Here is a 121,896-nt window from a genome sequence, read left to right as displayed (position 1 = left end):
AGGGGCTCAGGGAAGGGGAGCTGGGGAGTTATTGTTCAAGGGGGCAGAGTTTCTCTTTGGAGTCTGGTGGAAGTCTGAGAGTTTCCTATTCCAGGTGCCAGTGTTTTTCTCGCCCTTAAATTACATAAAAGATGAGTTTACTTTTGTATGCTTATGGAGAAGTAAAAGACTATTCTGGTTCTAAAGAATATCACACTTTTTTTTGGTGGTGCATGGGCTGGGAATCGAACCTCAGTCTCTTGCATAGCAGGCGCATATTCTACCACTGAACCACCTGATTCATGACACATTTTTAATGATTTATTTAACACCTGATATTAAATATCAGATCAAAGCTTAGCACATTTCCTCTTCAATTCAGAGGAAAATAGAAAAAAGATCCTGTGGAAATTGCCTAAATGTCCATTTATCTGAAGAGAATTATAGTATTTCCTAGTGATATAGAAATTTAAAATTTTTTTTTTTCTGCAAAAATATATTAGAATCTAGTGATAAAATGTTCTGTGGGTGGCTTCTATAAAAGGTGTTATCAAATGATGCCAAATTTGCATATCTGGATCAACTATAAGGTGACATTAGGCAACATTTCAGGTAACTCATTTTCTACGTTTAGCTGAAAACCAAATATTATTTATAAAGTTGAGAAAAATGCATGGATTTTATCCTGACAAGTAAAGTAATTAATTAATTTACTGAAAAATCTTTTAAAGCTTCTGTGCTGGTTTGACTCTGTGATGGATCAAATTTTTAGGGGATTACTGATTACAAATTTATTGATTCCTGACATTTTTATGCTCAGACTTATCAGCTCTGCTATGAAGAAAAACAAGATAATACCAGAAAAATCTCATTTTATTAAATTAAGAATATTTTTGCAAATGAAATGACCATTTGCATTAAAATGGATCCATGAAAGTAGGTTTTCTGGATTCCAGTGTGAGTGTTAAAAGTTTAAGTGAAATTTTAAGTCTAAATGGGGTAAACAGCCCATCTATTAGCCCAATTACCTGCTATTGGGCAAATAATAGCTCAGGCTTAAAATGGCTTTTACATTTACAAAGGTTGAAGAAAACAATCACAATATTTCCTGACACATGAAAATTCTATGAAATTCTAATTTTGATATCCATGCATAAAGTTTTATTGAAACAGCCACATCCATTCATTTATATGTTGCTTGTAGCTACTTTCATGCTACAATAGCAGAGCTGAATAACAGCAGCAAAGATTGTATGGCCCGAAATTCTAAAATATTAAGTATCTGGCTTTATCAGATTCAAATCAGATAATTTTATATAATATCTTATGGGCAGTTTGAACATACAAAAAAAATGTTAAATATCTTGATATATAAATTAGTATAACAATGAAACACCTTTTTTGCCTATAACTAGTAATTTAAATATATCATCCCACTGTCTTCTTGCTTCCATGGTTTCTGCTGAGAAATCTACGCATAGTCTTATTGGGCTTCCCTTGTATGTGATGGACTGCTTTTCTCTTGTTGCTTTCAAGATTCTCTCTTTCTCTGACTTCCAACATTCTGATTAGTAAATGTCTTGGATAATGTCTGTTTGGGTCTATTCTCTTTGGGGTACGCTGTACTTCTTGGATTTGTAATTTTAAGTCTTTCATAAGAGTTGGGAAATTTTCAGTGATCATTTCCTCCATTAGTTTTTCTCCTCCTTTTCCCTTCTCTTCTCCTTCTGGGACACCCACAACACGTATATTTGTGTGCTTTATGTTGTCATTTGATTCCCTGAGTCCTTGCTCATATTTTTCCATTTTTTTCCCTATATTTTCTTTTGCTTGTCAGATTTCAGATGTTCCATCCTCCAGTTCACTAATCCTATTTTCTACCTCTTGAAATCTGATATTGTAGGTTTCCACTGTTCATTGTTTTTTTCATCTCTTCTACTGTGCCTTTCATTCCCATAAGTTCTGTGTTTTTTTTAAGTCTTTCAGTTTCTTCTTTTTTTTCATTCCATGCCTTCTTTATATCCTCCCTCAATTCATTGATTTTATTTTTTTAATAAATTAAAAAAATTTTTTTTAAATACCAAAAGCACCAAAGAAATGCAAACATTCTAACTTTTGATGATTCCATTCTACATATATAATTAGTAATTCACAATATCATCACATAGTTGCATTTTCATCATCATGATCATTTCTTGGAACATTTGCATCTATTCAGAAAAAGAAATAAAAAGAAAACAGAAATGAATTCATACATACCATTTCCCCCACCCTCCCCCTCACAAATCACCAGCATTTCACTCTAAATTTATTTTAACATTTGTTCCCCCTATTATTCATCTTTATTCCATATGTTTTACTTGTCTGTTGATAACACAGATAAAAGGAGCATCAGACACAAGGTTTTCACAATCACATAGTCACATTGTGAAAGCTTTATCATTATACAATCATCTTCAAGAAACATGGCTACTGGAACATGGCTCCCCATTTTCAGGTAGTTCCCTCCAGCCTCTCTACTACATCTTGAATAACAAGGTGATATCTATTTAATGCGTAAGAATAACCTCCAGGATAACCTCTCGAGTCCGTTTGGGATCTCTCAGCCATTGACACTTTGTCTCATTTCACTCTTCCCCCTTTTGGTCGAGGTTTTCTAAAACCCCTGATGCTGTGTCTCAGCTCATTCTAGGGGTTTTCTCAATTCCTTGATGCTGAGTGTCAGCTCATTCCAGGATTTCTGCCCCGTGTTGCCAGGAAGTTCCATACCCCTGGGAGTCATTTCCCACGTAGACAGGGGGAGGGTGGTGAGTCTGCTTGTTGTGTTGGCTGGAGAGAGAGGCCACATCTGAGTAACAAAAGAGGTTCTCTTGTAGGTGACACTTAGGCCTAATTTTAAGTAGCCTGTCCTATGCTTTGTGGGGTTAAGTTTCACATGAACAAACCCCAAGATTGGGGGCTCAGCCTATTGCTTTGATTGTCTGCACTGCTTGTGAGAATACATTGATTTGATTTTTGATGAGGTTTTCCATGTCTATTTGAACATTCTGCATTAATTGTTTCAACTCCTGTATCTCATTTGAATTGTTGGTTTGTTCCTTTGACTGGGCCACATCTTCAATTTTCCTAGTGTGGTTGTTACTTTTTGATGGCATCTAGGCATTTAATTACCTTAATTAGTTTATTCTGGAGACTGTTTTCACTTCTTTTACCTAGGATTTTCATACTGGATGACTTTGTTGTCTATCTGTTCTTTGACATTCAGTTCAGCTTATTCTGGACCTCTAGCTTAGTTTTGTTTAACAGTGCAGAATTTTTCAGTTCTTGTTTCTTACCCTACTGTATGGTGCCTTTCACCCCTCCCCCACCCTTAGGAGGGTCTACTTAGGTATTATAGATCCCAGCCAGATTTTCCCAGAACAACTGGCCTCCTGTCAGGAGGAAAGAGTCATCTGTGTCAGTTTCCCTGAGGTTGAGACCCGGCAGGTTGAAAGACTTTCCTGTGAAGTCTCTGGACTCTGTGTTATTGCTATCCTGCCCAGTATGTGGTGCTTGTCTGCCTGCAGGTACCACCAGCATAAGATGATGTGGTACCTTTAACTTCAAGACTCTCCCTGATGGGGGCGTGGTGGAGACAGAAGAGAGGTTGTAGGCTGGGTTTAATTGCTTTAATTTCCAAACCCTGGGGTCTGAATTCCTTGAGGGAAGGAATCTACCTGAGCTGGGCCCCACCCCTCATCTAGGGAAGGCACAGGCACCAGATAAGCTCTCTAACAAGTTTGTTTCTGCCTATGCCTGGGGCAGTTACAGCCTGAGAAGCCTTGCAGCTGTATCCAAAGGCAATCCAGCCTTTGTAGAAACACAGCCACAAAAAAAAAAAAGAGAGAAAGAAAGAGAAAAATCCTTCTCAGAGCAGGACCCCCGTTCCTCAGGTTTGCCAATCAAAAGCATAAGTTGGTATGTTGCTTTTTTGTACCTTCACATTCTATGTGCCCCCTCCTTTCCTTCAGAGCCCAGACCCTTTCAAGTATTATGTGCTATTCGATCCAAAAAACCTCTGTTTCTTTTTCCTTTTTCCGTCAGCCCTGCCCCCTCAGCGCCAGGGCAAAAATCAGCAACCTCCGCTTTGACCAGGTTGAGCTGGCGGCCTATTTTCAGTAGTGAGAATTTGTGAATTAATTCCACAACTGAAGCTTAGTTGCGCTCAGCCCCTGCTGCTGGTAAAGTCTCTTTCCTTTTCCCTCTTGGAAGCAGCCTGTGGGGGAGGGGCGCTGGCCACCACAGCTTGGGGAACTCACAGTTCTGGGGGGGCTCACAACCGGTCCAGCTGGTCCAGACTGGGGTACACTATGTGTCCGGTCTCTGACGTGGTCCCAGGAGTTGTTCTGTACTGCTTCTGGTTATTTAGTAGCTATTCTGGAGGACGAACTAAATCCCACACCTTGCTAAGCTGCCATCTTGGCACTCTCCTTTTGCCTATAACTAGAATATTTATTATGGATAATAACAAGGGTGCATTAGGACACGCACTTTTTTTGCTAGTAGAAATGTGAACTGGTTCGCTGCAAAGCATTTTTGAAGTACGCATCAAGAGTCTTAAAAATAGTATCTAAAAATACATATAGAAATTGTCCATGACACCATGTCAGAATTTAGACAACCATTTCCTGATTGCTAGTTATTTACACTGTGTGTGATATTTACTATTAGAAACAATCCTGTATTTAACATCAATCATCAACTGATGCTAAATCTAGATGGGTCAAATTTTATTAGGAACAAGATATTTTACATAAATCAAAAAGTCACTGGGATATAAATCTAGAAGTGGGCTTGCTGGAAGTGGGCTTGCTGGATCACAGGTTTTACACATATTCAATGTTACAAAATATTGGCAAAAAGTTCTGTAAAGGTAGAACAATTTATTCCCCTACACTGACACTTTTCAGACATATTAATTGTTGCCAATCTGATGGGAATAAATGGCATCTCACTGTTACTTTCATCTGCATTTTCCTAATGAATGGTAAGGTTTAATATCTTCTCTTTATTTACTGGCCATTAATGTCTCTTCCTTTATGAAATGGTGACTACGTTTTTGCCTATTTTTCTGTTATAACATTTATCTTTTGTTTTGTTCTGTTTAGTAATTTGAAGGTGAATCCTCATTATTTTAAGGACAAACCCCTCCACCACCTTTCTTCAAAGGCTCCTTCTACTTCTAGTTTCAACTAGATCCAGTATTCCTTTGCTTAGTACTTCTTTAATATTTTCCTCAATGGAAATCAATTCTTTTTTATCAATATCATGTCCAAATGATCTCAAACCTCTAAAAATGTCATTGCCCTCCACAAATCCACATATCCCATAAGATAATTCTAATTTCCAGAGTTTGACTTCCAAAAGCTTCCATGATCTGACCTTAAACAATAATTTCAGACTACTATTCCACTATACATAATATTCAATGCACCAAACAAACCAAACTATTTGCCACTCTTCTCAAATACTTCCTGGGGTTTCTTCTTCTCTGTCTTGATTTAAGCTGTTCCTAATACCTATCTGTTTATCAGAAACTCATCCTTCAAGGAAAGCTCTTCCTCACAATATAATGTCAAGAAATAAATTTAAAAAGGAGTTTGGGGAAAAGCCACATTTTGCAACCATAAGAGAAAAACCAACTCAGGCAAAAATCATCAATTGCTGCTCAAGAGGATCATATTTTATAAGGAACAGGATATTTTACATAATCTCAAAGTAGCACCCCCCAAAATATTAATTATTAATTCTGAGAGAAACATCTTAACCAACAAATCAAAACTAACATCACTAATAAGGGGCAAATACATATCATGTACCATACTTCCAGATGAGATACCCTAAGAAAGACCTTCCAGCACTTATGCAGTATTGCAATAAAAAATATGTAATCATGAGGAAATATTACAGAAACTCAAATTGAGGGCATTCTATAAAATAACTGGGTGGTATTATTCAAAATGTTAATGTTGTGAAAGATAAACAAAAAAAAAAAAAAGAAGAGATCAAGGACCTTTTACAGATTAAAAGAAATATATACATGATCCTTCATTGAATCTTGAGTGAATCTGGAAAATGCTATATAAGACATTATTAGAACAACTGACAAAATGTGAATTTTGTACTTATATATTTATTTTAAAATGCATACTTAATAAATATTTACTGAATTAAAAGAGCTTTCATTCCAAGAATTCACACTGCCCTAGATCAGGTCTAAGGACATATACTGGTAAATATACTTGAGAAACTGATGGGAGTAAACGACTAATGTACTGAAACAGTGTTGAGAGTACTCAAGATAAAAAAGAACAAATTAACAACACTGGAAATATTCAGAGAAACCATCACTACTCACCATACTTCAAGAACAAACACATAGGTATGGGTCCTCATCATTTTTCAAGATTGAACAGAAAGTTGTTTAGATGGTAAAGGAAATAACTGTAAAAGAGCTAGTTACCTATAAAAAAATTTATATTCTCAAGTTTTATTAAAAAAACTAAAAACACACATTATACTACCTTTTGAATTTTAATGACACTAATAGCTTTATTTAACAATGAGTGACTAATATGTGCGAAGCGCTATGCTAGGTGCCATGAAAGATACAAAAATGAAAAAGACATTGTTCCTGCCCACAAGGAGCGTATAATCTAATGGGGGAGACAGACAAATACACAAATAACTAGAATAAAAAGCAGTAAACAAGAATGGGCAAGTACTGAGTGTGGCCTGAGTTACGGTACTAACTAGACTCAAGATTCCAATTTGAAAAACTTGTGATACAGTATTGACCACTTTGAAAATCCCATCACAAGATCAGCATGATCAATGTTTAAATGGATCTAATCAAGCAACTGGAAACAAGAGAATAGGCCAAGTGAAGGGATAGTTTGAAAGCACTGTCACACCTACATACATGGTACTGATACAAGGCATGTAGGTACAACTAAAAAAGGATATATATATATATATATATATATACCATCTGTCCTTTGGTTAATGGCTATAGCTACTGTTTTTAAACAATATACTTTTATATAAAAAGGAATTTGTATAACCCCAGAAAAATCAATTTAAGCATTAATAATTAAGTCAAGAAAGAAACCTGCCATAGGCAATTTTCTTATTTACTAAAACTGATTAAGTCTTTTCTCTAAATATCTATAAAGCTCTGTAGCAATTAAACTGTTAAACATCTAGGTATTGCTGAGTAAAAACCTCTTGTGGTCAGCCTTCTAAAAGAAATGATCACGTACCTGATATAACACTATTCTAATAGCAACAAGAAGGCCTTAAAGAGATTTAAGGAAAATAATTTTTAATGCTTTAATGCAAATGAATACACGCTGATTAAATACAACTCAATGTCCTCTGAAAATATCTCAACAGCGTTTGATACCAGTTAAGGCCAGCAGAACTGAAGTCAGGAAATTATCACATCTTTCATTGGTTTCATATATCATTGCTTATAACTATGGCAACCCAATCTTTTCTTTGAAAATTCCCTTTATCAGCACTGATGAGTTTTTTTTTTTCTTAGCTCATAGGCTAATAACAGCTGACGATTACTTCCTCTATGTTGTTCTGTATGGAATAACTGGTAAAGTGGAAGCGCATTTCCTGGCAGTTTTCCTACTTCCTGAATTGGAGGGCTCATTCCTTAGCCTGTTTCCTTCAGTCTGTCACTGTGGTCTTGGGTTCTCTGCTGCTTTCTCTCAAGGAAACGAGCACGTGCATCTGATATGGACTTATCATCATTTCTTCTTTGCATTTTCTTCAGGACTTCTTTTGATATTCCATCTGAAAACATTACAAATTAATCCACTAAAATTTTAGTTTAAAGATTCTGTACTAGCAAAGAATTAGATGCCTTGACATTTCAAACTCAGAAAAAAAAGGAAGAGAGGGAGAAGAGGAAAGTAAATTTTACCATTTCAAAAGAAAGGATGATTAAAAAATAAGAGCATGGAAGCCTAGAAGTCAGAAAATTTAACTCTCATTCAAGCACCTAGTACAGGACTATAACACTGAAATAAAACACTTGGCAGCAAACTTTCCTGAAGACTCTACTGTGATACCTTGGGGCAAAATTCTTCACCATTCTATCTCTCAGTGATATTAACCTTAACTTCAAATTCTTATCCTCTTCTATAGGCAAACACAATTTGCTTTCATTCAGCCTCAAAAAGTTTTACTGAAAAGTATGTATGTGAACTGAGAGACTCAAGCTTTCTGTCCTAGATCAGTACCACAACTGTATGTGCCTCTCAACTAGAAACCTAACAGTTCATGGGGGAAAAAATGATAAAAAAGGAAATTGAGGCAATAATTCACAAACTTTATAAACAAAATAGAAATAGTAAAGCAGTATTGAGAGGCAGTATGGCATAGTATATGAATATATGTTGTTAAGAATATATGTTGTCAGACAGGCAACTGTGGCTCAGTGGCAGAGTTCTTGCCTGCCATGCTGGAGTCCCAGGTTCGATTCCTGGAGCCTGCCCATGCAAAAAAAAAGAATATATGTTCTCATGCCAGAAAGTTCAGGAAGCGCTCAAACAACAACAAAACCCACAATGTTTGGGGATTGTCAAAGGGAAACAGGAGCCAACTGAAAGAGCTCCCAATGGCCAAAGCTATAACAATTTGAGCAATAAAATAAAGTAGTATTGGATATCATCCAAAGTGTAAAATACCCTTGAGTCCAAAGCAATATTCATAAGTAACTGAATAAATAAATAAAGACAAATCTCCCATGCAAAAGAATTCCAAATAATTTATATAGATTCTCATCCCTCAAGGAGGAAGCGTAAGTCCCCATCCCATAAGTATGAGTTACACATAGTGATTTCCTTCCAAAGAGTAGAATTTGTGAAAGGGGCCCTGAAGAGTAACTTTACAGCGGAGAAACCTGACTAACACTAACTCAGGTGATCAAGGTCAACATCAACAGTGATAAGTCACGTTGATAGTATGTACTCTTGCTGTAATATGGTAAGAATGGCACTTAATTCCTGTGGTCCTCCTCCCCCAAACCCATAACAGTAAGCCAATCATGAAAAAAACTTCAGAAAAATTTCAGTTGAGGGTCATCCTACAAAATACCTGACTATTACTTTTCAAAACTACTACTACTTGACTACTACTATTCAAAGTAATAAAAACCAAGAGAGTCAGAAACCTTCACAGCCAAGAGAAGCCTAAAGAAACACAGCCACAAAATGCAGTATCCCAGATGGGATCCTGGAACAGAAAAAGGACATTAGGGACAAACAAATAAAATCTGAATAAAGTATTAACTTTAGTTAATTGAAAAGAAAGAAAGAATATAGGTTTTAAAGTCAGGATTTAAATCCCAGATTCACCATTTATCAGCTATGAGATTTCCAGTAATAACGCTAAGTCTCTATTTCCTCATCTATGAAATAGGATATCTACGTCCTTCATGGGGTTGTTATGAAAATTCAATGAGATAATGGCAGTTAAGTGATTAGCACTTGATGAATGCTCAATAAATATTGTTGTTGCTATTACTAATAATGTTGCACAGAGGGATTAAAGAAAATATGATTAACTGGTTGGAAAAGTGGGAAGTCAAAATGACTGAGAACCTAAATTTTCAGTAATACAATCTAATTCAACCTGTCTGGATAGATCATTTAAACAACCCAAACACAGGGAGGCCAGACTGGGAATGAGGGCCTATAATTATGTATATAGCTTAATGTAATGCCTAGATATACCCCAGAGTATGTTAGGCAGATAATCAAAAAGTACTGGGAAAGTCCCCTGAGGAACTGGAGAGAAAATATGGAACTATTAAACTTGACCACTGAGAAAACCCCCGATACTGTCTCAAACATTAAGGACTCCCAAATCAATTGGCCAAGCCCTTGATTTTGAAGCTTGCTCTTGTGAAGCTTATGTATGTACCTACAGTTATGCCTAAGAGTTACTTCCAGAGGACCTCTTTTGTTGCTCAGATATGGCCTTTTTCTCTCTAAGCCCAACTCTGCAAGTGAAATCATTACCCTCCCCAATGATGTGAAATATGGCATCCAGGGATGAGATTCTCCCTGACAACATGTGGTATGATACCCAGGGATGAGCCTGGCCCTGGCACTGTGGGACCGACAATGCCGTCCTGACCAGAAGGGGGAAAAGAAGTGAAACAAGTAAGATATAAGTGGCTGAGAGAGTTCAAATAGAGTCAAGAGGCTACTCTTATGCAAGCTTAAACTAGACATTACTACCTATCATGGTTTGCCAAACCCCAACCAAAACCATTCCTGCCAACCATAAAGAACACTGAGGGCTTTACATGAGATTCTACAAAGGTTCTATGCACTATGACTACTTTCCAGAAACCTACAACCTTCAGATGGGTTCCTAGGCCAGACAAGTCCTGAAACCCAGAGGGGTCAGCCTCTCCAGAACATCAACTAGTTCTATCCCCTTATCCCATATTATTGACAGCCCCTTCCAACATGAAAAAAAAAAAATGGGCATAGCCCAAATACGCCTAAAATTGGGAGAAAGATCAAAGGAGAAGGTTGAGTTATAATAGAGAAGATAAGGTTTAAACAATGAGTACAATTGCTGAATCATTAAATCGATACGTTTTATTCTACAGTGTTTTGGAGCAGCTGAAAGTAAAAACCTAAAATTATGGAATTATAACCCACAAGAAATTCTGAAATCTGTTCTACAACTAATTGTTGCAGAATGCTTTGAAATTTATTTGTTTTTTTGTAAATATATTATTTTCCACAATTGAAAAAAAAAAAGACTCAGTATAGACTCATGACAGCCGTATACTTTCTAAGGGGACGGAATCAGGTTCTGAGTCTCTAACACTACTTCTATAATTATATGAGAATTTATGCTCTTAGGACTTATATCACTAGAACAGGACTTATATCACTAGAGTACGTGATTCACTCACCCTTTAGCTGTTTTACATTTTCCTTATTTGTCCATCTCCTTCTCGCATCTTCTCTCACTTCACGTCGGGCCACGCTGCTCAGATCATGTGCATTAAATTCATGCAGCTTGGGTAACAAGTCTCTCACCCATTCATAACGAATTGGACACACAATTCTTGCATAGACTTTGGTGGTAACTAATACTTCATGAAAAATGATCCATTCAAGTTTGGTTTCCTGTTCATGAAGCTATACAAAAGCATTCATTTAAGAATGATAATAAGTTAGACAACCAAATAATAATAGCCCAAACTTTTCTAATTACTACCTATCTTCTTTAAACAAAAAACATAGGCAATCAAAACAATTACAGCTCTTTGTAATTCATATATATGCTAAAGCACACAGAAAAAAGAGACATCTGTATATTATGTATCCCTACACCTTTATAAATTTCTTCCCTTTTTAAAAAATAAGAAACTTACAGCTGAGGAAGGATGAATATGAACTGGGCTTCCACGCCCATCCATTGTGCAAAATGTTCTTCCAACAGATCTATGAATAAAAAAAGTCAGAGGATGATAAAGACAGGAATGGTAAAACAATGAAATAGGTAGGCAGGACATTAAGTCCAACAATGAACAATTATATTCCACTATAAGGATTTCTCTATAAGTAGAGTATAAATTTATTCAATTGTCACCATACCCTCTCTACCAATTAATCTTAAACCAATTATTTAAATTAAACAGTCATTTCAGTTACGTATAAGCATTTTTGGTCAATAAGTAATAACATTAATAATAATAATCGTGCTTTAGAGATTCCAAAATGCTTTTATAACTAAGGCTCAAAACAACCTATGAGATTTGAGAGACTGTTAATTTATTAATTTATAAACGGAGACTCAAATAAATTACCTAACCTTCTCAAGATCACAGAGCCAATGCATGGTAAAATCAAGTCCCAAACATAGGGCTTCTAACTTAAATACAGTGTTCTTTATATTATACTGTACCTCTTTTTTTTTTTTTTTTTTTTTTTTAAAGGAAGGAAAGACAGAGAGAAGGAAGGAAGGATGGAAGGAAGGAAGGGAGGAAGAAAGGGAAACATCTTTAAACATTTTCTTGTTTTATTATATTTTGTTTGTTTGTTTGTTTTTTACATGGGCTGGGGCCGGGAATCGAACCGGGGTTCTCCGGCATAGCAGGCAAGCACTCTTGCCCGCTGAGCCACCGCGGCCCGCCCTGTACCTCTTTTTAAAGGTATAAGTAATTTCCACTATTCTAAAATCTGACAATTAGAAAAATTCATCCGTCATTCATGTTAAATTCATGACTTTAACTTCAAATTCTTATCTTCTATATTTCCATATAGAAACATTAATCAAAAAACTTTTCAAAATAATAGCCCTATTTCAACTGTCATCACAGCTGATTTTCTATAGTACTCCATACATATTCCCAATATAGATCAGAAAGCATTATAATTATTCATTTACTTATCTGTCTCCTCCACTAAATCTAAGTATCATCACGAATGATATCAGGAGGGAGTGCACAGGTAGGTCAGTCATAGAACTGATATTTCTTTTAATCTCCAGTGTCTTGGAACAGCTAGAAGGTTCAATTCCTGGCCCAAGCACTCAAAATATATATAATAATATAAAAATACATATATTTTAACAAATGATGCTGCAATAACGGAATATTCACATGGAAAAGAATAAAATGTGACTCCCACAGCACAGTATACAAAAAAAAAAAGATGTCAGAACTCACACATTATTCTACCTTTTTATCTTCAGTACCAGTGTTTGCACATAGCAGGTAATTAAGACATTTTATATATTTTAAATTCTAAGAAATCCCAAATTTACAGAAAATTTGCAAGTACAAGAAGTTTTTACCCAAACTACTTGAGAGAAAATTGCCAATGTGATGATGTCCCATCATTCCCCAATTACTAACATCTAACTCTCAGACCCCACTGATGTTTCAATAGGTGTGCTGATAATATCCTTTATAAAAGTAAAAAGATCCAGTTCAGAATCATTTATTGTCTTTAGTTTTCATGTATTTTTAGTTTCCGTTATTCTGGAATAGTTCTTTAATCTTTCCTTGACTTTCATGAACTTGACAGTGTTGAAGATTATAGGCTGCAGTTATTTTGTAAAACATGCTCCTCAATTTGAGATTGTCTGTTTCAGGATGATTAGATTCAAATTATGCATGTAGGAATACAACAGAAATGATGTTGTGTCCTCATTTCATACTATTAAGAAGCATATAATTTTGATTCATTCCACTACTGATGATGTTTACTTTTATTGACTGATTCAGGTAGCATCTACCTGGCTTCTCCACTGAAAAGTTAAGAATTTTGTGGGGCGCTGCTTAACTATGCAAATAATTCCATTCCTCATCAAACTGTGAATTTACTTATTCATTAATTTATATCATTAATGACTTAGGGTTTCACATTTGTTCAGTGGTTACAATCATTACTATCATTATTTATTTTGATGCTCAAAATGTCCCATATTTGATGAAGCCAGACCTGGCACCATGGAATCAACAATTACATCCTAACCAAAAGGGGGAAAAGAAGTGTAATTAATAAAGTATCAGTGGCAGAGAGACTTCAAATAGAGTCAAGAAGTTACTCTGGAGGTTGCTCTTACGCAAGCTTCAGGAAGACCTGGCTACCTATCATAACCTGCCTACCCCAACCAGGACCATTCTAGCCAATCCTAAAGAACACCTAGGGCAATATATAAGATTCCACAAGGATTCCAGGCACTAGAGTAACTTTCCAGAAACCCACAACCTCCAGATGGGTCCCTGGTCCATATAAACCCTGAAACCTAGCCCAGCCTCTCCAGAACATCGGATAGTTCCATCTCCCTACCCCGCATTAGTGACAGACCCTTCCAATAGCAATAGTTTATATATGTTTATGGCCTCAGAACTATAAATTTGTAACTTAATCAATTCCCTTTATAAAAGCCAACCTATTTCTGGTCTATTGCATTTCTGGCAGCATTAGTAAACCAAAAACTGTAAAAACATACAAATACATATTATAAATATATACATAGTAAGTATCTATCTATCCATCTACATATATTGAAAACCATAAGTTCACAGTGATATCCTGAAATTCCAGTCCAACATTACAGGGTTGTCATTTTCTCCCCTTCCATATTTCTAATTCCTTTTGCCAGTATCCTTAATATATTAACTTATTTGATCAATTCCTCTATAAATAAACAATCTCTATCGCCAGCAGCATCACCGATTCCCCTATGAAGCTGCCCTCTTTACACATCAGGCTCTGATACCCCACACATTCAGCCCTCCTGTGTGAATGCCCTGCCTACCCTGCTCATGCTCTGTCATGCTATGCCAAGCTGTCCTTCCACAGGGATGCCCTCCTCAACCTGTGTAGTTTTCACATTCCCCATAGAGCCATCCCTCTGCAAGAACACCCCTCTCACTTCACTATGTACAATGCTAGATAGCAACTGTACATAGTCACCTCCTACTGCGCATGAGCTCAAATACTCCTCTCTGGGCTACTGCAATTTCTTATATACAACTGACAATCATGAAAAGGGTCATTGTAATTGATGTCACTGTCCTCACAGAACTAAATAAACCTTTTAATCTTTAATGCTAAATACCTTGATATTATAGTCAAATATAACAGTATTTCTTTGTCTCTCAAGTTCATACTGCTTACCTTCGAGCTACATTTTTGAAATAGCCTGCACAAAGACATCTTCGCAGTACTTCATGTTTAGGGCCTTCAAATGTCTCTCTTGGGAAATCATTCTGCTATAAAAAGAATATACACACAGTAGTAAATCTCATGGAATAATCTAAATTAATATTTTGCTTTGAAAAATACACATCACTAAAGACTTCTGCTTCTGCCCAGTATGGAGTAAGAAGGATCAGATTTACCCTTCTACCTAAAGCAAACAAAAACAGACAAATTATATGAAATAATGATTCCCAAAACACAATATCAGTCAGAGATCCTCAAGAGAAGGCAAATGAATGAAGTACCCCTTACTAGTGTTCTAGCTTACTGCCTTGAGATAGATTCTGGGCCAAGGCACGAGCGGAAAAGAGTCCCCTTGAATTAAGAAGACAGACAAGAGTTGAGACTCAGGCAGATCGAGTGACAGTTTGCAGGACAGAGTTCATGAAAGAAAACAAATACACAGAGAAAGAACTCCAGAGATCAGCAGAAGGACCCCCTCAAGTGTTCATCTCAGTACTGATTAGCACATACATGTGAGAAAAGTACCTGCAGCAAGGAAAAGACTCTCTCTAACTGATAAGAGGTGTTAGTGCTTAGTGCTCACACAGGGCTACAAATGGTGCCTGTCTACTAGCTAGACTAGAACACCTCATGATTCACATGGCTTTTGGTAAGGTACTCAAAAGGTTCTTGCCTCAGGAGTGGGAAATAACTAGCCTTAGACTGAACACTGCTCTGATCCTGGCTAACATATCTTAAAAGCAAGACTTGAAATAATTAAACTGTTTCCAAGTAACTTCACTGCATTCTAGAACAAATCTCAAGAATATCTATAAGAATGCAAAAATATCCAGCACCCAGCAAAGTAAAATACACAATGTTTGGCATGCAATAAAAATTACCAGGCATGTGAACTGTGGCATATACATATGATGAAATACCGTGCAGTTGCAGAAGGAATGAAGTCATGAGACATGCAATGAGGTGAATGAACTTTGGGGACATTATGTGGTGGAAGATAAGTTAGAAACAAAAGAACAAATATCATATGGTCTCTCTTAGAAAATACTTATGGCTTATACTGTAAGTTCTTTTAGCAGTCACACTTATTCTGAAGCTATAAAAGTTATGTCTAGATTTTGAGATGATGTGCTATATATGTAGACCACAGTATCTCCGTGGAACTTTGGCAACCTGTGTGACACCTGAGACTCAAGTCGGAGTTCTGCAGCTCTGAAAGTCAGCATCGCAAATACAACTGTTAAGGAAACCATAAAAGAGATCAGGCTTCAAATAACAAAGCTGACTGGGTCAGGACTAAGGTAAATGAGAATACAGGGGTAAGGATGATATTGTCAGTATTTTAGAACTTCACCTACTTTATGAGACCAAAGGAAAAGAGATTTAAGTTGTCTATAACCTAAATTTTCTGTAGCACATAATCTAACTCAACCTGTCGGGATGGCTCATTTAAACACCGGAACACATGGAGCCCAGAATCAGAATGAAGGCTTGTAATTCTGTATAGCTTAACATAGTACCCAGATACATCCCAGAGTTTGTTAAGCAGATAATTAAAAAGTGTTGGAAAAGTCCCTTAAGGGACTGGAGAAGAAATATGGAATTATTAAACTTTCCCACCTAGGAAATTCCTGAAACTTTAAAAAAATTTTTTATTAATAAAACCAATCAACATACAATACAAACATTCTTTTTTTAATCCCATAGTTGTACATTCATCATTTCTTAGAACATCTGCGTCAATTCAGAAAAAGAAAACAGAAAAAAATTCATACATACCATACCCCTTACCCCTCCCTTTCACTGATCACTAGCATTTCAATCTACTAAATTTATTTTAATATTCGTTCCCTCTATTATTTATATTTACTCCATAGCTTTACTTATTTGTCCATAAGGTAGATAAAAGAAGCATCAACACAAGGTTTTCACAGTCACACAGTCACACAGCGAAAGCTGTATCATTATACAATCTTCAAGAAACATGGCTACTGGAACACAGCTCTACATTTTCAGGCAATTCCCTCCAGCCTCTCCATTATGCCTTAATTAAAAAGGTGATATCTATTTAATGCCTAAGAATAATCTCCAGAATAACCTCTCGACTCTGTTTGCAATCTCTCAGTCATTGACACTTTATTTCGTCTCATTTCATTCTTCCCCCTTTCAGTAGAGAAGGTTTTCTCAATCCCTTGGTGCTGAGTCCCAGCTCATTCTAGGATTTCTCCCCACGTTGCCAGAAAGATTCACACCCCTGGGAGTCATGTCCTACGTAGAGAGGGGGGAGGGCAGTGAGTTTGCTTGTCATGTTGGATGAGAGAGAGAGGCCACATTTGAGCAAAAAAAAGAGGTTCTCTAGGGGGTGACTCTTAGGCCTAATTTTAAGTAGGCTTAGCCTATCCTTTGTAGGGTTGTTTCATATGAACAAACTCCAAGATTGGGGGCTCAGCCTATTGCTTTGGTTGTCCCCACTGCTTGTGAGAATATCAAGAATTCTCCACTTGGGGAAGTTGAATTTTCCCCCTTTCTCACCATTCCCCCAAGGGGACTTTGTAAATAGGTTTTTATTCACTGTTGAAATCCTTCTGGGACTTATTGGGGCATCAATCTGGACATGCCTACAAAATCTCATGCTTTACTCAAGGTTTCTTGTACTTATGATATTCAATTAAGCTGGCCATATAAGTTATATTAGGAAATGCACTAGTAAAAATACAAAATTTGTACCAAATAAATATTTTTTGCTTTAGTCTCACACATAATTTAAGTTTTCAAATATTAATTACCATCCATTTTCAACACCCTGCAGTACTGACATTCCTTTGTTCTTCCTCAAGCAAAACATGTTTAAATTTGTACATTTAGTCACTATCATTGTACACTCTAGGCATTCCTAGAGTATACCATCTCAGTCTTTATCGTATATCTTTCCTTCTGATTTCATTTGTGGCCCCAGGCCTCCTCCTTGTATGATTCACACATTCAGCTTCATTCAGTGTTCTAACATTATTGTATTACAGTTATGTAGTATTGTACTATCCATTTCTGAATTTTTGCAATCAGTCCCACTGCACAATCTGTATCTCTTCAATTCCAATTACCCAATATCTATTCTATTTCTATCTCCTAATGACCTCTGTTCTTAACTGAAATTATCCAAGTTCATTCATTAATGTTAGTTCGTATCAGTGAGACCATACAATACTTATCCTCTTGTTTCTGGCTAGTCTCATTCAGCATAATGTCCTTAAGGCCCATCCATGATGTTACATACTTACGACTTTATTCTGTCTTACAGCTGCATAATAATCCATCGTATGTATATACCACAGCTTGCTTAGCCACTCATCTGTTGATGGATATTTGGGCTGTTTCCATCTCTTGGCAACTGTAAATAATGCTGCTATAAACATTGGTGTGCAAATGTCCCTTTGTGTCTTTGCCCTCATGTCCTCTGAGTAGATAGATACCTAGCAATGGTATTGCCGGGTCATATGGCAATTCTATACTTAGCTTCCTGAGGAACCGCCACACTGCCTTTCACAGCGGTTGAACCATTTGACATTCCCACCGACAGTGGATAAGTGTGCCTCTTTCTCCGCATCCTCTCCAGCACTTGTCATTTTCTGTTTTGTTGATAATGGCCATTCTGGTGGGTGTGAGATGATATCTCATTGTGGTTTTGATTTGCATGTCTCTAATAGCCAGGGAAGTGGAGCATCTTTTCATGTGCCTTTTGGCCATTTGTATTCCTCTTCTGAGAAAAGTCTGTTTTATGTTTTTGCCAATTTTGTAATTGGGTTGTCTGTCTTTTTTTGTTGTTGAGTTGAACAATCTCTTTATATATTCTAGATACTAGATCTTTATTTGCTATATCATTTCCAAATATTGTCTCCCATTGTGAAGGCTGTCTTTTTGCTTTCTTGATGAAGTTCTTCGATGTACAAAAGTGTTTAATTTTGAACAGTTTCCATTTCTTTCTTTCTTTCTTCAATGTTCATGCTTTGGGTGTAAGGTCTAGGAGACGCCTCCTATTATAAGATTTATAAGATATTTCCCTACATTTTCTTCTAACAGTTTTATGGTCTTAGATCTAATGTTTAGGTCTTTGATCCATTTTGAGATAATTTTTGTATAGGGTGTGAGATATGGATCCTCTTTGATTCTTTTGCATGTGGATATCCAGTTTTCTAGACACCATTTACTGAACAGACTGTTCTGTCCCAGGTGAGTTGGCCTGACTCCCTTCCCAAAGATCAATTGCCCATAGATGAAAGGGTCTATATCTGAACACTCTATTTGATTCCATCAGTCACTATGTCTATCTTTATGCCAGTACCATACTGTTTTGACCACTGTAGCTTCGTAATATGACTTAAAGTCAGGTAGCATGAGACCTACGACTTCATTTTTCTTTCTCAGGGTACTTTTAGCTATTCGGGGCACCCAGTCCTTCCAGATAAATTTGGTTAGAGTTTTTTCTATTTCTAAAAAGTAAGTTTTGGGGCTTTTAATTGGTATTGCATTGAATCTGTAAATCAATTTAGGTAGAATTGACATCTTAACTATATTTAGTTTTCCAATCCATGAACATGGTATGCCTTTCCATCTATTTAGGTCTTCTGTGATTTCTTTTAACAATTTCTTGTAGTTTTCTTTGTATAGGTCTTTTGCTTCTTTAGTTAAATTTATTCCTAAATATTTTATTCTTTTGGTTGCAATTGGAATGTTTTTCTTAATTTCCCCCTCAGATTGTTCATTATTAGTATATAGAAATACTACAGATTTTTGAGTGCTGATCTTGTAACCTGCCAGTTTGCTGTTCTCATTTATTACCTCTAGTAGTTTTGCTGTGGATTTTTCAGGGTTTTCGACATATAGTATCATATCTTCTGCAAACAATCAGAGTTTTACTTCTTCCTTTCCAATTTTGATGCCTTGTATTTCTTTTTCTTGCCTAATTGCTCTTGCTATAACTCCAACACAATGTTTACTAATAATGGTGATAGTGGACATCCTTGTCTTATTCCTGATCATACGAGGAAAGTCTTCAGCTTGTCCCCATTGAGGATGATGTTAGCTGTGAGTTTTCATATATTCCCTTTTTATCATGTTGAGGAAGTTCCCTTCTATTCCTATCCTTAAGGGTTTTCAACAGGAAAGGATGTTGAATTTTGTCAAATACCTTTTCTGCATCAATCAAGATGTTCATGTGTTTTTTCTGCTTTGATCTGTTCATACGGTGTATTACATTAATTAATTTTCTTATGTTGAACCATCCTTGCATATCTGGGATGAATCCTACTTGGTCGTGGTGTATAATTCTTTTAATATGCTATTGTATTCGATTTGCAAGAATTTTGTTGAGGATTTTTGCATGTATAGTCATAAGAGAGATTGGTCTGTAGTTTTCTTTTCACGTAATAACTTTGTCTGGCTTTGGTATGAGGGTGATGTTGGCTTCATAGAATGAGTAAGGTAGTTTTCCTGCCTCTTCAATTTTTTTGAAGAGTTTGAGCAGGATTGGTACTAAATCTTTCTGGAATGTTTGGTAGAATTCACCTATAAAGCCATCTGGTCCTGGACTTTTCTGTCTGGGGAGCTTCTGAATGACTGATTCAATTTCTTTACTTGTGATTGGTTTGTTGAGGTCATCTGTTTCGTCTCGAGTCAAGGTTGGTTGTTCAGGACTTTCTAGAAAGTTGTCCATTTCATCTACATTGTCTAGTTTGTTAGTATGAAGTTGTTCGTAGTATCCTCTCATTACTTTCTTTATTTCTGTGGGGTGACTGGTTGTATCTCCTCTTCCATTTCTGATTTTATTTATTTGCATCCTCTCTCTTCTTCTTTTTGTCAACCTCACTATGGGTCCATCGAACTTATTTTCTCATAGAACCAACATCTGGTTTTGTTGATTTTCTCGATGTTTTATGATCTGAGAAAGTGTTTTGTATAATTTCAATCTTTTTAAATTTATTGAGACTTGCTTTGTGACCCAGCATATGATCTATCCTTGAGAGTGATCCATGAGCACTTGAGAAAAAGGTATATCCTGCTGTTGTGGGGTGTAATATTCTATAAATGTCTGTTAAGTCTAGCTCATTTATTGTATTATTCAAATTCTGTTTCTTTATTGATCCTCTGTCTGGATGTTCTGTCCATCGATGAGAGTGGGGAATTGAAGTCTCCAACTATTATAGTAGATTTGTCTATTTCTGTTTTCAGTGTTTGCCTCATCTGTTTTGGAGCATTCTGGCTTGGTGCATAAATATTCATGATTGTTATGTCTTCTTGTTGGATTGTTTCTTTTGTTAATACATAGTGTCCTTCTTTGTCTCTTTTAACTGTTTTACATTTGAAGCCTAATTTGTTGGATATTAGTATAGCTACTCTTGCTCTTTTCTGATTGTCATTTGCATGAAATATTTTTTCCCAACCTTTCACTTTCAACCTATGTTTTTCCTTGGGTCTAAGACGCGTTTCCTGTAGACAGCATATAGATGGGACCTGTTTTTTTTTTTATGTTTTTTTTTATTAATTAAAGAAAAATCACAAGAAAGAAAGGCAAACATTCTTAACATTTGCTCACTCCATTCTACATATATAATCAGTAATTCATAATATCATCACATAGTTGCATATTCATCATCGCGATCATTTCTTAGAACATTTGCATCAATTCAGAAAGACAACAGAAAAATAAAACGAAAACAGAAAAAAAAGAAAAAAATTATACATACCATACCCCTTAACCCTCCCTTTCATTGATTACTAGCATTTCAAACTAAATTTATTTTAATATTTGTTCCCCCTACTATTTATTTTTATTCCATATGTTCTACTCGTCTGTTGACAAGGTAGATAAAAGAAGCATCAGACACACGGTTTTCACAATCACACAGTCACACTGTGAAAGCTATATCATTATACAATCATCATCAAGAAACATGGCTACTGGAACACAGCTCTACATTTTCAGGCAGTTCCCTTCAGCCTCTCCATTACATCTTGGATAATAAGGTGATATCTATTTAATGCGTAAGAATAATCTCCAGGGTAACTCTCAACTCTGTTTGGAATCTCTCAGCCATTGACACTTTGTCTCATTTCACTCTTTTTCCTTTTGGTCGAGAAGGTTTTCTCAATCCCTTGATGCTGGGTCTCTGCTCATTCTAGAGTTTTTCTCAATCCCTTGATGCCAAGTGTCAGCTCATTCTAGGATTTCTGTCCCACGTTGCCAGGAAGGTCCACACCCCTGGGAGTCATGTCCCACGTAGACAGGGGGAGGGTGGTGAGTTTGCTTGTTTTGTTTGCTGGAGAGAGAGGCCACATCTGAGCAACAAAAGAGGTTCTCTTGGGGGTGACTCTTAGGCCTAATTTTAAGTAGGCTTGACCTATTCTTTGTGGGATTAAATTTAATATGAACAAACCCCAAGACTGGGGGCTCAGCCTATAGCTTTGGTTCTCCACACTGCTTGTGAGAATATCAAGAATTCAACTTGGGGAGGCTGAATTTTCCCCCGTTCCCACCATTCCCCGAAGGGGACTTTGCAAATACTTTTCCACTCACTGATCGAATCACTCTGGGATTCATCGGGGCATCACTCTGGACAAACCAACAAAATCTAATGTCCTACCCAAGGTTCCATGTACTTATGTTGTGCAAACAACTATCTACATAAGTTATATTAGGAGATGCACTAGTCAAAATATAAATTTTGTACCAAGTAAACATTTTTTGCTTTAGTCTCACACATAAGTTGAAATTTTAAAATATTAATTACCATCTCTTTTCAGCACCCTGTAGTAATGACATTCCTTTGTTCTTCCTCATGCAAAAACATTTTTTTAATTTGTACATTTAGTCACTATCATTATACATTCTAAGCATTCCTAGATTACACCATCTCAATCCTTATCGTCTATCTTTCTTTGTGATTTCATTTATGCCCCCAGCCCTCTCCCCTCTATCGTTCTCACATGCAGCTTCATTCAGTGTTTTAACATAATTGTATTACAGCTAGGTAGTATCATGCTGTCCATTTCTGAGTTTTTACATTCAGTCCTGTTGCACAATCTGCATCCCTTCAGCTCCAATTACCCAATAGCTTACCCTATTTCTATCTCCTGATGGTTTCTGGTACCAACGAATTATTCCAAGTTTATTCACTAATGTCAGTTCATATCAGTGAGACCATACAGTATTTGTCCTTTTGTTTTTGGCTAATCTCACTCAGCATAATGTCCTTAAGGTCCATCCGTGTTGTTACATACTTCATAACTTTATTCTGTCTTACAGATGCATAATATTCCATTGTATGTATATGCCAGTTTGTTTAGCTACCTGTCTGTTGATGGACATTTTAGCTGTTTCCATCTCTTGGTAATTGCAAATAATGCTGCTATAAACATTGGTGTGCAAATGTCCGTTTGTGTCCTTGCCCTCATGTCCTTTGAGTAGAGACAGCATATCAATGGATCCTGTTTTTTAATCCATTCTGCCAGTCTATGTCTTTTGATTGGGGAGTTTAATCCACTAACATTTAGTATTATTATTGCACAGGTAGTACTTTCTTCTACCATTTTGCCTTTTTAATTTTATATGTCATATCTAATTTTCCTTCTTTTTACCTTTACTAATAGTCTTCCTTTCTACATTCTTCTCCACACCTCTCTCTTCTGTCTTTTTGTATCTGTCTCTAGTGCTCCACAGAGCTGGTCTCTTGGTCACAAATTTTCTTAGTGATTTTTTTGTCTGAAAATGTTTTAATTTCTCCCTCATTTTTGAAGGGCAAATTTGCTGGATATAGAATTCTTGGTTGGCAGTTTTTCTCTTTTAATAATTTAAATATATCATCCCACTGTCGTCTCGCCTCCATGGTTTCTGCTGAGTCTTATTGGGCTTCCCTTGTACATGATGGATTGCTTTTCTCTTGCTGCTTTCAAGAATCTCTCTTTCTCTTTGACCTCTGATGTTCTGATCAGTAAGTGTCTTGTAGTATGTCTGTTTGGATCGATTCTGTTTGGGGCACCTGTTTGGGGCACACTGCACTTCTTGGAACTGTACTCTTAAGTCTTTCATAGGAGTTGGGAAATTTTCAGTGATAATTTCCTCCATTTGTTTTTCTCCTCCTTTGCCCTTCTCTTCTCCTTCTGGGACACCCACAACATGTATATTTGTGCACTTCATGTTGTCATTCAATTCCCTGAGTCCATGCTCATATTTTCCCATTCTTTTTGCTGTATTTTCTTTTGTTTGTCAGATTTCAGATGTCCCATCCTCTGATTCACTAATCCTATCTTCTGCCTCTTGAAATCTGACATTGTAGGTTTCCATCATTCATTGTTTTTTTCATCTCTTCTACTGTGCCTTTCATTCCCATAAGTTCGGTATGGTTTTTTTTTTCAGATTTTCAATTTCTTCTTTTTGTTCATTCCTTGCCTTCTTTATATCCTCCCTCAATTCACTGATTTGATTTTTGATGAGGTTTTCTATGCCTTTTCGAACATTCTGCATTAATTGTTTCAACTCCTGTGTCTCATGTGAATTACTGGTCTGTTCCTTTGACTGGGCCATATATTCAATTTTCATAGTATGATTTGTTATTTTTTCCTGGCATCTAGGCATTTAATTACCTTAATTAGTTTATTCTGGAGATTGTTTTCAGTTTTGTTTACCTAGGATTTTCTTGCTGGATGACTTTGGTGTCTATGTATTCTTTGACATTCAGTTCAGCTCATTCTGGACCTCTAGCTTAGGTTTTTTTAACAAAGGAGAGTTTTTCAGTTCTTGTTTCTTCCCCTGCCTGTATGGTGCCTTTTCCCCCCCTTAAGAGGGTCTACTTAAGTATTACAGACCCCAGTCAGATTTTCCCTGACCACACTGGCCTCCTTTGAGGAGGAATGAGTCACCTGTGTCAGTTTTCCCTGAGGGTGAAACCCAGCAGATTGAAAGGCTTTCCTATGAAGCCTCTGGGCTCTGTGTTTCTCCTCTTCTGCCCAGTATGTGGCACTTGTCTGTCTTCAGGTCCCACCAGCATAAGGCGATACAGTACCTTTAACTTCAGCAGACTCTCCCTGCTGGGGGCATGGTGGATACAGAGGAGAGGTTTTAGTCTGGTTTTAATTGCTTCACTTTTCCAGACCCTGGGGTCTGAACTTCTTGATGGAGGGATTCCACCTGAGCTGGGACCCACCCCTCTGTTGGGGAAGGCACAGGTTCCAGACAAACACTCAAACAGGCTTAATTCTGCATAAGGCTGGGGCAGTGGAGCCCAAGAAGCCTTGCAGCTGTATCCAAACAGCAGTCAAGCAGTAGAAACACAGACACCAAAATGAAAGAGAAAAATCCTTTTCAGAGCAGGACCCCTGTTCCTCAGGTTTGCCAATCAAGAGCTTAAGTTGGTACATTGCTCTGTGTATCTCCAGGTCCTATGTGCCCCCTTCTTTCCTTTAGGGCCCAGACCTTTTCCAATCCAAAAAAAAAAATCTTTTTTCTTTTTTTTTTTCCAGCAGCCATGCCCTTCTGCACCAGGGCAAAAACTAGTGACCTCCACTTTTACTCAAGGTTCAGCTGAACTGGGGGCCTACTTTTAGTAGTCATAATTTGTTAATTAATTCCACAATTGGAGTTTGGTTGCGCTCAGCCCCTACTGCTGGTAAAGTCCCTTTCCTTTCCCCTCTGGGAAGCAGCCAGAGGGGGAGGGGCACTGGCCACTACAGCTTGGGGGAACTCACGGTTCTCGGTGGGCTTGCAGCAAGTTCAGCTGGTCCAGACTGGTGTGCTGTGTGTTCAGTCACTGACATGGCCCCAGCAGTTATTCTGTACTGTTCCTGGCTATTTATTAGCTGCCCTGGAGGACGAACTAAATCCCACACCTCGCTAAGCTGCCATCTTGGCCCCCTGATACTCTCTTAAACATTAGGGACACCCAAATTAATAGGTCAAACCCTTGATCTTGAGGCTTGCACTTATGAAACTTATTTCTGTAACAGAGAAGCCAAGCCTACCTATAATTAATGCCTAAGAGTTACTTCCGGAGAACAGATGTGCCCTCTCTCTCTCTAAGTCCAATTCTACAAACAAAATCATTACACTTTCCCCCTGCATGAGACATGACGCTCAATGGTATAAGTTTCCCTGGCAAAACGGGATATGACTCCTGGGGAAGAGTCAGGTCCTGGCACCATGGGACTGACAATGCCTACTTGACCAAAAGGGGGGAAAGAAATGTAATAAAATAAGGTATCAGTGGCTAAAAAATTTCAGTCAAGAGGCTATTCTGGAGATAACTCTTATGCAAGGTTCAGCTAGATATTGCTATTTGCTATGGTATGCCAAGCCCCAACCAAAAGCATTCCTGTAAATCCTAAAGAATACCCAGTGCTCTATCTGAGACTTTATAAAAGTTTCACTACTAAGTTTATTTCTCAGAAATATAAAACCCAGATGGTTCCTAGACCAGTTAAGTCCTAAAACCCAGAATTATCAGTGTCTCCAAAAGCATCAACTCATTGTATTTCCCTACCCTGTAACGTTAACACCTCTTTTCAACATGAAAAGGTTAGAAAGGTCATTGCCCAAATATCTCTATAGATTGGCAGAAGGATTAAAGGAGAAAGAGGAGTTGTAACAGAGCAGACAGGATTAATAAATGAGTATAACTAATGAATTATTATATTGACATTTCTTTTAGTCCTCAGTATCTTGTAGCAGCTAGAAGGAAATACCTGAAATTGTGGAACTATAAACCAGCCATAATTTGAAATTTGTTCTAAAACTACTTCTTAAAATGTACTCTGACATTTATCACTTTTTTGTATATATGTTATATTTCACAATTGAAGAAAAATTACCAGGCATGCAAAGAAACTGGAAATACAACACACAATGAAGACAGAAATCAATTAATCAATACCAAAGTAGAACTGACACAGATGTTAGAATCAGTAAAGACATAAAAAAATTATTATAACTGGATTAAATATATTGAAAAAGTATGAGACATAGAAAAAAATTAAAGAAAAAAAAGACCAAAATCCGTCATCTGGAGATGAAAAAATACAATGCTTGAGGTGAGAAATATTTGCGATAAGATTAATGACCAACTAGACACTGCAGAAGAAAAGATTAGTGAACTGGAAAACAGTAATAGAAAACACTCCAAATGAACGGAGAGTAAATATAATTTTCTAATAAGGAGAGTATCAGCAAGTTGTGGGACAATTTTAGGTGTCCTAAAATATGTGTAACTGGAGTCCACTAAGGAGTGCATTGCTGGAGATTGTGTCGGGGTGAGAATAGAAAACTACTTGAAGAAAATGACTGAAATGTTTCCAAATCTGATGCAAATAAATCCACAGATCCAAGAAGCTCAACAAACTGCAAACTAAACAAACATGAAAAAATTGTGTCACGGCATATCATCATAATCAAATTGTTAAAACAAATGATAAAGAAAAACATCTTAAAGGCAGCAAGAGGAAGAGGAAAAAAATACACTACAAAACAGAAAAACAAAGAAAGGATAGCAGATTTCTTGAAAGAAGCAACACAAGCTAGAAGACACAGCAACATACTGAAATAGCTTAAATAACTGTCAACGTAGAATTCTATGTCCACTGAAAATATCTTTCATAAACTAAAGTAAAATAAAGTTTTATCACCAGTTGACTAGTACTACAAGAAATGTTAAAAAAAAAACCAGACTTCTAGATGAAAGAAAAATTATTCCAGATGGACTTGTGGCTCTACATAAAAGAATGAAGAACACTTAAATAGTACGTATATGAGTAAATACATAGAATTTTTAAAATTATTATTTTAACTTCTTTAAAGGAGTTTAACTTTACATATCAAAAGGTAAAAAGGTTGTCAAACTGAATAAAAAAGCAAGATTCAACTATGTGGTGATAAGACCTGCTCTTCAAATGTAAAGACACAAGTTATTACAAGTAAAAGACAGACACATCCTGGTAAGTTTTCTGTAAACCTAAACCTGCTCTGAAAAATGAAGTCTATTGAAAAAAAAAGTAACAGGATAGAAAAAGATATACCATGCTGATACTAATCAAAAGAAAGGTGAAGAGACTACAATTATTATCTAGGTAGATTATAGAGGAAATATTAGCAGGGATAAAGAAGATCATTTCTTATAGATAGAAGTCTTAATATGTCAAGTGGACATAATCCTAAACTTGTATATATCTAATAACAGGACTTCAAGATGAATGAAGCAAAAACTCCTGCAAGGAGAAATAGGCACACCCAAAATTAAGAGAAATTTCAATACCCATCTCTTAATAATTGACAAACGAAGTAGACAGAAAATCACAAAGGATACGGAACAATACTATCAACCAACTGACCTTATCAATATAGAAAACACTTCAGCCAACAACAGCTAAAAATACATCCAAGTGCAGACAGAACAAAATAGCATATTCTGGGACATAAAAGAAGTCTCAAGAAATTTTTGGATTCACGGTATCCAAAGTATCTTCTCTGAATACAATGGAATTAAATTACAAATCAGTTAACAGAAAGATCTTTGCAAAATTCCCCAATATTTGGAAATTAAATAATACATTTCCAAATGACCTGTAAGTCAAAAAAGAAATCAAGGGAAAAATTACAACGTATTTTGAACTGAATAAAATAAAAATACAACATATGAAAATTTATAGGTGCCACTAAAGCAGTACTTAGGAGGAAGGTTATACTACTAAACATGTATATTAGATAAAAAGAAAGATCTTAATTTAATGACCTCAATTTCCACTTTAGTAAAATAGAAAATGAAAAGTGACAAAGTAAGCAGAAGAAAATAAAAAGGAAAGATCAAAGCCAAAACAATTGAAATGAAAAACAAAACACAACAAAAATATGAGAAAACAAATGAAACCAAGGGCTAGTTTGAGAAGATGAACATACTTGAAAATTTTCTAGCCAAACTGTCAGGAAAAAAAAAAGAGAAAAGATACAGATTACCAATAGCAGGAATGAAGTAGCATCACTGCAGGCTTTATAGATATTAAAAGGACAATAAGGGATATAATGAATAACTTTATGCCAATAAATCAAACAATTCAGATGAAACAACTCAACCTGATAAAAATACATCTAAAGAGAGACTCCACGCAGCAGAGAGAACATATTTCCACGCTTGGGGCCTCTATACTCACCTGAATTCCCACAGCACAGGAATAAGTGCCTGCTCTGCCTACTCTGGATTAGAACCTATGGCTGAAGAGAAAAGAGTCTCTGGAGAAAACTGAGATAAAAATGGAAGAACTGATGTTTCATCCTGAGATAACTAGAAACCCCCAGGAAGTAAAGTAGGAAAACACTCAGGAACCAGAGAGGCCCTCAGGCCAGCTAAATTCTCCAGGACTTTCATTCAGGAATGAAATGGGAATTCTTTGAATGTGTGATGTATCCCAAATGGGAATTCTTTGAATGTGTGATATATCTCAAACAGAAGAAAAAGAATCACATGCCATCGAAATCAATATCCCAGGGGTTCAGGTAGAGGGGTATAAAGAAGAGCTGGTGACAATGTCTCCACATGTGATAAGTTTGACAGATTTATATTGGACTATATAGGAGGCCAACCGGAAGCCAATATCCGAATCCTTGTCTTGCTCTTTTGGAGAGGCCCTACAAAGAATAATGGACCACAGCTGGAAGACCAGAGTTGCCTCAGATTGTCCCCATGCAGACATGGCCGATTTTCCACCTCCCAAGTTCTAGCTCCAAGCCTTCACCATCCTCATGCCCTTGAAGAGCTGATGTGGACCTAAACACATGTGATCTACGTGGAGAACCCTCAAGTGCCAGGTTGGGTGCCCTGGACCCCAAGCCCTCCATGGTCACATCCACTCCTGTATCCTGCCATTCTCCTGGAAGATGACACCCCCCAGCAGCAAAGTGGTCAACCTCCTCTGACTCTGATACAGATCCTGGTCTTAACAACAACTTGAATCTGTATCTCAAGTCTGTTTGAAAGATTAACAGAATATCGCAGATCTGTGCATTCACTCAGGATTCTTTCCCTTCACCAAATCCAATGTAATGAAAACAAAATTTGAAGTTGATCAAGAACAAAAAGACATCTAAAAACATACTTAATCCCCTGAAGATTAGAAACAACAAAAATCCTCTCATCACTTCTACTCAATAGCTTGCTCTAGCCAGAGCAATAGGTAAAAGAGTAAGAAATGAAAGGTATCCAAATTAGAAATGAATAAAGCTTTTTCAAAATATAATACTCTATATAGAAAATCCAGTGGAAAATTATACAAAAGCAGCTACTAGAAATACTAAGTGATTTAGGAAGATTACAGTATACAAAAACAAAATACAAAAATCAATGATTTCTATATACTAGCAATGAACAATCAGAAATTAAAATTTAGAAAACAATACAATTAGTATTACAAAATATGAAATACTTAGGTAAAATCTTGCAAAAGATATGAAAAATCTATACACTAAGAACTATGAAATGGTGCTGAGAAAAATTAAAGAAATCTAAATAAGTAGACATACATGGGTTGGAAGACTCAGTATTACTAAAATGTCAATTTTAGTCAAATTGATCTATAGATTCAATGCAATCACAATCAAACCCCCAGTAGGTTTTTTACAGAACTAGACAAACTGATTCTAAGATTTGTATGAAAATGCAAAGGACCTAGGCTAGCCAAAATAATTTGGAAAAAATTAAGTTGTAGGCCTAATAGATTTTAGAACTTCTTATGAAATTACATTAATCAAGAAAATGTGTTATAAGTATTAGGATAGACAAATAGGACAGAATGGGACAGAACAGGGAGTCCAGAAACAGATTCACATAAAAATGGACAACTAATTATTTTTAATTAAAAAAAATTTTTAAATTGACAAACCAACACAACATACAAACACAAATATTCTTAATACATGAATATTCCATACTTGGTGTACAATCAATGGCTCACAATATCATCATATAGTTGAATATTCATCAACGTGATCACTTTTTAGAACATTTGCATCACTACAGAAAAAGAAATAAAAAGAAAAAACTCATATATATCATAACCCTTACCCCTCCCTCTCATTGACCACTAGTATTTCTATCTACCTAACATATTTTAACCTGTTACCCCTATTTTTTCCTTTCATTGCTCACTAGTATTTCAATCTACTAAATTTATTTTAACCTTTGTTCCCCCTATTATTTACTATTTATTATCCATATTTTTTACTCATCTGTCTATACCATAGATAAAAGGAGTATCAGACATAAGGTTTTCACAGTTACACAGTCACACTGCAACAGCTAAATCATTATACATTCATCTTAAAGAAAGATGGCTACTAGAAACAGCTCTACAGTTTCAAGCACTTCCCTCTAGCCTCTCATAATATACCTTAAACTAAAAAGGGGATAACTATAAAATGCGTAGGAATAACATCCAAGATAACCTCTTGACTCTTTTTGAAATCTCTTAGCCACTGACACTTTATTTTGTCTCATTTCTCTCTTCCACCTTTTGGTCAAGAAGGTTTTCTCAATCCCTTGATGCTGAGTCCCAGCTCATTCTAGGATTTCTGTCCCACGTTGCCAGGGAGGTTTACCTGGGAGTCATGTCCCACGTAGAGAGGGGGGAGGGCAGTGAATTTGCTTGCCATGTTGGCTGAGAGAGAGATAAGCTACATCTGAGTAACGAAAGAGGTTCTCTAGGGGTGACTCTTAGGCCTAATTTTAACTAGGCTTAGTTTATCCTTTGCAGGGGTAAGTTTCATATGAACAAACCCCAAGACTGAGGGCTGGACAACTAATTTTTCATAAAAAAAAAAAAAAGTAAAGGCAATTCAGTGGAAGAACAGACTTTTCAGTAAATGGTGCTGGAACAATAAGATGCACATATGCAAAAAATAAATAAAGGACTTCAGTCCATATCTCACACTAAATACAAAAATTGACTCAAAATGAACCATAGTGCCCTGCCCCAATCAAGACGGCAGAATGAGGCACTGTGGCACTTTATTTCCCACAGAAGCTCTGAACAGCAAGAACTGGTATCTCAAAGTTCCATATAACAGTTAAAGGACTGCAATAACAGGACAGTTACATATATGTCTGGCCCAATCTGTCTGGCAGTGGACTGTGGGACTCACCATCCCAGAATTTGCCATGAATGTCCACCCATTCAAGGCGCTTATTGGAGTACTTTAAAGTTCCCTTTAAGAGGGAACCACTTTGGAAAGAACTAACAGAACCCACATAGCCAGAGAACTTTGGAGATACAGAAAGAAAATGCCTTAAACTAAAAAGGGGATAACTATACTGAGGAAGCTGTTTGAATAAGCCAATAGAGAAAACTAGCACATGTCACCATGTGCTTTCCCAGCTGACAGAGGTGTTCTGGATGGCATCAGCCTTTCTTGAATGAAGGTAACCTCTTGTTGGTACCTTAATTTGAACATTTTCATGGGTTTAGAACTCTAAACTTGCAACTTAATAAATTCCCTTTATAGAAGCCATTCCATTTTTGGTATATTACATTTCAGCAGCTTTAGTATTTTAAAACAGATAGCAAGTAAGCCCACGAAAATTTGTTCAACACCACTAATCATTACATAATATAATTTAAATTATGAGAAACCACTACACTATTATATGGACAGCTAAAAGTAAATGGACTGATCAAAGTGTGCAAGGACAACCACTTTTGAAACAGTTTTGCAGTTTCTTTAAAAAGTTAAACATATGATTTGGCCATTCAATCCTAGGTATTTACCCAAGAAAAATGAAAGCATATGTCCAAACACCTGTATACAAACAGTTACATTTGTACTAGCCAAAAAATGAAAACAAACAAAAAAAATCCATCAACAGTTGAATGGATAAACGAAGGTACAGCCATAGAATGGAATACTACTCAGCAATAAAAAGGAATTAACTATTAAAACACACTATAACCCTAGAATGAGCTGAGACTCAGCATCAAGGGATTGAGAAAACCTTCTCGACCCAAAGGGGGAAAAGTGAAATGAGACAAAGTGTCAATGGTTGAGAGATTCCAGAGTAGAGAGGTTATCCTGGAGGTTATTCTTATGCAGTAAGTAGATATCATCTTGTTACTCAAGATGTAATGGAAAGGCTGAAGAGAATTGCCTGAAAATGTAAAGCTGTGTTCCAGTAGCCATGTTTCTTGAGGATGACTGAATAATGATAATAGCTGTCACAATGTTACTGTGTGATTGTGAAAACCTTGTGTCTGATGCTCCTTTTATCTACCTTGTCAACAAAAGAGTAGAACATATGGAATAAAAATAAATAACAGGGGGAACAAATGCTAAAATAAATTTAGTTTGAAATGCTAGTGATAAATGAAAGCGAGGGGTAAGGGGTATGGTAGGTATAATCTGTTTTTTTTTTCCTTTCCTGTGTTCGTTTTCTTTCTTTTTCTATTGTCTTTTTATTTCTTTTTCTGAATCAATGCAAATGTTCTAAGAAATGATGAATATGCAACTAAGTGATGATATTGTGAATTACTGATTATATATGTTGATGTTTTATTTGGTTTCTTAATTTTTTAATTAATAAATAAATTAAAAAATACATTATAAACATGGATGAATCTCAAAAATAATGATGCTGAGTCAAAAAGAAAGACAAAAGAGTACATGCTACATGATTCCATTTACATAAAATTCTCAGAAATGCAAACTAATGTATAGTGACAGAAAGCAGATTAATGGTTGCCTGGGTAAGGGTGAGGGAACTCTGGGACACAAGATGGAAGGATTTCAAACAGGTATAAAGAAACTCATGTTGATGGTTTCATAGGTATATACAGATGTCAAAATTCATAAATTGTATACTTTAAAAATGACAGTTACCATGTCAATTATATCTCAGTAAAGCTATTTTTTAAAATCCTCATTTCTGCAGCTAAAATTACTCTATTACCACTAGGAATCTTTCATGGAATTAGGGAAATGGCTATACACAGTAGCAAGTAGATATGGAGGGGTAAATTGGTAGACACTGACTGTACATTAATGAAAACTAAATACGAAATATATAGGATAAAAATGCTCTTAAGAAGAAAAACATTTTAGCAATCACCTGTTTAAGCTTTCTGATTAGTTCTCGAAGTTGAGCTTCCACACGAAATGCAGAAAATAAGCACCTCCAATGAATCCAATGTTTCTGGCACCATGAAGCTGGAGCTCCACTGTAAAACAAAAATTCTGGTATCTTAAAACTCTCTAAGGTCATTTTAAGGAAAAGCTTGGGAAAAGATGAATGAGAAACAATGTATAGTACATAACATTCATCTGATATCATCTTGTTAATATTCACAAAAATACTTTGAGGACAGTATCATCCTCACGGAACCTTATTGTCTAAAGTCATGAAGTTAATATTATTGGAGCTTTGCCTCAAACCGACACTTTCCACTACATAGGACTACCTTGCATACCTTGATTTGCATTGTTCAAAGATGACAGCTAAAGTTGCAAAGTCATTAAATCCTCCAGCTTTAGCTGCCAACTCTCGATGTCTCTGTTCTGCTTCTTTCTGGTACTCTGGATCAACTAAAATGATAAATGGAAAGACAATTTAGTTCTATTTTACATTAAGTGCCTAAATACACTTTGTTTATTCAAGCTCATTAAAATCTTCCTTATCCTCTAGGGTGGTCTAAGGTAGAATTACATTAACTCTTCTTGCTAGCTCTAATTTTTCTCCCAACTCATTTTCTTTGTTTAACCTTAGGTTTCTTTTTCTTGTATGCTGTATGGTGGGGTCACATATCATTCTTTTTCCGTGTGAGTATCCTGTCATTGCAGCACGATTTGTTGAATTTTTGTTTGCTTGTTTGGTTGGTTTCTTGGTTTGGGAAGTGCATTGGCCAGGAATCGAACCCAGGTTTCTGGCATGGCAGGCGAGAATTCTACCACTGAACCTCCCTTGTACCCCTTACTCAGATTTTAACAGAAAAACAACCTTACTTCTCCCAATCTGCTTGCCTATAAATTAGTTTTCTTATAAGAATACCAGGATACAATGCAAAAGTTCTATGTTCCCCACTTTGTCACATCACATATAAACTAATCCCCACGGCTAACCACTGTTAGTTATTTGGTCTATGTCCTTCCAGACATTTTCAATGTATATATATAAATAGATATATAATATTCTATTTTAGAGAAATGGTATATATGTTCCACAACTTGCTTTATTCATTTAATAACAGCTTTATGTCAGTACATAAAAAATTACTCATTCTCAAAAATAGATACCTCAGGGGTATTGGAACATAATGCAAATTAACCAGTCCCTATTTATCCAATTCCTATAGGCAATTAGATATCACATCCATATATGCAACTTTTTTCTTTTCCTTTTAACTTTATATTGAAGTATAGCATTCATTCACACAGAAAACTACACAGGTCATATAGTGTGTAGCTCACCATCCACAAACATAACATTACACACAGATCAACAAACAGAATATTATCAGCATTCGAGAAGTCTCCTTTATGCCCCACTTCCAAAATTCCATTCCCTTCTATAAGGATAACCATATCCTGACTTCTAATACTGCAGATGACTTTTGCCTGTTTTAACATTCATATACATGAAATCATACAATACGTACTTTTACTCAACATATGTTTTTGAGATTCATCTGTTACTGACATTGATAATAGTTTTCTGATCCTACTCAAGCCTGACATGCTCTCTGGTTGCCCAAATTCTCTACATAACACTTTATCCAGGCTAATTTTCTTTCAAAGTCCCTTTTTAAAGCTGTTCATGGCTCCTTCCTTCAGACTGTATCATAATTTCTATTCCCATCACAGCTAGATTTAGCAGAAGCAACCTGTTGACTGAATCCAGACGGCAGCATATACATAGACCTATAATGTGAATGTGCAAACATCAGACCCTGATATTAGGAGGAAAAAATCGGAGTAAAGAAAAGTGTTACCACTTGACCAGGTAACAACTGAAGGACAGACAAAAGGAGAAAAAATACTATTTATCTCAGGTCATACAATGGTCTTATTAAAATACAAATGACTGATAATACCCACTCTTGAATCCCTTAGGGATACTCATTTTTAAACCAAAGCATCTCATTTCAAGCACCTAAATATCATTCTCTAGAAGGTATTACCCATCTGAAGGACAAACTGTACTAGACTCCAGCAACAGCTCTGGCCTGGTTCTTAACGAAAGAGACAAGCCTATCTATCAGTCAGGGGATCTCCTGGAATTCCCTAATTGTGGATTCTCAAAAAGTCACAGGCTCTAAAACTGAAGCTGCATTTTGGAGCAGCTGAAGTTCTTGATGATCCAAGTTTTAAAAGTCTAGGTCAATCAACAAATTCCATCCTGACCATACGGGGGAAAATACTGATGTATTAATAAAGCATCAGTGGCAGAGAGAGTTCAAATAGAGTAGAGAGGCTACTCTGGAGGTGGCTCTTATGCAAGCTTCAGGTAGACCTTGCTACTTATCATAACCTGCTAACCCCCAACCAGGAGAAGAACAATCCTAAAGAACACCTAGGGCAATATTTAAGATTTCACAAGGGTTCCAGGCACTAGAGTAACTTTCCAGAAACCTATAACCTCCAGATGGGTCCCTGGTCCAGATAAGTACTGAAACCAAGCCAGCCTCTCCAGAATATCAGATAGTTCCATGTCCCCATTCCGTATTAGTGACAGATTCTTCCAATAGCAAAAATTTAGAATTGCCTTAGCACAAACAACCTTAAAGAGAGGTATGGAAAGAGCAAAGGTGATGGTGGAGTTATATATAGAAGATAGGATTTAACAAATGAATATGAATGCTGACTCATTAAATTGATCTCTCTTTTAGTCTCCAATATTTTAGAGCAGTTAGGAATAAAAACCTAAAATTGTGAAATTGTAACCCATGTCAAACTCTGAAATATGTTCTACAACTAATTGTGGCGCTGTGCTTTGGAATTTATAGCTTTTTTGTATATATGTTATTTTTCACAAAAAAAGGAGGAAAAAAAGTCAATTATGATGATAAAAAAAGTATTTAAGCCTTCTAGCCTCCTATACTCTGGAGTAGCTAGAAGGAAAAATATGAGTTGATCATATGGTAGCCCATGACCAACTCTGGGATCTGTCCTGTAACCACTTGTTGAAGAATGTTTTGAAAACTTGCTTTTTTACTTCTTTGCTTTGTATATATGTATACTATACAATAAAAAAAGTTATAAAAAAAAAGTCTAAGTCATTTATAAAAATAGCAAGAATATTTCTTTAAGTATTCATAAGAAACTGGTAGCAGTTGTTGCCACTAGGAAGCAGACCTCAAGACATGGTTAGGAAGGAAAATTGCTTTTCACTTAAATCCTTTTGCAATGCTTGAATTTTTAAGTATGCATATATACTGGGAATAGTAATACAATTCAGCAAAATCTCACCCCCAGAGACATCTATTAAAATAATCAAAATTATCAATTAACAAAAATAATCATTCAAAGTCTCTGGAGTGTAAGCAAAGGGTTTACAAATTGAAAGGCATTTAGTCAAAATCTATGGAATTCAGTAAGAAAAGCAAGAGGCCATGGCATTTGAATTAGGGGCTGCTCCCATCCTCCTACCACCTACAGCTCCCTGTGAGAAAGAGCTATTCCAGAGGGCTTGGCAGCTCATGAATAGGACCCTTTCCCCCACCCCTAGCTCCTGCTCTGTAAAATTAGGGAAGGTCAGCTGATAAAGAGTGCAGGTCCCCATCTCCCCAAATATCTGTGCTGTGGAAGAGCTATTTCTGTGGGCTGAGCAGCTAAGTGGCAGTTCTCATTACTCCAAACTTCCTAGAGCTACTCCAGGTTTTTATGTTTGTTTGTTTTTAGCTAGTAGACATCCACAGATTCCATCTCACCTGAATTTGTGCTAGGAAAGATCTGTATTGGGCAGTGGTGGCAGTCACGGTATCAGCTCCCATTCTCCCCTGGCTCCTCCTCCATAGGGAAGAACCAGGAGGGGTGGGCACTACAGAGCAGTTCCCCATCCACCCCATAGCTCCTTCTCCATAGCATGGAGGTTCTGCCCAGGGGCCTAACTTTATTTGGAAAAGACTATGGAGAAATATTTGCTGTAGGGTTACTGTAAAAAACAATAGAGCACACAGCAATAAATGGAGGTTACAACTTAGTATGGTACCAACAGGGGCAGGCCAGCCAGAAATTTAACAGGGAGGTCATGGTGGTCCAGAAGATGGTGCACATACCCAAACTGGGCCACCTGAAGCATGACCAGAAAGGAACTTCTCAGCCACTGTCCCTTGACTGAAGGCAAGACGAATTAAAATACTCCTTGAACTGTGAAAATAGTCTCCAAACCACACCTAAATCCAATGGTGAAGGGTAAAAACATCACTGGAGCTTAGGTACAACCTCCACCAGTCAGTGCCTGATCACTAAACTGTGCTAATCCAGAAATAAACTCTAGGAAGCTAGGCTTATAGATGTACTAAGAGGAAAATCTAAGCAGAACATCAAAGGCTACACACTGGGAGAAAGAGACTTCAAAGAATAAGTTACCAAGTTACCAAGTTACCAAGCAAACAGACAAGCAAAAACCACAATAATAACAAACCTCAGGGGTATCCAGAGTTGCTACAATATATTACCTTACATGTGCATTTTTCAACCAAAATTAAAAATAATAAAGTGTGACCTATAAGCAGGGAAAAAAGCAGGTGATAGAAATGGACTTTTGAGGGGGCCCAGATGTTGGACTTAGCAGACAGACTTCAAAGCAGCTATTAAAAATAATGTCCAAAGAACTAAAGGAAACCATGTTGAAAGAATTAAAGGAAAGTATTATGGCAATAACTCATAAAATAGAGAAAAACAGGAAAGAGGGAGAAATTATAAAAAAAGAAGCAATTGAATTGAAATCAGGGACTCAAACAGATATTTGCATTTCATAGTGGCATTATTCACAACTGACAAAAGATGGAGGCAACCCAAGTATCCATCAACTGATGAACAGATAAATAAAATGTAGTATATACATACAATGAATATTATTCAGCCATAAAAAGGAATGAAGTTGAGAAGAATAGAAAAAGAAGGAAGAGAATGAGCAGAGCCTGAGAGAAGAGTTTAACACCATTAAGCACACAAACATGGTATAATGGGAATACTAGGAAAAAGAAAGAGAGGGACTGAAAAAAATATTTGAGAAAATAATGGCTAAAAACTCCAAAAAATGTGATGATAATCATAAACTACACATGTAAGACCTTTAAAGTATTCCAAGAAGTATAAATGCAAAGATAACCACGTCTACACTCAAATGTTGAACAAAGTGTTTGTTCTAGTATGCTAGCTTCTGGAATGCTGTATACCATAAACAGAATGATTTTTAAAAAGAGGAATTTAATAAATTGCTAGTTTACAGTACTAAGGCAGAGAAAATGTCCCAATTAAAACAAGTCTATAGAAATGTCCAATCTAGGGCATCTAGGGAAAGATACCTTGGTTCAAGAAGGCCGATGATGTTCATGGTTTCTCTCTCAAGTGGAAAGGCACATGGTGAACACAGTCAGAGTTTCTCTCTCATCTGGAAGGGCACATGGTGAACACAGCATCATCTGCTAGCTTCTTCTCCTGGCTTCCTGCTTCATGAAGCTCCCCAGGAGGCATTTTCCTTCTTCATCTCCAAAGGTCACTGGCTGGTAGACTCTGCTTCTCATGGCTATATCGTTCCGCTCTGCTGTCTCTGAATCTCTCATTCTCCAAAATGTTTCTTCTTTTATAGGACTCCAGAAACTAATCAAAACCCACCCAAATGGGTGGAGACACGCCTCAACCTAATCCAGCCTAACAACCACTCTTGATTATATCACATTTCCAGGGAGATGATCTAATTGCAGCTTTAAACATACAATACTGAATAGGGATTAGAAGAAATGGCTGCCTTTACAAAATGGGATTAGGATTAAAACATGGCTTTTCTAGGGGGCATACATCCCTTCAAACCAGCACAGTGTTGAAAGCCAAAAATAAAGAAAAATACACAAAGCAGTATTTATACTCATTACATATAACCCCCAATGAAATTAATAGCTGACTTTTCATTAGAAATAGTGGAGGCCAGAAAACAGTGGATGGCATACTCATAGTGTTGAAAGGAAAAAGCTGTCAATTAAGAATCCTATATTCAGCAAAACTATCTTTCAAAAGTGAAGGCAAAATAAAGACACCATTCCCAGATAAAGAAAACTTGAAAGAATTCACTGCTAACAGATTTGATTTACAAGAAATTCTAAAATAAGTTCTCCAGGCTGAAAGGAAGTCATGTCAGACAGTAACCACACTAAAAAAGAACACCAGTAAAGATGAGAATACAGGGTAAAGGATAATATGGTCCATGTTTTAAAACTTCAACTTCTGTGAGACCAAAGGGAGAGATGTTTATTTGGTGCAAAATTTATATTTTGGGTGCTGCATTACATAATTTAACTTGTTAGGTCAATTTAGTCGAACACCATAATTATATGGAATTGTGAATAGGGTGTGAGATTTTGTTGGTTTGTCCAGGTTAGTGTGATGCCCAGTATATCCCAGAGCAATGTGGGCAGTGAATAAAGAAGTATTCACAGAGTCCCCTTGGGGGACTCGGGAGAAAGGAGGAAATATTCAACTTTCCCTCTAGGGAATTCCTGATATTCTCTTAAGCAGTGGGGACAACCAAATCAATAGGCTGAACCCTCGATTTTAGGATTAGTCGCTAGGAAAGTTATCACTGCAAAGGAGAAGATAAGCCTACTTATAATTATGCCTAAGAGTCACCCCCCAGAGAACCTCTTTCGTTACTCAGATGTGTTCTCTCTAAGCCAACTCAGCAATTGAACTCACTGCCCTCCCTCCTATGTGGGCCATGACTTTCTGGGGTGTAAATCTGCCAGGCAACATGATAAAGAACTCCCAGGATTTGCCAGGACCTGGCATCATGGGATTGAGAAAGTCTTCTTGATCAAAAGGGGGAAAAGAGAAATGAGGCAAAATAAAGTTTCTGTGGCTGAGAGATTTCAAACAGAGTTGAGAGGTTTTCCTGGGGCTTATTACTATGCATTACATAGATATTCCTTTTTAGTTTATGGTATATTGAAGTGGCTGGAGAGAAATACCTGAAACTTTTGAGCTGTGTCCCAGTAGGCTTGATTTTTTTATTACAAAAATTACATATTCCTTCTCCTTTCTTCTCTTAAGAGAATGATTATGTATTTCTTCTTTCTTCTCTTAAGAGATTTAAAAAAAGAGAGTAAGGTGGTACAATAGTGGCTCAGAGGCAGAATTCTTACCTGCCATGCCAGAGACCCAGGTTCAATTCCCGGAGCCTGCCCATGCCAAAACAAAACAAAACAAAAAACTATAAACTGTCCTCTAAATAATATATCACTGGGCCTCTAACAGGAATATCTGGCAAAGTCAACAAGGACATTATCTATTTTTTTTAAAGAAAAAGAGGTTTGAGTAAGTTCTAAGGAAAATAAATCCAATACTGGATGTAATAGGACAAATGCAAAGGCTGTGTCTTTATAATTATAGTTTTAATGTGTGAAATTGAGGAATACTGATAAATCTCTGATCTATGTTACTGCTTTGGTGGAAATTCTGGGGGCCCTGGTATCTTTCATATCCATTAAATCAATGACATCAAGTGCATCACAAAGGTACAGCTTAATCAAAAATTTCTCACGAAATCAAAGCACAGAAGATAAGATACAATACTAAAGGCTATTATCTTACTATTCAAAAGCATTAAACATATGTCCATAGACCAATTGTATTAGGCTAGCAAAGGGAAATCAATTTCAAAACAGTTCTGCTAAACTTCAAGATGACAAAAACCACCTGAGGCCCTAAAATAAAAGAATAAATTAAACCATGATAAAAAGACACGGAAGAGGGTGGTACGAAAGTGGCTCAGCAGATAGAAGTCTCTCCTGCCATGCCAGAGACCCGGGTTCGATTCCTAGTGCCTGCCCATGCAAAAAAAAAGAAAAGAAAAAGAAAAAGACACGGAAGAATACAGTTAAAATCTGAGGTTTGAACACCCTAAATGGCTAAAAAATTTAGTGTTGATATTCCATGCAAGGCCTAAGACTGTTCTAAATAAACATTTAAAAACCAACACTTGGACTTCTATTACCAGCTATAAAGATGACCATGTGTTTTCTTTTTTTCTCTTAAATTTTTCAAATACACATCATAGTTTAAAAAATTAAACTGTCAGTATTATAATACTGTACTGTGAGATTTATAATGTATATAAATGTAATATATATGCTAACAATAGTAAAAATGATTAGGGGAAGGGGGTGGAACCAAACTGCTGCAAGATTTCTTATATTTTACTTGAAGTAATTTGAGTAAACTGTGATCAAATGAAGATGGATACTGTAATCCCTATTGAATTATCCACATTGAATATGTTATAAGGTAAACAGCAAAAAGCCAATTAAGAGTTCAACACTCCATGTTCACAGTTATAAACATTAAGATGTCAATTCTACTCAAAGTGATTTAGAGAATCAAGACAATCCCAATCAAAATTCCAACAGCCATCTTTGCAGAAATAGAAAGTACAATTATCATACTTATACAGAAAGGTAAGAGACCCCAAATAAGAGTGAATTGAAGAACTCACACTTCCTATTTAAAATTTTTTATCAACATATGAATGGATAAAGAACATGTGGTATATACACCCAGTGGAATAATGTTCAGCCGTGACAAGGAATGAAGTTCTGACATACAAGACAACGTGGATGCACCTTGAAGACATCATGTGGAGTGAAATAAGCCAGACATCAAAAGACAAGTATTGTATGATCTCACTGATGTGAAATAATTACACTAACAAATTTACCAAATCTGAAACTAGAATACAGTTACCAGTGGCCAGGGTGGGGTAGGGAATCAGGACAATGCTTAATTGGTACAGAGTTTTTGTTTTGGGTGATGGAAAAGTTTTGATAATGGATGGTAGTGATGGTAGTACAACATTGTGAATATAATTAACACAACTATCTGATCTATTTGAATGTGATTAGAAAGGAACATTCTGGGTTGCATATATGTTACCAGGAGTAAAAAACAAACCCTCAGATAGGACCATACAACAAAACGGTGAACCCTAATGTAAATTATGGGCTATAGTCAATAGAATAATTATAATATTTCATCAACTGTAACAAAGGTACCACACTGATGCAAAGTGTTAATAATAGTGAAAAGGGCATATGTGGGGGAATATATGGGGCATTTGTATATTCTGCATGAATCTTCTATTAACCTACAAATTCTCTAAGAAAAAAATAAACCAAAAAAAAAAAAAAAAAAAAAAAGAGTTCAACACAATTCCTATTAAAATTCCAGCAGGCTGGCAAATGGTGAGCAGAGATTTCGGACCCCAGGAGCCAAACAGTGAAATCCTCCCTGGAGCACATCCTCAACAGCCAAAGCTTTGAACAAAAGAGTTAATATACTGAGGACAATGGGAGGCAGGACTGTCATTGCTGGAGTAAGGAGTTACAAATACGGAAAGGAGGAAGAATAATGTGATAGAATTGTGGATATGCATATGACATCATGGTTTTTAATAGAGCTGTAAAATAAACTTATTTCTTAGCTCTGTAGACTGCGAGAGCCTAGAAGCAATGACACATTAGAAGCAATGAGCATAGATTATCAAGTTCAGACCTTGGCTTCCAAATATCATTCCCTACTTTAAGGAATCAGGGCTCCTCTAAGGAAAGGTTCCAAACCTGGAGCTAGGAAAATACTAGCTGAACCCAGAGCAGCTCCTTGCACCAAAAAGTAAGAAAATGCTCAAAGAATTATAAAAACATATCAAAAGGGCATAGCCAATTTGAAATGGCTCCTACCGATCCAATCTGGGCAATTTGAGCACCAAAATAAATATGGCTACTGTTAGATTAAAACTCATTGAGTAATACAAGAATCCATAGGTCCACACTGATACAAATGAGCACATGAATAAATAAATTGAGGAGAAGGGAAATCTTCTTCACGGCAGATAGGATGTTGGATAAGGAAGTAACTAGGTATAAAGGATATTGATGGGACAATGTGGACTCTACATTAGTTAAAAATACTGTTAAATGTTCTTATTTTGATAATTTTGTAAACATATTGATATTCAGAGAATGCCCTATTAATAGTGAACACACACTGACTTATTTTGTGAAAGGGAATAAAATGTTTCCAACTTTCAAATGAGTTAGAAATAAAATGCATATTTATAACTATATGTAACAAAGCAAATGGGGCAAACTGTTAAAAATTGGTTAAGCCCTAAGATCAAGGGCCTGGCCCATCAATTTGGCAGTCCCCAATGCTTAGCTCTCGATCTTGGGGTTTGCCCCTATAAAACTTACTTCTGCAAAGGGGAAGTTAAGCCTACTTATGATTATGCCTAATCTAAGTCAGGTCCGGAGAACATCTTCTGTTGCTCAGATGTGGCCTCTCCTTTCTCTCTAAGCCAATTTCACAGGTGAATTCACTGCCCTCCCATGTGGGATATGACTCCCAGGGTGTCAATCTCCCTGGCAAGATGGGACATGACCCCTAGGGATGAGCCTGGCTTGACATCATGGGACTGAGAAAAATTTATTAACCAAAAGTGGGAAGAGAAATGAAACAAAATAAAGTTTCAGTGGCTGAGAGATTTCAAATAGTCAAGAGGTCATTCTGGAGTTATTCTTATGCAGTATACAGATATTCCTTTTCAGTTTTGGGGGATTAGAGTAGCTAGAGGGCAATAGCTGAAGCTGTTGAACTATAATTCGATACCCCTGATTCCTGAAGAAGGGCAAATAACTATAGATTTAAGGTATGACCATGTGACTATGAAACTTTGTGACTGACAGATGAGTAAGAAAAAAAAGACAATAAATAAATAATAGGAGAAAGGTATGAGATGTTTTTTACTTTTATTCTTATTTTTACTTTTTTTGGATAATGAAAATGTTAAAAAATGACGAATGCACAGCTATATGGTGATATTGTGAACCAATGACTGTACAATTTGGATGACTACATAGTATGTGAATATATATCTCAATAAAATTACATTAAAAAATTGGTTAAACTATACACTTATGTTCACAGCAGCATTATTCACAACAGACAAAAGGTGAAGACAACCCAAGTATCCATCGATGGATGGACAAATAAACAAAATGTGACATACCCATACAATGGAATATTAGCCAGCCTTAAAAAGTAATTAAGTGCTTATACATGCCATAACATGAATGAATCATGAAGACATTAAGCTAAATGAAATAAGCCAGACACAAAAAGGCAAAATTTGTATGATTCCACTTATATGAAATATTTAGAATATGAAAATTCACAGACAGAAAGCAGTTTAGGAGTTACCAGGGGCTGAAGGTAGAACAAGGAATTATTACTTACAGGTAAAGACTTTCTGTTTTAGGTGTTGAAGTTTCGGTAATGGATGATGTTGATGGTAGCACAACATTGTAAAAGTAATTAATGCCACTGAAGTGTACCATTTAATATGGTTAGAATGGCAAATTTTATATTTTATATATGATATCACAATAAAAATAAATTTAAGATGGGAACTCTGTAATCTCTGCATGATTTTTCTGTAAACCCCAAACTGCTCTAATAAAAAATTGCTAAAAAAAAGTTAAAACAGAAAATTTTGTTTTATATATATATTACAATTTAAAAACTTGTTGAAAATTAGAAAAGGGTATGAAGGAGTCCCTTTACCATTGCAATATTTCTATAAGTGTGAAATTATAATAAAGTATTAACAATGAAAACAACAAAAAAAATGAACACCAAACTGGCTTAATCTACTTCAACAAAGAAAAATCAGTTTCTTTCTCTAGCTTACAAGAACATTAGGGCTGGATTACATTAGTTCAATTCACTGGTTTTAGAAATGAACAAATGCTGTCCAAGACAGCCAAGCCCATCAGATAAGTAGGTAGTAGCAAAGTCAACTTTGAGCCCTGATCTCTTCTGACCTTCCACTTCAATACTCCGTAGCTTTCAGGGCATTTTTAGTTTTGATACTACCTACTAGAAACCAGTCAACATTATTTATTGGATATAGTATATTACTAGAAAATACAATTACAATTAGGAGTAATACCATAGGCAAGATTATGACACTTAATACTACAATCCAGGGTAGATAACAAACTGACTAAACTACAGAACATTTTTATAGAAAAACATATTCTGCATTGTAATCATAGCAATAATAAAATAATCTGTATCTGACACTCAGAGCCTCAGAGGGATAAACCCAGTGAGATAGCACACTCTATTATTAGGCTTGGCTGCAGACAAGGTATGCATGTGATCTATCCAGGAAAAAAACGTGTTGCCACTAGATGAAAGGAAAACTGATATATGTCAAACTAAATTGTATCCCATATAAACACACAGTATAAGGAAGGAATCAAAAGTTAAAAGACACAAAAACTTCAAAACAATTCTCTAAGGGCTCAAGGGTTGACCTACCTTTTCTTTCAATTATAGAAAAAAACATTAATACATTACTAACGTACTTTACCAGGACCAAGGTTCACCCTATTTTTTTCCTTTACCAGTGAAAGGAAATTAACACTCAGCCAGAAACATTATATACCATTTATGTCAAACAACTAATTAAAAGATAAAAAAAATGTAAAAATTTTTGAGCCTCAGTTTCATGTCCTATAGGATTACACATATGGCACGGCATCAACAAATGCTCAGTGAACTGTTGGAATGCTTAAAACAAGTTTTAAACGATTTTACTTAAAAGACAACACTAGAAAATTCAACTCTTCTTAGTAGACAAATAGGAAAAAAAGAGTCACAACCTGCATTTAAATCAGAATTAACACCGCATCTAGTCACATATTTCCCCTTTAAAAAATTTTCTATTGACAAGTTACTTTTTAAAAAGCTTAGCACTTGATTGTAAGGAATACTATTAATTAACTCTTTTGTCTTTTTTCTGAAGATCTCTACTATTTTAACTTCTCTAATTTTAATGAAATTTTTTTTTGCATGGGCAGACACCAGGAATCAAACAGGTTTCAGGTATGGCAGGCAAGAACATTGCCTGCTGAACCATGTGGTCCGCGCTTAATGAATATTTTTTAAGATGAATCCCAATTGTATATATCATTACAAAGAGACATTTCAAAGACGCTACTGTCTATTTCCATGTTTATGAAAGAAATAGAGAGGGAGGGGACAGAATGAGTAATGGCTGAGGATATATCCTTGTAACTAAAACTATAAAAAAGAAACATTTGATACAAAAAATTACCTGCAACTAAAAGAATCAACTAGTTCAGAAAGGAAAGCATATACATGCAACCAAAATGAAGAAGACACAGGAGAGGAAGAGCAAATAAACATGAGACACTTTAAGCACATGACTGGACAACAAAGAAAACCAAGTAAATAACAACAACAAAAAATCCCCAAACTCACAAAGTTAAGAATGAATGAACTGCAGATCTATTTTTAATGTTCTGCTTTGTTGTTTTAAAGAGGATTGCAAAAAAAGTGACAGTGAGATTCCTGAAACACACTAGATTGGAAACATCAGGAAAGGCTGGGGAAAACAAAAACCAGGAAGAACAAATAATCTATTAGAACAAGGACAAACTAGGTAAGACATGTTTGGACTGTAATAGACAAAAACAGGAAGAAAATGAATCAAAAAAATACAACCAGCTAATAAAAGGAGTACCAAAGCAAATTAAAAAGACAGGCAATGCAGACCTTTTTTTCTAAACTGAAATCCTCGTGAATGAAGGTGAATATAAGTGCTTTTTTCAGGATCATGCCTCAAATAAACACAAAATCCCTGCTCATGCATTTACTAGAAATGGTAAATTCATAGAGATAGCAGATTACAGATTACTGGGGGAGGGTGTGATGGAGGGATGAGGAAGGGAGCATATTTGCAAAATTTTTTTTTAATTAAATGAATAAATTCATTATATGTTCACCTAAAAAAAAAATCCCTGCTCATCAAGAATTTAAACTTGAAGAATGAAGTAACTTACCAACAGATTCAAAGAATTTATGGTGGCAAAAAAATGGCTTCTTAGCCTGCCCTTCAAATATTACAGAATTAAGTGTTAAATAAAAAGCTTCCTAAAACTGAAGGAACTGTATTTTCCACTCCAAGAGGGCAGACAAGGTAACTTTTCCTAAGATAAAATGGTAGAAATCTATACAATCTAAAGGAATTTAACAAAAAAACCACTGTGAAAACAGATGTATATAAATTATAAAAATATAACCCCAATAGGGGAAATAAAAGGAGTCATCTAAATTTAGACATATACCCTGTTACTGGCTAGGAATGCCAATGTATTAAATATATTTTCATTCAACAAATATTTACGGAGTGCCTTTTATGTTCAGTTTACTGCTGTTAGTTATCATTGCTGATAGGTGTTTCTCAAGTGAAGCTACCAATAAGCCAGTTAAGCAAAGTCTAAAAACTTCAATTCTGGTGGAGAAAGTGAAATAAATAAATAAATGATAAAATTAGAGATTGCAATTAAATCCATGAAAATAAATAAATAGGATGTTGGATAGAGAATAATCAGGAGCGGGGATTCTACTTTATGGAGTGGTCCAAGAAGGCCACTCAGAAAAGGAGACATTGAAGACCTAAGGATAAGAAACAGCCAGCCCTCCCCAAGGTAAGTGAGAAAACATGGGAAATCTCTAAGGCAGAAAAGAGCACGGTATGTTCCATTAATGGAATGGTCATCAAGACATATGGTTAGAATTAGTATAAAGTAGGATCATTCATTCATACAATTTACTGAGTGCAAATTACTATATGAGAGGCAGCATGCAAAGGTTCTGGGGTATTAATAAAAAGTTTCTGCCATTAGAGGGGTTTCACAGGGGAGAAATGAGGAATGCTGTGAGTGGTTAGCCAGGAGTCAGATCATTTAGAGTTCATCTTAGGTGAAATAACAATTCCACCACATTAAAAAATACTTTTAATACAACACTATTAAAATAACAATGGTACAATTTAAAGAAAACTAAAGATAATATTTCAGTAGGCAACTGGACAATATGTATCAAAGCTTTAAAAATATTCATAACACATAGCAATTTTGATTCTAAAGGTACCCTACCCTTAGGAAATAAAGCTATGGACAAAGACTCAGGAACAAAGGTGTTTAATGTGCTGAAATATTAACAGCATTCTGTATAATAAAGGATTTTTATTCTTGCTTATACTTTCAAATTCCCAAGATTTCAATGAGTATGTGTTACATTTGCCACTGAATTTATTTTTGAATATACAACATAAAATCGTGATTAAAAAAGATTTCTCCAAGGGTTTACCTGCAGGTAAGTAGATGAACAGAATATGGTGTTTACATACAATGGAATGTATAAACCTAAAGGGGGTGAAGTTCTGATGCATGCTGCTACATGGACGATCCTTGGGGACATCATTTTGAGTGAGATAAATCAGAAATAAGGGGACAGATATTATATGATTTCATCTGTATGAAATAGAGTATGCAAATTCATAAAGACAGAAAGTGGAGTACAGGTTGCCAGGGCCAGGGAGGAGGCAAAAGGGAGAGTTAATGCCTAATGGGTGCTGAGTTTCTACTTCAGGTAAGAGAAAAATTCTAGCAATGGATGGAGGTGAGGATAGCACAACACTGTAAATATGACACCTAACTGTATGCTTGGGAGCGGTCGATGAGAAGTTCAGGTTGTATATATGTTTCCACAATTAAAAACAAGGGAGAGAGAATAATGAGACCACAACAACTAAAGACAATACACAACACTGGGCTGGATCTAATCATAGAGGATAAAATGCCCTAAAGAACATTACTGGGACATATGAAAAAACTGGAATATAAATCGTAAACTCTATAGTAATGTTAAATTTCTTGAACTTGATAACTATACTTGGTGGTTACATAAGTGAATATCCTTCTTTATTTTTTTTATTTCTATTTTTCTATTCAATAAACTACTGGGAAGTATTATCATGCTTAGTTACATTTAAACATACGGGCTTAAAATTGCATGTATCTTCAAAATTATGCATAGTTTTCAGGATTTTTGAACAAATAAAGTAATTGCTTTATAATGAAATTGCAAATAATAATAAAAGATAAATGAGGGAAGTAAAGTGATCCACTTTTACAAATACCATGTAAAATAATGCCTGATACTTTGTAAGCACCCAATATATCATAGGTCATTCTGAAGATAATGGGCCTAATTTCAAATGGATCTCTGTGGACAGCAGACTGAAGAGAGGCAATGGATGGCAAATGAAGATGAGTTCAGTGCCTTTTATGATAGATCTGGCAAGTGGTGATATTAGTTTAAAATAGAGTGATCGTGTAGAAATGGAAAGAAATTAATATTCAAGAGATATTTGGGACTTAGAATAGGTAAGATTTGGAGATGTGGAGATCATTATCAATTTTTTTTTAAATATCCTTCTTATTAGGAAATGTATATAGAGGCATTAAGTGCTCAAGAAGCATAATATATACAACCTACTCTCAAATGTTTAGAAAATAAATAGATGAAAGACAGATGGATGGAGAGATAGAATGACTGGAAAATGTGGCAAAATGTTAAACAGTGACAGACTTGGGTATCTGGGTAGTGAGATATGTTGGAGTTTTCTGTATGGGGTTTCTCTTATTTTGGTAATAGTCATGTAAGTTCAAAATTATTTCAAAATAAAAGTTAAAAAATCTCTCTGACTACTTCACACCTATGGCATTTTTTTAGAAAATGGAAAATAACTAATGTCGGTGAGGATGTGATAAAATTGGAACGCTTGCACATTGCTAGTAGAAATGTAAAATGGTACAGCCACTATGGAGGACAATTTAATGGTTCCTAAAAAAATTAAACATAGAATTACCATATGACCCAGAAATTCTACTTCTAGGTATACAGTCAAAGAAAGAAAGCAAGGACTCAAACAGATATCTGTATACCAATGCTCAAAGCAACATTATTCACAATAGTTAAAATGTGGAAACGACCCATGTGTCCATTGACAGATGAACAGAAAAACAAAATATGACAGATCTATACAGTAGAATATTATCCACCATAAAAAGTAATTAAATTTTGATACATCCTACAACATGAATGGACGTCAAAAACACTATGCCAAGTAAAAAAAAGTCAGACATAAAAGGACAAAAACTGTATGATTCCATTTATATGAAATACCTAGAACAAATAAATCATGAAATAGAAAGTAGATGAGAGGTTACCTGGGGTTGGGGGAGGGAAAGAGAGGTTACTGCTCAGAGAGTAAAGAGTTCTGTTTTGAGTGATGAAAAAAGTAAAGAGTTCTGTTTGGGTGATGAAAAAGTTTTGGTAATAGGTGGTACTAATGGCAGCACATCATCAAAGTAATTAATGCCATTGAATTTCACATTTAAAAATGGTTAAAACTGGAAAATTTTATGTTATATAGATGTTACCACAGTAAAAAAAGAAAGATACAAGAGCTAGGGGAAATTATGATCACTATCATCATTATTACCATATTGTGAGCATCTTTCTTTGTTATTTAAATTGCTTCACAAATCCAAAATCTAAGGTAGAAATTAAGTAGAAAATAATTTGTGGGGAATAATTTGTGGGAAATAGAGTGAGATAATTATTTTTTATGTTTTGTAAATAATATCTGTCCTAGCATATTTGTCTAGCCTTAATTAAAACTTTATTCAAATAAGGATAAATAATAGAATTCAAAGAATTTTTTAGTGAACTTTTAACATTTTGGATTATATAATTTCTTCTCTCTGAGGCTTTTACAAATGTTCTTTTACTTCACATATTCTGGGAGGGAGTTAAAGATAGTTACTATTAACCCTGTGTATTAGATATATTAGTTGGGGCACAGAAACATTAAACTCTAAAACAACAAAATGGCAGCTCTAGGTCTAGAAATCTCAGTTTCCCAATACTGACCCCAGGATTCTATGTGTTAACTTATATATACAGCAAATATATTTTTAACAGAAATTTAGGCATTAGGGATTTCACAGACTATGTTTGAATGACACCAGGATTTTCATCAGTTATCTTAAGGATGACCAGCACTTTCATCCTGTAAGATTTCTAATTCTTATCTCAAAAACTGTCAAAAGAAGTAAGCTATTTTAGAAATGTTCATAAATTTTATTGTAATTTTCAACCCCCATATTATTACTTGGAGAATTAGAAACTCATAACTCAGACATGGGTTAAATTCCAAATAATGATTTCAAAAAAGACAAATTATTATAATTAACTTCTAGCATTTAAAACATTCTTCCTATTTGTTGTTTGTTAGCTTAAATGGGTCTTTTGCAGGAGGGCACCTGGGAATTAAATTTGGTAGACTGGAAACTTGGTCACTGTAACAAAAATGCCTAAAACTTAAATTGGCATGTTCTCCGAAGACCAGAAAAGAGAAAGAGAGTCTTTAAGAAGAGTTTTCTTCCCCCTTTCCAACTAACTAATTTTCTAAAATGCTTCGCAGTCACTCCTAATCAGGTATGGGATGACATATAGAGCAAGAACGTAAGTGGGAATGTGGGAATTGAGTGGAAATTTGGATTAATAAACACTCATAAGTATACTTCAGCCAAGAAAAGGCAATACATTTTTGTTAATATAGTAATCCAATGATCAAATTTATCATATGACTGTCAAATAATGTTTTTATCTTGTATTAGAAACATATTAAATAATGAATGAGGGCAGGCCACGGTGGCTCAGCAGGCAGATTTTTCGCCTGCCATGGCAGAGACCTGGGTCTGATTCCCGGTGTCTGCCCATGCAAAAAAAAAAAGAAAAAAAAAAATCAAGAAAATGAACAAATTTACAGCTTGAATTTAGGAAATCTAGACTAGTTTTAAAAGAGAATGCTGATAAAACATGACTAACTTGCCCTTGTCATGTTTTCTTTACTATGCTTTTGTTAACAATCTGTATAGAAGCAAAAATTTCATGTGGGGCTCCACGCTAGAAAATGAAAAGCTTGTAAAAATTTATAAAATTGTGAAAACATGTTTATGTTCTTCTCATCTTGATATCCTGTAGAGGAAATTTTATGTTTGCCCTTTCTCTAGCATTTTGTCTTATTATCATTATCTTTTAAAAAGTCATTCCCTCCCACCCCCAAAACAATATTTCTGGGTGTGCACCAACAGTTACCCCCAACATGAAATACTGTACCCTACAATGTCTTTGAAAAATGAGGAGCTAGTAAGATCTGCTTTTTAGTGACAATGCCCCTGCTTTTTTGCACAGTTGCATATTCCTCCCTGTTAGCTCTCTCCTGCACTTCACTCATGGAAGTCACTCTGTGATTTTATATAGCTTTCCAACTATCTAGTTATGATTGCTGCAAAATCTGGGAAGACCTAATTCTGAATTTTCATTATATGCTTCTCCTTGATTTTTAGGCAATGGTTTTAGAGACATACCAAGACCACATAATTTCTGCCTATTTAAAGCAGGCCAGCTTTGTGGAGGTACTTGCAAAGTATCAGGGTATGTAGAAATGTAGGATCAACCTTCTACTCTTGAGTATGGAGGCACTACATCCCAGAGCTACAAGCAGAACTGATGTGGTCAACTTAAAAAAATCCTCTGTCAAGTTCAAAGAGAGTCAAGAGGCTATTCTGCAGGTTACTCCCACGCAAGCTTCAGCTAGATACTGCTAATTATCATGGTTTGACAACCCCCAACCAAAACCATTCCTGTTACCCCTAAAGAACACTTCTGGCTCTATCTGAGATTCTACAGAAGTTTCATGTACTAAGATTACTTTCCAGAACCTACAACCTCCAGATGAGTTCCTAGGCCAGATGAGTTGTGAAACCCAGCAAGGTCAGCCTCTCCAAGAACATCAACTAGTTCCATCCCCCTATTCCATATTATTGACAGCCTTACCCAAGATGAAAAAACGAGAATGGGTATAGCCCAAATACCCCTAAAGATGAGGAGAAGGACCAAAGGAAAAAGAAGAGTTATAACAGAAAAGATAGGATTTAACAAATGAGTATAACTATTGAATCATATATTGATTTTTTTTTTTTTAGTCTACAGTGTCTTGGAGCAGCTAGAAGGAAAAACCTAAAATTGCGAAATGTAACCCACTTTAAACTCTGAACCTGTTCGATAACTACTTGTTACAAGGCACTTTGAAAGATATTGCTTTTTCGTATATGTTATATATCACAATAAAAAATGTTTAAAAAGAGCCTCTGTCAAACAGGTGTTTATTCTGAGACTAACCATCGTCTCTCCATTAAGTACTCAAACATGAAGGCATACTTTGACCCATTCTCCTTCACTTGATGAACTTTCCTGAATCCTCTTCAATAGAACAGTCTTGGGGTCTAAACATGACCCTTAGAGGGTAAGTTGTTGGACATATGGTATACAATTAGAGGAAGATATTAAGAAGATGCTGAGTTATAGGAACTGTTTAAAAAGTTGACAAAGTGATCAGACTTCGAGTAGAGATGAATGAAGCTGATCTGGTTAGGACTAAGGTATACCAGAGCACAGGAAAAGGATGACAGTGTACATATTTTAAAACTTCAACTTCTGTGTGAGACCAAAGGGAGAGATGTTTATTTCATACAAAATTTGTATTTTGGTTAGTATATTTCCTAATTTAACATGTACGGTCAGTTTAGTTGAACACCATAATTACGTGGAATCTTGAATAGGGCATGAGATTTTGTTGTTTTGTCCAGGTTAGCGTGTTATCTGATATATATCAGAGTAATTTGGGCAGTGAATAAAAAAGTATTTGCAAAGTTCCCCCGGGGGACCGGGGAGAAAGAAGGAAATATTCAACATTTTCATTTGGAGAATTTCTGATATTCTCATAAGCACTGGGGACAACCAAATCAATAGCCTGAGCCCTTGATCTTGGGGTTCGCCCCTATGAAACTTATTCCTGCAAAGGAGAAACTAAGCCTACTTAAAATCAGGCCTAAGAGTCTCCCAGAAACCTTTTTTGTTGCTCAGATGTGGTCTAAGCCAACTTGGCAGGTGAACTTACTGCCCTCCCTCCTACGTGGGACATGACTCCCAGGGGTGTAAATCTCCCTGGTAATGTAGGACAGAAATCTAGGGATGAGCTATGACTAAGTGTCAAGGGCTTGAGAAAGACTTCTGACCAAAAGGGAGAAGACAGAAATAAGACAAAATAAAGTTTCAGTGGTTGAGAGATTTCAAAGAGTCTAGAGGTTATCCTGGAGGTTATTCTTATGCATTTTATAGATATTCCTTTTTAGGTTATGTTGTATTGGAGTGGCTGGAGGGAAATACCTGAAGCTTTTGAGCTGTGTTCCAGTAGCCTTGATTCTTGAAGACAATTGTAGAAATTTATAACTTTTACAATATAACCATGTGATTGTGAAAACCTTGTGTCTGATATTCCTTTTATCTAGCATATGGACAGATGAGTAAAAAAATATGGATTAAAAAATAAATAATTAATAGGAGGGGACAAAGGGTAAAATAAATTGGGTAGATGGAACTACTAGTCATCAATGAGAGTGATGGATAAGGGGTATGGTATGTGTGAGCTTTTTCTTTTTATTTCTTTTTCTGGAGTGATGCAAATGTTCTAAAAATGATCATGGTGATGAATATACAGCTATGTGATGATACTGTGAGCCACTGATTGTACACCATGTATGGAATGTATGTGTGTAAAGATTTCTCGATAAAAATATTAAAAAAAAAAAAAAAGTAGGAGCTCTTGTCTCTGTGACTATTTCCATTTATTTTATCTATGCCCACAACATTAGGTGAATTCTTAACCAGTTTTTGGATTTGTATAGAAAAATACTCCCAATCTGAACTGTGGATTCTAGATGAATCTAAGTCATTAAGCACAGCTAGAAGATACCATGGGTTCCCTGAATGTACATGAGTTTCAACAACTCATTCTGACCTCAAAAGAACAGATTTCCTGTATCACCTCCCCCATTCTTTTATATGTTGCATATTATACTTAGGAAAAAAATGTTCCAAAAAGGTCCTGCCCACCAAACATCATTCTCTCAAAATGTACACTAGTAAACAGTATTTAGCAAAAAACCAGCAGAAACTCCAACTACTTTTGAAATAAGGTTGACCTAGTATTCTATCTCCCTTCTCATCTATTTTTCTCATCTCTGAAGAACTGTCTTTTGACACCTGATCAAGTTCATGGACTTGCGACTGTCTTTGTGTTATAAGGAAATTATGATGAACACTGCAACTCAGTGAAGCAAAATGACAGACAGGAATTCTTTATAAAAGACTTAAAATCTTTAGGACTTTTCTGATATATTTAGAAATGCTCATTTCTGGCCCAATTCCAATTGGAATCAATGGGAAGAGGGCATCTTGATTGGCTATAAGAGTACATACTTTCTAGTTTTCTGAAGAATAAAGCTTCAAGTGAGTCTCTCTTAATACAACTCTGGATTTAGTTTTATCAGCTGCTTCTAAATAAAGACATTTTATTAAAAAGTAGATTTTAGTTTAAATAATACATTATTCTAAGTATGCCTTAAGACTACTATTCATCTTCGTCTGTATGTATGTACATATTCTTTTTTTTTCTTGGCATGGCAGAATCTGGGAATCCTACCCAGGTCTCTGGCATGGTGGGCAAGAATTCTGCCACTGAGCAACGGCTGCACTGCCCTTGTATGTATTTCTTATAAGGATAATAAACCAGTGGAGTAGTGAACTTTATTAAATATACTTAATTTCTTTATAAATTGAGCTAGATCCAAATTATTCTTAGAATTTGGATCTAATAAATCACAAGTCATTAAGGACCAATAGCATTTGTACCAGAGATTAACCATTATTTGTTGGATAGAATTAGTCTTTCCTGCTAATACCAGTTCATCTATTTTATACCTCAGTGCTAGAAGCATGACCATCCTGAGCTAAAGGAGAACTTCAGCACTATGTTAGACTACAAAATTCCTCCCTTTTTAAAAAAATTATATATTTATTTTTAATTCCTCCCATTTTTGATGGATAAAACTGAAGCGTCTCAATGACACTCTGGTGGAACAAAGTAGAATATGAATAGCAACAAGAGATAAGAATTAGTTACATTCTCTAATTCTATATATAGTCATTGTGCTGGTTTGAAAGGGTTATGTACCCTAGAAAAGCCATGTTTCAATCCTGATCCAATCTTGTGAAGGCAGCTTCTTTAAATCTCTATTCAGTATTGCAGGCTGGAAACTTGATTAGATTATATCCACAGAGATGTGATTCACCCAACTGTGAGTATTAACCTTGGATTAGAGGGAGATATGATTCCACCCATTCCAGGTGGGTCTTGATTAGTTTACTGGAATCCTTTAAAAGAGGAAGCATTTTGGAAAAGGTTTGAGATTCCAAAAGAGCAGAGTCATGACAGAGCAAGGAGAACCTAAAGCCTAGGCAGCCAGAGATCTTTGGAGATGAAAAAGAAAAACACCCTCGGGGGAGCTTCATGAAACAAGAAGCTGGGTGAGAAAGGTAGCAGACGTCATGCTCTCCATGTGCCTTTCCAGTTGCGAGAAGCCCTGAACTTCACTGGCCTTTCTTGAGTGAAGGTAACCTCTTGTTGGTGCCTTAATTTGGACATTTTTATAGACTTCCTGTTCTAGTTTGCTAGCTGCCAGAATGCAACACACCAGAGATGGATTGGCTTTTAATAAAAGGGGATTTATTTCCTTAGCTCTTCACAGGAAAGGCAGCTAACTTTCATCTGAGGTTCTTTCTTATGTGGGAAGGCTCAGGGTGATATCTGCTGGCCTTCTCTCCAGGCCTCTGAGTTCCAACAACTTTCCCTGGGGTGTTTTCTTTCTGCATCTCCAAAGGCCTGGGCTGAGTTGCGAGTGCTGAGATGAGGTATGCTGAGCTGCTTGGACTGTGCTACGTTGAGTCTCTCATTTAACCATCAGCCAATTAAATCAAACATCATTCATCACAGCAGGCACGCCTCTTAGTCGGCTGCAGATGTAATGAGCAACAGATGAGGTTCATGTCCACAGCAACAGAACTAGGTACTTTCACCTGGCCAAGTTGACAACTGAATCTAACTACCACACTTGCTTTAATTGGGCCATTTTCACGGCCAAAGAACTGTAAACTTAATAAATTCCCCCTTCAAAAGCTGTTCCATTTCCAGTATATCACATTCCAGCAGCTAGCAAACTAGAACAGTCATGTTAGATTAAAACCAAATCAACGTATGATCACTCCATTCTTATTATATAATCAATGGTAAGAATGTTCGTGTTTGTATGTGGTTATGTTTCATAAATTAAAAAAAATTAAATAAAAATAAATTAATTAATAATAATTTTTTTTTAATCCAAATCAACAGGGGTAAACGTCTCCCTGAAAACGGGGGACATGATTCCCAGGGTGAATTAAGCCTGGCCCTGGCACCATGGGATTGACAACGTCTTCTGAACTAAGAGGGGGAAAGAAATGTAAGAAAATAAGGTATCAGTGGCTAAGAGAGTTCAAATGGAGTTGACACGCTATTCTGAAGGCTACTTTTATGCAAACTTCAGCTAGATATTGCTGATTGCCATGGTTGGCCATACCCCAACTAAAAATCATTCCTGTTATCTCTGAAGAAAACCTAGGGCTCTAACTGAAAGTCTACAAAAGTTTCATGTACTAAGTTTACTTTCCTGAAACCTATAAGTTCCTGAGGGTTCCTAGGCCAGCCTAGTACTGAAATCCAGAGGGGCCAGCCTCTCCAAGAAATCAACTAATTTCATTCTCCTATCATATTTTGTTGACACCCCTTTTCAACATGAAAAAGTTAGAATAGGCTTAGCCCAAAGACCCCTATAGACTGAGAAGCAGGATCAAAGGAGAAGGAGGAATTATAACAGAGAAGACAGGATTTAACAAACAAGTATGATTGCTGAATCACCATAATGGTATTTCTTTTAGTTTCCAGTGGTTTGGAGCAGCTAGAAGGAAAAACCTGAAATGTGGAATGGTAACCCATACCAAACTATGAAATCTGTTCTGTAACTATTTGTTAAAATGTACTTTGAAAATTATTGCTCTAAAAATTTTTTTTGTATATGTTGTATTTTACCTTAAAAAAATGTTAAAAAAAAAACGAATCATAAGATAAAAACAAATTCAGAAAACACCTCTGATATAAGAGAACTTAAAAACCATGTCATTGTATGTATTCTGAATTAGCTTTTCTAACCAGCATATTAGATGAAATGCAATAAATCCAGAAACCTAAACAATAAAATATTTACAATTTCTCAAAATACTAACTAATTGCCCTTTTGTGGTCAAATTACAGAAACTCTTTTTATTCTGATACTTTAAACTTATCAATAAATTCTAAATTTTCTAAAACGAGCATGTATTGTCATAATAATTAAGTAAACCTAAGTGGAAAAAAACATTAAAAGATTGTATTACACCCATTTCTTCATTATATTTGGTGAGAAATCGTCTTATCTCTCCACAGATAAAACAAAATCTTATCAATAAACTTCTTACCAGGTCTAATAAAAACATTTTCCACAGACAACATTGCTGCTATTGGAAGTAACAAATCTTCACAATCCAGGGAAGCAGCTTTTATTACTGCACATGTCAGATGTGGAGGGAGAGGAAATTCCACCATAGACAAACCCAATCTGGTCACATGGCCACTCCTTAACAGAAATAAAAACTTGTTAAGTCTTTCTACCTTGAGAAAGTATATATGGCAAAATTCTTCATTCCTAATAAATTAGATATAAATCAAAATGATTAAAATCACTTCCAAAAATTCAACTCAATGAATGAAACATGGAAAACTATGGTCAGTGATAAGAGGAATATAAAGATGATGAAGTTCCTGCATTTAAGGACCTTAATACATTCAAAAATTAAATAGCGTAGCAGAATAATGTAGTATATAATAAAAGAAACATGCTATAGGATTAATAGAGGATGTCCTTGAAGAAATGAGAGACTAATAATATCACATCTTCACCATCACACAATCAGGAGGATGAAGATTTTGGCTTTCTTATCACCTTTATGTACCTAGCATAATGCCTGGCACTGAAATGGTACTCAGAAATTACCTGTTAGAAAATATCAACATTAAACAAAAAAGTTCATAAGGTTTTTGGTAAAGTTTTTAAATTCAGAATTGTGGTAAAGAAAAACTGAGGACAAATTTTTATTTTAGGTAAAACAATCCTTTCAATTCAAACAAATTATTTTCTACTAATAAAGGAAGGTATTTAGAATCCTATTTAAAAATAAATCAATATCTGTTCTGGTTATTGTTTTTTTACCTGTCAATAGCATCACACTGGTAAAGTTGTTTAAGAGCTTCCAAAATAAGTCTCTCATTAGGTGGATCCAAATAGGGAAACCTATGTGTCAAATGAGATATGAAATGAGATTCCATTCTTTGAACATGGTAAGATTTGATAAAGAGTTGATGAAAATTTCTTTAAAATTATTTATTTCTCCAATTTTTCAAGTCCTTTTTTTTTTAAAAAAAAAACAATCAAAGATCATGAAGAGCACTTAGCAAAGGGGAAAATTGGTTTTTCCTGAATCATATTCTATTTAAGAATGTTTTTCATCCTGTTTATTAGCTGGAACATTCTCAACATTTCTCTCCACTTAACCCTACCCTAGCCTTCAGAGCCAATGTCAAGTCTATCCTCTCCTGTACGCCACAATGTTTTTACCCCATTTATATAAAATAGTGGAAAAAAATTCATTTAATGTGGCCAAAAGTTATAAATGTTTTAATGGTACCTCAAATTGTTTTTAGATAAAAGCAGAAGAATATTCAATTAATTTTGCCATATTTGCTTCAGGTATGCGTGTGTGTGTACATATTTTTTGCTGAGTTATCTGAAAGCAAGTTGCAGACACAATACAACTTCACCCCAAAAATACTTCAGCATGCAGCTTCGTAAAATAAGGACATTCTCCTATATAACTGCAATGAATCTAAGGTAAGTAACAAAAACATTAACAACAATATTCACAAAGGATAGCAGAGCAATCTATAACCAAACATAAATATTTATTTTTTCAATTGGCAATAATAATTACTTAATATCATCTGCACGGGGTTATTTTATCACCTTAAATCTTAAGATGAAAATTGTTTCAATCTCTCACTTTGAAAAAGGTACAAGAAAAACAAAAGGTAAAAAACAGAGTCTATTCCAGGACTGAGAATGCTAACTGTGTCTATAATCAGCTTTGCGACAACATGTGCCAACAGGAATTGGTATAATCTATAGTAAAGATTGGCAAACTTTTTCTGTTAAGGGCCAGTTAGTAAATACGTTAGGCTTTGCAGGCCCAACGGTTTATGACACTGCTAATCAACTCTTATTGTGGCAAAAGTAGCTATAGGAAATAAGTGAATGAATGTCCATGGCTGTTTTCAAACAAAATTTTATTCAAAAAACACGCAGCAAGCTCATGCCATGGTTTGCTGACCCATGTTCTACAGCAATACCAAATTAGTAAACTTTCTCTTCTATATAAAACACTATATAGGAGCTGGGCTGTGGGTGACCCCAGCAGCCCCGGCCCGGCGCCAACTTCGCTCCACACCAGCTCTTTCTGCACACCAGCCCAGGAAGTTTACATGGGAAGTTTGCGCTACAGCACTGGGACCTCAAAGGCCGGGATGAAGCTGTCAAATTCCACGGCCATCACGCCCTTCCTGAACCAGCTGTGGCAGGATATGTCTCAACAGGACAGTGCCATGTCTGGCCCAGCTGGCCACTCTGCCAGCAAGGACAGCGAGCTGGTGGCCCTCTACATCCTCATGGTACTAGGCTTCTTCAGCTTCTTCACGCTGGGCATCATGCTGAGCTACATCTGCTCCAAAAAACTGGAGCACTCACACAACCCATTCAACGTGTACACAGTCGGACACCTGGCAGGAGAACAAAGCATACTTCCAGGCCCAGATTTTGGAGCACCCACGGCGTGTTATGTCCTTGAAAATCAGCTGGTTGCAGAATGATCCAACAGGTACCTTCCTGAGATGAGGCCTTCCACAGGAGCCCTGACTCATTATCCAGTTTGACTGGTTCAAATTGGATAATGCCTCCACAACAGTCTTATTTTTCTAATCACAAGCTTTTCATATTCTTTATTGTATCAACGTATTTTCTCCTTTGCTATGGAAGGAACGACACTATTTTTCTAAAAGCACTTTCTTCCTATAACAGACTTGATAGTTTGAAGCTGTGATGTACTCCCCAAAAAGGCCATGTTCTTTTATTCCATTCCTGTGGGTGAAGACCTATTGTGGGTGGGACATTTTGATTAGGTTGTTTCAATTGAGAAATGACCCACCTCACTCAAGATGGATCCTAATCCCCTTACAGGAGTCCTTTATAAGAGGATAAAGGACCCACAGAAAAAGCCCAGAGAGCTAAGAGAAGCTGAGAGATAAGGACACACCCACAGAAACTGAGAGAGGAAGCCGCTGAGAGCAACAAAACCAGGGAAATAAGGAACAGCAGGCACTGACCATGTGCTTTCCCATGTGAGGTATCCCAGATGCAACAGCCTTTCTTCGAAGAAGTTATCATCCTGTTGATACCGTAATTTGAACATTTTCATGGCCTTAGAACTGCAAATTTGCAAGCTAATAAATCCCCATTGTAAAAGTCAACCCCTTTAGCAAACCGAAACATAGACTGTCAGTTGTTTCACAATATCCATCCTTGCCTTGTTAACGTTAACAGAATCCCTGAGTTCGTGGCTTCAAGAATAAGACCTGAGTTCCGGGCCAAGATGGTGGCTTAGCAATGTGCGTGTTATAGTTTGTCCTCCAGAAAAACTAGTAAGTAACGAGAAACAATACAGAACAGCTCCTGGGGTCACGTCAGTGACCGGACACACAGCGTACCCCAGTCTGGACCAGCTGGACTGGCTGTGAGCCCCCCCAGAACCATGAGTTCCTCAAGCCGCAGTGGCCGGCACACCTCCCCAATGGCTGCTTCCCAGAGGGGAAAGGAAAGAGACTTAACCAGCAGCAGAGGCTGAGCCCAACCAAACACCATTTGTGGAATTAATTAACAAATTCTGACTACTAAAAATAGGCCCCCAGCTCAGATAAACCTGGTCAAAGCAGAGGTCACTCATTTTTGCCCCGGCGCCAAGGGGGCAGGACTGACGGAAAAAGGAAAAAAAAAGAAGGAAACAGAAGTTTTAGTGGCTGTGTTTCTACAAAGGCTTGACTGCCTTCGGATACAGCGGCAGGGCTCCTCAGGCTACAACTGCCCCAAGCATAGGCAGAAACAAACTCGTTTTGAGGGCTTTTCTGGAACCTGTGCCTTCCCCAAGGGAGGAGTAAAGCCGAACTCAGGTAGAATCCCTCCCTCAAGGAATTCAGACACCAGGGCTTGGTAATTTGAAGCCATTAAAACCAGCCTACAACCTCTCCTCTGTCTCCACCACGCCCCCAGCCAAAGTTAAAGGTACCACATCATCTTATGCTGGTGGGACCTGCAGGCAGACAAGCACCACATACTGGGCAGGATAAGGAAAACAGAGCCCAGAGACTTCACAGGAAGGTCTGTCAACCTGCTGGGTCTCACCCTTGGGGAAAACTGATGCAGGTGACTCTTTCCTCCTGATAGGAGGTCAGTTTGGTCTGGGAAAATCCAGCTGGGGTCTATAATAGCTATGTAGACTCTCCTCAGGGTGGGGGAAAAAGGCACCATACAAGCAGGGCAAGAAACAAGAAAACAAGAACTGAAAAATTCTCCTCGGTTAAACAAAATCTAAGCTAGAGGTCCAGAAAAAGCTGAACTGAATGTCAAAGAACAGGGAGACAACAAATTCATCCAGCAAGAAAACCCTAGGTAAAAGAAGTGAAAGCAATCCCCAGAATAAACTAATTAAGGTAATTTAATGCCTAGACGCCAGCAAAAAATTACAAATCACAATAAGAAAATTGAAGATATGGCCCAGTCAAAGGAACAAACCAACAATTCAAATGACATACAAGAGCTGAAACAATTAATTCAGAATGTACGAACAGACATGGAAAACCTCATCAAAAACCAAATCAATGAATTGAGGGAGGATATAAAGAAGGCAAGGAAAGAACAAAAAGAAGAAACTGAGAGTCTGAAAAAACAAATCACAGAACTTATGGGAATGAAAGACACAGTAGAAGAGATGAAAAAAACAATGGAAACCTACAATGGTAGATTTCAAGAGACAGAGCATAGGATTTCTGAACTGGAGGACGGAACATCTGAAATCCGACAAGAAACAGAAACTATAGGGAAAAAAAATGGAAAAATATGAGCAGGGACTCAGGGAATTGAAAGACAATATGAAGTGCACGAATATACGTGTTGTGGGTGTCCCACAAGGAGAAGAGAAGGGAAAAGGAGGAGAAAAACTAATGGAGGAAATTATCACTGAAAATCTGCCAACTCTTATGAAAGACTTAAAATTACAGATCCAAGAAGTACAGCATACCCCAAAGAGAATAGATCCAAATAGACATACTCCAAGACATTTAATAATCAGAATGTCAGAGGTCAAAGAGAAAGGATCTTGAAAGCAGCAAGAGAAAAGCAACCCATCACATACAAGGGAAGCCCAATAAGCCTATGCGCAGATCTCTCAGCAGAAACCATGGAGGCGAGAAGACAGTGGGATAATATATTTAAATTATTAAAAGAGAAAAACTGCCAACCAAGAGTTCTATATCCAGCAAAACTGTCCTTCAAAAATGAGGGAGAAATTTAAACATTTTTAGACAAAAAATCACTGAGAGAATTTGTGACCAAAAGACCAGCTCTGAAAGAAATACTAAAGGGAACACCAGAGACAGATACAAAGACAGAAGGGAGAGGTGTGGAGAAGAGTGTAGAAAGGAAGACTATGAGTAAAGGTAAAAAGAAGGAAAATTAGATATGACATATAAAATCCAGAAGGTAATGGCTTGATGAATTTAATCATACATTCAGACCCATGACAATGACAACCAACAAAACTGATAATATTAGCTTCATACCAATAATGTCCAGGGTTAAAATAAAAAGCATAGTTAACCAGCAAGACTATAACATCATGCCATATTAACTTCTAAGTCTGTAATGGTATCAAAAGGTTAATGGAATATTCCATAAATAATGGCTAATGAAGCAGCTTAGGACACTCTTGAATTACTTGTCTTACTGTACTAGTTCTCAGAAGGAATGTAGAAATGATCCTGTTGAATTTTAAATGTTCTGTAATTGAATGCATTTTTACTTCAATAAAACTTTTGGGTTTTGTTTAAGTTATACTTGTTGTAAGCTGGAAATTTTAGAATCTCCTTGCTTTGTTTCAGGTTTCTGTTCTTTGAAATGAATGTTTCAGTTTTCTGAGCTAATTACTCATTTCTTTCTCATGTCTTGTTAAGTCCAGTGACTCTAAGCCTGAAATGTGAATAAACTACAAAAAACTTGCCAAGAATTGCATTTTGAAACAATTTGCCAGTATTTGAAGTGAACACATTCTTGCAGTAGTGATAAGAATTGTAAGGATTAAGAATGCAACCCATGTTTCGTTAGTTGTGATAAACATTTCTGACCCTAAAAATTCATTCATTACTGTTGCTTTTAAGAAGAAAGAATGATTGCATAAATAGTATTAAAAGTTGTGTTTCTCCAAAAAAAAAGAGAAAGTACTACCCATGCAGTAATAACACTGAATGTTAATGGATTAAACTCTCCAATCAAAAGACATAGTCTGGCAGAATGGATTGAAAAACAGGACCCATCTATATGCTGTCTCTACTCAAAGGACACGAGGCCAAGGACACAAATGGACATTTACACACCAATGTTTATAGCAGCATTATTAACAATTACCAAGAGATGGAAACAGCCAAAATGTCCATCAACAGACAGTTGGCTATCAAAACTGTGACATTTACATAAGATGGAATATTATGCAGCTGTAAGACAGAATAAATTTATGAAGTATATAACAACATGAATGGACCTAAGGACATTATGCTGACTGTGATTAGCCAGAAACAAAAGGACAAATACTGTATGGTCTCACTGATATGAATTGGCATTAGTGAATAAACTTGGAACATTTCCTTGGTAACAGAGACCATCAGGAGATAGAAATAGGGTAAGATATTGGGTAATTGGAGCTGAAGGGATACAGATTGTGCAACAGGACTGAATATAAAAACTCAGAAATGGACAGCACAATATTACCTAACTGTAATACAATTATGTTAAAACACTGAATGAAGCTGCATATGAGAATGATATAGGGAGGAGGGCTGCGGCATAAATGAAATCACAAAGAAAGATAGACGATAAAGACTGAGATGGTATAATCTAGGAATGCCTAGAGTGTATAATGATAGTGACTAAATGTACAAATGAGATACAGGAGCTGAAACATTTTATTCAGAATATACGAACAGACATGGAAAACCTCATCAAAAGCCAAAGCAATGAATTGAGGGAGGATATAAAGAAGGCAAGGAATGAACAAAAAGACGAAATCGAAAGTCTGAAAAAACAAATCATAGAACTTATGGGAATGAAAGGCACAGTAGAAGAGATGAAAAAAAACACTGGAAACCTACAATGGTAGATTTCAAGAGGCAGAACATAGGATTAGTGAACTGGAGGACAGAACACCTGAAATCCATCAGGCAAAAGAAAATATAGGGTAAAAAATGGAAAGATATGTGCAGGGACTCAAGGAATTGAAGGACAACATGAAGCGCACAAATATACGTGTTGTGGGTATCCCAGAAGGAGAAGCGAAGGAAAAATGAGGAGAAAAACTAATGGAGGAAGTTATCACTGAAAATTTCCCAACTCTTATTAAGGACTTAAAATTACAGATCCAAGAAGTGCAGCGTACCCCAAAGAGAACAGATTCAAATAGACACACTCCAAGACATTTACTAATCAGAATGTCAGAGGTCAAAGAGAAAGAGAGAATCTTGAAAGCAGCAAGAGAAAAGCAATCCATCACATACAAGGGAAGCCCAGTAAGACTATACATAGATTTCTCAACAGAAACCATGGAGGCGAGAAGACGGGGATGATATATTTAAATTATTAAAAGAGAAAAACTGCCAACCAAGAATTCTATATTCAGCAAAATTGTCCTTCAAAGATGTGGGAGAAATTAAGATATTTTCAGGCAAAAAATCACTAAGAGAATTCTTAGTGGTGATGACTAAGAGACCAGCTCTGCAAGAAATACTAAAGCGAAAACTAGAGACAGATACAAAGGCAAAAGAGAGAGGTGTGGAGAAGAATGTAGAAGAATGCAGAAGAATGTAGAAAGGAAGACCATGAGTAAAGGTAAAAAGAAGGAAAATTAGAAGGACATATAAAAGCCAAAAGGCAAAATGGTAGAGGAGGGTCATGCCCAGGCAGTAATAACACTGATGTTGATGGATTAAGCTTCCCAATCGGGGGACATAGACTGGCAGAATGGATTAGGTAATTGGGCCCATCTATATGCTGTCTCTACTCAAAGGACATGAGGGCAAGGAAACAAATGGATATTTGCACACCAATGTTTATAGCAGCATGATTTACAATTTCCAAGAGATGAAACAGCCAAAATGTCCATCAACAGACAGGTGGCAAAACAAACTGCGGTATATACATACGATGGAATATTATGCAGCTGTAAGACAGAATAAAGTTATGAAGTATGTTACAACATGGATGGACCTTATGGACATTATGCTGAGTGAGATTAGCCAGAAACAAAAGGACAAATACTGTATAGTCTCACTGATATGAACTGACATTAGTGAATAAACTTGGAGAATTTCGTTGGTAACAGAGACCATCAGGAGATAGAAATAGGGTAAGATATTGGGTAATTGGAGCTGAAGGGATACAGATTGTGCAGCAGGACTGAATGTAAAAACTCAGAAATGGACAGCACAATACTACCTAACTGTAATACAATTATGTTAAAACACTGAATGAAGCTGAATGTGAGAATGACAGAAGGAGGACAGCTGGGGCACAAATAAAATCAGAAAGAAAGATAGACGATAAAGACTGATATGGTATAATCTCGGATTGCCTAGAGTATATAACGACAACGACTAAATGTACAAATTTTAAAAATGTTTTTGTATGAGGAAGAACAAAGGAATGTCATTACTGCAGGGTGCTGAAAATAGATGGTAATTAATATTTTAAAATTTCAAAAAAAAAAAAAAAAAAGAATAAGACCTGCATTTCCTGGACTCCCTTACAGCTACCAAAGCCGTGTGACTTAAGTCCTAGCCAGTAGAAATGCAAGTGATAAGTGCAACTCTGAATAGTCCTTGAACAGAAAGAACATGCCCTCCACTGTCCTTTCCCTCTCACCCCAGTGGCTGGCTGTAGATGAGGTTGTGAGCCAGCTTTGACTCTGGCAAAGACAGCACACTCCCAGATGGAAGAGCAACAAAATTCTGGGTGTCTGGGCCTCTCCTTACCCACCCAGACTACTAAGCAGCTCAGACTGCGTAGGAGAGAGATTAATGCAAATCTTGGTGAAGCCACTGTAATTATGGTCTCAGTCAAAGAAACTGAATTAATATCCTAATGAACACACCCACCATCTGCTACTAAAACCAAAGGGGGTAATGTTTCCACATTTCTCACAAGCGCATTCCTCCTCTTGCTATAGGACAGGACTGCTTCTGCCCATCCCCTCTTCCTTCCTACTGCAGATCTATCCTCCTTCTGCCTTCCTGCCTCCCACATCACCTTCCACTTCCTTCATGGACCCCCGACACACACACGCACACACACATACTTTCCACTCACACACTTCAATCTAGAAGCAGCTCATTTCCTACAAGACTGAGAGGGAGAAGGACACACTTCCCCTCCGGGATGTACATCAAAGGGCAGATGCTCAGGGTTCGCGGCAGGTGGGAGGGTGGCACCTGCCACGACGGCCCAGGGAAAGAATGGGTGTGAGTAAGTGGCAACATGTGAGCCTGAGGTGACCTTCAAAGGATAGGAATAGAAGGGAACTTCCACAACATAATCAAGGGAATATATGAAAAACCCACAGCTAACATCATCCTCAATGGGGAAAAACCAAAATCCTTCCCCCTAAGATCAGGAACAAGACAAGGATGTTCACTATCACCATTGTTATTCAACATTGTGGTGGAAGTTCTAGCCAGAGCAATTAGACAAGAAAAAGAAATACAAGGCATCAAAATTGGAAAGGAAGAAGTAAAACTCTCACTGTTTGCAGATGATACGATACTATATGTCAAAAACCCTGAAAAATCCACAGCAAAACTACTAGATCTAATAAATGAGTACAACAAAGTGGCAGGTTACAAGACCAATACTCAAAAATCTGTAGTGTTTCTATACACTAGTAATGAACAATCTGAGGGGGAAATAAAAAAATTCCATTTACAATTGCAACAAAAAGAATAAAATATTTAGGAAAAAATTTAACTAAAGAGACAAAAGACCTATACAAAGAAAACTACAAGAAATTGTTAGAAGAAATCACAGAAGACCTAAATAAAAGGAAGGGCATACCGTGTTCATGGATTGCAAGACTAAATATAGTTAAGATGTCAATTCTACCTAAATTGATTTACAGAGTCAATGCAATACCAATTAAAATCTCCAAACTTACTTTTCAGAAATAGAAAAACCAATAACCAAATTTATCTGGAAGGGCAGGGTGTCCCGAATAGCTAAAAATATCCTGAGAAAGAAAAACGAAGTTGGAAGCCTCAAGCTACCTGATTTTAAGGCATATTATGAAGCTACAGTGGTCAAACAGCATGGTACTGGCATAAAGATAGATATACTGAGCAATGGAATTGAAGAGTGTTCATATATAGATCCTCTCATCTATGAACAATTGATCTTTGATAAGGCAGTCAAGCCAACTCACCTAGGACAGAACAGTTTCTTCAATAAATGGTGCCTAGAGAACTAGGAAAATGCAAAAGAATGAAAAAGGATCCATATCTCACACCCTATACAAAAATTAACTCAAAAGGAATCAAAGACCTAAACATTAGATCTAAGACCATAAAATTTTTAGAAGAAAATACAGGGAAATATCTTATCAATCTTATATAGGAGGCGGTTTCCTAGACCCTAGACCCAAAGCACGAGTACTGAAGAAAGAAATTAATAAATGGGAACTCCTCAAAATTAAACACTTTTGTGCATCAAAGATCTTCACCAAGAAAGCAAAAGCACAGCCTACACAATGGGAGACAATATTTGGAACCAATATATCAGATAAAGGTCTAGCATCTAGAGTATGTAAAGAGATTGTTCAGCTAACAATAAAAAGACAGACAACTCAATTACAAAATGGGCAAAAGACATGAACAGACACTTCAGCAGAGGAAATACAAATGGCCAAAAGGCACATGAAAAGATGCTCAACTTCCCTGGCTATTAGTCAAATGCAAATCAAAACCACAATGAGATATCATCTCACACCCACCAGAATGGCCATTATCAATAAAACAGAAAACGACAAGTGCTGGAGAGGATGCGGAGAAAGAGGCACACTTATTCACTGTTGGTAGGAATGTCAAATGGTTCAACCGCTGTGGAAGGTAGTGTGGCGGTTCCTCAGGAAGCTACGTATAGAACTGCCATATGGTCTGGCAATACCATTGCTAGGTATCTATTCAGAGGACATGCAGGCAAAGAAACAAATGGACATTTGCACACCAATGTTTACAGCAGCATTATTTACAGTTGCCAAGAGATGGAAACAGCCAAAATGTCCATCAACAGATGAGTGGCTAAGCAAGCTGTGGTATATACATACGATGGAATATTATGCAGCTGTAAGACAGAATAAAGTCATGAAGCATGTAACAACATGGATGGGCCTTAAGGACATTATGCTGAGTGAGATTAGCCAGAAACAAAAGGACAAACACTGTATGGTCTTGCTGATATGAACTGACATTAGAGAATGAACTTGGAGAATTTCAGTTGGTAACAGAGACCATCAGGAAATAGAAATAGGGTAGATATTGGGTAATTGAAGCTGAAGGGATACAGATTGTGCAACAGGACTGATTGTAAAAATTCAGAAATGGATAGCACAACACTACTTAACTGTAATACAATAATGTTAGAACACTGAATGAAGCTGAATGTTGGAATGAGAGAGGGAGGAGGCCTGGGGGCACAAATGCAATCAGAAGGAAAGACAGACAATAAAGACTGAGATGGTATAATCTAGGAATGCCTACAGCGTATAATGATAGTGACTAAATGTGCAAATTTAAAAATGTTTTGGCATGAAGAAGAACAAAGGAATGTCAATAATGCAGGGTATTGAAAATAGATGGTAATTAATATTTTAAAACTTTAATGTATGTGTGAGAGAAGCCAAAAATGTTTATTTGGTACAAAATTTGTATTCTGACTAGTGCATTTCCTAATATAACTTATGTGAACAGCTTAATTGAACATCATAGTACTTGGAACCTTGCATAGGGCATGAGATTTTGTAAGTTTGTCCAGAGTGATGCCCAGATAAAGGCCAGAGTGATTCGAACAGTGAATAGGGAAGTATTTGCAGAGTCTCTTAGGGGGAATGGTGAGAAAGGAGGAGAATTCAACTTCCATAGTGGAGAATTCTTGATATTCTCACAGACAGTGGGGACAGTCAAAGTAATAGGTCGAGCCTCCAATCTTGGGGTTTGTTCATATGAAACTTAATCCTGCAAAAGACAGGCTAAGCCTACTTAAAATTAGGCCTGAGAATCACTCCCAAGAGAGCCTCCTCTGTTGCTCAATTGTGGCCTCTCCCTCTCGACCGACACAGCAAGCAAACTCGCTGGCCTCCCCCTCTCTGTGTGGGACATGACTCCCAGGGGTGTTGACCTTCCTGGCAACATGGGATAGAAATCCTAGAATGAGCTGGAACTTAGCATCAAGGGATTGAGAATATCTTCTTGACCAAAAGGGGGAAGAGCGAAATGAGACAAAATAAAGTGTCAGTGACTGAGAAATTCCAAACAGAGTCAAGAGGTTATCCTGGAGGTTATTCTTATGCATTAAATAGATATCACCTGTTTAGTTAAGGTGTAATGGAGAGGCTAGACGGAGCTGCCTGAAAATTTGGAGTTGTGCTCCAGTGGCCATGTTTCTTGAAGATAATTGTATGATAATATGGCTGTTGCAGTGTGATTGTGTGGTGTGAGAGGCTTCTGTCTGATGCTCCTTTTGTCTACCTTATCGATGAACAAGTAAAACACATGGATTAAAAATAAATAAATAATAAGGGGAACAAATGTTAAAATAAATTTAATAGATTGAAATGCCTGTAATCGGTGAAAGGGAGGAGGGTAAGGGGTATGGTATGTATGAATTTTTTTTTTTTTATTGCTTTTTCTGAATTAATGCAGCTGTTCTAAAAAATGATCATGCTGATGAACAAATGATCATGATGATGAATATACCACTATGTGACGATAGTGTGAGTTAACTGATTATATAACAAGAATGGAATGATCCCATGATAAGAATGTTTACGTTTGTATGTGGTTATGTATCATAAATAAAAAATAAATTTAAAAAAAAAGGTGAAGGAGGAGTTACAAAGTGAAGATAGGATTTAACAAAGGAGTATGACCACTGAATCATTATATTGATATTCTTTCAGTCTCCATGTCTTGGAGCAGCTAGAAGGAGAAACCTAAAATTGTGAAACTGTAACCCAGATCAAACTCTGAAATCTGTTCTACAACTAATTGTTACAATGTACTTTGAAATTTATTGTCTTTTTGTATGTCGATTATATTTCACAATTAAAAATGTTTTTTAAAAAAGTAAAAAAAAAATAGAAAGAAAAGGGAAAGGGGATGATAAGGGGACATTAATTAGCCACAAATTTTCAATTGCTTCTTACAATTGTAACATTCAGTACATTCTAAATCTTAAGACTTAAGATGGAAAAATAATCCTGTGCAAATGACATTAAGTAATTATTTTAAAATTTGATTGAACAAACACAGCGCATGCTATGTGCCAGGTACTCTTTAGGTTCTTGAAAAAATACATAAAGCCAATTAACATTTTGCATGCAACATTTCAATTCCTCATTGAATAGGACAATATTTTTTGTGCTTTTAATAAGTGATTCTTTTTAATTAAAGCTTTATATAGTAAAAAAAAAACACTAAATAAAACTTTCAGATTGTAAAAACTATTATTTTCTTCCTTGATTCCACCAATTACCAATTCCGTCAAGCATTCCTTAAATTATTTGGTTCCTAAGAGACCTACCATACCTACTTATCTTCTTGTAAAAGCACTCTAGCTTGTCACACTCCTTATAAAGTATGATATCCAAAACTGAATTCCAAATGGAAAACGATCACCATAGAACAGGAATGCTATAATTCCCTATCATCTGGACATTGCAGTCCATTAATTTAACTGAAATCTATGACAGAGGGATATTCTAATAGTGTTTTTATAAAAAACAGAATCATAACTGCAAGCTCATACTAAGTTTGTGTGGCGATTATATGTCAGATGTTTACCACTTGAATTTCCTTATTGTACAACCAATACACAGGATATGAGATATATCCTTTCAGATTTTTACCTTGTTGATTTTAGCCTAAGGTTCTGATCTTTCTAAATCTTGGTTTTAATCATCTACCAGATGAGATATCCCTCCCAAGAAATCTGATAATCATGGCTTTAGTATCTTTATTTAGTACCTTCATTAAAAATGCTATGTTTTCATTTACAGCTCAAGAAAGCTAAGTTCAGCACACTACCAGTAAAACCTCCATCTAGGCTAATACTACACAATTAATTGATATTTCCTGGATTTGGCCATTTGGTAGTTATCCTCTAAGAAGCACTATTGTCATCTGAAGATCACCTCCTTATTTACAAAGATGAAATACAATCTTGTTAAATATTGTGTTGAAAACAATAGACACTAGATAATCATTCAATAAATTCTTATGGAGCACTCATTATATGACAGTCCTGTTCTCAAACTGAAAAGGAAATGCTTTGTAAAGACGTATTCTTTATGAACCATTTTTATTCCTACCAATTATTACAAATCATCATTAAATTCCTTGAAATAATTTTTCAATAATCATGCTAGAATTTGTCAGAAATCAATGTCAAACTTATGGGGCAGTTGTTCACACTTTCTGTTCTTTTATTCTAGTTAGAAAAACAAAGATATTTACCTTCCCTATAATTTACTAGTAACCTTCTATACATAATTTCTCATTGATGACCCATAGGGACTCTGACATTAAATCTGCCAATTCCTTTATACCATGGAAATAATGTCTAAAACCTCAGGACAAACTCATTTATGGTGCTTACGTTTTCTCTCATTATCTCCTGATCAATCTTAGTCATCGATTTCTTCCTATCCAGACTTATTCTTGCTTTCAGTTTCAAAATCATTCTAGCTGATGGATGGGAATGGGAAGTGCAAAATAATAACCAAAAGCTCCATTTTCTTTTTGTCATGGATGATTATTATACCATTTCTCCCAAATACCAATAGAGGTAATTGGGTTTACCTCTCCTATTCTACATAAAACTTAAAAAGAGAGGAAATTATTTTTCTGTCTCTAGCATTTTGGGGACATTCAGTACATTCTAAATCTTAAGACTTAAGATGGAAAAATTATTCTGTGCAAATGACATTAAGTAATTATTGTTCCTATTTTTAAATACATATTCATCTTTGGTTATATGCTGCTCTGCTATCTTTTGCAAATATTTTTATATCTGGATTAACCTGAAATAGTCAAAATTTCCGTTTGCCATTTTGGTTTCTTTAAATGGCTCTTTCCTTTCTTTCTTAACGGTATCATTTATGATTAGTCAGAATTTTACTTATGATTAGTCAGAAAGAGAACATGTTGTTCTCTTTCTAGGATCTATATTCTCATTCAGAAAATCTCTAGTCTTATGATCACAACAATCCAAAAAAATCTTTAATTGATTTTCCTAGAGTATAAAATACATATTTGGATATACCTAGTAATTACTTCCCCACATATTATGAATTCAAAGAATGCACAGTCACCTTCTCCCAAGGTTCCTGTCAACTTTCACATTTCCAACCAAATAAGGCCAAATCCCAACCAATTAAGGCCAAAATTAAGACCATGACAGCAACTGCCTTCATTACTTCTGAAACCGTATGAGACATGAAATGTCAAGCTTCTACAACATTTCAGGGAGATGATATTAATTATATAGTTTAACATTTCACTAATTTAATACTTGTTCTAGTCTTTGCTTCATGTGCATGAATCTTGTTTCCCCAATATAATTTAAGTTAGGTAAAGGCAAAAAATTTCTATAGAATATAACTTTGTCTCTGTCAGTGTGTAGTACAATTCTGGCCATAGAAAAAATGCTACCAAAAACCACTTCCAACTTTAAGTATTTATTATACATCTTTCATTACAGGTAAACAGTGGTCACTAATTGATTCAAATAAATATCAGCACAAAGCACTCCATTAAACCAAGGTTAAAACATCAGTTAGAAATCAAATCCAGAAAACAATTCAAGAAAGGCTTTAATTTTGGTTTTCTGAACCCTGAAGATAGGTGAGCCTCAACTCTGAAAGGGTTGTAGGAGTCATATACTTCAAAATAATTTTTGAGGAATTAACAGGAATTAACAGGAAAAACCTGTTCCCTAACAAATTTTTCCTTTTCTCCAATTGTCTACATACCTTATAACATCGTGTATGGCAAGGCACTTTAAGGTCAGAACTACAGATGTCAAACTAGTTCTCTTAATCTCAGGGATCACATGGTCAGGCATACACTGGTTCCAAAAATCCTTACTATAGATCCGGAAGCACTTTCCTGAGGAAGTCCTCCCAGCTCGGCCACTTCGCTGTAATGCCTCACTCCTTTAGAGAAAAAAAAAAAGTCCTGAAAATGTTCTGTGGGTTCCCTAAGTAATTTACTTTCCATCCCCAACCAGCTAGGAAATATTTAGTTAACAGTTCCTTGCACAAAAAGGCTTGACACAGAGACTTACTTTGAAATTGGAACCACCTCTAAAATGTCCAATCCTAATCTGGGGTTATGATTTAACTGCTTCACAAAGCCACCATCTACCACATATCTAAGGAGAATGAAAACAAGTTAAGTTTCTAGGACATAAGGGAAGACATTATTTTTCAATTATTTTGGGTTCCCCTTTTCTACCACATTAACAACTACCCAAAGCCTTTCATGTTAATAACAAAACTCTAGACAATTAAAACAGGTTCAGAACCTAACTTCAGCCTGCTTTAACATACCATTTTAAGGCAATCAAATGGAGAATAAGACAGGGAGGGAACTAAATTAGGACACACAGATAAATCTACCATTCAAAAGGGGAACAATCTGAAACATCTTATTTAATGATTTAGACTTTGGTAGAAACAGAAAATTGCAAGTCAGTTTACTCAAGAAAGCTGCTCTCCTAACTAAGTCTTTGGTAAAACCATTGTTTTTAAAGTACAGGAGAAAAGCTGAGGAAATAAAATGACTCTCGGATCTAGGTGATCATTTTACTCTGAAAAAATACATAGATTCTTTGGGATTCAGTTCTAGCCTTCCTGAAGCAGAGACAGACTTAACTAAGGGCATAAAATATGTTGGGTAAAATATAAATGTATGAAAGGGATGTGTTTCAATTCCAGAAACCTACACCCTCGAGATGGGTCCCTGGACCAGTTAAGTTCTGAAATGCAGAGGAGCCACCCTCTCCAGAACATCAACTAGTTCCATCCCCCACCCCATATTATCGACAGCTCCTTCCAACATGAAAAAGTTGGAATGGGAACAGCCCAAATACCCCTCAAGAGCGGGAGAAAGATCAAAGATAATGATGGGAGTTATACAGAGAAGGTAGGGTTCAAATGAGTATGATTGCTGAATCATTCATTATATTGAGATTTCTTTTAGTCTCCAGTATCTTAGAGCAGCTAGAAGTAAAAACCAAAACTGGTAGAATTATAACCCAATCCAAACTCTGAAATCTGTCCTACGACTAATTGTTGCAATGTGCTTTGAAATTTATTGCTTCTGCATATATGTTATTTTACACACAAAAAAAGAAAAAAAAATTTATTCTAGCCTCCAGTGTTTTGGAGCAGCTAGAATGAAAAACCTAAAATAATAGAATAGTAACCCATAACAAACTCTGAAATCTGTTCTGTATCTACTTGTTGAAGTGTATTTTGAAAATCATTGCTTTATCTTTCTTTTCTTTGTATATAAGTTATATTTAACAATAAAAAGCAAAACAAAACTAACAAACAAACAAAAAGGATGTGGTTCAACAGAAAGGAACCTTAGCTATCAGTACAGACTTAAAATTTAAACTGTTTCTCTAGAACTGTAATAAAAAATTTGATGGCATTCATTGATCACATCCAAAAAGACAAGAGATCTGCATAGCAGTTGACCTTTACATAAAGGTGAAAAGTGAGCTACAATACCCTCAGAAAATCACTTGCATGAATACAGTTTAGTCTATCAAGTGGGATTACAAGGTAAGAATGGAATAGGGGATCATTTTAGATACATTCTGGTATTGAGGATATGGAAAAACAGATTTGGCTTCCTACTTAATGAAACCCATGCAGTATTATAATAATCTTAAACTTGGGAAAACAAAGCTTCAAGCAGCCATGTAATTTAAAAGTGTGAACAGGAATAGAGTTTGCACCTCGTTCCTCTATTTCCTGTTCACAGCAATCTATAATTTAAAATATGAGAAATAATTATTGGATAAAAACTTTTAAAAAAAGTAGGTGAGAAGGGGATTAGTGGAAGACACAGAGAAGCAAACTCAATAATGTGGCTTCTCTGGCTTAAAGAAAAATTTCAAAAGTTGTACCTGATTCCATCTATTGTTAAAGATGTTGCAGAAATATTGGTGGATATGACACATTTTCTAATTCCAGGTGGAGGTGGCAAAAATATTCTCCTCTGTTGATCTAAAATATATGTAAAGAGAAAATGCTAATGTTATAACATGCATTGAACAAACTCAAGTTTTGAAGGACTTAAGTGATGTTTACTTCACTGATTTAATAATCTCAAGTTCAAAACATAATAACAAAACTTTTTCCTCACCTTTCACTGTTAAGATTTATAGACCCATGGAATCACAGAGTATTATTGCTGAAAGAAACCTTACAACAGAGTCCTTTATCTAGATCATAGATCCCTTTGAGGATTTGTAAAAACTGTGGAATTCCTCTTCATTAAAAGTTACATATGCATACACCAAAAAAAAGATTTTTCATACAATTTTAAGGTATTCAGAGACCCTCTGAAGCCCTTTCATAAACTCCAGATTAAGGACCTCATTCTGCCTTAAAGATTGATTAGCCCAGCAGTTTACACTTTTGGGGCTGTCTGCACAATTCATGGCTATCTTTCTAAAGAAGTAACACCATACCCATTTCCATTACCCACATGTTCTAAGGGATGGGCCCCAGCAGTATGGCTTGGACTATGGTACCATTCTCCTCTGGCGACAGTTTATGACACAAGGGATGAACATGCCTCCTCCAGGCTGTTGTGATCATATTCTCCTGAGAATTTGGAATAAGATCCAGGAGACAGTCAATTTGACTAGGTTCATCTCCTAAAAAGAAGAAAACTAAACTTGTGAACCATAAGGAAGTGACTAATATACACAGAGAAGAAAAAGCTAGTTGGAAAAAAAAAGAATGAAAGAGCCATGAGTGATGGTAAGAGAGTATCTCTAAGTTTCTGGAAGCATCCCAGGCCTTAAGATATCTTCAGTGGGGCGCTCCTGCCGCCATCCAGCCCTCCTCTTCCTCTTTCTCCGCCAGCGCTCCCGCAGCCATCTAGCCCTCATCTTCCCCTTTCTCTGCCGGCGCTCCCGCCGCCATCTAGCCCTCCTCTTCCTCTTTCTCAGCCGGCGCTCCCGCCGCCATCTAGCCCTCCTCTTTCCCTTTCTCCACCGGCACTCCCGCCGCCATCTAGCCCTCCTCTTCCTCTTTCTCCGCCAGCGGCGCTCCCGCCGCCATCCAGCCCTCCTCTTCCTTTCTCCGCCAGCGCTCCCGCCGCCATCTAGCCCTCCTCTTCCTCTTTCTCCGCCGGCAGCGCTCCATCCACCATCCAGCCCTCCTCTTCCTCTTTCTCCGCCAGCGCTCCCGCCACCATCTAGCCCTCCTCTTCCCCTTTTTCCGCCGGCGCTCCCGCCACCATCTAGCCCTCCTCTTCCTCTTTCTTCACCAGTGGCGCTCCCGCCACCATCTAGCCCTCCTCTTCCTCTTTCTTCACCAGTGGCGCTCCCGCCACCATCCAGCCCTCCTCTTCCTCTTTCTCCGCCAGCGCTCCCGCCGCCATTTAGCCCTCCTCTACCTCTTTCTCTGCCGGCGGCACTCCCGCTGCCATCTTGCCCTTCTCTTTCCCCTTCTGCTCCGGTGGCGCTCCATCTGCCATGTTATTCTTCCCTTTATCCTGCTAATCCAGTGGCTCTCCAACCACCACCCTGCCCTCTTCCGCCTTCACCGGATCCTCCGCGACCGTCCTCAAAAGCCTTGCCACCCTCACCTTTCCTCCTCCAGAACAGCTACTGGGGGAGTAGAAACGATACAGAACAGCTCCCAGAGCCACGACAGATATACAAAAGACAGCGTACCCCATCCTGTAACAGCTGACTGTCGGGGAGAACCAGCTGCGGTGAGATCGCCAAGGGGCGCGGGTTTTCCCGGGCGGGGCGGGAGCAGCCGGAGTCCCTCCCTTCCTCCTTTCCGGGCCAGCTGGCAGAATTGGGCAGGCGGTCCCCTCAAGCCGCGGCGACTGGCGCCCCCACCACGCGACGCTCCCCGGACCAACTGAGAGAATTGGATCGGAAATCCCCAGACCGAGGAGAACGGCGACAGGGGGGGTCTCTTCCAAACATGTGATTCCCCAGTCCAGCTGGGAACGGTGCACTCTCCCGGGCTGCGGCGGCTGGCACCCTCCCGCCACGCTTGGCGCCCCGGGCCGACTAGGAAATCCGGACAGGCGCTCTCCCGGGCTGCGGCGGCCAGCGACTCTCCCCGCGTTCAGACCCCTAGGCCGGCTGGCACTCTTCCAAGCCCCGCTTCGGCTGGTGAACCTCCCCCACGGTGAGAGTTTTCCAAAGTTAAAGGACCCACAGCACCTTTTACTGGTGGGACCCGCAGACAAACGTGTGCCAGGAGTGCCATCTACTGGGCAGGATAAGAAAAACAGAACCCAGAGATTTCACAGAAAAATCTTTCAACCTGTTGGGTCCAACACCCAGGCAAATCTGACTAAATGCCCAGACGCCAGCAGAAGATAACAGATCTGCTCATAAAATTGAAAATATAGCCCAGTCTAAGGAAAAAACCAATAGTTCAAATGAGATACAGGAGCTGAGACAACTAATGCTGAATATACGAACAGAAATGGAAAACCTCTTCAAAAACGAAATCGATAAATTGAGGGAGGACATGAAGACGACATGGGCTGAAGAAATAGAAAAACTGAAAACACAAATCACAGAGCTTATGGAAGTGAAGGATAAAGTAGAAAAGATGGAAAAAACAATGGATACCTACAACGATAGATTTAAAGAGACGGAAGATAGAAATAGTGATCTGGAGGATGGAACATCTGAATTCCAAAAAGAAACAGAAACTATCGGGAAAAGAATGGAAAAATTTGAACAGGGTATCAGGGAACTCAAGGACAATATGAACTGCACAAATATACGTGTTGTAGGTGTCCCAGAAGGAGAAGAGAAGGGAAAAGGAGGAGAAAAACTAATGGAAGAAATTATCACTGAAAATTTCCCAACTCTTATGAAAGACCTAAAATTACAGATCCAAGAAGTGCAGCGCACCCCAAAGAGATTAGACCCAAATAGGCGTTCTCCAAGACACTTACTAGTTAGAATGTCAGAGGTGAAAGAGAAAGAGAGGATCTTGAAAGCAGCGAGAGAAAAACAATCCATCACATACAAGGGAAACCCAATAAGACTATGTGTAGATTTCTCAGCAGAAACCATGGAAGCTAGAAGACAGTGGGATGATATATTTAAATTACTAAAAGAGAAAAACTGCCAACCAAGACTCCTATATCCAGCAAAATTGTCCTTCAAAAATGAGGGAGAAATTAAAACATTCTCAGACAAAAAGTCACTGAGAGAATTTGTGACCAAGAGACCAGCTCTGCAAGAAATACTAAAGGGAGCACTAGAGTCAGAACCAAAAAGACAGAAGAGAGAGGTATGGAGAAGAGTGTAGAAAGAAGGAAAGTCAGATATGATATATATAATATAAAAGGCAAAATGGTAGAGGAAAATATTATCCAAACAGTAATAACACTAAATGTTAATGGACTGAATTCCCCCATCAAAAGACATAGACTGGTAGAATGGATTAAAAAACAGGATCCTTCTATATGCTGTCTACAGGAAACACATCTCAGACCCAAAGATAAACATAGGTTGAAAGTGAAAGGTTGGGAAAAGATATTTCATGCAAATAACAACCAGAAAAGACCAGGAGTAGCTACACTAATATCCAACAAATCAGACTTCAAATGTAAAACAGTTAAAAGAGACAAAGAAGGACACTATATACTAATAAAAGGAACAATTAAACAAGAAGACATAACAATCATAAATATTTATGCACCGAACCAGAATGCCCCAAAATACGTGAGGAATACACTGCAAACACTGAAAAGGGAAATAGACACATATACCATAATAGTTGGAGACTTTAATTCACCACTCTCATCAATGGACAGAACATCTAGACAGAGGATCAATAAAGAAATAGAGAATCTGAATATTACTATAAATGAGCTAGACTTAACAGACATTTATAGGACATTACATCCCACAACAGCAGGATACACCATTTTCTCAAGTGCTCATGGATCATTCTCAAAGATAGACCATATGCTGGGTCACAAAGCAAGTCTTAACAAATTCAAAAAGATTGAAATCATACACAACACTTTCTCGGATCATAAAGGAATGAAGTTGGAAATCAATAATAGGCGGAGTGCCAGAAAATTCACAAATACGTGGAGGCTCAACAACACACTCTTAAACAACAAGTGGGTCAAAGAAGAAATTGCAAGAGAAATTAGCAAATACCTCGAGGCGAATGAAAATGAAAACACAACATATCAAAACTTATGGGATGCAGCAAAGGCAGTGCTAAGAGGGAAATTTATTGCCCTAAATGCCTATATCAGAAAAGAAGAAAAGGCAAAAATGCAGGAATTAACTGTCCACTTGGAAGAACTGGACAAAGAACAGCAAACTAATCCCAAAGCAAGCAAAAGGAAAGAGATAACAAAGATTAGAGCAGAAATAAATGAAATTGAAAACATGAAAACAATAGAGAAAATCAATAAGGCCAGAAGTTGGTTCTATGAGAAAATCAATAAGATTGATGGGCCCTTAGCAAGATTGACAAAAAGAAGAAGAGAGAGGATGCAAATAAATAAGATCAGAAATGGAAGAGGAGACATAACTACTGACCTCACAGAAATAAAGGAGGTAATAACAGGATACTATGAACAACTTTACGCTAATAAATACAACAATTTAGATGAAATGGACGGGTTCCTGGAAAGACATGAACAACCAACTTTGACTCAAGAAGAAATAGATGACCTGAACAAACCAATCACAAGCAAAGAAATTGAATTAGTCATTCAAAAGCTTCCTAAAAAGAAAAGTCCAGGACCAGACGGCTTCACATGTGAATTCTATCAAACATTCCAGAAAGAATTAGTACCAACTCTCCTCAAACTCTTCAAAAAAATCGAAGTGGAGGGAAAACTACCTAATTCATTCTATGAAGCCAACATCACCCTCATACCAAAACCAGGCAAAGATATTACAAAAAAAGAAAACTACAGACCAATCTCTCTAATGAATATAGATGCAAAAATCCTCAATAAAATTCTAGCAAATCGTATCCAACAACACATTAAAAGAATTACACATCATGACCAAGTAGGATTCATCCCAGGTATGCAAGGATGGTTCAACATAAGAAAATCAATTAATGTAATACACCATATCAACAAATCAAAGCAGAAAAATCACATGATCCTCTCAATTGATGCAGAGAAGGCATCTGACAAGATTCAACATCCTTTTTGTTGAAAACACTTCAAAAGATAGGAATACCAGGGAACTTCCTTAAAATGATAGAGGGAATATATGAAAAACCCACAGCTAATATCATCCTCAATGGGGAAAAATTGAAAACTTTCCCCCTAAGATCAGGAATAAGACAAGGATGTCCACTATCACCACTATTATTCAACATTGTGTTGGAGGTTCTAGTCAGAGCAATTAGACAAGAGAAAGAAATACAAGGCATCAAAATAGGAAAGGAAGAAGTAAAACTATCACTGTTTGCAGACGATATGATACTATACCTCGAAAACCCGGAAAAATCCACAACAAAACTACTAGAGCTAATAAATGAGTACAGCAAAGTAGCAGGTTACAAGATCAACATTCAAAAATCTGTAGCATTTCTATACACTAGTAATGAACAAGCTGAGGGGGAAATCAAGAAACGAATCCCATTTACAATTGCAACTAAAAGAATGAAATACCTAGGAATAAATTTAACTAAAGAGACAAAAAACATATATAAAGAAAACTACAAAAAACTGTTAAAAGAAATCACAGAAGACCTAAATAGATGGAAGGGCATACCGTGTTCATGGATTGGAAGACTAAATATAGTTAAGATGTCAATCCTACCTAAATTGATTTACAGATTCAATGCAATACCAATCAAAATCCCAACAACTTATTTTTCAGAAATAGAAAAACCAATAAGCAAATTTATCTGGAAGGGCAGGGTGCCCCGAATTGCTAAAAACATCTTGAGGAAAAAAAACAAAGCTGGAGGTCTCGCGCTGCCTGATTTTAAGGCATATTATGAAGCCACAGTGGTCAAAACAGCATGGTATTGGCATAAAGATAGATATATCGATCAATGGAATCAAATAGAGTGCTCAGATAAAGACCCTCTCATCTATGGACATTTGATCTTTGATAAGGCAGTCAAGCCAACTCACCTGGGACAGAACAATCTCTTCAATAAATGGTGCCTAGAGAACTGAATATCCATATGCAAAAGAATGAAAGAAGACCCATATCTCACACCCTATACAAAATTTAACTCAAAATGGATCAAAAATCTAAACATTAGGTCTAAGACCATAAAACAGTTAGAGGAAAATGTAGGGAGATATCTTATGAAACTTACAATTGGAGGCGGTTTTATGGACCTTAAACCTAAAGCAAGAACACTGAAGAAGGAAATAAATAAATTGGAGCTCCTCAAAATTAAACACTTTTACCTACCAGAAGAGGAAATACGGATGGCCAAGAGGCACATGAAGAAATGCTCAATCTCCCTGGCCATTAGAGAAATGCAAATCAAAACCACAATGAGATATCATCTCACACCCACCAGAATGGCCATTATCAACAAAACAGAAAATGACAAGTGCTGGAGAGGATGCGGAGAAAGAGGCACACTTATCCACTGTTGGTGGGAATGTCAAATGGTGCAACCACTGTGGAAGGCAGTTGGGCGGTTCCTCAAAAAGCTGAATATAGAATTGCCATACGACCCAGCAATACCATTGCTAGGTATCTACTCAAAGGACTTAAGGGCAAAGACACAAACGGACATTTGCACACCAATGTTTATAGCAGCGTTATTTACAATTGCAAAGAGATGGAAACAGCCAAAATGTCCATCAACAGAAGAATGGCCAAATAAACTGTGGTATATACATATGATGGAATATTATGCAGCTTTAAGACAAGATAAACTTATGAAGCATGTAATAACATGGATGGTACTAGAGAATATTATGCTGAGTGAGTCCAGCCAAAAACTAAAGGACAAATACTGTATGGTCCCACTGATGTGAACGGACATTCGAGAATAAACTTGAAATATGTCATTGGTAACAGAGTCCAGCAGGAGTTAGAAACAGGGTAAGATAATGGGTTATTGGAGCTGATGGGATACAGACTGTGCAACAGGACTAGATACAAAAACTCAAAAATGGACAGCACAATAATACCTAATTGTAAAGTAATCATGTTAAAACACTGAATGAAGCTGCATCTGAGCTATAGGGTTTTTTTGTTGTTGTTTTTTACTATTATTACTACTTTTATTTCTTTTCTCTATATTAACATTTTATATCTTTTTCTGTTGTGTTGCTAGTTCCTCTAAACCGATGCAAATGTACTAAGAAACGATGATCATGCATCTATGTGATGATGTTAAGAATTACTGATTGCATATGTAGAATGGTATGATTTCTAAATGTTGGGTTAATTTCTTTTTTTCCGTTAATTAATAAAAAAAAAAAAGATATCTTCAGTGAAATAAGAAGAAACACAGATTTCGCCTGACTTGCTCTCCAGCCAGTTTAAAGAGAGAACTGTGTAAGAGAGTTAAGAATGTTTGCAAGGAAATGGTTATAGCATGAGGGAAGATGATAAGTAAAGGCTGGTAAAGGACAGATCTTAATACTTTCTGAAAATTGCTGAATTAGGAATAGTAGAGTGAGTATGTTGGAAGAAATAAGAAGTGATCAACAGAGTACATTTTTAAAACCAAGATTTAAAAAATAAAGTTGATGGCAAGTTCCACGATATAAACATCTGAATTGGTGGCTGAGGTGAAATGAAATAAAGATCCCAAGCTTAAAGAGGTCAACGAACTGCAAAGCAAGGGAGCTGGGTGGATCATCTACGTCAATGATCTCAGATTCAGGAGTGATCATTCCAGAGAGGGCATAAGCCAATCCACTGGAGTATGAAAAGAAATTATTGGCATTTCTGTTTATATTTTTCATGTAACTTTGCTTTATATGTGTTTACTATTATACACACATATACTTTATAAAGAAACATATTTTTAAATGACTAGATGCCATTTAATTTCCATGATATGGTAGCATTCATTTAGAAAATTCACTTTTTCTACTTCACCAACCCTAAGTTGCTTTTTTACCTGAAACCAAGAAAATCTTGAGGACAAAGTAAAAACCTTTTTCTCAAATAAAGTCATACAGAGATCTTTGTATCCCAAATATAAAAAAAACAGACCAAAGTTGAATTATTTTGATTGAAACAGGTACACAGGTGAGGGAGAAAAGGATGAGCAGCTTTAAAATCATGGAACTAGGCCACCCCTCTCATTTTCTAGACAACAAAACTGAAGCTCTGAGGAGTAAACGGCTTCCTCAAGATTTACATACAGATAGGCAAATTTATACCAAGGTCAGTAATGTCTGTATTCCTCCACATCATTCCTAAATTAATTTCACAAGTGAAAAAAAAGTGCTAGAAAAGTAATTTATAGAAAGATAGATAAAGAGATTTTTGAGACAAATCCAAAAATAATTCCAAAAAGACCTATTTCTTTCAGAGTTGAAGAATCTAGAGAAAAACGTTAAAATTGTTTTTTTATGTTTTCTTAGATTTGGTTCAAATGAGTAATAGATCACTTCATAGGTCAAATTATATATTTATATACATTTATTTATTACCTATTTACTCTACTAGGATGTAGCTTCATGAGGACAAGCACTCTCTCTTATTCATTGCACATTACCCTAAAACAATGCCTGACCTATATAGTAAGTGCTCAGTAAATAGCTGTTGAATGAATTGATGAATAAAAATGCATTACATAATTAATGAAAATCTTTGCATATTAAAAAATTCTCTTTACCATTAAATTTCACATAAACTAGAAATGACTTTTCTGAACATTATCTATCTATAGGCAAGTCTATTTTCTAATGAACCCATTTTTTAAATGTCCCTAATTTACTTTAACTTTTGTTTGGTTCAAGCAAAATTTCAGTTTCAATTACCAATTTGTTCATCACAATCCATTAAAATCCTGAACCTTCATTTTGAAAAGTCAACATTTCACATTTTACTTTTGACCCATATACTTTAACACCATACTCCACAGTTAAGAACCCATGCCAGCTTTATATTTGTTTACAAAGCCTTGAAAAGAAGCTAAATACCTATGGTCCTAAAGCAAGCTATCACTTCCCAGAAAAGAAAGGGAAATTGAGTATTTTCATTAAGATACAGAAATTCTTCTGGTTATCTCCACTCCCTGATTTTTCCTAACTATTAGAGATTCTGGCATGCCTTCCCCCACCTGTTCCAATACTTATCAGTAATTAACAGAAATGGAGAAAAGTGACACAGAGGCAGAAAGATTTTCCAAAGAATACCAAGAAATACGAATAACGAGGTGAGACCATTAAATACTCTTAATGAAATAAAACTCCTAATAGAGATACATATGATACATTAATACATTAAGGCTGGTTGAAAGTTCCTCATAAAATTTCTTAGTCTCAAATTCCCCCAACCCCCAACAGCCCCAAACAAAACTTCATGTGGTGTGTGCACGTGCATTAAGGAAACATAACTGAATGCATTAAACGTCAAAAATTGTCAAAGAGAGAACCATGAAGATGATTCTGGAGCAGAACAAAGAGGTACAATACTATTCAGCTCAAATCTGCCCAATTCCAGAAGCTGTTTAGGTGAATCAAAAAAATATTGAGAAATCTCACTAACAAAACTGAAAATTAAACTCCTGACACAGAGATTATCAGTAAATGCAGCTGTAAAAGATAAAGTAACTATCAGGAAACTAAAAAATATAGAAGACAGAGATAGTCCAGCCCAAAAATAATTTATATCCCTGAAGTAGGAAAACCAAGAAATGAGACATAAGCTATATTCAAAGATATAACAAAGAGAATTTCCCTGAAATAAAGAATTGAATCTGCAAATCAAAGGAGCAAATAAGAAATGTTCATCATCATGTTTGCAGAGATGATTACAAGGTATATAAATCTGTCAAAACTAACTGAACTATACACATAAAACAGGTTATTTTATTGTATGTAAGTTATACCTCAATTAAGTTGATTTTATAAGACCACATTAAATTCTGGGAAATTTTAATACAAAACATTCAAAACCAAGAAATACCCAAATTAAATCATTGAACTTTGAGGACAAAGACAGAAATTTTTAAGTAATCAAACAGAAAAAGGAAATCACTTATAAGGAAGGGAAAAAGATCAGGCTGGCCTCAGACTTCTCTGCAGCAACATTCAATGCCAGAAGACAACCAGACAATGTCTACACCAAGCTCTAAGGAAAAGAAAATGTGACCCAAGAACATAAAATCCAGCCAAGATATTATTCAAGTATAAAGGCAACAGCCAGACATTCTCAAACATAAAAGAACTTAAAAACTCATAGCACTCATAAGCCCTTCAGAAAACAAAAAAGGTAAACTTCAGTCAATTTAAAAATTAATCAAAAGTAACTTAGGGGCAGAATTCTCGCCTGCCATGCCAGAGATCCAGGTTCGATTCTGGAGCCCGCCCATGCCAAAAAAGAAAAAAAGGAACTTAAGAATGGAAAATACGGTAATAAGATTTCACAATGAATACTGAATATAAATGAACCAAAAAAAAACTAACAAAAATCAAAATGGGATGTACAGAATAGGAAAAGTAATCATGCATTCATCTTACAAATCAGGGAGTCAACAGATAAGGCCCACAATCAAATACAGTATAAAAAAAAGACATCAATTTCAACTTCTTAATATTTTACATCTTGTTAATCCTTGAAGTGATATTTTAGAAAATACTATCTCATATGGTAAAGAAAGGGTCACTTGAAGTTTAACAATTCCTTCAAGTAAATTCAAATAAAATTAAACAACCTCTCTTAAAATAATTAGTATCTCACTTTCAATAAGTCTGTTTCTACAAATCTACTTATTTATTCTTCTATGTGGGTATGCATGCACACACACAAAGGTGTCTGGAATAACGTTTTACCTAATGTTACACGTGGTTATTTCTGTCTAGAGAAATCTGAGGTGATTATTTTCATCATTGTAATGTTGTACAGTTTGAATTGTTATAATTAAACTGTATCATTTATCCTCAATAGAGAAATTTTTCTTCAACAGAAATTTTTTCTTCAATAAAATTAGAAGGAAATATGCAAAGATACTAATAGTGTGCTAATTGTGTTTGTTGGGAAATGGATTTTTCATATTTTTCTATACATTTTAAAATTTCAGCAATAGGTAAAGAAGAACATTATTAAAAAGCATATGTAATATGATCCCACTTTTTATTTTAAAAAACCCTAAAAATTCAACAGTAAAATACATATATTTTATTTTTAAAAAAAAGAATATATATATATTCTTTGTATATATATACAAAGAAAAAAACCAGAACAGTATACCCCAAAACATTAATTATGATTATCACTAAGGCTTATTGGGTGATTTTAATTATTTTCCTTAATTTGTTCATTTTATAAAAGATAAGTAGGTATTTCTTTATAAGGTAAAAAAAATATTCTCATTTGGGGAGACCCAACATAAAAATTTTTGTGAAGCTCACTAGGATTATTTCTCCACATCTAATTTAATCTTAACACCTAAGGAGACAGCCAGAGAGAAAAGTCTAGTTACTTGCCATATTAAGTAATGTCTTTGTTTTACAGGCAGAAGGAAAAAACTGAAACTATTTTGGTTTTATGTAGTAATCTAAACGAGCATTTTTTCCTCTTTTAAAATGTTGTACATTAATCCAAGGCTGAGTTCTTTTCTTTTTCTCCATGTTCTGGAAACACATATAATGTTATATCCCCCACTGTTGAACAAAAGACCAAATGTAGATTTACCATGTGATCTCAGAAATATCATGTAACTTCTATTTGTAAAATAAAGTCTGTTTATGAAAAGATGTTTATGTGGTTATATGTGCATTTTTCTACAAAAAGAAACCACAGTCTTCTTTACCTTTTTAAAGGACTCTGAGTCCGCCCCACAAAAAAAAATAAGCACTGAATTAGATGATTACTTTCAGTGCTAAAATTCTAATTCCATGCACATATCTATCATTTAAAAAAGAACTAGTATATTTCATGTTCATAAATCTCTCTGGGTTTCAGCTTTCCCTAGATGCATGACAAGCTGTAAGAATTGCAATACTGTAAACAAATAGAGGGAATTCATGAGAGGGAAAAGGTTTAAGAAAAAAAGAATAAGATTCTAGACGAAGATTGATGTCACACGTTAACAGACTGTTCTGCAAAAAGTAAAAAATCTAGAACTCAAGTTTAATAAATATTTAATTGGAATTTTTTCAACATATAGTACTTGTCCACAAGCAGTTCACAGTCTTAAGGAGGGGATAAGACAACCATAACACAAGGTAGAAGGTGTAATTGCCAAAAACAGCAAGCAGAGTACAGTGAGATTCAAACAAGTAAGGAGTCAAGGCCAGCTGTGAGGAGAAAAATGGAAAAGGTCTTTGTGGAATTGGTTGCACTAGAGAGATGTATCAGCAGGATTTCAGCCAGTGAGTGAGGAGAATAAAAAGGGAAGGAGCAGATCATGTTAAAGAAATAACAAATGCAGCATTACAAAAAAAAAGATGAAAGGGAAAAGGAATAAATACAAAAAAAATCTTATCTGGGGGATAAGGGAGAGGGAAGAGTCCTATATTTCGAACTTAAGAGAATTACTTCACAAAGAGTGAGAGATAGGGATGGTTCAGCCTAGGTAGTAGGATCATGTAAGTTATAGAGGGATTCTATAGCACCTCCTGCCATTTTACGGATAAGAATTCTAGACATCAAGAGTGATGCCCCAATGAATCCCCCAGTGATTTGATCAGTGAGTGGAAAAGTATTTGCAAAGTCCCCTTTGGGGAATGGTGAGAACGGGAGAAAATTCAACCTTCCAAAGTTGAATTCTTGATATTCTCAAAAGCAGTGTGGACAACCATAGTCTGAGCCCCTAGTCTTGGGGTTTGTTCATATGAAACTTAAACCCACAAAGGATAGTCAAGCCTACTTAAAATTAGGCCTAAGAGTCACCCCCAAGAAAACCTCTTTTGTTGCTCAGATGTGGCCTCTCTCTCCAGCCAACACAACAAGCAAACTCACCACACTCCCCCTGTCTACGTGGGACATGACTCCCAGGGGTCTGGACCTTCCTGGCAACATGGGACAGAAATCCTAGAATGAGCTGAGACTCAGCATTAAGGGACTGAGAAAAACTCTAGAATGAGCTGAGACCTAGCATCAAGGGATTGAGAAAACCTTTTGGGCCAAAAGGGGGAAGAATGAAATGAGACAAAGTGGCAATGGCTGAGAGATTCCAAACAGAGTCAAGAGGTTATCCTGGAGGTTATTCTTACGCATTAAGTAGACATCACCTTGTTATCCAAGATGTAATGGAGAGGCTGGAGGGAACTGCCTGAAAATGTAGAGCTGTGTTCCAGTAGCCATATTTCTTGATGATGATTATATAATGACATAGCTTTCATAATGTGACTGTGTGATTGTGAAAATCTTGTGTCTGATGCTCCTTTTACCTACTTTGTCAACAGACGAGTAGAACATATGGAATAAAAATAAATAATAGGGGGAACAAATGTTAAAATGAAAAAAAAAGAATTCTGGACATCAATTAGGGAGCTATTTTAAGATGTCCATTTAAAATCAGCAGTTGCTCTCATGGCTAGTCCAGAAATAGAAGCAAATATAAAAAATCCACCTCATAATTTTTACTTATTCATTAGACAGAAGTATGGGTCATTTTTTTAACCCCCTTCACTACAGAAAATAAACAAGAAACTCTTCTTCCCTCTCCTCATTCCCAAGTGTAAGTTTTTTGTCCCTAAAGCATAACAGGAAATAACATTATAATAGCATCTCTGCCTACCACCCAAAGCAGCAACAATAAAGAAAATAAATACTGTGGTATTTCAACCAGGCTATAAGGGAAATCCTAAGTTCTAGGTACCCACCACTCTCTCTCTATCTCATCCAACTTCACCTCACCCATTACTCAGTAGTACCTCATCAGCTCCATCTAAATGTCGCTTCACACTATTATAGACTGCTGCAATAAATATTATGTTCATAATGGTTCATCAGTAGATCACCCTTGATAGTGCCCTTGAAATCAGAAGGGAAACTAAAATAAATACATAAACTCTTCGGTAATGGCTCTACCCACAACCTTCCAAACATATTTAACATTACACATATATACCAAGACAAAGAATCAAATACATTGGGAATTAAGACTGAAAGCAATCTGAAGTCATGCTGAAAGGATAATGAATGCCAAGGTGGCATTTTACTGCAACTGACAATTGGGAACTTTTGAAGGCACCTAACAGAGGACCGACACAATCAAAGTTGTGCTTATAAGATGGTGAATTAAATCATGGAAAACAAGTTAGCAGGCCATGATAACAAGTCAGGAAAGTATATTGAGGATCCCAACTCTAGTGACAGCAATAAAATAGAAAAAGATGAATGATTGGGACAAGATGAAAGTAAAAGAAAACGTGTTTGAGTGGCCACATGTTTGGACGGTGATTTGGGGTGGTATAATGCACCAACCACAAAATGAAGTGAGGCAGTCCAGGAGGTCTAGCACACAAGAGTGAGATCTGAATTAGAGAGAGTTCTCAGGAGTCATGCACAGAGAAGTAACAGGTGATTCATAGGTGCCAACCTTCCCAAAACAGAAAATAGTAAAAAAACCCAGCAAGTTAAGGACGAAATCTTAGGAAATAGCTATATTTAGAGAGGAACAAACTAGAGAAGCAGCCTCCAAGAAACAGTGATCAGGAGAAACAGATAATTAAATGTGATTCTACCAGAGGACAGCATTTCAAAAAGGAGACAATGATTAGTATCACAAAATTACAATATATGCCGGAGACATTGGTTCGATTCCCAGAACCTGCTCATGCCAAAAAAAAAGAAAATCAAAATATAAATGAATAGGGGCGGGCCGCGGTGGCTCAGCGGGCAAAGTGCTTGCCTGCTATGCCGGAGGACCTCGGTTCGATTCCCGGCCCCAGCCCATGTAACAAAAAACGGAAAAACAAAATACAATAAAACAAGAAAATGTTTAAAGATGTTTCCCTTTCTTCCTTCCTTCCTTCCTTCCTTCTATCCTTCCTTCCTTCTCTCTGTCTTTCCTTAAAAAAAAAAAAAAAAAAAAAAAAAAAAAAAAATATATATATAAATGAATGGGAAAAAGCCATGAGATATGACTTATGGCATTACTATCAAGAAATTATTATAAGTCCTCATATCAGAGCATTCGATCAGTATTTCTGTTCTGTGGGAGAAAACAATATTAAGGGGGCTCTCCACAACTCTTGAAAAAAAGAATAAATGTGAAAAGACTTCAAGTATAAAATCACTCCTATTAAGGGATGCTGGTTCTACTAATTTGCTTTTTCATGATGTGGTGCTGGTTACAAAGGTGAATTCAGTTTGTGAAAATCACTGACCTAAACCCTTATGTATTTACATGTACTTTTTTGTATATATGTGATTATTCGATTAAAAGATTTTTAAAAATCAGTCAATTTTTCTATTCTAGTAAGGAATTACCTGTTGTCATAGATCCATAACATGGCAATATCAGTAAGCCATCTAGGGTGGTATCTTGAACATCATAATCATAATCAACAGACTCTGCCATCTGAAAAAGTAACTCACAACTTTTTTCGATTTCAAATTGGCCTGAAATGGGGGGAAAAGAACTTCAGCAATTTAACAGCAAAATTAATTTAAAAATGAGAAAAAAAATGTAGATTAAAATTGGTTTTGCATAATAGCTATTTGAACTCTCTCATTTGATCTATAGGAGATCAACACCAACAAGTTTTACCATACATATGTACCAAATATCAATAATAAAATTCTAGTAGCAGAAACACCAGATGCCAAAGAATTTAAATCTCTAAAGGAATAAAAATGTTTATAATTTTAACCTTTTCATCTTGTTAATACAGTAGTTAAGAAAGACTCGCTAAAGTTAACTGTTAACATAGGGGAAGCTAGTACAGGAGAAAATGCATTTAAGCATATTTAAGTAACCTGAAAAAGGCAGAGATTATTACAATGTCTCACTTCTGATATCAGTACAAGGCAGAGTAGGAGGTGAGACAATGAAATGACACATTCCTATTAGTAGGATTCTGCTACTGAAGAGTCACACTAGGCTGAGATTAACTGTTCTATTTTTGACCCTCAAATAAATGACACAGGCTTGTCTGTGATCCACGGATTCCACACTTTATGTACTGCTCTCATAGAGCAGAGCACCATCCCAACATTCAAGGAAGATAGAAGCTGATAGGATGTCTTCTGTAAACAACAGAATTAATAACTCGAACTTAGGCCTATTTTACTCTGGTAACAGCTCTAAATATATAATAAGACAGACTGATTAAAAAAAATCATTTACCATTCAACATCCTTCAATTAAAAGATCAGTATATTTTACACATATTTACTTATAAGCCTGACATTTTTTTATGGCAGTGTAGAATTATCTCATATATCTTATATCTAAAACTGTTCAGATAATCATTAAAAGCTAGTGCAACAGTTGATTAGAGCCCAGATTTCCCAAGGCAAAGGAAGCATTCCACCCTATGGCCATATATTTCTTACAAACAGTAAACACTTTTAAAACCGAGACTGAATACTCACCAGTCAGAAAAACCAGGATGTCTCCAGCCATTTCATTCAAATGGATATCCATAGCTACTTTCACAATCTAAAGCAAGAAATACAAATTTAATATGTCAGTAGAAATACAGTTGTCATCCCTCCCACCTGCCCCACATCCACTTGTTCAACAGAAAAATTAAATTTCAGTTTTAAAAGTCCTAGGATCCATGAAGGCTGTCATTAAAACAGCAGAGGAAACAACCGAATTAACAAACTACCCAAATAACTAGAATCATAGATATAAAAAATATATAAATGGGATGCCAAGTAATACCGCTTGAATATATGCAGTATTTTCTCTGTCTCGTGGGCCAATCAAATTGCAGAATTTCTCTCTGACTGGATAAAGCCTTCCTGGTATATCAAATATGGGACAATTTCCAAAGAATGCCGAAAGCTTTGCTAACTCCATAGTTGCTGACATCACCACCACCTTCAAATGCTCTTTCCTGTTAGGAGACTTCTCTTGAAATAGTTTCTTCAATAAACCAAATAAGATGTCCTGAAAGAAAAGTAAACATCTAAGAAGTCATAATTATACCTAACAGCCAACTTATTTTAAGTTAAGTACGCTGTTATCCTAAATCAAGAATTCTTATTTCAGTAGATTAAAATTCTCGATACAGTAAAAAGCTGCCCTCCAAAAGTGAACTGCCTATTTGCTAATAAAAAATATATATATTAAAATACTCACTGTAGTTAGAGTTCTCTCATGGGCTTCATCCAAAATAATGACACTAAATTTGGTAAGATTTGGATCTGCCAGAATATGTTTCAGTAAACATCCATCAGTCATATATTTGATTGCTGTTTCCTAATGTTCAAACAGCAGAGTATGTCAATTTATAGTATCACAGAATTTCACCATTACTTCCCCAACTAAATTTTCCCTAAAATACAGACACAAAATATACAATTATCACACTAATCTGACTGAATAAAAGAGTGCATAAAATAGTCCAACAAAGATGGTAAATTATGAAAAATGTGATGCAGAAGGAGATGAGGTAGGTGTTCTGGGGCAAGAAACCAAGAGGCGGCAACAAGGAGATACAATGAAGTCAATGAAAAGTGGTAAGATATGCAAGAGTTGTGGGGAACAACAATGAATAGGGATTCGACCTCCTGTCTCAGTCACTATTTTAGAGAATTCAGGGGAAAAGAGAAGCAGAGTTAAAGGTAGAGGAAACTGATACAAAACAATCCATAAAACAAGGGAAGAAAAGAGAAGAGAAAATGGGTAACTAGGAAGGCAAAAATACTATTTTGGGGAAAGTCGTTCTGCGCCACATTTGATGGCCATTCCTACTAGGAATCACTTCAAAATTAGGGATTGTTTTGTATCTAGTACAGGATAAAGAATCTTGATGGGATGCAAACTGTATCTATTAACTATTAAAAAGAAAATGACTTTAAACTCATTAGTGTCATGAACATAAAAGATGCTCAATCTCAGTATCTGCTTACTGACTTTGTTAATTAAGTTGTCAGTTTTCCATTGACTTTATATACAAACATAACCTATATGCCAAGGGTTCTTACAGGTAAAAAACATAAGACAAGAGAATCCTAAGACAAATAAACTAACTGTCACTTATAGACTAATGAGGGGGAGGGAAATATGGATTAAATATTAGACTCTTAAGAGCTAAAGCACTAAGCAATAATTATTAAATCTAATCTGAGGCTTTTTTTCCTTAAAGCATATATGGAATTTTTACATTAAAATCTTTCATAACTTTCTCCACCTTTTCTGTAAGCTTACAGTACTTAAACTAATACCAATAAAATTCTTCTACCTTAGAGCTGCAGTCATCAAAACGAACTTGGTATCCTACTTTGGATCCCAAAGTGCATTTCATTTCCTCTGCAACCCTCTGAGCAACTGATATGGCAGCTACTTTTCGTGGTTGAGTCACACCAATCATACCGTGTTGTGAAAACCCTATCAAAACCAGAAGCAAAAAACACAAAAATGTTAGCAATTGTTTTTTACTACTAGAGCTAAATTGTTTCTGGTCAACCAAAACAAACTATTCAAACGTTTCTAAAAGAAAACCCTGAAAATTCATACTGTGTTATATTTGCACCCTAGGAATATAAGTATTAATTAAAATAAATTACATATTAATAACCATTCAAAATATGTATATTTTAGTCAGGTTTGGTTTTGGTTTTTTGTTTGTTTCACTTGTCTTGCAATTCCAGTCTAAAGGCTTATACTAAGGTATAAGCCACAAGCTTCTAATCCCTAAGAATCCTTTAAAAATTCCACATACTTCATAAATTTACCTCAATTACAGAAGTAAAATTGGATTTAAATATATTATCGTTCATAATTTTATAGGCATTTTTTCCTACTTAATATCTCTGAAATGGAGCAGGAACTTACAAGTGATGGCATTTTTTCTTTCTTAATGGCGTACAAAATAGCGATGCATCTTGATACATGACAAATTTGATTTGATGCATTAAAATTAGAAATGTTTATTTTATTTCTTTATCTGAATCATATCCAACATAATTTTGCTTTTCACCAACCTTATGATAGAAAGTTTTGCCACAATGAAGAGAAAGGCACTTAAAGTCTAATTTGTTACTGACTTGGGAAATAGCAGAGTCAGGAAATAGATATATATCTCATAATACTCTGGAGAAGGAACCAAGAAATACTAATGTCAGAAACAGTCATCAACATAGCCCTTTCTCCCTGCCCCCAATATCATTTCAATATGCAATGGCAAGACAATCTCATTCTAAAGCAAAGAATTAATATCTACCTATAATTCTCCTATTTGGGATAATTGTGATAGTTAAAAATGGAAAAATTCTCCATCTCAATTAATCCCTGTACTTGAAATAAGATCATCAAGAATCAAGAGGGAAATAGATGTGTGCCAGGAGAAGAACTGGGACAGAAAGAACAGTAAAAAGTAAAGTATGACAGTGGCAGTGGCTGCTAAGGTAATTTTTAAAAATCATATTTATTTTTCACACACTACTTTCAGGTGAATACAATTAAGTGGAGATGTTTTTGTATCTTTTTTGTAAAACAAAGAGTGGGGATTAGTGGGGGTACAGCAGTCTCCTTAGCTTTAAAAGAGGAATTTTTTTAGTACTACCAGTATTATCCCAGAATAAAATTACCTGCTTCATAAAGATATTTTGGGAGCTGAGTTGTTTTACCACTTCCTGTATTTCCAGTAACAATAAGGAAAGAATTCTCCCTCACAGCTTGAATAAGCTTTTTTCTTTGTTTCTGAATAGGAAAAGTTGGAGTAGTTCCTCCTTCCTGTGATGTGCATCCTTTCTCTTCTGTAATTAACAAGAAACAATTGTGCAATTAAAAGACCTGTAAAGATAGTTGACAATCTCCCAGAACTGAAAAGAGAAAGACTATAGAATTTTAGGGCTAGAAGGGATCAATCCATGATCTCTTATTTAAATAACCTATGTCTAATTCCCAAGTAAGGGTTTATAAGCCCAGAATAACTTTTTGGTGAAATCAACAACTTGAGCATTTGCTAACATACATCTCAATGTACTAGACAATACAAGGCTAGCATAATGCAACTTACATCCACACATACTTACAAAGAAGTATAAAACCCACACAATTTAACAATAGGGGGGTGGGGGGGACTGGTAACAGAACCAGCAGAAAACTTTCAGCTGAATTGGAAGCCACTTGTGTGTTTGTCTCTGATTCATGGTTCAAGTTAGGTCCCTGTTCAGAGTGACTGATATCCCAGAAGGCCAAGTGGTGGGTAACCATGGAAACTGGCTCCTGGAAACTGGCTCCTTTCATACCATACCCAAAGGCAAGCTGACGGCCCGACGAGGGAGGTGGGTATTGGTGGGTAGAGAACAAAGGCTTCATGAGCCTGTTTAAGGACAGAATATGTCTCGGTGTGGGATTGACTTTTTTTGGCCCCCTACAGGGTTTTCATCCAACTTGAATGTGGGACCGCCCCCCTCTAAGTCAAAGTATTCATTAGACGCAAAGTTAACCTCAGGCTTGGGGGGCAAGGAGAATGCTGCAACCACCTCCCTGCTCTTTCTGCCTGACAAAGGCAGACTTTTAACCCCCCAAACCCCCATGCCCTAACTCCCACTGGCCTTCCTAGAGTCCCGCGGACCGCACCTCTATCAACGACGGAAACAGCCGAGGGCCGCTCCTCCTGCGGGTCTCGTGACCGCTCACCCTCGTCCTGCCGCCTTGGCGCCCTGCCCGCGACAGCAGGAAACCGGGACATAGACCTGGACCGGAGCGGAGGTAAGCACGTCCACCGGTCGGGGAGATGGGAGGGGAAAGGCGAAGACGCGCCCTGATGACGTTGAAGTGTTTACTTCCGCGCGTGCGACTCGAAGAGAAGGGAGGGGGAGGCCCTCGGTGACGTGACACGCAGTGGCCGAAAACTCCCCACCCTCAACCCCGGTCTGCGGCCGAGGCTCCACCCCGAGGGTTTCCCGCCAACTGCTTGTGCGCGAGCAACTTTGGGTCGTGACACCATACCTTAGGGTTTGAACACCTTCACCCGTTTCTCCTCTCGTGCGCAGAAGGGCGCAGTGACACCCCTTTTCTCAGCCACAGATGTCACTGCAGCCTATTCTACCCTCCCACAACTGGCTGATAGGATCCTTTGCCAGGAGCTGCAACCATCCTAGGAGTGTCCCACACCTCATTCTCATTTTGCGTTCCTCACATAACCTGTCCAAGCCGTACAATTATTGACTGCGGAACCTCTACTTCTGTGATGTGTAAAACGCAGGTCCCCACGTTGTTCGTTTCCTTCATAGCACCCTACACTTTAGTTTATTCACATGTTTGTTTTATTCCCCTCCCACCTAAACTAGACGATGAAGCCCCACCAGGGAGGAACTTTGGAACAGTAGTGTACACCCAGCGCCCAGCACAGTGATTCTGAATGGGCCCTCACTGGATATTGGTTGAATTTGCTGGATGGATGAATGAATGATTGATCTTCAGAGGAAGTAAGCCCAGTTTTAATGAGATGTAGATTCCTTGGGAACTACAACAGCTGAAAAGTTAAACGAAAAATACAACAATCACAGGTAGTGTGACTTTTTGAGAAAAGGTACTTTGGAGGTCAGGTCATTACGTTCTAGAACCTGCCAATTTTGTAAATACTGTTAGCTTTGACAAAACCAGTGCAACCTGAAGAAGGTTGTTTCTTGGTCTTTTTCAACCATTCCTGTTATTAGAAAAAGCCAACACTTAGGACCGAAGATGACTCAAAGCTGTCAATTCATCATCAACTAAAGGTCCTTACTTTCCTCTCTGACCAGGCTTCAAAAGAAATGCTGGGGGGACATTGGTCCCCAAGATTTTTCTGTGTGCATTAAAAATGTACTTGCGGCGCATTCACCTTGCGTGTTGCTCGCTCTCGGCGCCACCAAGTGAAATCCGTTGGTGCCATGGCTTCCACGAACCCTTGGGGCCCCGCATCGACGCCAAACGCTGCGGGACTACTGCTGGGCCGTTTCCTAGCTTCGGGTCTGGTTACTCAGGGGATGTTAAATATATCTAAGAAATCAGCTTCTTGCTTGGTGAACTTCTCAAGACTACATCAGATCACAAATATGCAAGCTGAAATCTACCCGATACATGGTATGTTTGCTGGAGTTGGCAGTGACTTTCATTGAGAGATTAGAAACCCATCTTGAAACAATTAGAAATATCCCTCATTTAGATGCAAATCTAAAGAACATGAGCAAGGCTTTAGCAAAAATGGATATTTTGGTGATGGAGACAGAAGAACTGGCAGAGAATATATTCAAGTGGCGAGAACAACAAAAGGAAGTTTCCTTTTGTATTCCCAAAATATTAGCTGAAGAAAATTATCTTCATAAATATATTACGATGCCTCCTTTACCTTTAATTCTAAAGTTCATGCCCAAACTATTAATGGCAAGTAACCATCAGCTGTTTATTTTTGCTTAATTATATGTTGTCATTAAGTCCATTTCTAATTGATTGTGACATGGGTAGTCATAGGCTTTGCTGCTAGCAATACTGAGGAATCTATTTAGAGAACAACCAGGGTTCTAGGTTCATTAAGACCAAACTGAGTTCTTCTTTGTTTTTCATATATTTTCATTCCACTTGACTGTAAAACTAGTGAGGATCAAAAATAGATATGACAGTTTTTTTTTAATTTTTATTAATAAAACCAACCAACATATAATATGAGCATTTTTTATCACTTAGTTGTATATTCATCATCATGATCATTTCTCAGAACATTTGCATCAATTCAGAAAAAGAAATAAAAAGAAAACAGAAAAAAAAATTGTACATGCCATACCCCTTACCCCTCCCTTTCATTGATCACTACCATTTCAACCTACTAAATTTATTTTAATATTTGTTCCCCCTATTATTTATTTATTTTTAATCCATATGTTTTACTCATCTGCATGGCAGTTTTTTGACGCGGGTACATTAACCATTCTTACGCAACAGATTCTCTATTAAAATGTCTTTTAAAAAATGCATGTTTCTGAATTGTAAGAATATTCTTGAATCTGAAATTGTCTTTATTGATTATTCCTGTGGGGTTGTCAGTAAATGTACAGAAAAGAGTTAACATAGCAGGCCTGACTACTAACCTTTTAAAGACCTGCTTTTAAGGTTGGCCCTTGACTGACATCTGGGAATTTAGATTTCTGCAAGGTTTCTACCACCCTAACTCCTAACAGTGGCTCACTGAGTCTAAGCTGTTTGTACAAACAATGTGGTTTATGCTGAACACATGCTTTCCTTCTGGAAATCTGAATTTTGACATGTGATAGGCAGAGTATATCAGCATAACCAGCCGCCTAATAAAACCCAGGGCACTGAGTCTCCAATGAGCATCCTTGGTTTAGACATTTCCTATGTGTTGTCACCATTCAGTTGCTGGGGAGAATTAAGCATGTCTTGTGTGACTCCACTGGTAGAGAATTTCGTAAACTTGTGCTTGATTTCTTCCAGCCTATGCCATGGGTCTTTTCCCCTTGTTAATTTTGCTTTGTATTCTTTCACTATGATAAATCAAAAATATGACTATGACTGTATGCTGAGTTCTGTGAGTCCTAATGAATTAAAACCTAGATATCGTCTTGGGGACCCCAGATATACTAAGCAATTCCTGGGATGTCCACTTGCAGCTTTAAAATTAAAAAAAAAAAAAAAAAGTAGAACAAAGCAAAGAAAAAGGCACATATGATCAGATATTTTATCTAGTCTAAGACTGTTATATGTTTAATAGGGTTTGGTATACTGACATTAACAACTGCCTTAGGACATACTCACTTGTACTAGTATTCTATATACCCTGCCTTATTTTCAGACTTGGGGTTCTGTTTAAAATATGTACATCAGTATTTTTATGCTGTTGCATTCTCTGTTTCATAGGGGTTCACTGATCCTTGTGTTCACTGCACTCCTTAAGACCTAGAACATAGTATGTTGAGTAGTTGTCTATAAGGAAATATTATTATTTTTTAAATTTCTGTAAAACAATCAGGAACCATGTTTTGAAACCTACTTTGTTGATTTTTCAAATAGGATATAGAAGATTGGTCATGATATTTTGAACGTTACCTAGACACTTAAGAAAAGCCTTCACTTGTATTTCATCAGAAATCTATTCAAGCCCAACCTTCATTTCAAAACATTTCACTATGCTTTTCTTCTTGTGATTTTCAATATTAGTTTATATGAGTGTATTATATATGTGTAAAATGTCACAATTACAGATATGCTGTCTGTTTTGTTTTTTTGGCTGTTGTGTTTTTATCAAAATATAAAAATAAATCTGTAATTTCTAACTAAAAAAAAAAAGTACTTGCACCAAATCCTTTTTTAAAAAATGAAATTGATCAACAACTCCTAAAATGTAAGGATTTTGCATGGCACCAAATGAGGTGCCACTTTGTAACAGCTTTATGTCTCAAAACCTTAGTGCTATAGGAATAGATGGTATTAAAGGAAAGCATTGTAGGTTTTTTCCTGTCAGTCAAGGAAATCCCACTACCATCTGGATAGAGTTCCAAAATATTACAAATTAGAACAACTAAAAAGCGAAACAAAACAAAAAACATTTGTAGACAAGGAATAGATGACCATGGTAAGTGCTGTATTTCAATATAGGGCATCTGTATCAGTGTGTTAATAAAGTCAATTTATTTAAAAAATGAGAATTTTCACACCCAAGATAGTTACAGTTTATTGAGCACTTAGTCAAAATATATAATACAAATTATTTCATTTACTCCTCACAGTAAGCATGAGACGTAGATTATTATTATCTCTAATTTTCACATGTTAAGTATTAAGGCTCAGAAACTTGTCCAAGGTGACAAAGAGGTAGCATGGCCAGGATTCAAAGCTGTATTCAAAATCAGCACACTGTAAGGGGAGATAGGATTATCTTGATCTTGGTACCTAAACACTATATTTTCTTCCAATGTTTGTAAATCAACTGTTAAATAACTGACTCTATTCATGCATGAGAACCACCTAGTGAGCGTATCCGGAAAAAAGCCCTACAAGTGAAGAATCAGTAAAATTAAAAACTAAAATGTTGTTTAACCTTGATCACTTTGACACCAAGAACATTTAAAGCATGTTACCATTGATAACCATGTGTTCAGGGCTATTCCAAATTGCCATATCAACAATTATTTCCTGCCCAATGAATTTACTAATTACAGTGGCAAACAAAACACAGAGACAGAGTAAAAACAGAAAACCCATAGGTTGAATATGGGAAGAAAGGTCAGTGTTCCCAACAACAACAAATCTATTTCCCATTATCTTTGGATCACAAGAAAAACCTGAAAGAATTGATATTTAAAGAAGTGTGAGATGTACGAATTATACCGAGCTGCTATTGTTTCCTAAGTCTTTCAAAATTGTTCTTGAGTCGAGGTAATCTGTTTCTGAGCATCAAAAAGAGATGCTCAGTATCTCAGTATCTGAGTATGCTCAGATGCTCAGTATTATATGCTCCATATGCTCAGTATGGAGTCTCAGTATTAAAAATTTACAAAAATTATAAAGAACTTTACAATGCAAACACAAAAACACAAACAACCCAATTTTTAAAAGGGGCAAGTATTTGAATAGACGTTTCTACAAAGAACATATACACATGGCCAATTAGTATATCAAATTAGCTCAACATCATTAGACATTAGAGAAATGCAAAGTAAAACTACAGTGAGTTAACATTTCACATCCAATATAAAGGCTATTATTTACAAAACTGAAAATAACAAGTGTTGTAAGGATGTAGAGAAATAGGAACCCTTGTACATTGTTGGTATCAATATGAAATGGTGCAATCACTGTGGAAACAGTTTGGCCGTTGTGAGAAAGTTGAAGAGAATTACCATATAGTCTGGCAATGTTCACTTCAGCATTATTCTTTGGCAAGAGCCAAAGGTGGAAACAACTTAAGTGTCCATCAAGAGATGAATGGATAAACAAAATGGAATATATCAGTGGTAAAAAACGAAGAGCTGGTACATGCTACAAGAGGGATGAATTTGAAGACATCATGTTGAGTAAACTAAGCCAGACACAAAAGGACAAATACTGTATGATTTATCTTATATGAAATAGTGAGAATAAGCAAATTCATAGAGACAGCAGAATAGTTGTTACAAGGTGCAGTGGAGAGGAGGGAATGGAAGTTACTGCTAAATGAGTATGAGTTTCAGTTTGGGATGACAAAAATAGTCTAGAAATAGACAATGGTGAAAGCTGCACAGAGCTGGTAATGTGACAATGTACAAAGTCAAAGAACTGTCTGCTTAAAATGGTTAAAATTATTTTTATGTTATGTATGCTTTACTATAACTAAAAATAAGTTTAAAAAAATAAGTAACTTGAAAGTAATGAGGATTACAAACATTGTTCAGATAGATGTGTGGTGGGAAAGGTTTCACACTGAGACTGAAAAGAGATGAATAAAATTAAAGGTGATGAGCTAGATATCAGAGTACAGAATGAGAGATATAAAATAGGTGGAACACAATGAGGGAAACCAGTGTAGAGGTAAGTCACAGGTTCAAAGGAGCAGGAATTGAAGATAAACTCAGCCGTAACTTTCAAAACTGAACTTGGAGGAATTAAAACATGAAAACTACCCAAATCTAAACAAGAGGTAACCAAAACTTTGACTCTGGCCATAGGTTAGAGAGAAAGGGAAAGATAATAATATTCAGTAAGTGGCAAAATTTAGCAAGTAACTAACACAATAAAAGGATACCAATAAGATAATTCAATAAGAAAAAATAATTTTACAAATAAATGTGTGAAAGAACTACAGATGGGAGAAATAGGACCTGAATAACAAAAACATCTGAATGCTTAACATTTTTAATAAAATCTGGAACCATTAAAAAAAAATTTACAAAAATTAAATAGAATTTATGTCATCTCCTGGAGAAGAAGAAAAGTGTAGGACCACTGTTACAATGGTTAAAAGGAATAGATGGAGCAAAAAGGAAAATTCTCAAAGATATTAATGCTGTAATGACCAGAAAGTAAAAGAGCACTAGACAATTAGTGACATGCAGAAATCAAATAGTAACAGGAATCTACAAAGTGAGAAATGGTGTCAAATACATGGATTTTACTTTTTAACTCATGGATTTGTCCAAAACAAGAGTTGTTTTGGTCAAGAGATGCAGATAGAAGCCAGATTGCAAGTGGGCGAGAATAGAATTAGAGAGCAAATTAGAAAGCATTTGGAGATGTCCTGGTTAAAATCAACTAAAGTAAGTGAAAGGAAGAGAAAAAGAATAGCCAGAAAAAAGATGCCTCAGGTATAATGTGTATATGAGGTCTAAAAGAAGACTTGTCAATGGAATTATTGGGGTACAATTAAAACATATGTTTAGGAAGTGGAAACACAGAAGTATTGATGAGAGAGAAATATCAAGTTTTGGAGGACAGAGAGCAAACTTTTATATCAAGGTAGGTATCATAATAATGCATTTGTGGTAGGTTTGTATCCCAAAGTATGAATCTAGTTATTTCTCTGTATTTTCCTCCCTTTTTTCTATCTCACCTCTCCAGCCCTCACCAAAGCACAAAGATCCAAGGAAACTGCTGACCTAAATACCATACCCAGAGCCTCCTGTACATGCTTGAAGAGCTGATTACATCCTCCCTCAGACAGATAACACTGGCCTTAGGGAGAGGATAGAGAGAAGGGAGAATAAAATACAAAAGAAAGGATTGACAGAAGAGATAAAGACTCCTCAAAGTAGGCAGAAGAAGGAGGATATTTTGTTAGAAAATCCAAGGAAGGGATTCAGAGAAATCAACCGTCTTCAAATGTGAACCACCACCACCACCACTACTACTAAAAAATAAAGCAAAGTTGGGCAGGACACAGTAGCTCAGCAGGCAAAGTTCTCACCTGCCATGCCAGAGACCTGGGTTCGATTCCTGATGCCTATCCATGCAAGAAATAAATAAATAAAATAAAGCAAAATTAAAAACCTATGACCAGTTTGTCATTTAACAGTCCTAGATACATGTAGGCCTCAAAAGAGATGGAGGGGAACATGGACATTCTAGAGAAAATGGAAGCATGAAGGAGAACTTTATTCCCTTAACCAGGTGGAACTAGACAGAAATAGTTGGGAATCGTCCTATGGGTGAGACAGTGGTGGATTGCATAGCACAGAGTTTAGAGAAATACTCACTTTCCAGAACAAAAGCAAAAGACATCATTGCACTTAACTCTTTCTTGTCATATGTTTCAGGGGTCCAGATATTAAGATTTAAGTAAGTATCACACAGTCAGTCACCAAGCAGTCATTTAATCATTCATTAATGATATTATCTAATTGCTAAGTTAATAGAGATAGAGAAACTTCTAGTCATTGTCAGTGAAAATTGGTGCCTTACAGTGTACTTGCACATTTTTTGCATATAATCTGGAGTAAATTTGTGGAATTCCCATTAAGCTATCAATAAAATAGGACCTCTTTCAAGTGAAAGCTCAATGATTACCCTAACTTCCTATCTATTCATGTAGTCATTCATTAAATATTAGAATGTGTACTCCTTATATGCACTATTTTTAATAGCCATACAGAGGCATAAAACTATATGTAAGATGTGATTATTACATTCAATGAGATTACATGTAGTCAAGGAAATAGAGGAGGAGAGTGTTCATACTGTATAGGGGAAGGTTTCTTGGAGTTAGTGGCATTTGAACTGAGCTTTGAGAGCTGGAAAGACATTCTGGATACAGGGAAACTCACCAAAGGCACTAATGGAGTGATCAAGATATTAATTATGTGTTATAGAGAAATCTGCACAATTGATGTTCTATATCTAGTGATGGTTTCTGTAAATCTTTCAGTTCCCTGAAGGTGGCAAGCTGGGTTTATGTGAGAAACTTCAGCATCAACATTATTTGAAAGAAAAATAAAACAGTACTATTTTTCTGAAAATAAACTTTCAATGACATTTAACTCAGAAAAACAGCTAAGTGAGGCAGACGGGTGCACACGGCCCCAGGCATGCAGCTCTGCAGGACTCCACCCCCTAGTCCCTCACCCACCCCCGCCAGATGGGGGTCAAGCCCGCGCCATGCAGCTGCTCAAGGTCCAGATGCAATGGGGTCACCCCGGGCAGCCAGCGAAGGGGTGTGCAGACAAGATTGTCACCAAGGTCGTGCGGCCTCTAAGCAGGAACTACACTGAATGCATGCAAGACTCTGATACACTCTGCTTCTTACCTGGAAGTTTATCTTATCTCAAGATCATTGCTAGAAAGATCGTGGACGCTCGTGAAAATCCCACCATTGAGGTTGATCTCTTCGGCTCAAAAAGTATTTCTGGAAATGTCGTGCCCAGCAGTGCCCAAGTGGTATCTAGGATGCCCAAGAGCTCTGGGACAATGTCAAGACATTTCAACAGCTGTTGAGCACGTAAAACTTTCATCTACCCTGGTTAGCAAGAAACTGAACTTCATCAAACAGGAGAAAACTGACAAACTGATGATAGAGATGGTTGGAAGTGAAAAATCTAAACTTGTTGCGAACGCCATTCTGGGAGTGTTCCTTGCTGTCTGCAAGGCTGGAGCTGTTGAAAAGGGGCTTCCCCTATACCATCACGTTGCGGATGTGGCTGGCAATTCTGAAGGCATCCTGCCAGTTCTCATTTATAATGTGATCAACAGAAGGCTCTCATGTTGTCAATAAGGGGGCCTTGCAAGAGATCCTCCCCATTGACGCGGCAAATTTCAGAAAGCCACATGCATCAGAGATGAGGTTTACCACAACCGTAAGAATGTCATCAAGGAGAAATATGGGAAAGATGCCACCAACGTGGAGGATGAAGGTGGATTTGCTTCTAGTATACAGAAGAATATAGAAGCCTGGGTGCTGCTTAAGAATGCAATTAGGAAAGCTGGCTACACTGGCAAAGTTGTAATTGGCATGATATCACTACCTCTGATGACCCCAGCAGGTACATCACAGCTGACAAGCTGGCAGACCCATGCCAGTCTTTCATAAGGACTACCCAGTGATGTCTGCCGAAACCCCCTTTGATCAGGATGATTGGGAAGCTCAGAAGAATTTCACCACTCATGCAGGAATCCAGGTAGTGGGGAATGATCTCATGGTGACAAACCCAAAGTGAATTGCCAAGGGCATGAGTGAGAAATCGTTCAACTGCCTCCTTCTTAAAGTGAACCAGGTGGGCTCCATGACTAAATCTCTTTAGGTGTGTAAGCTGGCCCAGTCCAATGGCTAGAGAGACATGTGTCTCATCACCCTGGGAAAACTGAAGGTACTTTCATTGCTGACCTGGTGGTCGGGGCTCTATATTGGGTAGATCAAGACCCATGCTCTTTGCTTGTCTGAGCACTTGCTTGGCCAACTACAACAAGCTTCTCAGAATTGAAGAGGAACTGGGTAGCAGGCTAAAGTTTGTCAGCAAGGAGTTCAGATATCCCCTTTCCAAGTAAGCTTTGGACCTGCGAGCCTCTGAACCCTTCACTCAATTGCTAATTAGACCTAGCTCCTGACATGAACATGGACACCTGGAGACTCAGACCAGTACTTGGAGGGGCCTCCTTTCCCAATTCTATGATGTTCTCACTGCTTCATTAGAATTGCAGCAGAAGCCAAGCATAATCACATGGAATCCTGTTGGAAGCCATAGCTTTGTAATCATGTGATTGACCCAAATCATCCTTTTTCATACTTTGCTTTCTACCGAGTGTTAGGACCATGTATAACTTATAGTACAATCCCTGAGGTCTCACTAGAAGGACCCAAGTGATTTTTTTTTTCAAATAGTAAGTACACTTTATTCATGATGGCAATGACTATTTATTTAACTTTTTTATTGTATAATATAACATATATACAAAGAAAAGAAAGAAAAAAGCAATAGTTTTCAAGGCACTCTTCAACAAGTAGAGGACAGATACCAGAGTTTGTCATAGCTACCACACCATCATCTCAGATTTTTCCTTCTAGCCACTCCAGAATATAGGAGGTCCCCAGTAATTTTGTGTGCAAAATAAATATCAGTAGCTGTAAAAAAAAGTAAGTAAAAAAAATAGAAAATTACAAATAAGTAATCATTTAGATACAAATAAGCATTGCTTATTTTAAGGTACATAGATTTTGCACTGAAAGTTTTATCACTTTCATTGATTTCCTAGTTATGTTTTCACAGGAGAAAAAAATTAACAAAGAAAAGGGATTACACTTTTAATATTACCATTAAAATCTGCGATGTCTTGTTCAAAAGTTTTTTGGAGCGATGGTCAGGTTTATTGAGGCATAATTTCCAAATGATAAAACTCACCCTTTTAAGCAAATAGTTATATGCATTTTGTGAATTTTGACAAGTACATATACCACTGCAATCAAGATATAAAACAATTTCACCATTTAAACAATTTATCAGAAGCTCCTTTGTGGTCAACCCCTTCCTTTACCTCCAGGTTCTGGCAACTACTGTGTCCCTATAGTCTTGCATCTTTCAAAATGTCATAGAATAAACTCCTGTCATATGTACTCATCATTGGTCTTTCTTTTTCATTTAGCATAATTACTTTAAGATTTATCCATGTTGTATTGTGTATCAATAGTTTAATTCTTTTTATTATTCAGTAGTATTTCATTGTATGGATGTACCACAATTTGTTTATCTATACATTAGTTGAGGGACATTTGGGTTGTTTCCAGCTTTTGGTGATTATAAATAAAGCCACGATAAACATTCACATACAGGTTTTGAGTGACCAAAAGTTTTCATTTCTCTTTGATAAATATCCAGGAGTGAAATTGCTAGGTTGAATGATGTGTATGTTTGTAAGAAACCTCCTGTGTTTCCAGTGACAGGACTATTTTGCACTTCTGCCAGTCATGTCCAAGAATTTCAGTTACTCCACATATTCATCAACACTTGGTATTAGGTTGGTTGGTTGGATTGTTTTAGCCACTCTAATAGGTGATAGTGGTATCTGATGGTTTTAATTTGCATATCCCTGTGACTAATGATGTTGAATATATTTTCATGTACTTATCTGTAGTTCATATATCTTCTTTGGTGAAAATCTGTTCAAATCTTTTGCCCACTTGTGTGTGTGTTGGAGAGAGTTGCTTATTTTCTTATTAAGGTTTAGGTGTTCTTTACATATTCTGAATACAAATCCTTTATCAGATATGGGCTTTGCATATATTTTGACCTAGTCTGTGGCTTGTCTTTTAATTTTCTTAACTTTCTTTCAAACAGCGGATTTAAATTTTGATGAATTTCCAATTTACTACTTTTTTCTCTTTTATGTATTATGTTTTAGGATAGTATTTGAAAATTCATTGCCTAGCCCAAGGTCACAAAGATTTTCTCAAATGTTTTATTTTACAGGTTTTATAGGTAAGGTTTATAATCCATTTTGAGTTGATTTGTGTTTATAGTGAGAAGTTTTGTTTGTTTGCATATGGATTTCCAATTTTTCCAGCACCATTTTTTTTTCAGCTTCATTCAGTGTTTTAACATGATTACTTTACAATTAGGTATTATTGTGCTGTCCATTTTTGAGTTTTTGTATCTAGTCCTGTTGCACAGTCTGTATCCCTTCCGCTCCAATTACCCATTATCTTACTCTGTTTCTAACTCCTGCTGGACTCTGTTACCAATGACATATTTCAAGTTTATTCTCGAATGTCCGTTCACATCAGTGGAACCATACAGTATTTATCCTTTAGTTTTTGGCTAGACTCACTCAGCATAATATTCTCTAGGTCCATCCATGTTATTACATGCTTCATAAGTTTATCTTGTCTTAAAGCTGCATAATATTCCATCGTATGTATATACCACAGTTTATTTAGCCATTCTTCTGTTGATGGACATTTTGGCTGTTTCCATCTCTTTGCAATTGTAAATAATGCTGCTATAAACATTGGTGTGCAAATGTCCGTTTGTGTCTTTGCCCTTAAGTCCTTTGAGTAGATACCTAGCAATGGTATTGCTGGGTCGTATGGCAATTCTATATTCAGCTTTTTGAGGAACCACCCAACTGCCTTCCACAGTGGTTGCATCATTTGACATTCCCACCAACAGTGGATAAGTGTGCCTCTTTCTCCGCATCCTCTCCAGCACTTGTCATTTTCTGTTTTGTTGATAATGGCCATTCTGGTGGGTGTGAGATGATATCTCATTGTGGTTTTGATTTGCATTTCTCTAATGGCCAGGGACATTGAGCATCTCTTCATGTGCCTCTTGGCCATCCGTATTTCCTCTTCTGGTAGGTGTCTGTTCAAGTCTTTTTCCCATTTTGTAATTGGGTTGGCTGTCTTTTTGTTGTTGAGTTGAACAATCTCTTTATATATTCTGGATAACCATTTTTTAATAAGAGGAAAAAATCGTCAGAGGAAAGGAATTACATTTTAAAGTTTGACAGCTAAAAACCGTGGTAAGTCTTGTTCAAGAGTTTTTTTTAATGGTTCTCTTTATTAGATTTTTCACTTAATTGTGTAAATACTACACCTTATTTTAAAAGAATGACTTCTATCTTAGTTCTTATATCTCTTGTGTTATTCCATTGAGCAGCATCAGGATATTTGAAACATTTTCAAATGACATTAAAATTAGAATTATAGAATTTTAAACTGTAAAGAGTGGCAGCTACCATTTTTTCAAGATAAGGAAAGTGAGGTTTTTATATCTTTAGTGACATGTCCAAAGTCACACAGATGTATAGAAACAGAGCAAAAATCCAGGGTATATTTTTCCAAGTCTCCAGAACAGTGCTTTTTGACTAACTGTACTATGTTAATTCCTTATTGCCTGTGTCACTACCTTTATTTCTACTTATGAAATAAATGTAATTGTATTTGTAATAATAAACTTTTACCTAAGTTTTCATTTTCAGTTATTTTTCCATCTGATACATGAAATTCAATTAACCGAAATTAAAACCAGTTCTTACAAAATACCTCTAAGTGCAACGGTGGCTCAGAGAAATATTAAGAAATCTCACGAACAGTGAATAAAACTGTTTAAAATTGAACAGAGGGAAAAAAGTGCTAGAGACAATGAGGAGAAAGACATGTACTTATTGGGATGTTGGTAGGGAAATTGAGAGGTGCGGTTTGGTGGTTCCACAGGTGGCTAAGGGTGGGGTTGCCATATGATCCTGAAACCCCGTTGCTCAGTATGTACCTGGAGGAGCTGAGTGTGGGGACACAAATGGACATCTGCACACTGGTGTTTATGGCGGCAGTATTTGTGATCCACAATGGATGAGGTGGCCAAAGGGTACAACGACTGAGGAATGGAAGGGGGAACTGTGAGTTGTGTGAAACTTAAGGACTGTTGAAAGAAATGTCAGGAACAAAAAGACAAATATTGTCATGCCTCCATCATATTGACTAACTATAGTATAAAAACTTGGTGAACTGAAGTCAAGAACATGGGTTATCAGGTTGAAGCCTATTGTTAAGGGTCCTAGATGATAAACTCTTTCAGCAGTCATTCATATTCAGGAGGTGTAACTGTTATTTCTAAAGCTGTCTTTTTATAACTTGATCATTTCCAGAAACTTTGGGTATTTCTATGACACCTGAGGCTCAGAGTTAGAGCTCTGAAGCTATGAAAGTCAGCAGTACCCCATACAGGAACTGTTTAAAAGCTGAAAAAGTGATCAGACCTCAAGTAGAGATATGAATGAAGTTGATCTGGAGAGGACTAAGGTAAATCAGAATACAGGGTAAAGGATGATATGGTCCCTATTTTAAAACTTCAGCGCCCATGTGAGACCAAAGGGAGAGATGTTTATTTGATGCAAAATTTGTGTTTTGGGTAGTACATTTCCTAACTTAACTTGTATGGTCAGTTTAGTTGAATGCCGTAATTACGTGGAATCTTGAATAGGGCATGAGATCCTGGTGCAGGTTAGTGTGATGCCCCAATATATCCCAGAGTAATTTGGGCAGAGAATAAAAAAATTCACAATATTCAGTGGCCTGGGGAGAAAGGAGGAAATATTCAACTTTCCTCTCTAGATAATTCCTGTTATTCTCTTAAGCAGTGGGGACAGCCAATTCAATAGGCTGAGTCCTCAGTCTTAGGGCTTACCCCTATGAATCTTATTGCTGCAAAGGAGAAGCTAAGCCTACTTATAATTATGCCTAAGAGTCACACCCAGCGAACTCTTTTGTTGCTCAGATATGGCCTCTTTCTCTAAGTCAACTTGGCAGGTGAACTCACAGCCCTCCCTCATACATAGGACATGACTCCCAGGGGTGTAAACCTCCCTGGCAACATGGAACAGAAGTCCCTGTATGAGTCAGGACCTGGCATCAAGGGATTGAGAAAGTCTTCTTGACTTTCTCAAGAAGAGAGAAATGAGACAAAATAAAATTTCAGTGGTTGAGAAATTTCAAAGAGTTGAAAGGTTATCCTGGAAGTTACTCTTATACATTATATAGCTATCCTTTTTCAGTTTATAGTGTATTGGAGTGGCTAGAGGGAACTACCTGAAACTGTCAAACTGTGTTCCAGTAGCCTTGATTCTTGAAGACAATTGTATAAAGTTATAACTTTCACAATGTGACTGTGTGTTTTTGAAAACTGTGTGTTTGATGTTACTTTTTTCCAGGGTAAGGACAGATGAGTAAAGAAAGGAAGGAAGGAAGAGAGGAAGGAAGAAAGGAAGGGGGTACAAAGAGTAAATAAAACAAAAGCAAAGAAATAATGAAAATCAGAGCAGAAATAAATGAAATTGAGCATATGAAAACAATTGAGAAAATAAACAAAACCAGAAGTTGGTTATTTGAGAAAATCAATAAAATCTATGGACCCTTAGGTAGGCTGACAAAAAAAAAAAAGAGAGAGAGAGAGAGAGAGAGAGAGAGGATGTAAAGAAATAAAATCAGAAATGGAAAAGGGGTCATAACCACTGACCCCACAGAAATAAAGGTAATGAGAGGATACTATGAGCAACTATATGCTAATAAACTAGACAATATAGATGAAATGGACAACTTCCTAGAAAAGCATGAACAACTGATATAGACTCGAGAAGAAGTAGACAACTTCAAAAAACCAATCACAAGAGATTGAATCTGTCATCAAGAAGCTTTCAAAATAGAAAAGTCCAGGACCAGCTGGCTTCACATGTGGATTCTACCAAGTATTCAAGAAAGATTTAGTACTGATCCTGCTCAAATTCTTCAAAAAAATTGAAGAGGATGGAAAGCTACCTAATTCATTCTATGAAGCCAACACCTCTCTGATAACAAAGCCAGATAAAGATACTACAAGAAAAGAAAATTACAGACCAATCTCTTTAATAAATAAAGATGCAAAAATCCTCAACAAATATTTGAAAATCAATTTCAGGCGCACATTAAAAGAATTATACACCATGACCAGGTGGGATTTATTCCAGGTATGTAAGGCTGGTTCAACACAAGAAAATAAATTAATGTAATCACCATATCAATAAGTCAAAGCGGAAAAACAATCAATCACCTCAATTGATGCAGAAAAGGCATTTGGCAAAATTCAATATCCTTTATTGATGAAAACACTTCAAAGAATAGTAATAACAGGTAGCTTCTTCAACATGATGAAAGGAATATATGAAAACTGACAGCTAACATCATTCTCAATGGGAAAAGACTGAAAGCTTTCCCCCTAAGATCAGGAACAAGGCAAGAATGCCCAATGTCATTCAACATTGTGCTGGAAGTTCTAGCCAGAGCAAATAGAAAAGAAAAAGAAATAAAAGGCATCCAATTGGAAAGGAAGAAATAAATCTGTTTGCAGATGACTTGATACTATATGTCGAAAATCCCATAAAATCTACAGCAATGCTACTAGAGCTAATACATGAGTACAGCAAAGGGGCAGGGTAGAAGATCAACACCCAAAAATCAGTAGTGTTTCAATACACTAATGATGAGCAACCTGAGGAGGAAATTGAAAAAAAAATTCTATTTACAATAACAACCAAAAGAATCGAATATTTGGGAATAAAATTAAGGGTACAAAAGACTTAGAAATTTGTAAAAATAGCTAAAGGAAATCATAGAAGACCTAAATAAATGGAAGGATATCCATGTTCATAGATCGGAAGACTAAATATAGTTAAGATGTCAATTCTACACAAATTGATTTATATATTCAATGCAATACCAATTAAAACCCCCCAAACTTATTTTGCATAAATAGAAAAAAACAATAACCAAATTTATTTAGAAGGACAGGGTACCCGAGTAGCTAAAAATATCTTGAGAAAGAAAAATGAAGTGGAAGGTCTCACACTACCTGACTTTAAAGCATATTTCGAAGCTATAGTGGTCAAAACGGCATGGTAAAGGCATGAAGACCCCAGTGAAATTGATTTGAGTGTTCAGAAATAGACCCTCATCTATGAACAATTGATCTTTGATAAGGTGGTCAAGCCAACCCACATGGGACAGAGCAGCCTCTTCAAAAAGTGAAAAAGGCCAGAGAAGATGGCGGCTTAGTAAGATGCGTGGATCTTAGTTTCTCCTCCAGGACAGCTACTAGGGGAGTAGAAACGATACAGAACAGCTCCCAAAGCCACGACAGAGATAAAAAAGACAGCGTACCCCATCCTGGAACGGCTGACTGGCTGAGAGAACCCGCTCTGGTGAGATCGCCGAGGGGCGCGGACTTCACCAGGCGGGGCGGCAAGCGGCCGGAGTCACTCCCTTCCCCCTCCCCAGGCCGGCTGGGAGAATTGGACAGGCGGTCCCCTCAAACCGCGGCAGCTGGCACCCACACCAAGCGCGGCCCCCCGGACCAACTGAGAGAATTGGATGGGAAATCCCCAGGCCGCGGAAAACGGCGACGGGGGGGCCCCTTCCAAACCCGTGACTCCCCGGGAATGTGCACTCTCTCGGGCGGGCCGCTGTGGCTGGCGCCCTCCCGCCAAGCTTGGCGTCCCGGGCCGACTAGGAAATTCGGACGGGCGCTTTCCCGGGCTGCGGCGGCCAGCGACCCTCCCTGCGTTCGGACCCCGGGCCGGCTGGCACTCTTCCAAGCCGCTTCGGCTAGCGAACCTCCCGGACGGCGAGAGTTTTCCAAAGTTAAAGGACCCACAGCACCTTTTACTGGTGGGACTGCAGACAAACATGTGCCACGAGTGCCACGTACTGGGCAGGATAAGAAAAACAGAACCCAGAGATTTCACAGAAAAATCTTACAACCTTGTTGGGTCCGACACCCAGGGAAATCTGACTAAATGCCCAGACGCCAGCAGCAGAATATAACAGTCCATGCTCAGAAGATTGAGAATATGGCCCAGTCAAAGGAACAAACCAATAGTTCAAATGAGATACAAGAGCTGAGACAACTAATGCTGAATATACGAACAGAAATGGAAAACCTCTTCAAAAATGAAATCGATAAATTGAGGGAGGACATGAAGAGGACATGGGCTGAACATAAAGAAGAAATAGAAAAACTGAAAAAACAAATCACAGAACTTATGGAAGTGAAGGATAAAGTAGAAAAGATGGAAAAAACAATGGATACCTACAATGATAGATTTAAAGAGACAGAAGATAGAATTAGTGATTTGGAGGATGGAACATCTGAATTCCAAAAAGAAACAGAAAATATCGGGAAAAGAATGGAAAAATTTGAACAGGGGATCAGGGAACTCAAGGACAATATGAACCGCACAAATATACGTGTTGTGGGTGTCCCAGAAGGAGAAGAGAAGGGCAAAGGAGGAGAAAAACTAATGGAAGAAATTATCACTGAAAATTTCCCAACTCTTATGAAAGACCTAAAATTACAGATCCAAGAAGTGCAGTGCACCCCAAAGAGATTAGACCCAAATAGGCGTTCTCCAAGACACTTACTAGTTAGAATGTCAGAGGTCAAAGAGAAAGAGAGGATCTTGAAAGCAGCAAGAGAAAAACAATCCATCACATACAAGGGAAACCCAATAAAACTATGTGTAGATTTCTCAGCAGAAACCATGGAAGCTAGAAGACAGTGGGACGATATATTTAAATTACTAAAAGAGAAAAACTGCCAACCAAAACTCCTATATCCAGCAAAATTATCCTTCAAAAATGAGGGAGAAATTAAAACATTCTCAGACAAAAAGTCACTGAGAGAATTTGTGTCCAAGAGACCAGCTCTGCAAGAAATACTAAAGGGAGCACTAGAGTCAGATACAAAAAGACAGAAGAGAGAGGTATGGAGAAGAGTGTAGAAAGAAGGAAAATCAGATATGATATATATAATACAAGAGGCAAAATGTTAGAGGAAAATATTATCCAAACAGTAATAACACTAAATGTCAATGGACTGAATTCCCCAATCAAAAGACATAGATTGGCAGAATGGATTAAAAAACAGGATTCTTCTATATGCTGTCTACAGGAAACACATCTTAGACCCATAGATAAACATAGATTGAAAGTGAAAGGTTGGGAAAAGATATTTCATGCAAATAACAACCAGAAAAGACCAGGAGTGGCTACACTAATATCCAAGAAATTAGACTTCAAATGTAAAGCAGTTAAAAGAGACAAAGAAGGACACTATATACTAATAAAAGGAACAATTAAACAAGAAGACATAACAATCATAAATATTTACACACCGAACCAGAATGCCCCAAAATACGTGAGGAATACACTGCAAACACTGAAAAGGGAAATAGACTCATATACCATAATAGTTGGAGACTTCAATTCACCACTCTCATCAATGGACAGAACATCTAGACAGAGGATCAATAAAGAAATAGAGAATCTGAATATTACTATAAATGAGCTAGACTTAACAGACATTTATAGGACATTGCATCCCACAACAGCAGGATACACCTTTTTCTCAAGTGCTCATGGATCATTCTCAAAGATAGACCATATGCTGGGTCACAAAGCAAGTCATAACAAATTTAAAAAGATTGAAATCATACACAACACTTTCTCAGATCATAAAGGAATGAAGTTGGAAATCAATAATAGGCGGAGTGCCAGAAAATTCACAAATACGTGGAGGCTCAACAACACACTCCTAAACAACGACTGGGTCAAAGAAGAAATTGCTAGAGAAATTAGCAAATACCTCGAGGCAAATGAAAATGAAAACACAACATATCAAAGTTTATGGGACGCAGCAAAGGCAGTGCTAAGAGGGAAATTTATTCCCCTAAATGCCTATATCAGAAAAGAAGAAAAGGCAAAAATTCAGGAATTAACTATCCATTTGGAAGAACTGGAGAAAGAACAGCAAACTAATCCCAAAGCAAGCAAAAGGAAAGAAATAACAAAGATTAGAGCAGAAATAAATGAAATTGAAAACATGAAAACAATACAGAAAATCAATAAGGCCAGAAGTTGGTTCTATGAGAAAATCAGTAAGATTGATGGGCCCTTAGCAAGATTGACAAAAAGAAGAGAGAGGATGCAAATAAATAAGATCAGAAATGGAAGAGGACACATAACTACTGACCTCACAGAAATAAAGGAGGTAATAACAGGATACTATGAACAACTTTACGCTAATAAATACAACAATTTAGATGAAATGGACGGGTTCCTGGAAAGACATGAACAACCAACTTTGACTCAAGAAGACATAGATGACCTCAACAAACCAATCACAAGTAAAGAAATTGAATCAGTCATTCAAAAGCTTCCTAAAAAGAAAAGTCCAGGACCAGACGGCTTCACATGTGAATTCTATCAAACATTCCAGAAAGAATTAGTACCAACTCTCCTCAAACTCTTCAAAAAAAACGAAGCGGAGGGAAAACTACCTAATTCATTCTATGAAGCCAACATCACCCTCATACCAAAACCAGGCAAAGATATTACAAAAAAAGAAAACTACAGACCAATCTCTCTAATGAATATAGATGCAAAAATCCTCAATAAAATTCTAGCAAATCGTATCCAACAACACATTAAAAGAATTATACATCATGACCAAGTAGGATTCATCCCAGGTATGCAAGGATGGTTCAACATAAGAAAATCAATTAATGTAATACACCATATCAACAAATCAAAGCAGAAAAATCACATGATCCTCTCAATTGATGCAGAGAAGGCATTTGACAAGATTCAACATCCTTTCCTGTTGAAAACACTTCAAAGGATAGGAATACAAGGGAACTTCCTTAAAATGATAGAGGGAATATATGAAAAACCCACAGCTAATATCATCCTCAATGGGGAAAAATTGAAAACTTTCCCCCTAAGATCAGGAACAAGACAAGGATGTCCACTATCACCACTATTATTCAACATTGTGTTGGAGGTTCTAGCCAGAGCAATTAGACAAGAAAAAGAAATACAAGGCATCAAAATAGGAAAGGAAGAAGTAAAACTATCACTGTTTGCAGATGATATGATACTATACCTCGAAAACCCGGAAAAATCCACAACAAAACTACTAGAGCTAATAAATGAGTCAGCAAAGTAGCAGGTTACAAGATCAACATTCAAAAATCTGTAGCATTTCTATACACTAGTAATGAACAAGCTGAGGGGGAAATCAAGAAACAAATCCCATTTACAATTGCAACTAAAAGAATAAAATACCTAGGAATAAATTTAACTAAAGAGACAAAAAACCTATATAAAGAAAACTACAAAAAACTGCTAAAAGAAATCACAGAAGACCTAAATAGATGGAAGGGCATACCGTGTTCATGGATTGGAAGACTAAATATAGTTAAGATGTCAATCCTACCTAAATTGATTTATAGATTCAATGCAATACCAATCAAAATCCCAACAACTTATTTTTCAGAAATAGAAAAACCAATAAGCAAATTTATCTGGAAGGGCAGGGTGCCCCGAATTGCTAAAAACATCTTGAGGAAAAAAAACGAAGCTGGAGGTCTTGCACTGCCTGACTTTAAGGCATATTATGAAGCCAAAGTGGTCAAAACAGCATGGTATTGGCATAAAGATAGATATATCGACCAATGGAATCGAATAGAGTGCTCAGATATAGACCCTCTCATCTATGGACATTTGATCTTTGATAAGGCAGTCAACCCAACTCACCTGGGACAGAACAGTCTCTTCAACAAATGGTGCCTAGAGAACTGGATATCCATATGCAAAAGAATGAAAGAAGACCCATCTCTCACACCCTACACAAAAGTTAACTCAAAATGGATCAAAGATCTAAACATTAGGTCTAAGACCATAAAACAGTTAGAGGAAAATATAGGGAGATATCTTATGAATCTTACAATTGGAGGCAGTTTTATGGACCTTAAACCTAAAGCAAGAACACTGAAGAAGGAAATAAATAAATGGGAACTCCTCAAAATTAAACACTTTTGTGCATCAAAGAACTTCATCAAGAAAGTAGAAAGACAGCCTACACAATGGGAATCAATATTTGGAAACGACATATCAGATAAAGGTCTAGTATCCAGAATTTATAATGAGATTGTTCAACTCAACAACAAAAAGACAGCCAACCCAATTACAAAATGGGAAAAAGACTTGAACAGACACCTCTCAGAGGAGGAAATACAAATGGCCAAAAGGCACATGAAGAGATGTTCAATGTCCCTGGCCATTAGAGAAATGCAAATCAAAACCACAATGAGGGGCGGGCCGCGGTGGCTCAGCGGGCAAGAGTGCTTGCCTGCCGTGCCGGAGGACCCCGGTTCGATTCCCGGCCCCAGCCCATGTAAAAAACAAACAAACAAACAAAATATAATAAAACAAGAAAATGTTTAAAAATGTTTCCCTTTCTTCCTCCCTTCCTTCCTTCCATCCTTCCTTCCTTCTCTGTCTTTAAAAAAAAAAAAAAAAACCACAATGAGATATCATCTCACACCCACCAGAATGGCCATTATCAACAAAACAGAAAATGATGAGTGCTGGAGAGGATGCGGTGAAAGAGGCACACTTATCCACTGTTGGTGGGAATGTCAAATGGTGCAACCACTGTGGAAGGCAGTTTGGCGGTTCCTCAAAAAGCTGAATATAGAATTGCCATACGACCCAGCAATACCATTGCTGGGAATCTACTCAAAGGACTTAAGGGTAAAGACACAAACGGACATTTGCACACCAATGTTTATAGCAGCATTATTTACAATTGCAAAGAGATGGAAACAGCCAAAATGTCCATCAACAGACGAGTGGCTAAACAAACTGTGGTATATACATACGATAGAATATTATGCAGCTTTAAGACAGGATAAACTTATGAAGCATGTAATAACATGGATGGACCTAGAGAACATTATGCTGAGTGAGTCTAGCGAAAAACTAAAAGACAAATACTGTATGGTCCCAATGATGTGAATCGACACTCGAGAATAACTTGGAATATGTCATTGGTAACAGAGTTCAGCAGGAGTTAGAAACAGGGTAAGATAATGGGTAATTGGAGCTGATGGGATACAGACTGTGCAATAGGACTAGATACAAAAACTCAAAAATGGACAGAACAATAATACCTAATTGTAAAGTAATCATGTTAAAACACTGAATGAAGCTGCATCCGAGCTATAGGTTTTTGTTTTGTTTTGTTTTGTTTTGTTTTGTTCTTACTATTATTACTTTTATTTTTTTTCTCTATATTAGCATTCTGTATCTTTTTCGGTTATATTGCTAGTTCTTCTAAACCGATGCAAATGTACTAAGAAACGATGATCATGCATCTATGTGATGATGTTAAGAATTACTGATTGCATATGTAGAATGGTATGATTTCTAAAAAAAAAAAAAAA

General features: G+C 36.6%; 1 protein-coding gene and 3 pseudogenes across 4 annotated transcripts; 3 read left to right on the top strand and 1 right to left on the bottom strand.

The window, feature by feature from the left end:
* Positions 1 to 5,789: 5,789 nt before the first annotated feature.
* On the bottom strand, positions 5,790 to 98,964 carry DHX40 (DEAH-box helicase 40). 3 transcript variants are annotated; one of them, XM_077164964.1, is made up of 18 exons: positions 98,220 to 98,373; positions 97,773 to 97,940; positions 96,425 to 96,570; positions 95,320 to 95,439; positions 94,900 to 95,127; positions 94,605 to 94,671; positions 93,498 to 93,629; positions 77,826 to 77,925; positions 75,972 to 76,058; positions 75,658 to 75,840; positions 60,210 to 60,290; positions 59,419 to 59,576; positions 34,224 to 34,338; positions 33,866 to 33,974; positions 14,694 to 14,788; positions 11,435 to 11,504; positions 10,970 to 11,198; positions 5,790 to 7,824 (listed from the first exon to the last, which is right to left on the bottom strand). In XM_077164964.1, the coding sequence occupies exons 3-18, from the start codon at positions 96,551 to 96,553 to the stop codon at positions 7,685 to 7,687; spliced, it is 2,043 nt and encodes a 680-aa protein (XP_077021079.1). In that variant the 5' UTR covers positions 96,554 to 96,570; positions 97,773 to 97,940; positions 98,220 to 98,373; the 3' UTR covers positions 5,790 to 7,684. The 3 variants fall into 3 exon arrangements, with proteins under 3 accessions (XP_077021079.1, XP_077021078.1, XP_077021077.1); XM_077164963.1 differs by lacking the exon at positions 98,220 to 98,373 and adding an exon at positions 98,770 to 98,964 and having other exon boundaries at positions 5,791 to 7,824; positions 14,694 to 14,785; XM_077164962.1 differs by lacking the exon at positions 98,220 to 98,373 and adding an exon at positions 98,770 to 98,964 and having other exon boundaries at positions 5,792 to 7,824.
* On the top strand, positions 61,543 to 61,981 carry LOC143685626 (potassium voltage-gated channel subfamily E member 1-like; annotated as a pseudogene).
* Positions 98,412 to 101,845, top strand: LOC143687727 (HAUS augmin-like complex subunit 2; annotated as a pseudogene). Its single transcript, XR_013177666.1, has 3 exons — positions 98,412 to 98,471; positions 98,753 to 98,901; positions 99,483 to 101,845. The product of XR_013177666.1 is annotated as an HAUS augmin-like complex subunit 2 (transcript).
* Positions 101,846 to 107,492: 5,647 nt separating this feature from the next.
* LOC143685972 (alpha-enolase pseudogene) lies at positions 107,493 to 108,811 on the top strand (annotated as a pseudogene).
* Positions 108,812 to 121,896: the final 13,085 nt, after the last annotated feature.

This window comes from Tamandua tetradactyla, chromosome 6, assembly GCF_023851605.1.
Source record: "Tamandua tetradactyla isolate mTamTet1 chromosome 6, mTamTet1.pri, whole genome shotgun sequence".
Lineage (NCBI taxonomy): Eukaryota > Metazoa > Chordata > Mammalia > Pilosa > Myrmecophagidae > Tamandua > Tamandua tetradactyla.
Note: the sequence above shows the minus strand (reverse complement) of the source record. Positions and strands in the feature narration are given on the sequence as shown.

Excerpts from the sequence above, each read along its gene's own strand:
- DHX40 (XM_077164962.1), bottom strand. The coding sequence starts at position 98,881 with ATGTCCCGGTTTCCTGCTGTCGCGGGCAGGGCGCCAAGGCGGCAGGAC. Across the intron at positions 94,672-94,899 it reads ATACTGCATATATTCAAGCG|ATTGTGAAAGTAGCTATGGA; the intron begins GTATTACTTGGC and ends TTCTTGCTTTAG. Across the intron at positions 59,577-60,209 it reads CAGTGTGATGCTATTGACAG|GAGTGGCCATGTGACCAGAT; the intron begins GTAAAAAAACAA and ends ATTTCTGTTAAG.